Source organism: Cupressus sempervirens, chromosome 8 (assembly GCF_028749045.1).
Source record: "Cupressus sempervirens isolate cs-2001-9-10 chromosome 8, ASM2874904v1, whole genome shotgun sequence".
NCBI lineage: Eukaryota > Viridiplantae > Streptophyta > Pinopsida > Cupressales > Cupressaceae > Cupressus > Cupressus sempervirens.
The window spans coordinates 542,866,931-543,011,109 of record NC_143125.1 but is presented as its reverse complement, the minus strand read 5'-3'; the positions used below and the strand labels follow the sequence as shown (position 1 = coordinate 543,011,109).

The 144,179-nt window shown below is 35.6% G+C and overlaps 1 protein-coding gene across 4 annotated transcripts; it reads left to right on the top strand.

The window, feature by feature from the left end:
• Positions 1-36,469: 36,469 nt before the first annotated feature.
• On the top strand, positions 36,470-95,078 carry LOC149543587 (uncharacterized). 4 transcript variants are annotated; one of them, XM_089798374.1, is made up of 4 exons: positions 36,470-37,183; positions 37,280-38,083; positions 58,975-59,077; positions 94,283-95,078. In XM_089798374.1, exons 1-4 carry the CDS (start codon positions 36,776-36,778, stop codon positions 94,288-94,290), a joined length of 1,323 nt encoding a protein of 440 aa, XP_089654500.1. In that variant the 5' UTR covers positions 36,470-36,775; the 3' UTR covers positions 94,291-95,078. The 4 variants fall into 4 exon arrangements, with proteins under 4 accessions (XP_089654500.1, XP_089654499.1, XP_089654498.1 ...); XM_089798373.1 differs by having other exon boundaries at positions 94,257-94,791; XM_089798372.1 differs by lacking the exon at positions 58,975-59,077.
• The last annotated feature ends 49,101 nt before the right edge of the window (positions 95,079-144,179 follow it).

Genomic DNA, 144,179 nt, shown 5'->3' with positions numbered 1-144,179 from the left:
TCCTATCTTTGCAAATTTTCATACCAAGGATGTGTTTTGTTGCCCCCAAATCTTTCATAATGAATGTTCTAAGTGTTATTTTAATCCCTTAATGTGATCCATGTTTGACCTAGATACAAGCATATCATCAACATATAAACATTAAATAATTTAGCTTTCATCATCCAAACTCTTAAAATAAACAGAATGGTCCAAATGACACCTAGTATATTCATGCTCATGCATAAAACTATCAAATTTAATATACAATTTCTAAAGTGCTTGCTTCAGCCATATAAACTTTTCTCCAATTTGCACAATAAATTCTCCTTATCTTTGACCTCAAATCCATGTGAATGTTCTCTCTCTCTCTCTCTCTCTCTTTATATATATATATATATATATATATATATATATATATATATATATATATATATATATATATATATATATATTTCTTCATCCAAATCACCATGAAGAAAAGTTGTTTTAACATCAAGTTGCTTCAAATGAAAAATATTTCAGTAGTCACAATACTTAAAATAGTAAAAATAGAAGGTATTTTAACAACTGGAGAAAAAATATCATCAAAATTTATGTCTTTTTCTATGAAAATCCTTTTACAACTAACTTGACTTTAAATCCTTTCTTACCTTTATCCTCTTCTTTCAACTTGTAAACCCATTTATTCTATAAAACACTTTTACTTGCAGGTAAGTTACATAAATCCAAAGTCTGATTTTTTAGCAAGGAGACCATTTCTTCTATCATTGCAGACTCACACTGAATCGTTGTATCCACCTATACAACTTCATCATAACATTCAAGTTCATCATCATCTATTAATGAAATAGAATAAAAAGAGGGAGAAAATATTTCTAGAGGTTTGCTAAGCCTTGTTGACCCTCTAACATTCGCTAGGGTGTGTGGTATTTGTTGTTGCATTTGTTGCGGAACATGAGAGGCTATTGGAAAATCATCATTTTGAGTATCATCCAACACTACATAATCATTTTCTTTCTTCTCATATTGCCACAACATATCTTTGTACAATACTTCTCATTAAATATGATATCTTTGCTTCTTACAATTTTATGATTTTCAAAATCTTGAAGCCTATAACCAAATTCATCAATTCCATATACAAAAAATATACATTTCTTAGATTTAGCTTCTAACTTAGTTCTATTTTTAGAATCTTTATGCGCAAATGCTTCGCAACCAAAGGTTTTGAGAAAATAATAACTCACCTTCTTACCAATCTATGCTTCCTCTGGAATACCACAACCCAAATTAGTAGAGGGGCAATAGTATTGATAGCCTCTACCCACATGTTTAAGGGTAGCCCAACATGCAACCACATACTCCTTGCATGCTTCATTATTGTCCTGTTCATGTGTTCAACTACTCCATTTTCTTGTGGAGTCCTTGCAACAATTTTCTACCTATGAATACCATTAGTGGAACAATGATCTTAAAATTCTTTGTTTCAATATTCAACACCATTATCATATCTACGACATTTTAGCCTTTCACCAGTCTCATCTTCAACCAAGAATTTACATATTTTTAAAGTTACAAATAGATTAGATTTATGTCTAAGGAAATAAACCCATAAATTTATTCTTATGAGAGATGGATTCATGTTGAATCACTACTCCTGAAACATGGGTCAATGAGTTTGACTCAAAATTACACAGTTAAATCCTGATAGCAATATCACAATTTGACTTGATGTGGAAATTATCTCATACTTATCAATTGATGAGCTTAAGGGGCTTTCTAATGAATGGTTCATAAGGCACAACACTTGGTGAAGGTTTTGCAAATGGGGTTGCAAGCTTTGGGTTTAACCATGGAGGAAATTTTGTAGTTAAGCGCGCTCAAGCTAGAGTAGTATTGGGATGGGTGACCTCCCGGGAAGTCTCGGTGCTTCACCCCTGTGAGCATCACCTAGATCCAATGAGTGCTATGTGTTCCATTTATTCTTATGAGAGATGGATTCATGTTGAATCACTACTCATGAAACATGGGTCAATGAGTTTGACTCAAAATTACACAGTTAAATCCTGATAGCAATATCACAAACCCATAATTTTCTAGTTGCATCATCAATAAATGTAACATAATAATGAAAGACGCCAAGGGAAGATACCTAAGATGGTTCTCATACATCCGTATGCACAAGCTCTAATTTCTCATTTTTCTTTTCCTTCCCACTTTTCACAAAACTAACTGTCTTTTATTTTCTATACACACAACTTCCATATAAATTTATATTGACACATTTCAAACCTTGTAAAATTTCTTTGAATGTAAGTAATTTCACACCTTTCTCACTCATGTGCCCAAGTCTTTTGTGCCATAGTGTTGTATCAAAATCAACACCATCTATTTGTTCTCCTTTTCTCACCTGTAAAAATTATTCCTGGACATTCATTTTTCTCTAAAATAACTAAAGTAGAAGGAACAATATGACCTATGCAAAGATATAAGGTTGCTAGTTTCACACATTTTTCTACTACAAGAGAACCTTTTGAAACCTTCCAATTTGTATCATTAAAAGTAACTATGAAACCCTCATCACCCAATTGCCTTGTTGAAATTAATCCCTACTTAATCTTGGAACATGTATTACCTCTTTTAGTAGCCAATGATTCCCTTTCTATAACTTAATCTTAATTTTTCCCTTTCCAACAATCTGACAGGGTTCATTATCCCCCAAATAAACAAGCCCAAAATCCCTGTGGACATAATCAAGAAAATAACCTTGATGGGGAGTAGCATGAATCGAAACCCCTAAATCCAAAACCGATGAATCATCAACACTTTCTAAAGAAAGAAGCAAAGCATCCTCTTTGAATTTATTACTTACCATATTTGCCTTCATGTTCCCTTCTTGCTTGTGTCCTTCATTATTCTTTCAAGTTTCGTAATCTTTCTTACTATGCCTTGGTTTCCCATAGTACCAACAATCTCTTGCTCCTATAGATTGAGACCTCTTTCCCTTTGATTTACCCCTTGATTTTCCACAATTTTTAGAATTATTTCCTCTCTCATTAGTTATGTCTCTGATTTGTGTGTTCAAGACACTTCCTGATGTTGATCCACCTGATATTTTCCTATGAGTTTCCTCACTTAGAATAAAGCCAATAACATCATCAATTTGTAGGGCATTAGAACTAGAAACAAAATTACCCACATCCATTACCAAGCCATTCCAACTTTCAAGTAAAGAACACAAAATTAAGAGAGCCCTAATTTCTTCATCAAAATTAATATTTGAAGAAGATTATTGACTGGTAAGCATATTAAACTCATTTAAATGATAAACAACTGATTCACCTTCTACCATCTTCATATTAAAAAAATACTTCGTGAGAAATACCTTATTTGAAGCAGAGGGATTTTCATACAACTTTGCTAGGATTTGTATCAACTCTTCAGTCATCTTTTCTTTTGTAATATTTAAAGCCACCGATTGTGTTGGGCATAAACAAATACTTCCAAGTACCTTTCTATCTGAAATATCCCAGTCCTCATTTGTTATAGGAACTAGTTTCTTGGATTTTCCTTCCAATGACTTCCATAAATCCTTCTGATAATGATAGTTCTCCATTTGCATTTTCGATAACTGAAAGTTCCACCCATTAATTAAACTTCTCAACCTTCAACTTACCCTTGCCTATCATCACTCCCACTCAAATGCGAGACATTCTTGTAGAGGATAACTGAAACAACCTGGCTCTGATACTACTTGTTAGGATAAACAAGACATAAATAAAAATTACATGCAAATATATCCAATATTAGAAAATAATAAACCACAAAGATTTAATGAGGTTCACCCAATCCTTGGGCTACATCAACCAACAACGAGTCCAATATTCTTATTATCTAGTTATTACAACCTGGTTACAATTTGCAATCCCTTAGAGCTCAATACCACTGCAAGAAGCTACAAACTCATCATACATAATAAAGTCCCTAACCCTAAGCCACTTTATACAAGATTTTTTCCGCTTACAAAATTAGGGCTAGAATAATTACAACATGTTGGCCCTCGAAAAAAATTGATAAAATAGCCCCCCAAATTTTCCCCCTAGACGCTAGCTTGGGGCCCGACCCGACCCGACCTGACCCCGAACCCCACCGAGGAATTATGGTCACCACAAGCTAACACTAGATCATTTAATAGGACATAATCAAAGACACTAAAAAAAAGCAATTGTAAACCAAGAACAAGTCAAAAAAGAAATGAAGAAAATATGGGATAAAAGTGTTATTTCAATGGAAGATCCTTTGTCATCGTGCAGAGGGAATTCATCTACCAACTAAGCAAGTAAGTAAATGCTTAGGGTCTTATAATCATTGAATTATCAATAAGCCTATTAGATCGATTGACCTACAAAACCTATCAACATAAATAGGTGCATTGGTGATAAAAAATAATTATAGTACAAGAAGTAAGAAAAATTTGACTACTATAGAGTTATAAGAATTAAAAAGGGGTATAATTTTATGTTATTGGATAAAGAGATAAACTATCAAAATGAAGGATATTATCAGCAAGGAAAAGTCTTTTCATTTAATAGAATTTAATGTTTGGTACAAAAAGTTGTTGAACACCTTTGGCTACTATGTATAGGAATGTCTATTGCACTATTGACAATATTATTTCAAAAAGATATTGTGCGAACAAAGATAAAGTGTGCATTATTGCCTAGTTAGCCATTCATCATACATAAAGAATTTGAAGGTATCAGATTGATCTGGTTGCAAACCCTAGGCATACAAAAGAACTTTTATAGAAATTATAGAAAGGAGAAAAGTTTGCAGAAGAAAATTATAGCTATTGCCTAGTTAGCCATTCATCATACATAAAGAATTTGAAGGTATCAGATTGATCTGGTTGCAAACCCTAGGCATACAAAAGAACTTTTATAGAAATTATAGAAAGGAGAAAAGTTTGCAGAAGAATAATTATAGCTACAAATATGAATGCCTCAGTGTTGAATGAGAAGTCACAAGAATCCAAACTTGAATACTAGCTGCATTCACTAAAAGCTATAGAAGAAAACAAAACTAGAGCCTTATCTTTGATACCACCAAGAGTCATGTTGACAAAGGATATCAGAACATTTACTCTTTGTACATTGATTGAACTTGAAGATAAGGATGTCAATGAAACCTACAAGGAAATGTGTGATGAGGATGGAAACTTGAAGGAAAAGTTTTGACATCTAGAAACAAAAGGATTGACACATATGGTACATCTGCCAAAAAAATCTGACAAGGATCAAATACATGTTAAGTAGAATTCATGGAGAATACTTTTGGTTGGAAGGAGATAATTTAATTGAAGTAATGTCGAAAGAGGTCATTCATGCAATAACAGGTCTATCGGTTGTCAGAAGAGAATGTGTTATGAAACTGAACTCCAAGACATAAATTGAGGGATTGACAAAATTCAAGAAAGATCATAAAGAAATCAATGTAAGTAGTAATATTGCTCAAGAGGTAAGATTTTCCTCAATGGTTAATAGTTATAAATTCTATCAATCAAGTAATTTAAACAATGTACAGAGAGGAGTGATACAAGTTGCATATGAAATCATTACTCAAGGAAACAAAAATGATCTAGCAAATATGGAAATGAATCAACTAATGTGAAATCCATGGAGGATCAAACCAAACAAGAAGCAAGAGGTGAAATTCAAAATGTTTTTGGTATGTATCTTTTTCTATGTGTAGAACTATTTTTTGGCAATCAATAAAGTAAATTAGAGATTAGATAAACCAATTATTTATTAGATTAAGTGTCAACTCTAGAAATTGCACCCTCTACCAAGCACCTAAATACTCATAATTTTTGGAGAACGTGAGATCAATCAAAGATGTAAGTAACCTATAACTTGATTGAACCTCCAAATTATAGGCAATTTCCTATTGGTTTTTTGATGGTGAATCACTTAACGACTGAAAGTTGATAATAAAACTTGTGAAGAAAAGGGATAGGAATGACTGATTGACTAAGAAATGCATAGACAAAAATGGTGATACACCAAAATAATTTGAATGAAATAGTATTTCCTCTAACACAAGTTGAAGTTTTAGCAATTTATGGACTAATACAATCTTTGATACATTGATATGCACATAAGTATTTCAAAAGAAGACCCAACTTTCAAAAGTATTAAAAGGAGGTTAATCACATTTAACACTTGTAGAAAACAAGTACAACTCCAGACATATGTAGAACAATTACAGTCATTAAAAATGCTTAATGAGTTAGATCTTAATGGTTTAAAATATAAACACAAAAATGAATATCAACCAAAAATATGCATATAAGCAAAAACACCAGGGATAAATCCAAAATGCTCAATATATTTCCCCAAGGCCCCAAAGATACATACTTCAAATTTGATACAATACTAAAAACACAATGCTAAGTACAAATGTCTCTCTCCAATGCTGACTATATCCACAAGAGTCCAGAAAATCTAAGTACAAATCCCCTTGTGGTTGAATTTATGAAAAGATCCTCCAAAATAGGAGTCAAAACCACTAGGAATGATGACCAACAGACTCACAACCTCCATTAAGTCATAAAGAGACCCATGACTCATGCCAAACTACCTATAAAATGCTCTAACTGGTCATAGAGACACCCAAACTGACTGTTACAAGCTAGGGTCGTCGTTGCACCAAAAGATCGACCTGTTAATGCCTGATACAACCACTAGACTTATAGAACATAGGAGACGGTTAAGCCATATCATGAATTTTGAAGGGGAACATTGGTGGTTAGTCCAACAATCTCCCCTCAGCATTACTCAAGGAGATTTGAACCTGTGACCAAGCTTTGATACCAATTGTTACAAGCTAGTGTTGTCGTTGCACCAAAAGATCAACTTGTTAATGCTCGATACAACCACTAGACTTATAGAACACAAGAGGCGGTTAAGCCATGTCACGAATCTCAAAGGGGGATGTTGGCAGTTAATCCAACACTGACTAGGCAAAGTCAAATTTGACCCAAACTAACTCCTAGAGTTACTCCATTAATGACAAGTCAAAACTTCCAAAAGACTTCTCCAAATTTTACTCAAAATTATTCAATTACAACTAAAAGTCTATATCTACTCATTTGACATCTATCAACAACTCTACACCACTGCAAAATAACTTAAATACACCTCAACTAGTAACATATTTCTCCTCAAGAATCATTATTGAAAAACTTAATATATCCTAATTTATTTGTAATACATCAATTTAGAAAATATTAATTACAATGCTAACATATTTACACTGACGCGATAATGAACTTAAGTCAATTAGGTTATATCATCACTAGTGAAAAAAAAAGCTTTGATGTCATTTGAGATATCCTATTGAGAATTATAAAGAGATATCAGAAAGAAAAACCATGACTCATCTCATGGACCCATTAATGACAATGGATTTTATTTGAAGTTTGACCCATATAGCAAACAAACTTAAAATAATTTTGACTTTTCATTGCTTCGTCACAAAGCTTTTGGAGAAAGAATGAATAAGTCACATGCCTTAGTGTTTTATGTGATTTCTCAGCTTCACAATCCCCCATTTTATGAAGTTGCTTATGAATATTGTTGCACAAAGATGGAGGTAAAGTTCTCTTCATTTCCCAAGTACAAAAATGTAATTGTATTTTATAATAGTTCTAAACTTTTTCCCTTTCCATATCTTGATCTACATAGGAAACATGTCACTTCTTCTTTGTATATCATGTGGTTGCTTACTATTCAAGATTTCATGTCATCCTTTTATTTCTTACCTTCAGGCTCATTGTGGATTGTGGTCTTTTCCTGAATGAGGTTTTGTTTTCTGCGGGTTGCTTGATGTTTTCCCCTTCATGGCTCGATATTTCAATATGGGTTTTTTCTTTCCTTTTCCATGATCTTGACTTCATTGATTTTCTTTTTTCTTGGAGATTCATATGTTTGTTTGTGGACATGCACGTTGAAAATGTTGATGTTGCAACTTGAAAATATTTTTTGAGAATTATGGGGCTATTATCTCTATTGTAGAATATTGGAAATGTGGTTCTCATTTGGGTTCATCATGGTTTTTGTCTTTTCCTAAGAATCATTCTTCCCGATTTCACTATACCCTTAAACACCATTATGGAGAAATCTATTTCTTCTCTTGTTTATAAAAATGTGATTCCACTAGTTGTTGAACAGGTTTTCATAATACTTTTTTTATCACTTGTAAGAAAAATATGGAGTTGTATGGGCCATGATATACTACCAGGAATCTTGCATAGGCGTCTAAATTTTTCTCTTGCTTCAGCTACATGAGTTTGGGTATTTTTTGTTTGTTACAAAAATTGTTGTTGTTATTATATGTATGGTTAGAACTCACATTCTTTTGTTGAGAGGTGCTTGAATACTCTTTGTTGAAGATAGTAATTTAGAGGGATTTTGCTTCATTTTTTTGTGTACATGCTTCTTTTTTTGAAATTTAATTTTAAACCAGCTTCTTAGACTTGCCTTTTGGTTGAAATTCATCACCCCTTATGATTTAACTTTCAGTTGTAGATTTCTTGTTGACTATGATTGATTACCAACATATTTCTATGATGCTTACTATGCATTTCCCATTCATGTTGAAAGGATACCCTTCATTGTTCCAAAATACAATCCAACAATTCTACTCTTTATGCTGCTACTAATATTAACCCTAATTATGAAAAGCTTTTTTGATACACATTTTGTTGATGCTGAAAGATATACCTCAACTCAATACATGGCATTTGTTCCATTCACTTGTTGTCTAATTTATCCTATTTACATTAGTTCATTCTACTCCTCTTTTGTGTAGGCAATACTTTTTAAATCAATGCTTGAAACATCCCCCCTTGATGAAAAGTAATTATCTATGTGTGTTCCTTCTTTAAGAATGTTGTCAGTCATGATAGTTGTTTTATGTGTAAGTGATTTGTCTTGTAGCATAGGTATTTGTTGCATTGACTAGTTCTCTGAAGTATTCTCTTTTGATTGTTCTTCTTTATAAAGAATGTTGATGCCTTTTAATATGTTTATGTATTGAAGAAAAAGGTTTGAAACTAATTTAGTTTGTCCCTTTAATGCTTCAGTGCCATGAATAACACTTTAACATTTTAATCAAAATGATAATGTAAATAAAGGGATTCACACAGGGTGCATGTCCCTTTAATGTTTATGTTTAGTTGATTTTAAATAAGGGTTCTTTTCACCATTTATGATATATGTATGTTGTTCGAATTACAATAGGAAAGGTAAACTTCTTGGGCCGGAGGGGGCGGGTTTGAATGAGTAGTTTAAACCTGGACCCATAAAACTTTCACCACACATCCATCTCATACATTCAATGAATAAACTGAAATAACATGTAAATCATGTACATCTAAAACATGTAAACATATAAGCATTCACACACATGTGACACCAAATATGATTACCCAAAAACCCTCCAATGAGAAGGTAAAACTGCGGTGGGGATGACACCCACAAATCTTCACTACTATAGTAATAAAGGGTATCCAATGAAGGTTACAATATTTTGACCATGAAACATGATCTACCTTGTGAAAGGTCTGCACTGTTAAAGGCTTACAAAGATTGTTAGGTATCACCTTGTTAGAGGATTTCAACACCCTGTTAATAGTGTGCCTGGTTAAAGGACTTTAACTTACAATTAAGTAAGCACCCTATAGAGGATTTCATATAGCTTGTTAGGACTACTTTGTTAAGAGATTTTGACTAAAATCACATGTTAAAATGTCTAGGCATTGATCCTGTGGTTAGCACTTGCTTGCATGATAACAAATCACCTATAAACTAATGTCTTTTCGATCCTTCTTGATCAAATGTCTCTTTGTTGTATCCTTTTCTTTCCTCTATTCTACTCTAATTGATTCTGTAACATAATCTCACTTCATAACTTCTAAGCCATCGTGAATGCTCTATTTGTTCATGAAAACTATTCTCTTCGCTCCTTCAACACTCATAAAAAGTTTAGGGTTTGTCCTCCTTAAGAAGACTTTAGTGACTTAAAGTTCGTTATGAATCTATAGCTAAGATTCATCCATTTTGTTTCTTAAACCTTCCCGTTTTCTAATTGGTTGCATGTAATTGAATAGAGAATCCAACTAGAGATTTGTCCTTATCTCCTTCCCATTTTCTGATTGGTTGCATGTAATTGCATAGAGAATCCAACTAGAGATTCATCCTTATCTCCAAAATATCGTAATTCATCCTTAAGTTAACTAGAAAATGGTTTACATAGTTTTTTGTGCCTTTACAAACAAATATGTCAAAACTATTTCACTCAGCATCTAAAGTCTCTAATGCTCAGCATGCACTAATCTTTATACTATGGTTTAGCATCTGTAATGCTTGACATCCACTATTTACTCGGCTCTTGAATCACTCAACATACACTATCTGCTCAAACTTGAGTGACTCGGCACATGAGTGGCTTGGCACTCACTATGACTCGGCATGGTCTAATATATACATGTTGTACTTGGCATGTAATGCTTGTTCGACATGAACTAAGTAAATAACCTAAGAGTGTTGATACTCATTTGTCAAAACCAATTTGAGATTAACAATTAACAATCTCCCCCTTTGAAATGAGTGTCAAAGACACTTGAGTATTATATTAACATCCTTAATCTCATGAGCATAACATTGTTGACATTAAGTCAAGTTTTTTATTAGTGACAACACTTATTTAGATTATGTATGGCTACCGAGCTTATTGAATAGTCTACAGTGTTTGCCATGTAATTCAGTAGCCACCAAGCTTTATAGTTCCTACCCAGCATCCCAGTGGTTACCAAGTGAAATTAGGTAGTGTGAAGTCTAGTAGTTCAACCTGAGCAGTTCAGTGGTTACCAAGCTTTGCAGTTCAAACCAACCAGCAGTCCATGTGAAGTGAAGTTAGTGTTAACTGAGCTATGTGATGATCAGTGTTTACTGAGTGTAGTCATGGTAAATGAGTAATTTAGTTTCTACCAAATTACACAGTATCTACCGAGTCACTAGTGTAGACCGAGTTTGAGACTACTCTAAGATGATTAGTATGGACTGAGCTTCTACTTCTACCAAATGCACGACAATGCCAAGTAATAACAATGGATGCTGTGTATCAGAACTTTTCTAAGTCAGTCTTCAGAACCCAAGTGTCTTCATTTGAGCCGACTTTGTAGTTTTGTAAATTGGATTGATATATATATATATATATATATATATATATATATATATATATATATATATATATATATATATATATATATATATATATATATATATATATATATATATATATATATATATATGTAATGTATTGTATCATATCCAAAAAGGTATATATGAATATGATGATGTATGTATGCATGTATGGAAAATAAGTAAGAGTGAAGAATATATAAGAAGCATGCGAATGTGAATCAACAGTAAAGTATATTGTAAGGCCATATTAGCAAAGGAGAAACAGAGTCATATCTATCACATAAAGGTGATCAATACTTCAAAGAATCTCTATCAGAAAATTAGATGTAAGTCAGAGATCTACTATTTCATTCTAATAGGTGAGCCAGTCCAAATCCTCCAACAAGGTAGACTTAACAGTCTTTTGTCAAATCTCTTTACCGAGTGCATACTTCATTGATAGTTTGTAAAACCTCTAACAAGGTGGACCTAGTAGTCCTAATTGCTCCTAACAGGGTAGATCATCATAAGTGATCATTGTAAGCCTCAATAGGCCAACTTTATGTTGCAGTATTGAAGTTTTGTGGGTATCATCCCCATCCCAATTTTACTTTCTATTTGGAAGGTTTTTGGGTCACTAAATTATTCTGTTCGTGTGCCATGAATGTTTATGTTTTTAGTTTCTCATGCATGCAATTAGATCTAATTTAATGAATTAAATGGTTATTGGATTAGTGCAATTAAGATCTGAATTAGTTTTTGAGGTTACTAATTCAACCCTCCCCTCTCAGTAACCTAGCATAGTCTTTAATATTTCCAACAAACATATCTTAACTTAGCATATATACAAAACTTCAAAATGTCAAAATTTTGTAATAGCTTGTATACCTCAAAATTTGATAACTCCCCTTGAGTTAATATGTTTGTTTTGTATCCAAAATCTGGTACTCCTATTGAATAAATCTAATACTCTTTGACTTCATGTTGAGTATGCTTGCTCTTCCCTTAGGTTCTTCTATCTTTACTCTGTCCTTTGTCTTACTTCTATCTCCCCCTTTGTTTACTTTCCCATTTCTCATTCTACTTATATCTCTCAAAATACTTATTCTCCCCCAAAATATTTCTCCTCCTTTTTATCCTATTCTCCCCCTTTTTGACATTTATGTCAATGGGCTACACACTTATAATATGCTTTTCTAGAAAATATTTGTGGACATCCAATATCATCTTGAGTGTTGCATCCCAGTTCTCACATGCTACATCCAATGAATTGATTTGGATTTCTAGCTTGGCATCAAGGTGAACTAGACCATCTAGTGTAGAAATATTTAGATCTTTCTTCATTAAGATTTTTGCGTAGCCTAGTTCCTTGTGCAAAATTTCCATATGGGGGGTGAGAGTTACCTAGATGCTAGTCAGTTTGGCCCTTATGTTGGCCTCATCTACTGTCAATACAGCTAACTGACTTTGGGTTTGAAGCAATGTCCTAGAATGCTTCTCACTTTGAGCTAGATTCATAGATAGTTTGGCACCTAATGAACTTATCTAACTTTCCAAGCTGAAGATGTGATTTCTGGTCTCTTGGATGAAAAGTAAGGGATTGCATAATTTTGTGTACAAACCGTCATCACATCCTCAACCTTGGTTGCTAATGCAACTTGTGTCAGTGCTATGTCACCTGATATTTTCTCATTCACTTTGTTATGAAACTTCTTTTTTGACCATTCTAGTAACTAAGCATTAGTATCTAGGTCTTCATTATGCACCTTCTCCACTATATTTGTTAGTTATTCCATTAATGGCTTCGTCTCATCTGGAGTCGGTAGACTAAATGCATCTAAAAAGATGTCTTTAATATCCTATAGTGCTTGCTTCTGTCTGTGCTCCCTTCTAAGCATTTCTTGATGCTTCTTCCTTGCTAGGGCTTGTTGTAATATGCCCATTTGCTCTATGGTTATTGTATCATAGTCATACTTTGGCAAAATGATTTCTTCATCAAGACTCACATCTCCATACTATATGACTTCTTTTGCCTTTGATGAACTTGGGCTTGGCATTGAGATCTGTAATGGTGTAGCATTTGTGCTCAGCTTTTGAAAAGTTTGTGTGGAAGGGATGCTAGATGCTGGAAAGGTTACCAATGCTTGGATGACAACTTGCTCCTTCACCTTAGATGTCAACTCTGTCTCTTCAGGCTTTCCCTTTTCTACCATAATGACTTCACATGCACCTTGATCTTGTGTTGTAGGTGCAGACAATTCTATCTAACATGTTTCTTGTTGTTCTACAGTAGCAACTTGTGTTTCTACTATCCTCATCTCTATTTAATCCATCCTTGGCAATTGTATCTTCTAGTGTTTTGAGCAAAGGTTGTACATTAGTGATTGAAGAGATGATAGAAGGTGGTTCTTATGGATTCACCTTTTCCCTTGCAGTATTAGTCACTGTCTTCTATAGTTCATCCATACTCACCAACACATGATTAACACATAATTGTGCCTGCAATGTAGTTTGATCAAGTATCTTCTTAAGGTCTTCCTCTATGAGAGGATTGATGCTCTAAGCTATTTCATTAGAAACATCCTTAATTGTGATTGTTTCAGTAGTTTCACTTGTGACATGTTGAGGACTGACACTCGACAATTGTGTATCTTGCACACTCTGTTCTTTTGGCTGCTTTGGTTCGGCTATTGCCTTGTCATCTATTTGCATTTGTACTCCTCCCTCAATAGTGCCATTATGATCATCTTCTTCGTCATCCTTCACTTCAATGGGTGCTTGTTCTCCTTCCTTAATTATAGTCAACCCATAAATGAGCTTCCACATCTGTGTGGACTTCTTAACACATCCTTAGTATTATTTTGGAAAATGTTGAAGGCTTTGTATTTAGGTGTAAACCTAATTGCATATTTCTTTACAACCTTAGCAATCTGTGCCTTAGTAAGTTCAAGCATCACTTGGGCTAGAGATGTTTCTCTAATTTGTCTCTTCAAGTTTAGACAATAGTGCCATTTTTTCTCAACTCTATCATTTAAACTCTTTGGCATTGAGTTGGTAATCTCTAGTGGGGTTCTCTCGAATTTTTCCATCAGAGCATATATGGCTTCTTCCACTTGATTTTTCTCCACTTTACCAAGATTGTCAAAATCAATATGACTGAATCCTGATAAGTTTGCACTATTTCTAACATTTTCACATAAATTGTCTAAGTCTAAAAGAGGATTATGAATCACCACCTTAAATTGGTTGTTGTCATCTGATTCTATTTTATCTACATCACACTCGGCTTGTGCCACATACTTCCTTCTTGGTCTTTTCTGCTCTTGATTTCCTTGTTCTACTAGTTTGATCTTCTCCTTAGCCTTTTGAGTTGTTGTACATGTACTAGCCCTTGTAGTAGGTGTAGTAGGCTTGGCTTGGCTTGGTTTTATAGTTTTCTTAGTCCTTTCCATTGGTTGTGCCTTGGCCTTCCTCTTCTTTGTATCAGTGGATGTAGGTGCTTCCTCGACTTCTTTAACTACTTCAGTCTCCTCCTCTTTTGTCTAATCTTCACCCATACCTTGAGTTAATGCAAGAGGTGCATGCTAGTAAACGTCTTCTTCCTCTTCATCCTCTTCTTCTTCTTCTTCTTCTTCTTCTTCCTCCTCAGCACCCTCTCCAAACTTGGCTTTCAACTTCTTCACTATCTTCTCCTTTTTCTTCATGGTAGAGGCAGTCTTCAATTCCATGGTAATTTTTGATTTAGCTATTTCATAGTTTCCAAATATCTTTGCACTTTTATCTACCTTTTTTTCCAGTAAAGCAGTAATAGTTGTAGAGGTCTCATCTACATTTATTTCATAACCAAGTGGTCTCAACCATCTCACACTTGGTGTAGCAGATTGTACAAATGTACAATCAACATCCAGAAGAAAACATACATCATCATAATGTTTCTCTACTAGTGACACTGGTATTTTGAACCTTTTCTTCATTGACTGCTTGAAATCTTCAAAGTAGCTAGTCATCACAGACTCAAAGTTCTCTCCTAACTGCTTAATGTATTCACCAATGTATATTGCTACTGACCTGTTGTTATTCCATGCAACTGTTCCAAATGTTGGAAACATGTTTTGCACATAAAAGAATATACAAATCAATATAGAACCAAATTTACATTATGTACTCTTTGTCTTTCTAGTTGCTCCAAAGTTCTCCATCAATTATTGCAATTGTAGCTCTACTAGATCATATGTATGATCTTTCTTAACAGTTTTATATGCTACATCCATAGCTATATAGGGCACATTGTTCACTATACTAGATTGGTAAAACTCGTGTGATATAACCCTTACAACAAAGTTTATCAGAGGATCATTGATTATGTCAATTGTCATGCCTCTTTTGTTCCATACCGTTCCAATATTTTTCTCAATTACCTCCTTTGAATCACTTCTTAGTGTCTTAGGCCAATCTAGGGTTGGGTAACTAGTAACCCTATGGATTATCCTCTTAGTTATCTTAATAGGTCCATTATCTAGCCATAGTGAGCCATCATGAATTCGCTTAAGCACTATCCTAATCCACTTTGTCTTAAACACATTTGGAGAATATAGGGCTCATGTTAATCCCTTCTTCTCTATGATTTTGAATTCTTCCTTTAGTACACCATTATCATATAGTTTGTTGTATGCTTCTCTAATTTCCATATCCCAATGCTACAAATCTTACAGTTATAGCATTTTCTTACATCTTATACCATTAAAATGTTTAGTAGAATCATGGATAATGCACTAGAAGGGTCTTGCTTATAAGCAATATCAAGAATAGCTTTGAAAATTGGCTACTTAACTTTGTTACTCACTAACTAGACATTTAAAACTTCCTTTCCTTCTACATTCTTTGAACTTGATGCCATTATGTGAAACTAGGGTTTTTGAAAATAAAAATTGTGTAGCTTAGCTCTTGATAAATACCTTACAAAATCTGACGAACTAGTGTAGGATTACTATTAAAATCTTCTGTGACTACTTTGGGTGGATTTATAGATCACCTTCTGCTCTACTTTCTCTTTCTCGAATTTGAAATGATGAAAAATAAATCAAAAATTGAACAAATACCCTTTGAAAACCCTACAATTAATGCTAAGTGCTTACATAGCTATAAGCTTGGCATAAACTAGTTTTAGGCTCACTCAACAACCATTGACATTTCCATCACTAGGTAGCCACTACAAGCTCGGCATCAACTTAGCTAGTCTATTAGCTCGACATCTTCAACATATAGGAAACTTTTCATGCTCAAAAGTAACATGAAAAACTTAAAGATTTATCTTGGATTGCTACTAACACCTTACATCTTTATTCATGCTAATTTAATCTCCTCGGTACTAAATCCTCTCAAACTGATGTAAGATGCAACCTTTTAAATATTAGTCCCACATACCTCTTGATTGCCTAGTTTGATGAGGTACGATCACCTGACCCATTGGGTGAAGTGATACCTTCTCCATTTGATGTGTTGCAATCATTCTTTTCTTCCATGACTTGTTCATTTCATCTCTAATGTGTTCAACATCTACCTTGCCTTTACCTTTATCAAATTCACAACTTGGTGCTTTTGACCTTGTTGGACAATATCTACTTATGTGACTAGTCTTCAAACAACTAAAACATGTGGTTTGACTCAACCACCTTTGGTAGTTACCTTTGAAGTGTGTCCTAATACAACTCTTAGGAACATGTCCATATTCTTGACAATAATGACAACTATACCTTGTATTATAATCCCAATTATAAGAGTTGTCATTGTTCCTTACCTTTATTTGCTTGTTTGATGACCACATTGGTTTAGATCTGCATTCAAAAGCTCTATGTCCATACTTCTGACAGTTATAGCAATATTCTTCAAATCTCTATGTGTGCAAGGTCTTGGTTCTGCATTCATGTGCCTGATGACCTTGCTTGTTGCACTTGTGGTAGTGAACCATCTTCTTAGGCTTGACATTCTGATTTACAGTCTTGCTTCTGCACACATTGACAATATGTCCTTTCTTACCACAATTATGACAAGTAGGTTTAGATTTCTTACCTTTGTTGTTCCTTTCTTTTGCACTTTTGGATGATTCTCCTTCTTCAATACTTGTGAATCCCACTCCTGATGTATCATTATTGGATCTACCGGATCTCAATAATTGCTCAAAGTATTTGATGGCTTCATTTGGTTTGTTGAAAATCTTAGTAGATTCCTTTTCCCTTTTTAGATCATTTAGTAATTGCTCATTTTGCAATTTCAATGTGATTATCTCGATGTCCTTGACATTCAATTCATAGTTGACATTCATCATTTGATTTAAAGTATCCAATTGCATGTTGGAAATCTTGGTTAGCTCTATTGACTTCTCTTCTAGTCTATTGCTTAGAGTTCTTTTGTCTTCTTCAATCATGGCTTTTTCTTCCATAGCTTTCTTCTTTTGTTCAGTCACCTCACATAGTAGTACAGCTTCTGATTCTTACTCTAACTTGAGATTTCTAATTTCCTCAGCTTGGACTCTATTCTTTTCCATGAAATATGCAACTACTACATCAAATTCATTTCAATCTCCATCTACAAATAGCTTGGTAGTGTCAATCTCTTTGTAGTGTGTGTCATTCTCTGCAATAGCAATTTCTTTCCTCTCTTCAAAGACTTCTTTAGTTCTTCTCTTGCTTCATCCAGTTGATGTAGAATGAGTTGTATTTCAATTCCATGGTTCTCAATAATCTTTCCCAACTTGTAGACTTCCATTTCAAGATCTTTCCTCAAAGTTGCAAAGCTTCTCTTTTTGAGAACAAGGCTCTAATACCAATTGTTGGAATTACAATTAGAAAGGTAAACTTCAAGCGGGGGGGTTGAATCAGTAGTTTAAACTTGGACCCATAAAACTTTCAACACACCCATCTCATACATTCAACAAATAAACTGAAATAACATGTAAAGCATGTAAACACATAAGCATTCACACACATGTGACACTAGATATGATTACCCAGAAACCCTCCAATGAGAAGGTAAAACTGCGGTGGGGATGACACCCACAAATCTTCACTACTACAATAATAAAGTGTATCCAATGAAGGTTACAATGTTTTGACCATGAAACATGGTCTACCCTGTGAAAGGTCTACCCTGTTCAAGGTTTACAAAGATTGTTAAACCTTATTAGAGGATTTCAACACCCTATTAGAAGTGTGCCTCGTTAAAGGACTTTAACTTACAATTAAGTAAGCACTCTGTTAGAGGAATTCATACAACCTATTAGGACTGCTCTCTTAAGCGATTTTGACTGAAATCACCTGTTAAAATGTCTTAGCATTGATCCTATGCTTAACATGTGCTTGCCTAATAATATATCACCTCTAAACTAATGTCTTTTCAATCCTTCTTCATCAAATGTCTCTTTGTTGTATCCTTTTCTTTCCTCTGTTCTACTCTAACTGATTATGCAATGTAATCTTACTTCATAGCTTCTAAGCCACCATGAATGCTCTGTTTGTTTATGCAAACTATTCTCTTCACTCCTTCGATATTCATAGAAAGTTTAGGGTTTTTCCTCCTTAAGAAGACTTTAGTGACTTAGGGTTAGGTATGAATCTACAACTGAGATTCATCCATTTTGCTACTTAAACCTTCCCATTTTTTTCTTGGCTATATGTAATTACATAGGGAATCCAACTAGAGATTCATCCTTATCTCCAAAATATCATAATTCATCCTTAAGTTGGCTCAAAAATGTTTTACATAGTTGTTTGTGCCTTTACAAACAAATATGTCAAAACTATTTCACTCAACATCTAAAGTCTCTAATGCTTGGCATGCACTAATCTTTATAATGTGATTCAACATCTGTAATGCTCGACATCCACTGTTTACTTAGCTCTTAAATCACTCAGCATACACTATCTGCTCGACACTTGAGTGACTCGGCACATGAGTGGCTCAACACTCACTATGATTTGGCATGGTCTAATATATATATGTTGTGCTCGACATGTACTACTTGCTTGACATGAACTAAGTAAATAACCTAAGTGTGTTGACACTCATTTGTCAAAACCAATCTGAGATCAACATCTAAACATGTTATACTCAACATGTACTACTTGTTCGGCATGAACTAAGTAAATAACCTAACTGTGTTGACACTCATTTGTCAAAACCAATCTGAGATCAACATATGTGATTCTTAGACTCCTTGCTGATAGATTCCTTCTTTTCTATGCAAATGTATAATATGGAACTAGGATAGTATATGTGTGTACAAGATGAGGTATCAACATTGCTTAGATCCTTTGGATCTAATCCATCTTTCTCTTTCATGTAGGACATAACTGGGACTTTAGATGCGAGGCATGAGGCAACTGATAAGAAGAGGCAACCTAAAGATCACATAACTAGTCATTCACAATACAAAATGACTAGTTACCCATGAAACTTGCATACTTATTCTATTTTTTTCTATATTTTTCACTACATTTGGATAGAATAGATAAAAACTAGCAGTAGTGGCTAATCTCACAGCCTTGTGCGGGAGATAAATGAACATTCAACATGTTAGTTACATTTCTTGACTATGAATATTAATTCTACATATCATTGAACAATTAATACAATGAGCATTTACATATTTCAGTTTGCCTCATCATGAAACATAATTTGTAGTAGAAGTGAACTAAATGTAGGAATCAAGTGGACATGTGTAGTTTTCTATGGAACCTTTTGAAATGATAATACCTAGAGATAAATCTCAGCATGTGTAGAAATTTAGGAACATTAATGAATATATAAGCCAATTGGGAGGATACTTCAATGTGGTTATGTGGACATATTTCAAGAGAAAATGCATAAGAGATATAGGATTCCACCTCATATTGTGGAAAAATATAATATGAGATGTGCTTTCTACTAAACATACATTCATGCATAATCAAAGAAGTAGAGCTATGGACATCATGGATATCACCCCTAGAATATGAAGTAAATGAAAATGAAATAACTGCAAAAATTGATCAATTACTAACTCTACTAAAGGACATGGAAGAAAATAGATTTGGAACATGTGAATAAGTGTACATAAAGATAGCATCAAAATAAAATAAAATCAAAGTATGAGAAAGGTAAAGGAAGTAGCAACACAAGAAGACATGAATCTATGAATATACTAGAGACATATGCTAAGATAAAGGTACAGTAGCTAAGGAACATGTCATTGATAAGAAAGATGAAGATAATACATTTTCAAGAAGAACAATATCTAAACTGCAAGAGCTACTACATCTTAACCTAGAAGAAGAACATGAAGCCAAATAGAAGCATTAACTAACACAAATACAAGGAAAAAGAAGATTGAAACTATAAGAGAGCGAGTAACTATTAAAATTTCTATGTTGGCCACTGACATAAGTGAAGCAATAAAACAACATGGAACTATTAAAGTTATACATGAAATAAAGTATAGATTATGATCAAATGAACACAAAAGGATCATAGAAGATGCAATACTACCTAATTTTTACATATTCAAAATATTTCCAAATGAACTTATATAAAATATTCCCAAGGAATAACTTGACAAAATTAAGGTAAAATGGGAAGAAGCCATTGAACAAGAAAAGGAGAGAAGAGAAAGAAATTTGATAATTAGTAAACTAGAGATGAGTGCTGAAGATGTTGACGTCATGTTGGAAAAGTGTAAAAGTAGATTCATTATAAAGAATAGAACTACAAAAATATTGGCAGGATTAAATCAAGAAATGAAGATGAAGCATTAGAAATTTGGAAGAAAATTCTTGATGCAAGTATACCACAAGAACCAAGATCTGAAGAATCACTATAGATTGGAGAAATGCATGAAATGAGTGACATAATTGGACAAAATATTAGAGATAAATCACATATTAATTTAATGTAGGAAGAAGATGATGTACATCACAACATAAGATACTATTCAGACTAAAGATGGACAACAAGAAGATCAACATATTGAAATTCAAGAAGATACTAATGAGAAAATATATGGCGAGGAAGAAGAATTCCAACAAGGATCTAAAGTCAAGGACATAATAGAATAAGAAATAGGTACAAGTACCATAACTAAGCAAGCACAAACAAGTGTAAGATACAGGTCCCATGAACCACCAATAAGCAAAGAGAAGTTGTAGAAGAAAATAAGAAACATGTTGATGGAGAAAAAATAACTAAAGAAGTAGAAGTTGCCACAACTTTACAAAGCATGATTGTGATCACAGATGAACATGAGAAAAGGAAAAAAAAATGATCAGATGAAGAGGATGAAGATATTGATAATGACCTTGAATATGCCATCCTAAAGATAAATCATAATGAATTGAACTATAAAGAGAAATAAATTTTTGTACAAAAGTTTGAAGAGGAGACTCAAAAGGAAAGAATGACAAGAAAGAGGCAGAAGAAAATAATTTTGAGATAAATTGTTGAAACAATTTTTGAATTACTACCAGGAACTGCTATTGAAAACGATGAACCTTTCATAGATTAATTGAAAATGTTCATGGATACAATTCAAATATATCAGAACACAAAAGTAGATTTAAGAACAAATATTAAAGAAAAGTTGCAAAGAAAATGAGATAAAAAGCTAGTAGAAAAGATTGCACAACCTACAAAAATGTTATTGGAGAGCATAAAGGAAATGAAGAAAAATTCACTGAAGCTACTAAGATGTACATGAAGAAATGCACTACTAGAGATGTTAATACAAACATTGAAATGTAGTATATGATAACACCTATGAAGGATATATTGTTGAAAATAATTAGGAGAAGCTGCCAAGCTACTTGATATGTTAAGAAATAGAATTATCGAGAATGTGACATAACAAGTAATAGAAGTTAAAAGCATTATCACTACATTAAATCAACTTAAAGACCTATGGAATTAAACCTTGACGAGCACTGAGGACATGTACAAATATATTTATGATAAGATATGAATAGGGGCAGTACACCAACACACACAATATTTGATATGATCTTTAGCATTGTTAGAAAAAAGGGGGAGAAATAAGAACGTAATCAAAATTGACAACAAAAGGGGAGAAAAGAAATGAGTGAGAGAAATAGGAAAAAAATCACAAAATAGAAAATTTGGTGAAGTACAGGGTAAGGGGGAGCACCATGTCAAGTAAATCTTATGACAACAATTTTGATAGAAAAGTGTTTGCAACCAATGCTAAAGGGGGAGGTTGATACTTGACAAAATACTCTATAGGTTATTGTAGAATATTTTAAATATAGTTGCCATTGCTAGAAAATCATAAAGGATCACTATCAAAACGCTGAGTCAATAGCTAAACTAGTTAAGTAAACATGCAAATAAATAAGTTATATTGGAGAACAAAATACACTATCAAAAAAGGCAAGAAAGGAAAAATGTTATCAAAAGACTAGAAAACTATCGGTACAAAGGATAGTAAGCATCTAATAACATAGACAAAGACATATGGAGCGGTTGGTCAGAACAAAGAAACATTATCAAAACAAATCATCACTATCGATGAATAATACATTAGACAAATAGGTGAATGAGGGACAAACTTTAGAAAGTCATCATAGCAAGAGAGTCATTGAATTTGGACAAAAGAAGAGGTGAATTAAACGAGTCAACGAATCATGGAAAATGGTTATTATAAATAGGTGAACTGATTTGAGTGTTGAATTTGAGGAAGAAATAGCAAATGAAAATAAAATTTTATTGGGGATGACAATGCAAGATGTGAGGACGACATTGAAGGTCAAGAAAATTTATGGAATGTTTGAGAGGAAGTCTTGTAGAACCCTAATTAGGTTTAGAAAAGCATAACAAAAAAAGAAAAATAAATTATATAAAGGTAATAAGTAGAAGATGAAAAATAGTGTAAAGAAGATCAAATAGAAGATTAAAGTTACAAAATTGTGAAGCAATCACAAAGTAGAGAAGCAGAGAAAAGGAAGAGCTTAAAGGATCTGACAATCTTTGGGAAGAAGCAATCACAATTCAAAACTCTTATTGATTTGTCCCTAAGAATTTAGCAACAGGATTGTGCAAACCTTTAATTGGGTGGTCTTTAATCAGAAATAGATGTTCTATTAGGAACTTATTATAAATCCTTTAACAAGCTAAACACTAAATAAGTGGGATACAATCTCTTAACCAAGTAGTCTCTAATAGGACTCTAGATACTTCTAACATGGTATTATTCACTCCTAAAAGGGTGAAGTCATTCAGAAGATGACATTATTGTAAGCTCTTAATCGAGCATCTTATTATTGTAGTGATGAGTTGTGGGTACTATCCCCACCTCATTTTTTCCCTCTAACGAAGAGTTTTCTAGGAGACTAAAGCACTAAGTTATGTGTTATGTGTGTGATTTTTCGTGTTACAAGTTTATTACTTTAGATTATAGTAATAAGTTAAAATTTGTTTCATATTGGTAAATTAGTTGATATTAGTGAATGAGAATTAAATTTTATGATTTGAAGGATAAAAAGTAAGAAAGTGTGTGGTATTGCTTCACACTCCCCCCCCCCCTCAATACCTTACCTAAATCTTTCCAATAGTAGTCTAGACAATAAACCTTTATCAATAGAAGAAAAATATGAATTAAATAATATTCTATCCTCCAAAGGCATTTGCATAAAAAATAAACTGAACAAGGTAGTGTGTCAAAGGTTCGAAATCAAGAGAATACATAATAAAAGTAAGTTATGAGATAGTAAACAAAATAGTAGGAATAACTAGATCATAATTACTATTACATCTTAGTTCAGACAAAAATTGACTTCCTAAAGAAAATGTGTTTCTTTGGAAAATAATGCAAGGAAAACTTTTAATTGTTAATTAATTCAAAAAAATTGGCATTGAAGGTCTCCCAAGATACATTTTATGTGAAAGCAATAAGGAAATTGTTGGAAACTACAATTGGAACAATAATTATGTTGTCATTGATGTCAAACCTTATTGGTAAGATAGTTTTCTATTTGGGTTGAGTCCCATATCTAGATGATTGATGAAGAGGATTTGAGAAGTTGGTCATAACAATGGCACCTAGAGTAAAGGTTGAGTTATGAGAGTAAACAACAATGGACACTTAACCCTTTAGACTTCAACAAGATACAGTGATTGTTTAAATCATGTTACAAGTGAAGCAAATAGTTGTACTGAAGCCTTGAAGAAGTGAAAAAGATTGACCAAATATATACGCTTGATCGAGCAACAGAGAAGAAGATTAGGGAACTTGAAGTTTATGTCGAGTGATGCTAGTATCAACTAAGCCACAATATGTGTTGAGCAAAAGTAGTGTTGACTGAGCATCAAAACACAGTAATAGTCGAGGGATAACATTGTGACAATTTATGAGGAAATCATGATTGCTAACCGATACAGTTGATTTCTTGTTATATGTAAAGAATGTTGAAGATAAGGATTGATGACCTAAAACATTTAATGAAAGGAAAGGTTTAAGTAAGTGATCAATGGATTAATTTCAAGGAGAAGTTTCTAGAAAAGAAGAGTATGAACAAGAAGGTGGACAGATTTATTGTATGTGTTGAATGTGATCGTAACCCTAAGATCTACGGTGATGTTTAAGCAAAAAAAGATCATAATCACCTATTTAAGGAGGTACAAGGGCTAACTAAAAAGGTTGTTGAGGTTAGAGGAGCTGGTAAAGACCTAGTAAGGTTGAAGTAGTTGTTGATGCTATGGATTGATGAACTTAACAAAAAGGCTAAAAAGAGGTGAAGTGATTGCTTGAAGGGTTGCCAAGTGAATTAGAGATGAAGATGATGATGAAGGCCAGTCAATGAACCAACATGTGAGTCGAACTGTACTCTATATTTGTAAAATGAATTATATTTGTCATATCAAAACTTGTTGTTTTGATTATGTAAAAATAGGTTTTGAAAGGACCTCAAAATTTTTACAAAGAGTGAAGCATAGTATCAAAAAATGTCCAAGAGAAACTGTGCATCAACACCAAATAGAAAAATTAGCCAAAACAGAATGCCCTACAACAACAAGTAGATAATAAAGACAACAATAGGATAACTATAAAGTCTTCAGCAAGTCAGCAACCTGACCAACCAAAATGTTCATGTTCATAGCAGAAGCTCTCATCTCATTGATCTCTTCATCATCCATGACCTCTCTCTTCTTCGAATTTTCCCTTGTGTGCTTACTAGGGCCATGATCATCCTTCATCTCCTTTGCACCCTGGTTCTTTCTAACCATTGTATCAATATTGAAATCCTTTAATCAAGGTGGCATTCTAATGGAATGTTCTAAAGTCCTCTAACAAGGTCACTCCTAATAGGATGATTAAATCCTTTAACAAGGTCGCATTTAACAATGTGTTGTGTAACCTTTAATGGGGTTAGCTCCTAATAGAGCTCACTTCAAAAGAGGTGACATGTTACTAGTGGTTTTTTTTGAAATTGGTTTTCCATGTTAAATACTAGTGTCAAACTTGTGTGAATGTTATTTGTGATGATTTAACGGTAATGATTTACATTTTGCAAGTCTGTTATTATTAGGACAATGAACTACTAGCTTATGTTATTGAAACTTTACTATAGACACTGAGCTGATTGATGTTAAGATCTAAGTAGTTTAAGCATTTGTTTGTTCAATTTTTACATCTAAATCTTTGATAACTGATTCACCCCCTCTCAGTTATTCTAAAAATTCTAATAGAAACTATAGAGTATCTATAGTAGGAATGACGATTCTCACAATCATGTTGGAATTGGATTTTTAGGAGCTTAGGATGGCAATCATCTTGGGCCTATAGTTTTTTAAATATTATCTCAAATCTTGGCCCAAAAACTATAAGGGTATTACACTTGATATAATTTGGACAATCTCTCCTTCCATTCTAACATGGGAACTTTGGAAAGAAAGAAATAGGATAATCCTTCAAAACAACAAGATGGATGTTAATAACCTTTTAAACAAGATAGAAGCTAGTATTATAGAAGTAACGAATAATAGAATCCACAATAGGAATAATCATGAAGGAGCCTTTAATTACTAGGATGAAGAAATGAAGAAAGATTGGCTGAATTTATTTATCCCAACATTCTTTGGAAAGGGCAAACAAATGAGAAAATAAGCTTGTAATAATTGCAAATGGCTTCCACCCCAATTGGGATGACACAAATTAATTTTTGATGTGACCTCTAGAGGAAACCCAGGGGTATTAAGTATTGGGGGAGTTGTGCATGACCATTTAGGCAATATTGTTATCCAATATTCTAAGCTAGTCATAATAAATGAAAATAATAATGAAAAAATAGAAGCACTAATAGAAAGGCTTAGGATAAGCTTAGATTATGGGTGTCAAAATAATTGAGATAGAAGGGATTCATAGAATATCATTAATGCACTAAGAAAAGGATGTCTAATTGGACTCTTAATTCTAAGTTGGCTATAGCAATAGATTTAATTAATCTCTTTCAAAATCATATAACCTCACATATTTATTGTGAGGGTAATCATTTGGTGGAAGACCAAGATAATGAAGGCACAAACAATATATCAACCAAAGATGTTTATTTCTTCTAAACTAATGTATTTCCATATCCCTATATAGATCTTTGGTCACAAGAATTATCGCTTTGTCACATTGTATCTAGTTGCACATGTTAGAGGTAGCATGAATGGTACATATTGGGATTACTTCATGTCATGTAAAAATCACCAATTATAGTGGCTATAAAAAAACATCTCAGCTTTATTCCAATGTTTTGAGTTTTGGTTCATAAACTTGTTGTTTGGATAATTTTAACCACTACTTTGTCATAACTATTCTTAGGACATACATTAATATGGATATTTGTTTAATGGACCTTGGTACTCTCCACTGTTAATATTTTCAAACATGTTAGTTTCTTTATATATTTGGTGTCTTTCTTAATTATATTTTGACAACTAGAAGTTAGATAGTCTTTCTCTACTGTCTCTGCTGATATATGGTGATTGATTAAGGAACTACTATACACTTTTCAAAAAAATTCTCATTGACGCATCAAGGATTTTTGAGTTGACTCATCAACTATTTCTCAAAGTTTACTTGTCAAGGGTTTTTTTAGGTTAACTTGTCAAAATCATCTAGCCTTGATTTTGTAAGTGATAAAAACTTGTATAAAATGGCTTAGGGTTATGAATTTTATTATGTGTGATGTGATAGTATCTTCTTGTTGTAGTATTGAGTTCCAAGGGATTACAGATTGTAGTCAGGTTGTGATCACTAGATAATAAGAATATGAGACTCATTGTGTAATAACCCCAATCGGTTATAACTTTGTGAAAAACCAAATCCTTCTCAAATTCAATTGTTTGACATTTTGTCAAACACTTTACAAGAAATCTTTGATAACACTATAATATCCCTTGTCAATTCGAACCTCAACTTGTTGATTTGTAGGTAAAGGAAAATTGTCAAACACTTCCAATACAATCTCTATGCTTGTTGTTTCTAAGTTTCAAACCGATTATGCTTGCTTGAAATGATATCAAAGGGAATCTAAAAGCTTGTAATTGATTACTACTATATCTAAGAAAAGAACTAAATGCATATGCAATTCTTTTTTGGCTTTTCAAATGCATATAGATGAATTCTAAATGAAAAATAGCCAATTGGTATTTTGTCAAACACTTGGCATGCATACTATTATGTCAATCACAGAAGATATAAAAATGCACATTACATCAAATATATAGACCTACAACGTATCACTCCTTTAGTGAGATGTTTTCTAATTCAATGCTTAACATAATATTCCAAGGCTCTTGGCTGTGCAACCCCCAAAAAAAATGAGTAGAAATGACATTATAAATTTTATACAAAATGTGCATCTACAACTACTTATGACAACAACCTTTATAATGCCAAATGACCAATTTAAATGATAAAAATTAATTATAGAATCTGATATACAAATTTCCCAATGAAGGAGATGAAATTGCAATCATAATCAAGCCAAGTACTATAGTGCGGGTATAGTTCATTACAATGTAGCAGCCAACAATAAATGTATTATCCAATTTAAGCACAAATAAAACTCCAGAATGAAGCTCTCCTGAATGCCAAATTCAGTGGATATTTCACCACCTCAAATGGTTGCAACACTGAAGAATTGACGCTCTCCAATGACTAACTAAAATAAAAAACCCTTAGTTTCTTCTCTCAAGTTTATATCAAATGCAATTGACAATAATTGGATGTCTAACAATGAAGCTCTCACCCCTATTTATTCTTTTCCTTCACTCTTCTAGAAAGAAATAAAATATTATTTAATTTCATTCTCTAGAAGCTTCTCCCTTTCCAATACAATAATTAGTTGTGCTTCTAGAAAATGTACTCTCTAGAAGCTTCCCCCTTTCCAATACAATAATTAGTTGTGCTTCTAGAAAATTAAATTAATTAAATATAAACTCTCCTTTAGATTTAGTTATTTATTGACTCTAATTTAATTTATTTCTCCTTATTTCTCCACTTAGCCTTCAGAGAATGAAAAGCTAAGAACTCCATTGAGGGTCTAAAAGATGGGGAACATCACACATTTTTTGGTGGGCATAGCCCAAGGATTGGGTGAACCATGTTAAGTCTTTGTTTCTTGTGTTCTCTTCTATGTGCTTTATTATTTTCTAATATTGGATATATTTTCATGTAGTTATTATTTCCGTCTCTTTAAATCCTAATAGTCTCTTAGCTTTAGTTCTTCATTTTGTTTGATATATATTGGTATCCTTCTACTTATTAGGATGCTTCTCTACAGGGAACTACTTTGGTCTCATTATGCTTTTGGATAAGATCTTCTTTTATGGCTGGAAATTTATTATTTTTCTATGCAGCTTCTTAACATGTTTAATGGGCTTCCTATTTTAAGTTTGATCTTTTCCTTATCTCTCTATTTTTTCACTTGGGCTTGGTTATGATGAGTAGGTTTAGTTGCTTCATGAACCCATTTTCTGGGTGGATCTCACTTTTAATGTCTCCATTATTTTATATTTTCAATATTATTACAAAGTAGTCACTTCTTATGGAATCCTTTGATGGATGGAAGCACTACTAGTAATTATTATCTATGGCTTGGTTATCCATGATATCCTTGTATAATTATTGTTCTTTTTGGTTGCTTGGGAGCTAGTGAACTTGAGCTCATATTTTCTTCCCAAACTCTTGTAGAGAACTATAGTTTTTTGAAGGTACTACTTATTTATGGCAACTACTTCCATTCCAAGGCTTTGAGATTTAATGTCTTTATTGATTTCTTTTCCAATAAGTCTTGATGGTACTAACATCCAACCCAATTATAGTTATGGTCTAATTTTTTTAGACGAATTGGTAGGTTGGTTAAATAATATTTTGTCAATGTTTTTCTCATCTTTAAATTCTATCTACTAATATAGATCTTATCGATGAGTTGAAGAGTTTCTGTAGATCAGTGAAGACAGATAATGCAAAGCCTCTCATAAATTATGGACATAGGATATATCATTTAGTGGCACTCCAAAATAGACTCCCATATTTTTCAATTTATAGAAAATAATTTTTTATTTATTTTAGAATTTTAAGGGAGGATATGCCCTTTCAAAGTCCCCTATTTATAAAGGGGCAAGTGTTTTATTGTGAATGCAATAGGAAGGTATGCTTCTTGATCTCCAAAAGGATAGTGTAAATCTAAACTAAGGAGCTCAAGATGCTAGTTTCTGGCGCAAGACTACAGGTTTCTTCCCCATTATTTTTCCCTTGTTGCTTGCACTTTAAATGGGGAAAAAATGTAAAATTAAACTTAAATTAATAAATAAAGGCTTAGTCATTTACCAATTAAAAAAAACCATGAGATCACAAACCATTTAACTCATACTTAATATTAGATACCAACTTTAAACTTTACTAAATCAATTTCTCCAATTAAAAATAAATATATGACATGTGACACACACCACATAAAGTGACATTGAGTAAGAATGTTAACTCCTACTAATACATCTTTATCTAGTTTCTCTGAGGTGTACTACACATATAGTACTAAATAATACATTATAAACATTAAGACATGTGTACAACACCTAATCCAAACACGCCCTTGGATCTCTTGGGTATTTCTATTAAAGAATATTTGTTTCTTATTTTTGCACACCTAGGTCACATCTATTATGCTTAGAGAGTACTTTTTTAGAGCCTCATACAACCTATTTAGTTGTCATTCCTTCATTGCTAGCATACCCCCATCATGATTGCATCACTAATCAACTACACTTTATTATTTTATGCCATTTTGTGCTAATTTCAAATGCTAAGGGAAAATACTAATACCTACAAGGTATTAAAGGATTGAAGAACAATGAAGTCAAGCTTATCACAAGTGTGAGATTATTGTTTTCTTTTTTCATTTGTATGGATTGGATTTAGAGCTCTATTGGTGTTACCATCTTTCTTGTAGAATCTAAGCTTGTGGTTGGGCTTTTGACATGAGTTTATAACATAGTTACATTTCAATTTACACAAAAATTTATGCATCTTCCTTTTCCTATGACCTAGATAACACTTTTAAAATTTTTGATGTTAGGTTTTATATCCTATCATTATTGTTGCTACCCTAACACTCTTTTTAAGAATTTCACACTTTCTTTGATGATATGTGTTTAGAAATCTTTAGCAATTATTTTTCTAGTGATGATATAATCTATGCTCCATATTATGATTGTTTTACTCTCAAGAGTTTGTTATCTCCTATTTCTCCAATCTTTTTCCTTGTAAACTTCTCTTCATTGTATGCATGAAATTGAGTTTATCTAATTCTCTCTAGTCACTATGTTATATAGTTTCCAAACATTTGATCACAAGATTTAAGCATAACCAAATTCATACACCCACTTAGTTTCCCACTTTTTGGTGTACCCTCATAGGGATGTAATTATATTTCCTTCTTCTTTTATTTTATAACTTTTCTATTAGGTCTAAATTAACTTTTCTGTTATTTTCAAAATGCTATTTTTCTATCTTTTAGACTGATGTGGATTATATTAGGTTTGCTTAGATGGTAATTTTTTTTATATTGAGGGATCATGTATAACACTCCCTATAAAGTACAATATATCGAGTAAACTTTCTAATTTGTATGGTGATGTTGGCACAACATATCTTTTGATATCACATCCCCAAAAGATACATTTCATACAATATCAAAACACAAATGTTTCGTATTTGGATTCCTATATAAAAGTTTGTACAACTTAAGAAATGGTACCTCATTTGGAGTCCATATATAAAATTCATCATCAAATTGAGATAAGAAGAATGACCATAAGTAGATATCATGAGTTCAACAAGAATATTATAAATTCACTTCTTAGGAGAAAATTATTTTCAACACATGCTTAATAGTGCATCCAATGACATTCTAGATCCTCGCATCTCTTCAATTCTCTTTATCTTCTTACATCCTCATGTAATCTAAGGCTTATCGTTCTAAACTCAAATTAGGCTCATAGAAGATGCACAATTAAGAATTTAGGAATTTTTGCATATTGTATTTTTTTGACTTCAAAGTTGATAATTAGAAGTTAGTAAACAAAATAATTGGGTTGGGAGAGTTGATTAGTGGTTTAAGAAGTGGTTCTTGAACTTTTTTTTTATATTAGAGCAAAGACTTGAGTGTGTAAAAACTAACATTTGTTGTAGTTTTCACCTATATGTGGGTTTCTCCAAATATATTAGTTACTCTCATAGTGATTATGCATTCTTTCATTATTATTAATTATTCAATATTTTTTTTTCTCTAAAAGATTTATAATTAGTGTATAGAATATGCATCTTCACTCATAAATCATTCATTTGTCTTTTTTACCCTAATTTTTTTGTGTCTATCTCTAGCTTAAAATTGCTTATTTCCATTTGTAACATTTATGTACTTAGTTATGATACTTTCTTGGCTCTTTTATAATTATTTTAGATATATTTTGCTCTCATCATTTTTTCATCTCTTGATGTCTTTTATTAGATCTAATTTATCACACTTCAAAGAAGAAAAACTTTGTCTCCATCTTTTACTATCATCAAGAAAAGGTTTGGTTTATTACATGGTAAAATAAGTACCTCTCTTGTATATCTAAAAGAACATCTTCTATGACATTAACACATAAATGTTATGTATTTGGATTCCTTTACAAAAGCTTAAATAATTTTAAAATCGGTATCTCATTTTTGAGTCCATATGTAAGAGTTACTGTTAGCTTGAGATAAAAATGATTATCACGTGTGACTATTATTAGTTGATAATAGATTCATCACTTGGGACTATAAGAAAGTTAAGCAGTAGAACACGTTCTTACACTAATCTTAAGAGAAGGTCATGATTTTTTTTACGAATTTTTACAAATATTTCAGGAACTTAACAAAACTAAATATAATTAACACATATACCACAAAACAATGATTTACATTGGGACAATCCTTTCAAAAGAGAAACTACACATTCTGAAAGGTTTTCAATACATTATTCATAAAACCAATAGCATATTACAATAAACTTATATAGAAAGCTTCTAATAGGAGTATCACCAATGTAGATGCATAAGTAGCTCAACAACTATCAAACTCTTATAATACATCACAATGTGCCTTACACACGTAATACATAGGAGATAGAATACACAAAATTATCAAATGGTGTATGAAACCATGGGCTAAAATCTTCCATAAATGATGAATATATTATATACCATGGGACCCATGACTTAATGTTGAATGCTCAAAATTTGGAATGAAAAATTTTATACAATTTTTTGTTTGGTGGATACTACAATCTAGACCTATCTAGTCATTGGACCAAGGTTGGCAAGGGGGAATCCCTTGCAACTCCCAAGTTGGAGGTGACCCCCAAATACTTATGGTCAAGGTTACTACTGTGGAACCACCTTCACTCACATATTAACAATAAGCTTTTAATTATTGCAAGGTTGAGACACCATTTTTCCAATAGGGGAGGGAAGCAATCTCATCACATGCTTAGCAGTGCATCCCATGGCATTCTAGATGCTCTCATTTATTCAATTCTCTCTATCTTCTTAACATGCTCATGTAATGTACTTGACTTGTTAAACTCAAATTAAGTACATAACAGACACATATTAGGATTTTGTTTTAACATTACATATTTTTTTGGAGTTCCAAGTAAGTAAACAAAACACTTGGATTGGGAGAGTTAATTAGGGGTTAAATAAGCCTAAATTAGAGTATAGTCATGCATATATGTATCCCCAAGATGTTAGATCTTTATATTCATATTAGAGCAAAGATTGAAGTGAGTTAAAAATCACATTTGATGTAATTTTAATACATGAGTTTCTCCGAATATATTCGTTACTCTCATAGTGGTTCTAATTTTTCTTATTATTATTAATTCTTCATTCTTTGTTATTTTCTAAGAAATTTACTTGCCAATAAATACTGTGGAATATCCATCTTAATTTATTAATACTTTCGAATTTGTAGTGAGAAAGTCATGACCACAAGAATGATTTTAAATTAAATCAAGATTATAAGATCAACTTATTCTATGAGTGCTAAGTGTTCCATTTATTCTCGAGAGATGGATTTGTGTTGAATCACTACTTATGAAATATGAATCAATAAGTTTGACTTAAAAACTACAAAGACTGTTCATTATTATTATTAGTTCCTGCCATGGGTAGGAATACTTATGCATTCATGTTAGTGCTAATATGACATTAACTTGACCAATCAAATTAAAAAATTAAAAAATTTATATGGCACTTACAATGTGTATATCTATTTTTCATTTTTCTTTATTTTATAAATAACATTTTGTGCTCATTCTATTGGTTTATACTATTTTTGGTATGGAGAAAAATCAAATTTTCTTAACAATAATTCACATATTTTTTCCAACAACAATGATGTTATGCATTAATGATAGCTTTATCTTTTTCACAATTGTGACAAATTAATTAGAGTTTCCAAAAAGTAATTATTTTATCTTCCACCTCACTACCTAAGACATAAATGCATGTCTAATCAACAATAATAACTAAATCATTTTAAAATATATTTATGAGTTTTACATTGTCCCTTACTTTTGTCAATCGTAAAATGCTAACTTTTTTCACACTATGTTTAACTAGCTATTTTTTCCAATCTTGTTTTAATTCTTTTTTGCATTTTAAAATTTATATAACTAATATTGTTTTTCAAACTTACTAACTCTTTTGGTGGTTTGAATCAAGTCGTCAACAATTTATTTTTCTAAAATTTAATATTTAAATTTATATTAGAAAAGGTAGAAACGAATACTTCATTGACTTAACTTAATTTTATAATTTTTATTTAAATATTTTTAAAAATAATTTAATCTTTAGTTGTTTTTTAAATTCTCTTCCAACTATCTCTATTTAGTGTCGTATAATAACATGTCATTCTCTCTCTTTTAAATCTCTTCATATCCTTCACATCCTTCATTTCTATTTATAAATCTCTATTATCAATATCTCTCTTTTCAATCTGTCTTCATATATATAAATCTTAATTTTCCTTCTTTTCTAACTATTATGACAAATAAATCTCTTTTAACTCTGTCTTTATATATTTTACTTTCTAATTTCCTTCTTTTTAAACTATTGACAGGGACTTTGACACGTTTCCTATATCACAACTCAAGACTCTAAATTATGCAACCTCCAATTAACTCTCATTTTGTTTTATTCATAATTCCATTATCAAAGTTTATGTGGTTAGCCCATCATCGTTTCAAAAAGTTATTTAAATTGTCGTTAGTGAATTTCAATGGTTTTTTTAAGGGAAAAAACATAAAAATCAAAATCTTACTTTACAAGTATATTTTCCAAATTTTGTATGTCTCCTATCATTAGTTTACATTGAAAATTTAATCGAACAAGGGGTGCATGCGCCAAAGTTCCTGCCTTCATGATTTTATGGTTGATTGAAGTAGATTTTGGTTAAAATATAATGTATTTAATTTAATAAAATAACAAATAAATAATGATGGAAAATATAACATTATAGTGCTAAACTAAATTATATTACGAGTATAGTTAGTATATTATTAAACTATATAACTACAATGATGTATATTAATTAAAATAGTAAAAGAATATATAAATAAACATTATAGTATCATGCTAAATTAAAATTAGATGACATCCTAAAGAACATTTATCATACCAAAGATATTTATCAACTAATTATACATGAGATATAGATAAAATTGTATAATTTTTTTAAAAAAAGAGTTAAATTGATTAATTTCAATTATTAAATTGTTTGATATATCTTGTTCAAGTGATAAATTCATCCAATTGCAGAAGCTGGACAATATTCTTAAAGTTAAATATAATGCATAAAAAAAACATAAATTAATTTAAAAATAACATTTATGGTTTAAAAAAATCAAACACACATATAATAAATAAAGTTGATAATATACCAAGCTAAATAATTTGAACTTTATTCAAATTGACACAAAATTAATATTATGTATTTTAAAGTATAAATTAAAAATATCAATATAGTAAAAATTATATATGTTAAATAAATGTATAATCTAATAAAATTATATATAAAAATAAAAAATAAAAGAAAATGTATTAAAAGCATTGATTTAGATATGTAAAAATAAAAATAATTAAATTCTAGTTTAAACTTATATATAAATTAAAATTAAAATAAATATGAAATTAAATTATATAAAAAATAATATTTGAAAATTGACAATTTAAAAGAGTTAAAATGTCTATATTTGAATAACATTTTATAAATTATAAAGATAAACATCATTAAAACTAATTGTATTTAAAAAAGAAGTTTATCTATTTGTCACAAATGTGGAAAAGATAAAATTGAAATTAATGTATTCATTAATAGAAGTGTTAGAAAAATGATTATTTAACAAAAAAGTTTATCCACTTGTCACAAGAAAAGATAAAGATAAAGTTGCAATTAATACTTGCATTAATAGAGGTGTTAAAAAAATATTTGTGTTTTTTATGAAAAAGATTGAATTTTTTAATTGCTTTTTTCATCATGAACTAATAAAGTTTAAAAAAAATTGTATTTTTCAATTTCAAAAAAAATGCAAATTAATAAACTTTTTGCAAACGGTTTAGTGATAAAGGTAGTAACTAAAAATCTATATAGCCCAGTCCTCCTAATTTCCATAGTTAATTTGTGGACTGGATATACTTTGAAAGCACAGAGTGTGTTGAAACTATTGAAGGGTGTGACATTTTCGCCTGGTGGACAATCGCAGTTGGAGATTATACTTTCATCGTCTGGCCGTGTTGCCACGTCGGAACCTGGATAAACTAAAGTTTTCATGGATATCTCAAAGATACACAGAAAAACACACGAATGCCGCGGCACTCACCTTCTGGTCTTGACGGTTGGATGAGCAAAGAGCTAAGAACCGGGGGATTTAAATGCTTATATTTGTAGATGAAATAAGGACAAAAGCGGATAGAAGAAAAACATGGAAGCCTGCGGAGTTGCAACAAAATTTCATTTAACTGCTCTGCAACACTCACTAAACAAATCCAAACATTTTGTTAAACCCCAAACCCACTTGTACTGTAAATCTTCTCCGATCATCCTCTCGAAGTACTCCTCTGCATCCTCTGGCCATCAGAGATGGCCACGGCCATATCTATATGCAATTGCCTGCTGCTGCTCCAACGAAAGCAATACTTTTGCAGTACAAGCAGATACAGAGGCGGGCCATGAGAGAACTGTGAGGGTAAAGCTGATCCTGCAGAAAGAATGTGAGTTTGGTGAAGATTTCTGTGTTGTTGGAGAGGAGCCCGTTTTGGGATCATGGAATCCCCAGCTTGCTATTCCTATGACTTGGTCTTCTGGTCACATTTGGACAACACCCACCATGGTAAATTTAACTTTACCCTACTTTCCTTGTGTCTAGTTCTACTAAAGCCCCTGAATGTCTCTGTTACTAGATGTGCTTTGGATTGTGTTTGTGTAGGACATTCCACTGGGTAGGAGGATTTATTTCAAGTTCATACTCAGAGACAAGGAGGGGGAATTCCATTGGCAGCCAGGCCCTGATCGGGTATTCGAAACCTGGGAAACCCGAACTACATTATTGGTTTCACAGGATTGGTATGACTTTGATCTTCAGACAGTCACGGAGGCAGAAACTGAAGAACAAGCTATTAGGGAAACACTTGGTGAGACAGAAACTGAAGACCAATCACGAGAAGAGTTGGCAGAGACAGCTGGCGTTGTTGAAAGAGGGGAGATTGAGGGAGGAGTTCCGGTTTTGGTCCCTGGATTGGCACCGATGTCTTTTACAGATGAAATAGCTAGTAGAGAAACACTTGGAGCGACAGAAAATGATGACCAAGTTGTTGGAGCAACACAAGAAGAGTTTCCAGAGAGTAGAGATCGCATCGCTGAAATAAGGGAGATTAATGGAGGAGTTCCGGTTTTGGTCCCTGGATTAACGTCTGTATATTCTACAGCCGAAGATTGTTCATCAATTGGGGAAGTTTCTGGAGCGGAAAATGTCTCAACTGCAGATATAGATTGTTTGACAAAAGAGGTCGAATATCCAGGGCAATCTCCTTTAGCCATCTCGGCAACCCAAGAAGTGGAACAACAACAACAGAAGCGGCTTCAGCATCAAGAGAGCTCATCATATGCTGAGAATGGTTCAGTTACGCGCAACAATCACACTTCTCTCAGTGGCGAGGATGAAGCTTTGACATCGGGTACTACAGAGGTATCTGTTACGGTTGAGAGCGGGGAAACTTCAAGTGGTAAGGAGGTAAGTTAGAGTTTCTGACGATGGAAGATGTATTCTTTGGTCATTGGTAGACATTAGCAGTCTCTTTATTACACTTTGTGATTCAGTTTTCATAATAAAATTTTAATCAGAGAACCAGGCTATAGTCTTCTTGCATGATCTTTTTAAGTCGGTCTCTTGCTTTTGGATCCCAAGAAAAAAAAAGGAGCTTTTCTATCGATCACAGAGTTGCTGAATCAAGATTATCCTATAAATGACTAAAATGTCAAGATTGATTGAAGTAAAATATATTACAAACAAAGAAACACAATAGAGAAACATAAGATATTTTCTGAAGAATCCAACACAAACTAGTTAGTAATAATGATATAAACCCTAACGAATCAACCACACAGGTAAACCTTCCGATCCATGATTAATAAGGATCATGTGTTCCACATAACCGTTTCTTTGTAACCACCATTAAACATGTGTTGCAAACAAATAACTAGTATTGCCTCAGTGCATTGACCAGACTAACACGAAGTGTTTCCCCTAAATCTCCATTAAACTATCTTGAACAAACAACTAATATTTCCTTAATACATTGCAGCAGACTAACACATAAGTGTTAATAATCTCCATTTGAAAATATATATGCAAACAAACAACTAATACTGCCTCTGTCTGTTGTAGTAAGCTCATTTTCTCTGTTCATTCTTAACTTTAGTTCACTCCTGTTTGGACATGCATAAACTTAGCCATCACTATCTAAGACCACATTGTATTGAGTTTAACATTCAATACAGGTCCACTTTTCTAATGAATCTGCCCTCGTTTTACACATCCTAGGAACTTTAAAAAGCACTAAGAGTATTAGCAAACAAGTCCTTTTTCAAAAATTTCAAAGTCATTTTTGGTTCATTTCTCTCAGATCTTGCCTTATCCTTTCTACCTCAGTAAAGTTATTGTTCCTCTTCAGATGAACCTCAAGTTATTAATTTTCCACCTGTGGCAGTAGTACAGTGGGCAACCACTCCAAACATTCTCAAAGTAATTAGTTTTCCTCCTGTGGCAGCAGCACAGTGCGCAACAACTTCAAACATTCATACTCTGAACTTACTCTTCTCTTGGCCAAATACAATCTGACATATTGCAAACTATGAAAAGCCTGCTTCAACCCTCATAGTGGCTCTTCCTCGTGGTGTCTTGATCTCTCCTACTTGCCGTCCTATTCGGGATCAAAGCTTACATACCTTGCATCATCGAGTAAAATTGTTTGGATGTCTTGGAATGATCTATGACGTGAAGCATTTCTTTAAACAGAAGGACTACTTGTTGAAACTCAATGACAACGGGTTGCACTAGATACCAACATAATGTATTGCCACTACTTGATTGTTCGCTCTCTTTCAATATGTTTGTTTTGGCAAGTAAAATATCTATCACCCTGCAATTGGAAAATAGAGACATCAATTCTCTCTTAAACATGGGGTTTCATATACGTATCGTATAGTTCTTCTACAATCACTGTTAATATGTTAATCATCTAAATAATCCTCACTTGGCTCACCAACTATGGTTACTCTACTCAAAGCCCTTAAAAGCATCTATAAAAGCTTATTAAGTGCAGGAAACTAACACAGATAATGTATAATTTGCAGTATCCAAGCAACACTAATATGAAATCAGTTGAAGAAATCACAAGGAAACATACACACAAAGACTGATATACTGATGTTACATTTGAGAACCTCGGAATGGTAACAAAACGTCCAGTAAAAGTGAGCAAGATGCTCCTCAAGCAACTATGATTTAGTCCACTTCATCGGAGTAAGTAGAACATTCATTCACATAAGCTATTGATATGTTTATTTGGCCTGCAAACACTACAATGGTGTCTTATACCTTCAAAACCCTGCTCCATGATGCTAAACCCTGCTCACCGAGTTTACAAGAGGAATACGAAACTATGCTATAGTGCCACTATATTATGCCTCCCAACACTTGGATACTGAAATAAATGGACAAAACCCCTCACATTATAATGTGCTGTCAAGCCTGTGATGCATTTACTGCTTTTCCCAGGTGGTCAGTGCACTCTTGCTGCAGTTGTCATCCCTTTTCATAATTGATGATGCTCTTGCTGCCTTTGGAAAGTTGCATAAATGTCAAAACTAGAAAAATATTTTGTTTTGAAGCCTGCACACATATATTCTATCTTCCCTAGGATGCTTTAAATCGTCCCAAGTCTATGTCTAACCTGTTTACAAGCTCTTTATCTTTTGAAATTGGTGAAAATCCATCTCTTTGTGTAGGCAAGTTTTAATTCATTTCTCCAAAATTGATGTCATATGCAAGTGATCACTTGATCATGAACTCGATCCATTTTCATGGATCATGTCAATCAGGAGGCTTTTGGTCCCCAAATGTTTGGGACTCAATAGTTGTGGGAATGTTTAACCACCATCCTCTTTTAGGTACCTTTTTGCTTTTCTTGTTATTTGGCCTTTTAAGCCTTAGACATGTCTCACGAATTTGCTTTTCCTTCTTTTGGAGAACCACATACCATTATATTTCATCCAAGATATGTGGAAAATAATCCTCAACTGAAGCACCAACAAATATTCCATTCTTAGCTATCTGCTTTATTATAAGAAATGGACTTTATGCCAGAGTTTCATCATCCTTTCTTGTCTCCAGAGTCATTTTTCATCTAAGGATAACTGCACCTTATCACCTACTGTAATATCCCCACTGGATTATTTGATGATAATCTGATCAATTTTCATTCCCTTCAACAGTTTCCACAGTTTAGCTCTGCAACCAAATTGGATACTATTAATTACTATACAAGTTGAAGTACACAGTAGTTATAGACAATGAAATTTATAAAATAATCTTACTATTCCAGCCCACAGAGGCAGCCTAAATGAAGTCCTCTTTGTCATAATAATGCAGGCCAAGTGTGCAATGCTGTTACGGCAGACATCAATATAGTATATACATATAGATCCCAGATAATAATCATGTATGGACAGCATACCATTCCCAGATGCAAGTAGTCATTGATGCTGAATCTTGATTTAATTTGTTACACAAAGTGCTGCCAAGTACCTACAGTAGCCCACTAAACCATTACAAATTTATGCCCAGAAACAATTCACTTCAAGGAATAATGACTACCTGTTATATTAATAAATGAGCATCTATACTACCTGTCTATTATGCCAATAATGACCATTACAAATTTATGCCCAGAAACAATTCACTACAAGGAATAATGACTACCTGTTATATTAATAAATGAGCATCTATACTACCTGTCTATTATGCCAATAATGACACTGTAAGAGCCACTCCACACGATTTAAGTATGATGCAATGAAAGGCTGACAGAACATACACAAGTATGACACTATGGAAACAGTCATGTATTATCAGGATAATTGCTGATGTATATTCAACAAGATTTCACGGTGGTTCTAATTTGCTTGTCACTTTGAAGTTCATCTGCAATCTTTGCATGAGATCACCCTAGTTCGAATCAAGGTTCTAATCCACTAATTCAGTGATGGAAATCAAGGGTTCATTTGTAATGTCCCCTTTCTAGTCTGTCCTCAAATTTTTCCTAAAAAATCACAATTACAACAATTTAGGGTTAGTGTTGTTAAATCTGGAGCCCAAAAATCAATGATGATAAACATCAATAAGAAAAGAGCCAAAACTGAAACAATAAACACCAGAAATATCTTGGGAAAACCCTTCTAGAATGAAGGGAAAACCCAGCCACACAACAAAAAATACCATTTTATTGATCATAAAAATTCAAGTGTACAATGCCTATCGCTTGATGCGATATATATAACTTGAGAGACCCTTCACATTCCAACCGAAGGTCTCTTTAATTTCCGAAAATGTGACTCTTTATTACAATTATAGTTACAACTCTTTGAATTTTCATGCCTCAACGCATGTCGAATGACACATCATTACATTTAATATTACAATTCAAATATAAGTGTCCTTTTCAGTTGAGGACAACTATAACGGCAATAACATCCATATTTCCAGAGATGAGAGATCTCTATCGTAGCTACAATCTTCAACACTCCCTCTTAGCCAGAGAGAAATCTGAACTGATCAATTATTCAAGGCTGTAACGCCCCGCCAAGAGATCCAAATTTAAACTTATAACTTTCATCTCCAAATTTAATTATTTAATTTAATTAATTTCCCAATTAATTAAATAAAATAAATATTAAAATATTATATTAATTTTTCATTAAATTAAACCATTAATTAAATCTTTTAATTAGGCTTAATTAATAGAAAATACACTAAAGACTCATAAAGTAAAATATGAAAACCCATCATAGCAAAACACATACAAAATCAAACCAAGGGTTAATATCACGAATTACGTCATCCGATGCATTCGGAGGGTACTCGACTCAGATACTTGTCTTAATTTTCAATTAGGACAAATGGCTTAAAGGGTTGGGATTTGGACTCAAGAATTTATCTCCCCTCTCCTACCATTGAGATAATGCGATAGGGTATGCTCATCTTGGCAATTCAGGGAAGTCGATACCCGGTACCTGCAACTTGCATAAAATCCATGCATGTACAAGCACAATATATACTAAGCTAAACAGGCAATGGCAGGAAGTGGTGCATCATGTAGATCCCGACTAGCAGGTGACTACGACTCCCTTAACCACATCAGAAATGCTATACAGAAAGAAAACAAACACGCACACTATACACATGCAAGTATGGGGTAAGTATCCATAAGAAAACACACACAGAATAAACCATCTATCTAATCATCATCAATAACTGAAATCACTTGAATAATCATCATGCATCCATGAACTATAAAGTACCAAGTAATCTCATCATATAATAAACTAAATCTGAAACAATATATGATAATCTCAAAATAATGTTACTAATAATCATCAACATAAAACTAGCCCTAAAAGAGTTCGACAATGATAACAAAAATGGGACCTAGGGGCAGGCACTACATCCACCCCCCCTAGAATTAGGCTTACTCCTAGAAGCCTACATGAATGATAATACTGAAGAACTCACTGTGCAAGTCCCATTGAACCCTTTCCCCCTGTAGGGGAATATGATTCCACTGATGACACTACAACACACTTAGAGCAATATGATTCTGGTTTAATGATAAACCGAAAACCATATTGATCCAACATTCATTCTTTTAACAAATAATGAAATAGATCCCCTAATACATTCTAAACCAGAGCAACATAATGCTCGCAAAGGCATACTACCTCAAAGCATAGATAAAAGATACATGTTTTGCAACTAGAATAAGTTTCAATTTTCAGTTTTGCCCATGTTTAGGTTTTCAGTATAACTTCAATTTTGAAACCTAAGTGCTGAAATATGAAAAATATGCAAGTAACAGTTTAAGTCATGTTTCAACTCACCTAGTTTCAAGTTTCAGTTTGAAAGAGATACACATGATAGTTCAAAGTTTTTGTTTTGTTCAACTAGTTAACACTAGTGGCATTCCAATGTACCCAGAGCTCCCAATGTTGAAACTCAAGCTCTGATACCAATTGTAACACCTCGCAAAGGGATCCAAATTTAAACTTATAACTTTCATCTCCAAATTTAATTCTTTTATTAATTAAATAAAATAAATATTAAAATATCATATTAATTTTCCATTAAATTAAACTATTAATTAAATCTTTTAATTAGGCTTAATTAATAGAAAATACACTAAAGACTCATAAAGTAAAATACGAAAACCCATCATAGCAAAACACATACAAAATCAAACCAAGGGTTAATATCACGAATTACGCCATCTGACGCATTCGGAGGGTACTCGACTCAGATACTTGGACAAATGGCTTAAAGGGTTGGGATTTGGACTCAAGAATTTATCTCCCCTCTCCTACCATTGAGATAATGCGATAGGGTACGCTCATCTTGGCAATTTAGGGAAGTCGATACTCGGTACCTGCAACCTGCATAAAATCCATGCATGTACAAGCACAATATATACTAAGCTAAACAGAGAATGGCAGGAAGTGGTGCATCGTGTAGATCACAACTAGCAGGTGACTACGACTCCCTTCCTTAACCACATCAGAAACGCCATACAGAAAGAAAACAAACACGCACACCATACACATGCAAGTATGGGGTAAGTATCCATAAAAAAACACACACAGAATAAAGCATCTATCTAATCATCATCAATAATTGAAATCACTTGAATAATCATCATGCATACATGAACTATAAAGTACCAAGTAATCTCATCATATAATAAACTAAATCTGAAACAATATATGATAATCTCAAAATAGTGTTACTAATAATCATCAACATAAAACTAGCCCTAAAAGAGTTCGACAATGATAACAAAAATGCGACCTAGGAGCAGGCACTACAAAGGTTGCAATCAAAATGTCAATGATAAAATCTAATCACATGGATCTTAAAAACAATTTCATGGAATCACTCAACATGAAAACCCTGTAGGAAATACAAATAGTTTTCATGGAATCTCTCAACATGACACTAAGAGAGCAATTTACTCATTGTTTAATATTGATAATCATGGAATCACTCAACATGACAGATTTGTAAGACTCACAACTAAGCCTTTAATCACAAACTCTCTCAACATGAACTGTAATGGAATCTGTCAACTTGACATCCAACTACCATCATGGAATCTCTCAATGTGATGACATTATGGACTCTCTCAACATGATGTTCACTATCGCGTAGTGAAAGAGTTATCATAGCTGATTCGTACAATCTCATTTATTCACACAAGAATAGAAACAAAACAAGAAAGTTCCATTTAAGTCTCAAATTTTACAAATATCACAAGCATCACAAGCATATATGAGAATGAAAGGGATTCCATAAGCACTCCCTCTGAAGCTAAAACATCACCCTCTTAATCATTGCTGTTCCTGTTGCATCCTGCAACGAAGATGGATTAGTAAACCAATCTATCATATGAGGAGATGAGTACTGAAAAGAAAATTTTCTTACCAGCCATATAAATAGTTGACTCAAAATAACCACCAAATTGAAATCATCACTTTCTTATTTGATAGTCTATATGATATGTTAATCTGAGAAAGACTTTCACCCACTATAATTATCATTCTAATTGAATGGCAAGGAGAACATAATCCTTGAACTACGACATTGGATCATTAGCCTGGAACACAATCAATATCGCATCATTTATTGGAGCAGATCATTAACAACGTCCTTTCGCAAAGAGGCCCTTTCATCCTATCAAATGATGAAAGCAACATCTGGAATTTAGAAATTCTCTAGCTTCTAGGCCAAGAAATGTTATTTTAACCGTAAAGGGAAAGCAAGAAAACACCATGACCATTGAAATTCCTGTTTGTATGAAAGATTTTTAAATCTTTACTACCACAAGCCTGAAACAATTACTCAGCCAATGCTCTTAGCTCAAAATATTGAATGTTAGTTCAACGATAATGGCACATTTATGACTGATAAAAAAAATTCATGCCTTCTTCCATTAAACACGATATGATCATAAGCTAAAATCTCAAGACTAGCACGAAGATACATAAAATTTACAAAAAACCTGTGCATACCAAAGAAAGCCTAAGGACAAAGGCTCAAAGCAAGGAGAAGTGACTACAGTTACTTAAATTGCCATATTGAATTTCTGCTGTTTGATTGGTCACATCAGGTATGCAAGAACCGACAGTTGCACCACACGCTATTTTTGAACTACAAGGAGGCAAGGTAGTTATCGAAACATTTCAATCACCAATGAATTCATTCATTGATGATTCCATTCACTAATCTGATGGGAGAAGGACACTAAATGACATGCTTAGTTACATATGCCATGTCCACAGAAGAATTTTTTGTGCACTTGATGTAGGTGAAGGAGAGAACTAGAACAATTGCTAAGGTGACTTCTCTTGGTTTCCCAAAGCTCAATCCACTTCCTCAAACGAGCTCAAAAGATTCTTAACAAAAATAATGAAACAACAAACGATATCAAAGGGAGACCCCTGAGGATATAAAAGGGTGGGAGAAAAGACACCATAGAACAATATCAAAAACAGGCAACTACGGTGCAAAACTGCTCATAGAAAGATCACAACAAATCCATAAAAGATAGAAGCCATAACCGATCTGACAAACACCCTCGAACACAAGAAATCGAATGAAAAACCCACTACACTTGGAGAAAGAGTGAGTCGTTATAGGAAGAGAGGAACTTAGAATTTGATGGTAAATAGATCAAATACAACTTCAACCGAGCGTAGAGATTTTCTAGCAGAGAGATGAAGAAAATCAGGGAAAATGCTCACGGTGATGACGCATTGATCGAATGGGACAAGGCTTCATTGCTGACAAAGAAGAGAAACATAAAAAGACTACAAGAATTGCGGTGAAGACTAGCATAAGAACATCCAGAACATCCACTTCCCTTAGAGGCGATGGAGACTTAGACAAATAAGACAAAGATCCCTCTATAGGCGGTAATAGAGAGACTGAAACTACTCATGAATTGAAGAGAGTGGTGAAGATTTTCAATGCGGGCAAATTGTGCCAGCTCGACACCACTATTCACAAAAACCCTAAAGCATAAACCAAACATTTTGCGATAATCCAAATGATCAAAAGGCAAATAAAACTTAATAAAAATAAATAAACAATGTTTTCGCCTTAATAAATATCCAAAAAATTTTAAACAAGAAAGCTATTATCTACCCATGCAAATGCAAACCCTAAAAATATAACATAATGACAAGTGATGCGAGGGCAGATAATGCAAAACATGCATCTAAAAATACAAAGAGATATGGATACAAATAACGAGAGCCAACGAATAGAATGAACAAGAAAAGCTCTTACAATTGCAATTATCTAACTTGTCTCTTATACCATGTTAAATCTAGAGCCCAAAAATCAATGATGATAAACAACAATAAGAAAAGAGCCAAAACTGACATAATAAACTCCAGAAATGTCCTGGGAAAACCCTTCTAGAATGAAGGGAAAAACCCAGCCGTACAACAAAAAATATTATTTTATTGATCATAAAAGTTCAAGTGTACAATGCCTATTGCTTGATGCGATATATATAACTTAAGGAGAGCCGCTTCACATTCCAATTGAAAGTCTCTCCAACCGCTGAAAACATCACTCTTTATTCCAATTACAATTACAACTCTTTGAATTTCCATGCCTATAACACGTCATTACATTAATATTACAATTAAAACCTAAGTGTCCTTTTTAGTCGAAGGCGACTATAGCGGTAATAACATCCATATTTCCAGAGATAAAAGATCTCTATCGCAGTTACAATCTTGAACAAGTATTACATCTTACCAAGTTAAATTTCTCCTCAAATAGTGTGATCCTAGATTTGAATCCTGCAAGCACAACATAAAAAACGTGTACACATGTCTAATACATATAACCATTATTAGGGTTAGACAATAACACATGAGATTCATAGAATATCTATAGCATTCTTGCAAACACATTAAAGAAGTAGGATAAGTCCGCATGAAGCCATCTTGCATTGAGTCGAAGAGTGGATGGTGCAGGAGCACCTAGGATCTAGGGTCAGGGCTTGAAGCATTTTGGCTTGTAGATGGTTTTAGCCAACCATTGTTTATTGTATGGGGTAAATAGATTAATGCATACAGACAATAGACAAGAACATGTAACACAACAATACTTTTTTTATTATTTGAATATATGCCGAAGAGATTACATAATGTTTATGATCATGATTACAATGATCACGGATGGTGTATATATACTTTCCAAAGAACCTTCCTGAAGGGGTTTGTCGGCTACATAACAAGAACCTTTTCGAAGGGGCTGTCGGCTACACAATATTTACCGATGACATTAACCCTTCGGCTACACAATATTTATTGATGACAGTTGGCTACACAATATTTATTGACGACATCAACCCGTCAGCTACACAATATTTATTGACGACATCATCCCCCCCAAAAAGAAAAGTTGTCTCTAGACAACAACACAACAAAGCTCAAAAACAACTAATTACATTAATGCATAGATACTAGACCGAAGGATGTGTCTCCGACAGTGTAGGTTGACTTCGTCGTAGCTGATACACTTGTTCTGTTCGGACCTTTAGATCAGCTCTGATCTGTGAATTCTCTTCTACTACCTCCTTTAGCATCATGGTGACTTCATGGCATTCAACTTCTTTCTGATCATGTGCTTTCTTTGCTGATTCCTTTTCCTATAGCGCTGCTGCAAGTTGTTGTTCTGCCTCGTGCTTCCCTCGTGCAATTTCCTCGAGTTGTGCTAATAATGTTGTCCGCTCCATTTCCAAAGCAATCTGCTAGGTGGCAAGTTAGTTGACCATCTCCTCCCAAACCTTCTTTGTGGCCTCCCAAGCTTCTTACCCAGCCTCTACCCATTGTCTCTTTGTGAGCACCAACTCTGCCTGGCACTTGCTTCTCTCGGTGATGTCACTGAGGCATGAATGGATATCCTTATCCTTTTCCTCCGCTACTGGTATAGGGCCCTTCATCCGTACCCTTCCTTCTGCTCTTTCTGGTGCTACTGTACTTTGATCCCCTACCTCCGGTGATGTAGGGACCTCGACAACCTCGCTGTTCGACCAAATTGCCTCCAACTGTAGGTCCTCTCTCATGGGAGACTGGATGGAAGGACCTTTGGCAACTGGGGGAAGTAGTCGTCGTCTTAGATATTCACTCGCCTGACTTGTTGAGCTAATTTGTGCGGTTGCTGGCGTTTGGGGTTCTGCTTCCAGCAAGCTCAAATCAGCATCCCGATCCACTGCATCATCCAACAGTGTGTCGGCTATCCTGACTACTGCATCCGTCCCAATCACCTCTAATCGGACTTGCTCTTGTGCCTTTGCCTAACTGTCTCCTCCCTCCGTGGCTGTTGACTCTGCTAAAGGATGTGGCGGTGGCAGACTTAATGCTATTGACTGAGGTGATCCGTGCTCCTGTGGTACGGAGGTCAATTCTCTCCCCTCTTGAACTGCCGACTGAGGTAGTGTTCTCGTAGGTGCGTTCCCCTCCTGAACCACCAGCTGAGGTAGCATTCCCGTAGGTGCATCTGTTGGTGATGCTATCCTCCGACTTCGTGAAGGTTGGGCAGTCGTTGAGTGTAAACCTAATCCTGCTATTACCAGTGATTTGGGGTTTAGGGTGACTGGGATCATCAACACCGGTTGTCTAAACTGCCCAAACCCTAGAATATGAACATTTGCCATAGTGTGCACATGCGGAGCTGAAAATGATGGCGTAGCTGTTACTGGTGCAGCTGTCAACTGCCGTGGAAAGCGAAGTGGGGTTGCTAAAATCACTCCGCCTTCCTCATCATCTTCCTCCTCATCCTGCTCCACCTCCTCTATTTCCTCTAAGTCCTCCTCCTCACAAGATGTATCCTGCCGGCCATTATCTGTGTTTCCAAATTCCTCCATCTCTTGCCGTACCCTCTTTTGGCCAACGCCTTTCTACCCTCCAGGTGTGTCTAAATGCCTCCACTACATTGTTGGAGGCTCGCCGGTTACTCTTGGACTTGGCTGGATTTCCAACTTTTCTTTTGGTATCATCCTCGCAGTTGCCTCCAAGAAGAATCCGATGGCATAGTGCGGCATGTAAAATGTTTTATGCTGCAATGTCATGAATTCATCCATGCGTGTGGCCAATAGAGAAGCCCAGTCACAAACCCTCCCATTCATGAGTCTGTTCATCATACTGACTAGTGGAAAGGAGATGTCTGACACCCTACTGGACCTTGTAAGTCTACTCTATCATGTCCATGAGGCACCTCCAATGGCCTTCTCTGATGTCAGATTTCCGCAACCTTTTTCCCCTCGAAGTGTCGGTAAGGGCATCTTTCTTCTGCTATACGTGATCCCTGCACACTAATTCCACCAGCTTTAATTTTCTCTCCTTGTCCATCTTTCTTGGCTTACTGTCAATTTTCTTTCCTCCTTGTGTCTTTCCTGGTATGCCGAATACCCTGGTAAAGTCAGTTGGCTGGAATGATATCACCACGTCGTATCCCAAGTATGGATTTGAACTTTTACGAGAGTGCTTGTCATATGCCTCAATCATGATTCGCAAGACACCTTCGAAATCTCGGATACAAAAAACTGGCATCCGAATTGCCCACTCTACATGTGCCTTCCCTATGCTTGCTTTGACGAGGTGGTCATCCGGATTTTCATTCCATCATTTCTTGCATTCTAGCCCATTCAACCCTTCGAATGCTACGTTCTGCGGTGTTATCTGTACATCCAACTGGTTCTGCACTTTGGCCCTTTGTTTGCCCTTGTCTTTTCCACCTGGCCATGCTCCAGAAGGCCCTACTTGCATATTTTGACTCATGGCTGAATCGTGATCAAATTTCTTCCTCCAAGCCCTTTTTCCGGCTGATTGCATACCTTTGTCAGATTGCTAAATAAATTACCGTTCAATCAGTTACTTCTCCATACATCTGTCTATTGCAAAAATTCCCCTCTTGACCTCCAACTGTATGGACCCTTGGCCACATACAGAAGCAAGCCTTTATTTGTTTTTGCCTTTCCCTGTATGCCCTACAACTGTGCTCCTTTACTCGCCTACCTTACTGCACCAACTCCAATACAAATCGCTCTTCTAGTCTAGAGTGTTTTGTGTCTGATCTAGGAACACCTACTTAGTGTTTGTGTTGAATTGACGCCTCTCAAAATACCCTTATTCTAAAGCTTTGCTTATTCCCACTCTGCAAGACTCTCTATGCCACGTTCTGGACCTGAAAATGCCAATGCAAAAGCCTAAACTCTATGCGTTAAGGAGTCCGCCAATAGTTTCTCTTGAGATAAGATGCTGCCGCATCAAATTCCACCACTCCTTATTCCTTTCTTCCCAGCCAACGGTGCTTTTGCTCTTCAAGCTTCTTCATAACTAGCTTGGAACAAGCTTACCAGACACTTAGAATAGTAACCATCATACCTGTGCCTTTATAAACTTATTTTGCCTTACCATCGTACGGAGATAACCACGTGCATCCGATCCCTTCTAGCTGTACGTCATACAATGATTACATTCCGTAAGGTACCTAGCATGTGGTAATTTTTCCCTTGCCTTGTGCTTGCCGTATGGTACACCTCCAAGTCTCTTTCTGCAAATTTCCAGCCGTATGGTGTATTCTTCTCTTTTCCGTGTGGGTCAAAGCTCTCTCTTCTCCCACCAATATATATTTTGGTTCAATATCATCTCCGAGGTTCATGGTTTGTATTGTGGCCTCTTCATATTTTGTCGGCTTATCTTCACTGAAAGTATGGGCTGGTGTTTCATCCATCTGTGCTTCTCCTTCCTTTAGTTCACTATATTCTTCCAAGAACTCGTTTCTTCCTTTTTCTTCTTCAACACCCAACATGTTGTAGCTCAGGAAGAGTTTGTAATCTTCCATCTGCCAGTGAAATAGTCCGTTCACCAAATCTAGGTTGTCCTCATTTGACCCTCCTTCCAGTCTCAATACTCCCTCTTCATCAGGTTCCATCCTCTTCTTCCCCTTGTCATCCCCTCCACTGTCGCCTTCGAAATTCGATGACGCTGCCTCCTCGCCTACCATTTGTGTGCAGGTCAATTATGAATCTTCTGCCTCCGTGTTCTATTGATACGGAATTTCGTTTTCAGTCATGTTTTACTTTTGCTTGTACCAACCAACCCCTTCCAAGAATAGCGTTATACCCTCTTCTTTTCAGTGGAATGACCACGAAATCCAATAAAAATGGTTGCGTTCCAATAGTTATTGATTGCGCCATCAAGGTTCCCAACGGTTTGATCCCATGCTGGTTTGCCGTGAGCAACTGGAATGTTGGTGGCCACAACGTAGGTTGTCTTAATTTTTTCCATACATCTTCTGGTAACACATTCATGCCTAACCCTCCATCTACAATTGTGTCTGTCAGAACAGTTCCTAGAATGCCCATCTCGACTACTGCTGGATGCATTCCCGTTTGAGTGCCAGAAGCATTGGGTCTGTTGCTATCGTTCCACTACTGTCCCTTCCTGTTTCCTCCGTCGCTTTCGGAAACGGTGTCATATTCAGAATGGCCATTCGTAACTGGGGCATTGTGGGAAGGTCACTTAATGTGATTGGGACTTCCATTTGCATCACCTGCCTTATTATGTTTTGTTTAGCGCAGTTCCTTGTTGAGGTACCAATAGTGTCCTTCAATTGTGATTTCTCTGCTTGCGTTGCTTTCTCAATTTCTGCCCGTGCTTCTTCCAATCTCTTCTTTTCTTCCATCGGGTCGGGGTACAGTTTTGCTTGTTTACGGGTGATTGCCAAGACTTCTTCATCGTTCGCATCGATGCTAATCAAATTCGCTCCCGATTTCGGGCACTTGGCATCTTTATGATCTCCAGGACTGCACCATCTGCATAACAACTTTGGTGCATTTGTTGATGTATAGTTCCGTGCAAAGTGGCCCCACAAATTGCATGCTCGACATTGAACCATTGGGTGACCGTTCGCATCGTACTGAATTCAACTGCGGCCCCCATTATTATTGTTGGTATTGTTGTTTTGCCCTCTACTATTATTTTTGTATCCACCAGAAGTGGCACCATCATTGTTTGTGTTTCGGTTCCCTCCTGACGTGGAAGCTGCCTGTGTGACGAGCACTTGTTGATGCTCTCTTGTCTTCATATTGAACAGGCATTCCTTTGTGGAATGTCCCATAATTTGGCAGATCTCACAGAACTGGTTCTTCGGACAGGATCCCTTCGTGTGACCTTCTGTCTTGCAGTTTGTGCACCATAGCTCGTTTCCCTTCGTCTCTTTCTGCATATTCTTAAATTCCTTCATCATTTAGAGCATATCCTTCTGAAGAGCTCGGACCTTCTTGCTGCCCTTTTCGTCATCACTGCTATTTTCTTCCAAAGATGCGTCATCTGAGTCGGATGAGCTACTTTTCTTCTTCTTTTTTGTTTTCTGTTCACTTTCTAAGTCCATCGCTCGATTGTATGCTTCGGTGTATGATGATGGCGACACAATCTTCATTTTCTTCCTTAACTTCGGGTGTAGTCCTTCAATGAACCATCTCTTTTGCAGCCCATCTGCCGTCTTACTTTCCATCTTGTTTATTAATTCTTTTAATTTTTTGGCATATACTCAGACTGTTTCATTTTTTCCTTGCTTTGTGTTGTATATTTCTGCTACGATCTCATTGTCGTTGTGCAGTAATTGAAACTCGGTGATAAACTCCTTTTAACTCCCGCCCAATTAGTTAATTTTTGGGGATCGACGTCGGCAAACCAATCAACTGCTACACCCCGTAGAGTTGCTGGAAATTATTGGACCCATTCATCTGTGTTGGTTACGCCATTTGCTGTCCAAATTGTTTCGCATGTCTTACAATGTCTAATTGGATCGACCGTTCCATCACCATCAAACTTTGGCAACTTCTCCTTTGGTCTTGCCATTATTACTTGATTTTGTGTACAGGCATTGTTCAGTACTGCTCTGCCAGCGCTATTCAACACTGCAACACCGGCGCTGTTCTGCACTCCGACACCGACGCTTTGTATCGCGACGGTTTGCACTCCGACATCGACGCTCTGTATCTCGACAGTTTGCACTCCAACACCGACGCTTTGTACTCCAACATCGGCGCTATTTCGGACAGTCGTCTTATCAACAGTTGCGTTCTTTGGTGAAGAAGGATCGTCGTTAAGCGAAGTTGTCCGTTCCGGAAATGTATCGTAGACGAAGAGTTCACTCCACGCTCGTGCTCTTTCGACACTTCGAGCCGTGCGAGTTAATTCCCTTTTGTTTGGATTCTGTTCCTTTGGGGTATACAGGTTCGGAAATTCCTCCCTTGCTTCTTCCACCAAATCCAACCGCTGTCAAGTCTCTTCCAACAATTCCTCAGTGCTTTGGTGTTCGTCGACAATCTGCTGAAACCTCCGTTTGCGCTTGACCTGTTGTGCTAAAATTAAATTTTCTTGTGTGGTGCGTATTCCATCTTTTCCCTTTCTCTTATTTCTATCCTTGTTAAGCTGATTTGGCATTAGTCTTCATTCCTCTGCCCTTGTTCCAGGTCCATTGGGCAACTGCGCCAAATGTTTACCGTATGGGGTAGATAGATTAATGCATATAGGCAATAGACAAGAACATGTAACACAACAGTACTCCTTTTATTATTTGCATATATGCCCAAGAGATTACATAATGCTTATGATCATGATTACAATGATCACGGATGGTGTATATATACTTTCCGAAGAACCTTTATGAAGGGGTCCGTTGGCTACATAACAAGAACCTTCTCGAAGGTGCTGTCGGCTACACAATATTTACCGACGACATTAACCTGTCGGCTACACAATATTTACCGACGACAGTGGGCTACATGACATTTACCGACGACATCAACCCATCGGCTACACAATATTTACCGATGACATCCATCAGTGAATAAGGGCTAAAATATAAAGCCCCAAGGGTGTGATTAGGGGTAGACAGATGGGTGAGTGAATGAAGTGTCTTTAGGTTGCCAATATTGCTTAAAATGGCTTGAATAGGTCAAGATTTGACCAAGAGTTGACCAAAAACTCTAATGTTGGGGAATGGTGTTAGAAGTTAGTTTTGGACCATATGAAACTCATATGTAAGGTTTTTGGACTCATACATGGTCAGAAGGCAAAGTTGTAAAAAGTCGCTCAAGCAATTTTGCATTTTTTTTGCAAAAGTTGCATTTGACAATTTTGACAACTTTTTACCAAATTGAACAAATTTGCATTTTTCAGTTATTGGGTTCATATAAAGGGTTCCCACACATGCACAAACACTATAAAACACCATCACATGCCGAGGAGAAGGGTTGGTGTTCAGATTGTACGAATTGGAGTTGAAGCAATAACACATTTTGAAGCATTTTTAGTTACAATTACCTTGCATGCCCTAACATCCAATGTGAATGGATTGATTGGGCTTTCTTTGTTTCATGGATAGTTAGAGGGTTGAATGTAGGTCTTTCTACATTAATTTAGTTCCTTGAAGTGCTGAGTAGGTAGGTGTTTAGAATTCATTTTGGCATTGTACAGTTCACTATCCAGTTTTGAGTTGTAGTTAGTTTAATGGCTCTTTCTTGAGTTCCATTGGTCAAATCACCATGGCCTTTTGGAATCAAGAAGAGCATTGTGTATATAGTGTACATATACATTTTGGGGGTGCTTAAGAGTTGGTTTGCTATTTTTTCAAGCATGCCCTAGGCAAGTCTGGCATACCTGGCTAGGAGTTACATGCTGAAACCTAAGTTACTGATTCGAATGTGGGTTCTCAAGCGGATTTTGAAAGTGGATACGAGATGCGGATGCGGGAGGAAACGTATATATATATATATATATATATATATATATATATATATATATATATATATATATATATATATATATATATATGTGCAAAGAAATGCAAGAAATATGCAAAAACAAATCATTTGATAGTATGACTATGAATCTATGATACTTAAGAAAAATTTATTTTCTCTCATATTCGAGGCTTCTCCATAATATTTTGTTTTGTTTTTTAATGGTTGGGTGTGAATTTGATATGTGGGTTATATGAATTCAACTGAATGGTCCATTTTTCCTGAAAATCTATGGTCATCACACACAAAGTTGTGTTTAGTTTTTATATGATTAATTTGGTACATCCTCTTGTTTTTGCATGCTTTATTTTATGAAGTTTTGTTGAGAGAAAAGGGTATGCTCAATATGCTTAACTAAGTTTGTTTTTCCTAAAGCTGGTAAGGGACGGGAAAAGCAAAAAAATTTCCTTTATTATCATTTCTTTTGTCTGTGATCCTATTTGTAAGTGGATGTAATCTAGTAATGTTTGACCTTTCCAGTGGTCATGTACCTGGCATGATACTATTTTGTGTATTAGTCTTTTAATGTTTTTTTTCCTTTTCTAGCCGGTGGGCCTGTGGATGCTTCTGGATGCGTCCAAAAGCCTTGTGGATGCTGGCCGGAAGCTAGCCGCAGGCTCTCGAATGCCCTGTGGATGCTGGCCGAAAGCCAACTACAGGCATCCAGGAGCCTGCGGTTGGCTTCCAGCCAGCATCCACAGGGCTTCTGGACGCATCCAACATCCGTCAGCATCGGATGCAACCTAGGCCAGTTCACATGAATTGGTAGCCTAGGCTGAAACAAAGTGAGCAATTGGGTGATTGGGATTGGTTTTTGCTAGTCCAAGAAGTGGAGTTGGAAAACAAGGTGCGGAGGTGCCTTGAACCAATTTTGGTGATTAGGCAAGATCATTTGGTAAGACTTTGAAGTCAATATCTTCTATGCTGCATTTAAACCCTTAAAAATAGGGTATTTATGCTTAAGCCATGTATGGATAGGTTGACAGTCTAAAACCTAAGAAATCTGAAGGGTCTTTGAAAAGGGTATCTGGATCACTAAGCAGTTGGATAGCTTGGTTACAAGTTTTTGGAGTTGTGTGAAAACTTGACAGGAGGCCTAATTGGGGACTCTAGGGCTACTAGGATTTCTAAGAGCAATTTAGATTTCCATGAAGTGGGTTTGTGAGACAAAGTGCAAGATTGCTAGAGAAGCTGATATCAAGCATGTGGAAGACATTTTGAAGGATATTGGGTGCTGCATTGGAGTTTGTGCCTTACCTTGCAGGATAGCAAGAAATTCCTAGTTAGGAGTCTAGGTGAGTTAAGAGTGAAAAGAGTTGGAGTATTAATTGGTGCAATAGATCTTGTAGAAGGGGATAATTGTGAGAGATCCTCTTGGGAATAGGGTCAAGTAGTAACCCTATATGCTTAGGAGAAGCCTTGGAGAGTTTGGGCATTGAGACCTAGACTAGGAGTTTTGGATCTAGTTACATTAGTGGAACTTGGCCCTATTTGCCCTTGTGGTAGGCAACATGGATATCCACTCGGGGTCCCTACGAAGTGGGGTGAGCATATGTATATATTCCTCTTTTACATCTGCATATACTCTCCTTAAAATTCTGATATAAACTCTTCTTACAATCATGCCTTCAACTTTTTTGTAATGATCTTCCCTTTTATCCTCTCATTTGTAGATTTGCAAATGTCAGTCTCATATAAATTCTAATTCTTCCCCACAATTGTGCTGTTTTTCTGTGCTTGTTTAACCATAGGAAATGACTCAATTATTGTTGCCCTCCCAATTTTAGATGATAAACACTTATCATCTCCCTTGAGCACCCTTCCTTCTCAATAATACAGATTGTGTGTATTATATTATTTCATCTTCTAACTAGGGAGCTCAAAACAATATTGAGAGGGCCAAGGAGAAAGTGGAAGCCTCAATTACTTTTGATAGTTGGGTTACTAATGAAATCAATGTCATGAAGGAGACAATTGAAAAATTGGACAAAGGCTTGCAAAAACAGGTTGAGGCTAGAAAAAGGCTAGAGGATGGCATCCCGGGACAAATGCAAGACTTGAAGAAAGTCATTGGGGACAACGATACTAAAGTCCAAGGGCTGGTGCAAAAGCTGATCACTAGTAAAAGGAAGACGGATACAAAGGGCACCAAGCTCAGGGTGGACTTGACATGTGAGGTAAAAGGACATCAGGAGGAAGCTGTGGAAGGTCCTGGTAAAAGAACACGGGGCAAACTTAATGAGAACAAAGTGATTGCAGCACTAAAGAACACGAAGGAGGATCCAGAGGTAGGTGAGATCTAGGCGGTCAAACTTCTTAAGGAGTTGGCTTAGTTCTAGTTCTTTGTTAGTTTTTGTGTTTTATGTTTCTTGTCTATTAGTTGGTTTTTGGTTTTGTGCTGGTCATTGGTTTTTGAATGTTGGAGTTTGTAATGTTTAATCCTTTATCCAACATAGTTTTAATTATGGACTTAAACATCTTTATTGTGTAATTTGATACTTTTGGGTTTCAGGTCCCCGTAAAACTTGCTTTTACCTTAATCCGAAAAGTGTCTCTTACAGTTAATATCATATAATTTATACATAATTATATTTTGATAATAAATATATTGTTAATATAATCATAGTAATTATATTGCCAATTATATGACCCCAATAATTATATTATTTAATATCTAGTTTGCCATTGCTCAGGAAGGGTGAAAGTCGGAAGTTGGTTCATGGAGAATTCTAGTTCCATGTAAATTTACCAAAACTCGACATTAGACTAAGGCATTCACCAAAAAATAGTTTAGCAGAACCTTGGGTGAATTTGCAAAGAATTTGGGCGGCTTTCAAATTGACAAGAGAGCCCAGGAAGAAATTTAGACCGCCGCACAAGCCCGAGAAGACTTCTAGATGAATTTGGCTTCAAGCACCACTTTGGTTGATTTTTCAATAAAGTTTTTTCCCCTTTTTGGTTCCATTCGACCCTCTAAACCTAAAACTAACTTTTCTAGTTCATTTGACTTCAAGCACCACTTTGGTTGATTTTTCAATAAAGTTTTTTCCCCTTTTTGGTTCCATTCGACCCTCCAAACCTAAAACTAACTTTTCATGTAAATTTACCAAAACTCGACATTAGACTAAGACATTCACCAAAAAATAGTTTAGCAGGACCTTGGGTGAATTTGCAAAGAATTTGGGCGACTTTCAAATTGACAAGAGAGCCTAGGAAGAAATTTAGACCGCCGCACAAGCCCGAGAAGACTTCTAGATGAATTTGGCTTCAAGCACCACTTTGGTTGATTTTTCAATAAAGTTTTTTCCCCTTTTTGGTTCCATTCGACCCTCTAAACCTAAAACTAACTTTTCTACATAGCTTTTTTGCCATTTATATGTCATTTGTGCATTTATGAATGAGAAGAAAAACTTCTTGCCTCTATTACTAAACTTCCTTGTTTGGTTGCTAAACTTTATTACAGGCAATTATTGCATGCTCTAAGCTTATTTGTGAGCTATTCCTATGTGGTAGCAAGTGTGGACAACTTCTCAAAGACATTGAAGAGAAAGATTTCAATAAAAGAGGTAGGGTTTTGTTTATTTTGTTTGATTTTAAAAGTTTTTTTCACATTTCTTTTTTTACAAAATGAAATGAACTCTCTAGTTTTATTTTCTTTTTCCATTTTAGTTTTTTTTTTTTTTCTGTGTGTTGTTTGTAGATTCATAGAATGCAAAGTGTTACTAGGACCGAAAAATCTTGCCTCAAAAGAGATAGATGCTCTCCACGATGGAAAATATGTGGAAATGGTTTAACCAATGCCAGGTGGAGGAGGCTTTTTGTGGATTTGTAGCCATTGCAAAGAGGAATTTAGTAGCTCTTATAATAGAGTAAAAGTACATTTTGTGCCTTTATTCCTCAAAAAGGTATTAAATTTTATATAGGGACGTCGAGTTAATAAGGTGCTACCTAAAACCCTTCTTTTAAACCACACTGTGAATAAATATATTCAAGAGCAAAAATAAGCAAATGAAGTAGCTGGAAATGCAAGTTCTCATCCTTTACATAAGTCTCGAAACAAAACAAAGACAACATCTATGGCTTTAGTTTCCACTCCTAATGAACCATTCATAGAGGGCCATCCATTCTTGCGTGCTCCTCAAAAACTAGTTACAAATAAGAGAGCAAAGGGCCCCTTGGAAATATCATATTAGAATGAAGCTAGAGGGATTTTTGAGGAAGACATAGCGAGATGCATCTAAGAAAATGGATTGTCATTTAATGTTGTTCGCTCACTGTATTGACAAAAAATGGTGAGATCAATTAATGAGGCTCCAAAAAGGTTCAAGGGCCTGGGTTATGAGAAGGTGCACACCACTTTATCGAATAGAGATGTGATCAATGTAGAGGCTCCATCAAGGAATCATGGATCGAAATAGGTGTGATCATACTATGTTCTGGATGGAAAGATGCAAGAAATCAACCTTTGGTCAATGTTATTGCAATGTCGACAAGAGGTGCAATGTTTTTGAAAGTTGTGGATTGTGAAGGGGAGTTGAAGGACAATCCTTTCATTGCAAACATTCTCATTCAAGCCATTGAACATGTTGGCTGTCCAAATGTTGTTCAACTAATAACCAACAATGCAAATAAGTGTAGATTGTCAAGTTATTGGCTGAGGAGTGCTTCAAACACATTGTTTGGACACCTTATACTGTGCACACTCTCAACCTAATGCTGCAAAAAATTGGCACTAAAATTGAGTGGATCAAAAAAATGTATAAAGATGCGCAAGAGATCAAAATGTTCGTCACAAACCACCATATGATGCAAGCCATATTTAGATAATTCTTGAAATTGTAGCTCTTGAAGGTAAGTTAAATTATTTGTAGTTTAAATATGTTTTAGAAATTTACTCACTTTAGTTTAGTAAATAATCTATGTTTTTAGATATAAACTTTAACCTTGATTTTAATTTCTTATTCATAAGTGTTTTGATTTTAAAATAGGTTGTTGAGATTCGCTTTGCCTCCAACATTATTATTTTGAGATGCCTTGTCAAGGTTAAAGAGGCATTGTCTAGAATTATAGTCAATGCTAATTGGAGCATATGTAGGTAATCTAATAGTACCAATGCAGATGTCATTAAGGAAATGATACTAGATGTGTCTTGGTGGGATCGTGTTGAGTACCCTATGAGGTTCACGTTGCCTATATTGAGCACGATTCGATACATTGACACAGATAGCCATGCCTAAGTGAGGTATATAATGGTGTAGACTCCATGATTGAGGATATCAGAAATATCATAAATGAGAGAGAGCAAGATCTTGAAGAAAAGTTCTTCAAGGAACTAAAGATAATTGTGGTAGAGAGATGGAACAAAATGACCACCCCTTTGCATTGAGCTTCAGGTTCTATAGTCAGTCGGTCTTTAGGGGGAATACCGCTAGAGTTGCTTCATACAAAGATCTTGAAGTTGCTCATAGGTATAGGGCAGCCCTTTGAAAATTCTCTCCCGAGCACATATGACCTATAGGGAGGTCTGCATTCATGAGTTTCACAAGCACCAATGATTATGGTCTTGATGCTATTGAAGACAAGAAGAATTCTAATGCTCATAAGTGATGGTACTTCCATGGACAAAGGTACCAACAACTACAATCCATTGCCATCAAAACTTATCCCAAGTAAGTTCTTAACTATTAAGATTTTAATTTCTAAATTCTTATTGATGAATAGTGGATTTATATTTTTAAATTTTTATTCAAAACTCTTAACTCTCTAATTTCAAAATTTAAGATCTTGATGGGTTGCTAGTTCATCATCATTTGAGAGGAACTGGAGCGCTAAATTCCGAAAAAGCAGATAACTTGGTCTTTGTGCATTCAAACTTGAGGCTCACAACTCACAAAGACAACGCCAACAAAAAGGGGATACAAAGCATTGAGATGTTGAACCAAAGTGTGTGGAGTTGAAAGATTCGATTGCCCACTTTGATGCATTTGCACTTGAGGATGACAATCATGAGCTACCTAGTGATCCCAGGGCTGATCCTAACTTTGCTAGTACTGATGCTAGTGACACTTTTTGCACTTCTAATCTGCAACAACAAAATGATGATGATTTATTTGATGGATTTTGATGATATTTGATCGCTGATGGCTGATTAGTAATGTTGACATTATTGTTTTTAAATTTGAACCAAAGCATTGATATGTTGGTGTATTTTGGCATTTTGTTATGTGATTTGGACTAAAAAATTAATATATGTTGTGGTGTATTTTGCTATGTTGCTTTAATATTAGCATAGTGGTGTATGAACTTATTTGCTGCTGTGTATATGCACATATATAGTTTTAAAAAAAAACATCCTTGCACGGACAAATCCAAAACAAATCCAAACCCAAGCCAAACTTGTTTTGGACGAATTTTGAACCCGAAGCTTGAACTTGGATCCATGTCGTCAGGAAATAAGGTAACGGGATGTACCCGTCGGGGTAACGGGATGTAATTGTTGGGGTATCGGGAGGTATGCCGTCAAGCCGATGATGAAGGTACGCTCTGATACCACTTGATGAAGGGCCACACCACCCTACCAACTCATAACCAAGAATGCAATAATATGGAGACAACAAGATGACAGAATGTTTCAAACAATTTTATTATACTTGAAAATCCAATAGCAATTACAATAACATTTCTGCAAGATCTCTCAAGATCCAATCCAAACTGAAGCTAGTCCAGATCCACACTCTAGTAGAAACCTCCGAGATCTCAACTTGTGCTTGCAAGCCACCAAGCAACCTCCTTATTTCTAAACCACAGTCACTAGCTTTTCTCCAACTTTATCCAAGATCCAAGTGTAAATTGCCTCACATTCAGCGCTTTGTCTACACACTCACAACTCCATCACAATCCTGCTGTAAACTGCCTCACATTCGGCGCTCTGTCCACAGACTTAGGAAAACTCACTCTTCACTTCCTCCTTCTCTTTCACATCTTGAAGCTTTCACACCTTCCAGCTTTCACACCTTGAAGTTTTTTTTCTTCCAAAGCTTTACCTTCCATAGCTTCTACTTCGCGAGCTTTCACACCTTCCCAAGCTTTCCTTCCAAAGCTTTCACCTTTCCAAGCTTGATTAGAAATGCTCATATGCCTTGCTTAAATAGGCACTGACCACCCAATGCATGATTTATCCACAATCTTCTAGAATTCCACCTACACAATATCCACAACTTTCTACAACTTCCATAACCTTCTACAATATTCAGAACTTTCTACAATATCCATAACCTTCTAGAACTCTACCCACACACCTCGATAAATGGAATGACAACCATTTTTATTTTATTTTTCTATTACGCCACCTATGCACCTCGAAAATAGAAATTCCTTTTTTTTTTCTTTTTCTCCTTTTTCCCTTTTTATTTATTTATTTTTTTCCTCTAATTTTTGTCACTTTCTCTCTCCAATTATTTATTTATTTATTAATTTTTTTTAATTTTATTTTTTATAATAAAGTTTCTTGTGCAAGATGCTCTTGCATCAGCCGACATGTATCGGGATGTATCCGGAAGGTTCTATTATTGTAGTTGACATGTTGTATGCGGCCGACGGATACCTTTGACAAGGTTCCTCAGATAGTATTTATATCCCCCTTCGGGATCATTGTAATCATGATATCAGAACCTAATGTAAGCGTATGCGAATATAATCGAAGGAGCTCTGCTATTCTTATCTGCTATTCCGTTCTATTATCTGTATGCATTGTTTCTTTACCCAGTACGGTAAACATTTGGCACCGTTGCCCGATGGACTTGGAAAGGCAGGAGAATGACGAGTAATGCTGAATCAGCTGAACAAGAATAAGAACAAGCTGAAAGAAAAAGATGAAATACACACAGCACACGGAGATCTAATTTTGGCGCAGCAAGCCGAACACAGAAGGAGGTTCTAGAAGATTGCTGTTGACGGATGCAGAACTGTGGGAGCATTATTGGAGGAGACTCGACAGTGGGTAGAATTGGTGGAAGAGGCAAAGGAGGAGTTTTTGAATTGGTGTTCGTCGAGGGAAGACAATCCAGATGGAAGAGAATCAACTCGCACGTCTCGGAGTGCCGAAGGAGCAAGAGCGTGGAGTGAACTCTTCGTCCGCGATCCACTTGTAGAAGGAACAGATTTGCTTAACAGAGACCCTTCTTCACCAAACTGCACAGCTATCGAAATACCAATTGTGCGCATTGGGATACCAAGTGTGAGTGTCGGAATACCAAGTGTTAGTATCGAGATACCAAGTGTGAGCATCGGGATGGCGGGACCAAAGGCGAAGTTACCTAAATTTGATGGTGATTGAGCAGCTGATCCCATCCGACATTGTAAAACCTGTGAAACGATTTGGAGAGCCAATATCATAACGGATACAAACGAATGGATGAGGCAATTTTCGGCAAGCTTACGGGGTGTTGCAATTGATTGGTTTACTGATACTGATCTACAAAAGTTAAACAGTTGGGATAACATTAAAAATGAGTTCATCGCAGAATTTCAACTTCTGCGTGACGATAATAAAATTGTAGCGGAGATATTCAATACTAAGCAAGGGAAGAATAAAACAGTCCGAGTCTTCGCGAGGAAATTGAAGGACTTGATCAATAAGATGGAGAATAAGCTAGCTGACGGGTTACAGAAAAGATGGTTCATTGAAGGCCTTCACCCAAAGCTGTGAAAGAACATGAAGATTGTGCCACCATTGACATACATTGAAGTGTATAACCGGGCAATGAATTTGGAAAGTGGGCAGAAGACCAAGAAGAAGAAGAAGAATAGTTCATCTGATTCAAATGACAACGCCTCTTCAGGAGAAGATAGCAATGATGATGAGGGTAGTAGCAAGAAGGTTCGTGCCCTTCAGAAAGACATGATTCGGATGATGAAGGAATTCAGGAGCACGAACAAGGAGACTAAGGGCAATGAACTATGGTGCACGGAGTGCAAGAAGGAAGGCCATACGAAGGGATCTTGCCTAAAAGAGCAATTTTGTGAGATCTGCCAAATTATGGGACACTTGGTAAAGGAATGCCCTTTCAATCTGAAAACAAGAACACCGCAGCAAGTGTTCCTGACACAGGAAGCGTCCGTGTTCAGAGGAAGCGGGAACAACAGTACGGAGGGTGCCACGTCGGGAGGATATAGAAATAATCAGCACGGTCAAAACAACAACAACAATAGTAGCAACAACAATAATGGCAAGAGGAGTCGAATCCAATATGATGCGAATGGCCGATCGATAGTCCAATGCCACGCATGCAATCTCTGGGGTCACTTCGCCCAAGAGTGCACAACGGCGAACACACCGAAGTTATGTTGATGGTGTGGACCTGGTGATCATGACGATGCTAAGTGCCCGAAATCCGGAGTAGACTTGATTACTGTCGGGATGGACGAGGAAGAAGTTCTGGCAATCACTTGGAAACAGGCAAAGCTCTACCCTGATCCAACGAAGGAAAAGAAGAGACTGGAGGAAGCTCACGCAGAGATTCAGAGAGCAACACAAGTAGAAACGACACACCTAAAGGACACGTTGGGTACCTCCGTACAGAACTGCGCAGAACAGAATATTGTACGGCAAATATTGCAAGCCGAGGTACCCGTCAAGATAAATGATCTGTTGCTCACTATGACTCAACTCCGTCCGGTACTTACGAATATAGTCTCGATTGCTAAGCAACCCATAGAGCAAGAAAAGGAGAAACAGGGGGCCGCAAGTGCAGAAGACCCGATGCTGTTAGCTCTTTCATCCGGACGCTATCCGGAGGTTGTCGAGATGGGCATTCTCGGAACTATGTTAACAGACACGATCATGGACGGAGGGTCTGGTGTCAATGTGCTGCCAGAGGATACCTGGAGGAAGTTGGGACAGCCGACATTGTGGCCACCTACCTTCCAGTTGTTAATAGCCGATCAACATGGAATCAAGCCATTGGGAATACTCACAGTGCAACTAGTAACGATTGGAACACAACCATTCCTGTTGGACTTCGTCGTGATTCCCCTGAGGCGAAAAGGATACAATGCTATTCTGGGTCGGGGGTGGCTGATACAAGCCAAGGAAAAACATGATTGGAAGAAAAATACTTTATCACTTGAAAGCAAAGGCCGCAAGTACGTCATCGATCTGCACACTCAAATGGTTGGGGAAAGAAGCTCTATCGTCAGATTGCGAAGGAGAAGAGGATGAAAGGAGACAGAGTATGGAACCAGATCCGGAGGGAGTCCTACGATTGGAAGGAGATGACAATCTGGATTAAGTGAATGGTCTTTACCATTGGTAGATAGAAGACTATGAACTATTTCAGAGCTGCAACGTACTGACGATAGGACACAATACTGATGAATTTTCAAAGGAATTCACCGAGATGAAGGAAGGGGATGCGTCACTCGATGTGACCCCGGCACATAAGTTCACTGAAGGGGAACCCATCAAATACAATGAAGCCACGCTGCAGACCATGAATGTAGGAAATGAGGCCAAACCATGGAACATACTGGTGGGAGATAATTGGGACCCAGTACTGAAGGCAGCAGCATTCAGGATATTTTTGGAGTACAACGATGTGTTTGCATGGACATACAAGGACCTGAAAGGAGTACCCCTAGAACTGTGTGTGCACTGCATCCTATTGATTGAAGGTGCTGTACCTGTATGGAAGCGACCCTACAAGATGAACAAGAACTATGCGGCACGAGTTACGGAGGAAATCAACCGGATGTTGGAAGCTGGCATTATCTTCAAAGTGCAAACTAGCGAATGGGTGTCGCCAATAGTAATCTCATTGAAGAAGGATACCACTCAGATCCAGATATGCGTCGATTTCAGATGCCTGAATGCAGTCACCATCAAAGATCCGTTCCCAATCCCATTCATCGATAGCATCCTAGAGGAGGTAGTGGGACACGAGATCTACTCATTTATGGATGGTTTTTTCGGATACAATCAAATTTCAATCACAGAGGAGGATAAGCTGGAGACGACCTTTGTCGTAGAAGATGGGGTGTATGCCTATAATCAAATGCCGTTCGGTTTGTGCAATACGCCTGCGACATTCCAGCGAATCATACTGCACATCTTTGATAAGATATCCGTCGGAAACTTCAAGGCATTTCTGGATGATTGGTCGATGTTCGGTGGGCAGGACAAACATCTCGCAGCCTTGGGCGAGTGTATGGAGAGATGCCGACGTGCGCGCCTAGCTTTGAACCCGAAGAAGTGTAGGTTTATGGTTCCCCAGGGAAGGTTGCTCGAACACATAGTCTGTAAGGAGGGGTTGAAGACAGATTCGGATAAGGTGCGAGTGATATTGGAGATGCAACCAGCTACCAATGTGACGGAGGTAAAATCTTTCCTCAGACATATAGGCTATTATAGACGCTTCATTAAAATTTTTGCCAAGGTAGCATATCCACTGGACAGGTTGACGTGCAAGGGAGAATCATTCCGATGGGAAACAGATCAAGATGAAGCATTTGAAGGGCTCAAAGTGCGATTGGCTACGACACCCATCCTCGCATATCCAGATTGGAGCAAAGAATTTCATGTACATGTTGATGTGTCCAATTATGCAATTGGAGCAACCCTGGCGCAAATAGGTACCCACGGGCTAGATCACCCGATCTACTTTGCTAGTCGACTACTATCAAAAGCCGAACAGAATTATAGTACGACTGAACGGGAGGCTTTAGGGATGGTCTATGCAGTACAGAAATTTCGTCATTACTTATTAGTGACACCGTTCGTCTTCTATGTCGACCATCAGGCTCTACTGTATATGATCAACAAACTTGTTATTCAAGGAAGGATTAGCCGATGGTTACTCCTGTTGCAGGAGTTTATCTTCAAGATCATCGTATAGCCAGGGAAGAAACACATAAGCGCATATCGTCTGTCACGTATCAGAACGTGAGAATCGGCAGACAGTGTGAATGATGACTTCCCTGATGCGTAGTTGTTTCAGATTGCTGCACTACCAAAGTGGTACACAAGCATTGACGAGTACTTGTCGACGGGACAATTTCCAAGTAACATGCTATCGAATGAAAGACGGAAGTTGGTGATACAGAGCAGAACATTTCAGCTGATTAATGGACTGTTGTATAAAATGGGACCCGATCAGATCCTGAGGCCTCGAGGAAGAAATCCCACGGTTACTGAAGGAAGCACATGAAGGACCGACAGGACACATGGGACCGGACACTACTGCACGGAAGATACTTCTAGCAGGACTATGGTGGCCAATGATATACAACGATGCCAGGGAATGGGTCATTGCATGCGATACATGTCAGCGAGCCGGGAAACCTTTGAAGAGAGACTTCATGCCTCTGAATCCCTCTCATGCTCAGGAGCTCTTTGAATGGTGGGGTTTGGACTTCATAGGACCTCTGAAGATGAGCAGAACCAGAAGGTGTCGTTACATTGTCGTCGCGACGGAGTACTTGACCAAATGGGTGGAGGCGCGTGCACTACCAGACAACTCAGCAGTAAGCACAACAAAGTTTATTTATGAACAAATTATTACTAGGTACGGGATCCCATTGTAGTTAACAAGTGATAGAGGACGACATTTTGTAAATCATGTTATCCACTTGCTCACCACGGAGTTCAAAATTTATCATTCATTATCAAACCTGTACTACCCAAGAGCAAACGGACAGGTCAACGCTACCAATAAAGTCCTGATCTCGATTATATACAAATCCTGCGCGGTCGAAGGCGAGGACTGGGAGGAAAAATTACCCTCTGCCCTTTGGGCTTATCGCACGGCGTATAAAGTCACAATGGGGCAGACGCCATTTCAACTAATGTTCGGACAGGAGGCCGTAGTACTAGCAAAATTTATGATTCCGAGCCTCAGGATAGCCCTAGAAAACAAGTTGGGTGACATGGAAAGTTTAAGGGAGCGGTTGTACAAATTGAACAGGTTGGAAGAGAAGCGATTATTGGCACAGTGGGTGATTGAGGTAACACAGAACAGGTGGAAAGCGTGGCACGATAAGCACTTGAAATTGAACAGGTTTCAACCCGGACAGTGGGTGTTGAAGTATGACGGCAGGAATGAGATCAAGCCAGGCAAGTTCAAGGTTAAGTGGGTCGGGCCGTATCAAATTCGGGAGATAGGCGACAATGGAGCGATCAAGTTGTGGACGTTGGACGGACAGGAAGTTCCGGATGCAGTCAACGGTTGCAAGTTAAAAATTTATCGCACGTAGGGTAAGCCTTTGCCATCCGGAACTGTGAATTAGCAATAGTATTGTATCTACTATTTTTTTTTTTTTTGAAAAGGAAAAAGAAAAAGAAAAAAATTGAAAAAAAAGAAGGAAAAAGAAGAAGCGAGTACCGTACGGACGGTGACTACACGGCAATTTGGGAAAGCAATGACCACCATATGGTGTTTTCTTAATAACACCGTACGGTAGAGACCCCAATGTAAGCCCATACGGCCCTTCAGCCATTTGAAGGCATATTTTCAACAAAGACTATACAGTAAAGCACTGTACGGCATCACTCTAAGCGAACGACATCAGCAACATTGTGAACGCAAGCAAGCGCAATTCGGAGGCAATTATCTCACTCACTCTACGGCATTACAGCATGTATTTGCATCATTGTTTAAAGCGATTCTTGATCGAGTAGAAGCCACACTTCCTGCAATACCAGACTTGTGCTGCCTGAGAGATTGGGAAGATTAAGGGGGAATTGTGGAATTTCCAGCCGTTGATTATAGCGTTCAAATAAAATAAGAATGAATAAAATTAGCACTTTAGCTCCCATAGAGGTTGGACATATGCGCATTCCACTTCGTTTGACAAAGATGGTTAGAGGAATTGGCGAAAAGGATCCCATCCTTGACCGGGAAAGGAAGTCAGGGTTTGTGAGAGCGAGAACTTTAAGGATTTATCGTCATGGCGTGCTGAATATCACCATTCCCCAGTCCAATAAGGAACCCAAAGCCTTTGACGTGAAGGTTGAGTGAGATCTGTTTGTACGCAGCTATATGTATAGGAAGAAATGTATAGTTTGTCTTTTTCAATAAGGATACGTGTATTAGGGATTCCAGGCAGCATTTTAAACATCCGTACGACATTCATTTTGTAATCTCAAGCAACACAATTGAAGTGACGGAAGAAGAAAAGGTTTTATACTGGAGTAAGGAGCCGTACGACCGTACGGCTTACCAAAAGGAGAGAAAAAGAACCAGCATCTGTACACGTCTGGAAGGAGTTTTTGCAACTGTACAAACGAATAACTACCCTAATGACACTATTTTCAACAAATTTGGAAAGACAGAGTATGCAATCAGTTGGTAAAAGGGCTTAGAGGAAGCAACTGGAGCCAAATTCGACCATGAATCCAAATGTGCAGGCAGGACCCTCGCAAGTACGGCCACGAGGAAAAGACGAAGGCAAGCACAAGGCAAAAGTACAAAATCAGCCGGATGTCCAGACAACACCACGGATGGTAGTCTTCGAAGGATTGAATGGTTGGGATTGTCGGAAATGGTGGGATGAACATCCGGATACTCACCTGGTTAAAGCAAGCATCAGGAAGGCACAGGTGGAGTGGGCTATCCGGATGCCACTTTTTTGTATTAGGGATTTTGAGGGCGTCTTGCGACCGATGATTGAGGCTTATGACAAGCATTCTCGGAAATGCTCAATTCCGTATTTGGGGTATGATATCGTGGTATCTTTTCGGACAACTAATTTTACGAGAGTATTTGGTATACTAGGAACGACGCAAGCTGGAGCCAAAATTGATGGTAAACCCAAAAAGATGAGCAAGGAGACGAAGTTGCAATTGATACAAATGGTGTGTAACGACGAGGTACAACAACACATTGATACGCTCATGGACACTTCAAAGAAAAGAGGGCTGCGAAAGTCTTATATTCGTGAGGGACATTGGAAGTGCTTGATGGATGTGGTGAAAAGCAGGCTTACAAGATCCAGTAGGGCATCCGACATTTCCTTCCCTTTGGTTAGTATGATGAATGGAATCATTAATGGAAAGGTGTATGACTGGGCTTCACTATTAGCCACGCGCATGGAGGAGTTAATGACCCTGTAGCAAAAAACATTCCATATGCCACACTACGCCATCAGACTCTTTCTGGAAGCTATGGCCAGGACGATACCCCATGAGCAGTTGGAAGTTAAGCCAAGTCCGACGGTACCTGGCGAGCCTCCGATAATGCAATGGAAGCATTTGGATTTACCTACAAGTCAGAAGAGCATGGGCCAAAAAAGGGCATGGCAAGAGATGGAGGAATCAGGTAACACAGATAGTGGCCATTAGGACACATCCGACGAAGATGACGATGACTCTGAGGGCTTGGAGGTGGAGCAGGATGGAGAGGAAGAAGATGAGGAAGGCAGAGTGATTGCAGTAGTCCCACTTTGCTTTCCGCGACAGTTGACAGTTGCACCTATGACTACTACTTTAGCTCTGGTAATTCCGGCACCACACATACATACCATGGCAAATGTTCACATCCCAGGGTTCGGACAGTTTTGGCGTCTAGTGGTGATGACCTCGGTCACTCTACACTCTACATCACGACCAGCAGCAGCACCTGTACAACCTTCAGTAAGCCAGCGGATGACATCACCAGTGGCCATGACTATGGGTAAGCAACCAACAGTTCAGGAACTGGCTCCCATACCTATAATAAAGAGTTTGCCTCAACCACTTCTTGTGGTGGAGCCAGTGATAGAGGAAGGAGTCAATGAGGGAGGCATGTAGGAGCAAGTTCGAATGGAGGTGATTGGGTCAGATGTGGTAGTCATCGTAGCAGACACTCTGTTGGGTGAGGATCAGGGTGCTCATTCTAGTATTCTTGAAGCGGCACCCCAGGCGTCAGCAACAAGCGTCTTAGTCTCCCATGAGAGAGCACATGCCCTTGGAGGCCAATTGGTCCAATAGCAAGATAGTCGAGATATCGGCATCACCAGAGGTGAAGGATTAGAGTCCAGCGACAGCCGAGAAAGTGGCTACAGGAATGCAAGTGTCAGATCCTCTACCAGCAGAGGAGGAGGACATGGATATTCATTCTCGCCTGACTGTCATTGCAAAGCAGAGCAAGTCCATAGCGGAGATGGTGTTGATAGAGCGAAGAAGGGCAGAGGTTGGACAGAAGGCTTGGGAGATGGCAGAGAAGACTCGGGAGGAGATGGCCGACCGACTTACCACCCAGCAGATTGCATGGGAAGCAGAGTGGACAGCCCTGTTAGCACAACTCGAGGAGAGTGCACGAGAGAAATAGCAGGCAGAACAACAGTTAGCCACAATGGAGCAGCAACTAGCAGCAACTGACCAGCGGTTGGCAACAACACTTCAAGAGAAGGACTCAACGCAGTAGGCTAACGATCAGAAGGAAGTTGAGTGTTAGGAGGTTGCATTGATGCTGAAGGAAATGGTGGAGGAGAACTCACAGATTAGAGCTGATTTGCAGATACAGACAGATCAGGTGTATCAGCTTCGATGCAGCCGATCTTCAGAGTTAGAGACTCAACCTTCAGCTTCATGATGTATAAATCCATGTTCTTTTTGCTTTATGAATAATGTAGTTAGTGGTTGGCTTTTTTTTGTTTAGTCGTCGAGAGACGACTTTTCTTTTTGGGGGGGATGATGTCATCAGGAAATAAGGTAACGGGATGTACCTGTCGGGGTAACGGGATGTATGCGTCAGGGTAATGGGATGTACCCGTCAGGGTATCGGGAGGTATGCCGTCAGGCCGACATGTATCGAGATGTATTTAGAAGGTTCTATTATTGTAGTTGACATGTTGTATGTGGCCGACGAATACCTTCGAGAAGGTTCCTCGGATAGTATTTATATCCCCCTTCGGGATCATTGTAATCATGATATCAAAATCTAATGTAAGCGTATGCAAATATAATCAAAGGAGCTCTGCTATTCCGTTCTATTATCTGTATGCATTGTTTCTTTACCTATTACGGTAAACAATCTGTACCGAAATCTAAACAGACAACTCAATGTATGATAATTATGGCAATGCCTGCCACTTCGATTTATTTCCTCTCCTTCGATATGGTATTTCACCGCAAATGATAATAGCTTCCAAACATTAAGAATTGCGGCACGAGTATAACTTTGGCTCAAATACTTTTTAGTATTCCTATTAATAAAGAACTACGACTTCAGTATCAAGGGACAAGCCCACTGAATTAAACATTGTTTCGTCTTAAAAATAATATCTTTAACAGCTGCGAAACTAAGAAGTCCATCAACCTTTGGTATATTAATCTTTATCCTCTCCAAAGGTGCCACATGAAGATAGTCTCTTGAAAATTATCATATGTGTGAGCCCACAATGAATTTTTGCCCAAAGCAAAAGTACTCACAAATATGTTCTTCGCAAATCATATATAATATTTTATAGGCTGATACCATGTTCTTTTGTGTGCTTGTTTAACCACAGGCAATGAGTCAGTCATTTTTGACCTCTTAACCAAAGATGATAAATGCTTATCATCTCCCTCAAGCACTCCTTTTTCTTCAACAATACAGATTGTGTATGTTATATTGCTTTTCAAGAGAGGAAGATTTTTAATCTTCCCTTATATCTATTGTGGTGCTCCTTCACCAAGGGTCACCACTCTTCCAATTGGCCCAATTAATTAATTAATTCATATAATTATATTAATACATAACTATAAATGTCTCCTATAGTTAATTCTATTTTAAAATTTTAATTATTATAATTAATGTATAATTATATTAGCATGATAAAGATAATTATTATATTATCAATATAATTATAGCTATTATATTTTCAATTGTATTATGCAAAGTATTATATTATTTAGTATATTAACTATATTATCAATAATTATTAATATAATTGTTATTTCACAATAATTATATTATCGCAACCTTTATGTTATCTAAGTTGTCTTGAAGGAATCCGACCATAGCTACAATAAGATTAACAAAATTCACTTGACAACTTCTTAATATGTCTTCCCAAGCGTGGTGTCTCTTCCACTTTCTTAATTGCCCCAAAACCAAATTTAACTGCTTTGCTCTATTTATAGTTTAGGTTTATTTCTAAATTCTTTTCTAATCTTAATCTGATATTTCCATATTTTATTTTCCAATTTCCCTTGCTACCTTCATCTACCCTTTCAAATAAACTATTCTCCTATTTACAACTTATGTTGAGGGAATTGCGACTCTTCATTACACACCTCTTGACCTTTCATTGAAGTTAGTTAACTTGTAATTGTATTTTATTATTATTATTTTAAAAATATTTTAATTTTTAAATCCTATTTCAGAAAGGGGACATTGCAGTCCTCCCGGCCTAAGATTGTTTGTCCTCAAGCAATGTCTATTTTAACCCAATATTTTCAATGTGAGGGTCCCTAAACTAACCCTTGGAGATTTGGCATCTACAGATCCTCTTTCAGCTTTTGTTGTGCAACTCTGATATAACGTCAAGTCATATGTCTCTGTATTTAATTCAAATGTATGTTACCTCAGCTACTGATGTGAAATTTGAAAGGTTTGAAATTCTAAGACAAGTTTTCTGTCATCAATGGCGATTATAACAATTGTTTTGTTTGGTCTTATGTTAACTCAATGCAATGGATATTTCTTTGAGTAAGCTTTCCATATTCTAAGATGAGATTTGGAAGCATGACACACATCTATGGCCTTAAATGTTCTTTATTGGAAAAGTTTAGAGATGGCGATAGGAATTGTCTTCTTGCCTATGTTAAGTTGTGACTTGTTTGTTTGCATGCTCATTTATTGAGTTAAAATCCCAAAAATATTGTGATGGTTATTATTCTCAATATGTTTACTTGCTTGAGCAGTCCTTGTTTTGTTTTTACTATTGCCTTACCAAGGTTATTTAGGGGATTACGAAGCACCCAAGAAGGGCTTTGATAATTTAAAACATGCATTTGAATGCAATAATATGGATCTAGAAACAGTTATAAGTACTCACAAATGGAACAACTTGCTGGAAACACATAATACATATCAAATTAATCATGCTGAGAGCACCTTAAACATGAAGCAAACATATGGAATCATAGAAGATGTGAAGCATATTTGTAAACACATGAGGCATAGATGATATGGCACGAGGTATACATTAAAGGCATAAAGCATCCATTTAAGACATGTACGGCATAAAAAGTATTCACAGGGCATGAAAAATACACGAGAATACATTTAAGGCAGAATCATACATAAGGCACTGATCATGCATGTGAATACAAACCAGGAATGGATCATACTCAAGAGTGCTTTTAAGACACAAATCATACACGAGTACATATGAATACACTTAAACCATGATTCATACATAGTGGATGAAGTCATATAAATGCACATAAGACATGAAGTATACATGTTAAGACACAAATCAATATATATACGTTAGACATATAAGACATGAAGCAATATATAAGTACATGTTAGACATGTAAGGCATGAAGCAATAATTACACAATAGACACGAAGAGCATGAAAGAATACACATAAACACACATTGGGCATGTAAGGCATACATGTGAAGAGCATGCATAAAATATACATGGAGTAAGGATGCTTAAATTAGACATCAAGTGGTTCAAGATTCACACATAGAGAAATGCAATGTTGGTCTACTCGATTATATTTTTGACCTACTTCAGAAAAAGGGCGGAATAGTTTACCCTATTTAAGTGGTGATTGAAGTGGGTATGTCCCGCAACATGTTAGGATTATGCTCTAATATTATTTGTGATGTCTCCAAGTCCTTCTTTGTCCATCCTCAAATTTGTACTAAAAATCAGATCGTCAACAAATTAGGGTTAGGGTTACATCTTACAAAGTAAATATCTCCTCAAATAGTGAGATCCAAGATTGGAAACCCGCAATCTTAAGTTATAACTAATGATACCTGTATACACACACATATATAAAACCATTATTAAGGTTAGACCATAACACATGAGATTTATTAAATGTCTATAGCATCATTGCATTAGAGAACAAGCGTGATAAGTCTGTTCGAAGCCATCCCACGTTAAGCCCAATTGTGGAACTTTAACCCTCTTGGCCTTGATGGAAGGTAACATGGACAGCCACCCAGGGATCCTACCTAGTGGGATGCTTCTATGTTCTTTCCCTATCTATCCTTCATCTCCTAAGACTTGGTAGCCTTCATTAGAGGGTTGGAGGGAAAGCTGTATGGATGTTCGTTGTCCTGTCCAGGCCCAAGATAGGAACTTTGGCCCTCTTGGCCTTGGTGTGAGGCAACATGGACAGCCATTCGGGGTCCCTACCTAGATGACAATCATCATGGTTCCTCCTCTTATACCTTTCTATAATGATGGAAATTCACAATAGATAATTGATATATCCATCTATATCAATTTGTAAATAAACGTAGATAAAGATGATTGACAATGCATAGACCATGATAATATTATTGATTCACAATGCATAGATCGTGATAATACCATAAGAGCCATTAATCGTATTATTAGATGCTAATTATCACAAGTATCAATCATATTAGTGAGAGTCTGATCTTGAATATGTGTTTTTTGTTTACATGCTTTCTGATTTTAATTCTCGTTCCTTGTTTGCTGATTTTTGTTCTTCTATTCGATATAATGCATTCCCTCGAATGCTTGGAATGAATTTACCTTTATGATACATTGGTCCAAGAGTCACAACCTTTCACAAGGATTGAGTCACCACTTTGCAATGTTGCCTTTGAGAATAATACATTATTCCCCAGATTGATCTTCCTTAGATGTCCTCAAATAAAACATTCTCCCTTTTATATATTGATGCAACCAAGGATAGAGAATCCCCAAGGGAGATGTCCAACCTTGCAGCTAGAGTAAGCAATAACATAATTGCACAAACAAACTTAACAAGCACGGCACAATATGGAAGAATATCACCAGATTACCATCCTGCAAATGCAGTTCTTACATCACCATTGTCAATATACATCTGCTAGCAAGTTCACACTTGATCATCCCTAAGACTAGGAACCCTCAACAAACCTGACCTTCCAGTTGCTTCTAATCTACCTTCAACAATCTATCACTTTTGCCACACTTCATGCTACTGCCTTGTACTTGTTGGCTACCACCTTGTACTTGTTGGCTCTACCTTGCACTACTTAATCTAGAACTACCCTACTTATATACAAGAGCGCCAATCACAAGTCATTTATGCGATCATTAATTTCCAAGACAAAGGAAACATGTTACAAATAGATAGGTGAGGACCCAAATCATAAGAATAATCCTCAAATGAATCCATCATGCTGTGCAAACATATAAGATGAGTGGTGAAATGTATTACAACATAGAAGAATGTGCCATTACGCATCATATGCCGTGAATCTCCATCGCAAGCTGTAACTTGCCACCTTGATCATCAGAATAGGAAAGGTAGTATAGGACTAGACCAATTTTAGAATAACTTCATCTAGGAACATTAGACCACCATGAGAAGCTAGACATAGGATCTCCAGGGTGCCTAGACTACGCCATAAGGATCACATAAGAAAACAAGCCTTCTATATCAACAGGAAACCTACTCAAATGAACAGAAAACAAATAAACATGAAGGAAATATTTTTGGGTGATGCAAGATTGCCAACAACCCAAGGATGCTCTTGCATCAAATTGAAGAAATGTTGAGAGGGGGAGGGGGTGAATCAGTATTTCGAAAATTTAAAAGTAAATGCAATTGAATGAACTCAAAGAAAACAAAGACACATGGATTTATCTCGTGGAAACCCTTTTGGGTAAAAACCACAGTATCACTAATCACTACAAATGTGGGCTACAACCTAGTACATCCAAGGTTCCAACCTTCTCAACAAAAAGCAAGCTTCAACCTGATTAGATTGAGACAACTACCTCTGGAGGCCACAACCTGTAGCTAACTAATGAAGGAATTGTATTATGTGATGTCCCCTCCTAGCTAGAGACATCACTCTAGCTTTGGATTAGCCCATTGGTGGACCCTCGTAGGCTAGTGGAGATGGTTAGAGGGGTAGTTGACAGAGGAGACTTGTTTGTTGGTTCATGGGCTTCCTTTAACTGGGCTCAAATCTTCAATTTGGTCTTCGTTTGGCTTCATTCAGACATCATTTGCTCTACTTACTATTTTTAGTAAGTGTCATATCATCAAGATGGACCCCTCCTATTTTTAGAAATGAGTTATGGTTGTATGCGGCTTGGTCATGTCACCCAGTTCAGATGACATGCGAAAATGATGAGTAATAATGGAGATATTAATATTTATTTGGCCAAAATAAATATTAAGTTTTGAGCTTATATTATTAAGTCATAATATAATTTTATATAATAACATAAGTCACTTAAATGAAGGGTCAAGTTATCATTGATGGGGCAAAGTGAATAATTAATTATAAAAGAATTATTTATGCACCAACTATAGAGTTTTAAGTGAAAAATTAAAAAGTGGGAATATATCTTTTATCCCACATTGGCTAGGAAAGTGTTTGAGCTCTCATAAGAAAAGTATAAAAGGGACCTATGCGCTCATTCTCAAGCATGTTATGTGAATGCTATTTTGTGGAGAATATTTGTCTTAGGCTTGTGGATTTTCTGAAGGTTTCAACCTTTACGAAGACTGTGACTATCAGCACTAGAGAGTGAGAGATTTCCGTGTATCAAAATTCAAAGGCTGTGAAATACCAGCTGATATTGCTTTAGAGTTGGCTTCATATGAGAGTCAAATTTGCATAGATTCCTTTTAGTATTGCAGGTTGATTGTACTTTTGATTTTTGGTGTGGGCTTAATGATTAGTTTACAACCATTTTTGCAATTGTACGACTACTGCAATTAATCTGCTATGTGTGGCCAACAAAGAGGAAATAAACTCTTTAATAATTCTGGTACTCTTTATCTTATATTTTCCTCAGTTTATTTCATATGCATAAATGTAAGAGTTTCATGATGGTTTATTGTAATACATGAAGCTATCTGGTTATCTACTGAATTTGAATAAAGCTTCAGCATTTCTATTTTTCTTTTTGGTGTTATTTGTCTTTAGATATTTTGTTATATTGCAAAGAAACAAACATAAACGCACCAGGTTCAGTTAAATCACAAAGTTAGCCCAAAGAGCTGGTGAAGGGTTCTTACATTGGTATCAGAGCTAAATCTTGCCATCTTGAGGGTTTAACAATCACATGCAGCCACGTAAGGTTGGCTCTCACATATATTACACTCGCAGGCGGACATTATTTGACAGGGACCTGGTTGTAGACAGTCAGCCAGACACCATGGGTAAGAAGGTAGCCCACCTAGGGGCAATAGGAATGAGGAGCAGGAAACTAGAGAATTTTTTAGAGCAATGGGTACATGAAAACAACAAATGGCTCAGGCCTTGTAGACACTCACCACCATAGTTGAGCTCATGAACCCATAGGACAGACAAAATCAAGGACAAGGGGATAATAGGAGTGTAGTGGGATCACCTAGAGCTCAGAGGACTCATTCCAGAACATCAGACAGGCCTACTCGTCCTACCTTCGTTAGAAATGAGCTTGAGGTGACACCTACAAAAGAAGCAGATGAGGAGATGTTTGTAGATATCCTCATGGCTGCGGATGATGAATGTGAATTATTAGCTCCATAGATATGAGACAGGATGAACATTTGAGAGGTTTGTTAATCAGAGGAGAGAACATTACAAGCTAGTGAGACAGGAGAGGAGACCTCGTGGCAAGAATAATGAATTAAAGTGTGCTACATACAAGCTTTCCTTGACAACATTTGATGGTAGTGGCGGAATGACAACACAGGCTTGGATTCACAAGCTTGATACATTCTTAGCACTAAGACCTATGACAAAAGTGGAGGCAATAAAATATGCCACGCTACATTTAGAGGTAGTTGTACATGATTGGTGGTACCATGGGATGGTTACCCTTCAACATAACCAGGCGACTTCATATCAGGACTTCGTGGACAGGCTGGTAGAGAGGTTTGACAAGGACCGAGAAGTTTATTTCAAAGAGTTGGCCTAGCTTAGACAGACATGAGGATTAGAGTATTTCATTAGTGACTTTCAACGTTTATCTGTTATGGTGCTAGACATCTCAGATAAGAGATTGGTAATTTTGTTCACTGAGGGATTATCCAAACCACTGAAGGATTGGGTAAAAACCTTTGATCTGTTCAATTTGCGACAAGCAATTAAAAGGGCTAGAAGTATGGAGCATATAGCCCCAATAAATAAATTTCAGTCAAAGGGTGCTTCTTCCAGCAAAGATACTAAATCATTCTTCAAGAAACTAGAGAGGAATGAATAAAAAAAAGAAATATCTTTTTCACCACTTGATGGAGAAACATTGAATGATTTGAGGAAGAAAAAATTATGTTTCTATTGCAAAGGACCCTATGACATGAACCATGATTGTCCCTTGAGACGCAAGGGTAAAGAAAACAGAGTTATGTGGGCTTATTATGAGGATTCCGATTCTAAAAATTCGGACAGAAAACTGACAATGAGGAATCCAGTGAAGAAAAAGAGAGTTTGGATGATGAAAAACTTAAGCAAATGTCTACCAATGAAGAGAAGGTTGAGGGTAGGCTTAAAGAAACTCATCTCACTAGTGTGCACCAAGAGGGATCATTTAGAATGAGAGGAGTGTTGGCTGGACTAAGAGTTATTACATTGCTAGGTACAGGTGCCACGCATAATTTCATTGATTCCAGGTTGGTTGAGAGGCATGGGATCCAAACCGAGCAGTTTGAGGGCTTGAGAGTGAGGATAGTAGATGACTATGTCCTCAAATGTGATAGAAAGATCACAGGTTTGCCATTTAAAATTAATAACTTTGAGTTCAAGGCTGAATTCTATATGGTTAACATGGGTGACACGGATTTAGTTCTTGGCATGACTTGGCTGCATGATATTGGAGAGTTCACTCTCAATTTGAGAGAAATAGTGATGAAATTTCAGATTGATGGTAAAACACACATTCTTATTGCCATCTGAGACAGTGAGTTTATGATGATGTCTTGCAGGCGCATGGAAAGCTTGTTGTGTCATAACCAAGTTGAGTGGGCAGCCCGTTGCACATTGATGCCAGCACAGGGGCAACAAGAATCCAAATACCATCTAGACATATAGGAACTGAGAATTAAGCACTGCAAGGTTTTCAGTGACATACCACCAGGTAGACCTCTCGATAGAGGTATTGAGCATATTATTGAGTTAGAGGAGGGTGCTAAACCCATCATGATCACACCCTACAGGCATCCAAAGAGATTGAAGGATGAGATTGAGAAAACCATCAAGGAACAACTTGCTTTGGGGCACATTAGACTGAGTAAGTCTCCTTTTTCTTTTTTTGTGGTTTTGGTGAAGAAGGATGGTGTTTACCGTATAGGGTAAACGGATGTTTATCGCATTAAGAGACTAGAATGTACGTAGAACAAGATACTTTATTCATATAAGCAGATATGCCATTCCAATTATAATGATGATTCATAAATCCACTTGGACGATGTACATATACTTCCTGAAGGGGTGACTCAATCGTCAAGCAACCTTTCAGAGACTAACTCAACCCGTCGGCTATAATATAGATTTTACCAACATCATCCTCCCCAAAAGAAAACTCGTTTCCGGATGACAAAATAGAGACAACTTAAATTACTAAGTACATCAAGACTCAAAATAAACTAAGAATTAGAGGGTTGCGTCCCTGGTACAATTGGTGTGATAGATGTCTTCTATGCTTGGAGCTTGTTCAGCTGTGCCCGAAACTCATGTACGCGCTGCATCGAAGCATCCAAATTCAGTTTGGCCTGCATCTGGAGTTCTAGTGCCCTCTTTATCATGTCGGCTATCTTTTGGAGCTCCATTTCCCTTGCATCTGACTCTTTCTTTGCATCCCCCAACTGAGATACAACTGCTGCCGTCTTAGTAATGAGTGTTGCCCGCTCCTTCTCCCAAGCTTCTTGTTGGGTGGCCAAACTCGCTTCCACTGTGGCTAGTCTGGTAGCTGTCTCCACCTGAGCCCTTATTGTTGCTACTTGATCTACTTCACCCCTGCGTAGACCATAGTACGCCTCCCGACACACCTATACTATCCCTTGCGTGAGCTGCTCGATTCTGCTCTCCACCTCAGGCTCCTGAGTATTCCACTCCTGTCACATCTCTGGAGTCTCTATGTTCGGCCATACTCTCGCCTCGAAACATACCGAGAAGGCCGCTGGACAACCAACCTGCATAAATGCCAAGACTTGCTCTAACTCTCGTACCACCGACTCCAAAGCACGTCTCTGTATCGAGACTATTACTCGTTGACCTCGAGCCAACACATCTGCTAAGTACGTCTCGATATCCTCCTCTATAGTTGTCGAAGGGCCTGATGGTGTGGTGTGCTATGTGGCCATTGCTATCTCTACCGCTTCCAACATCCTATCTGTAGTACTCCTTGTCGAAGGTGTGGGCGGTGGTGGCTCTATTGCAACAATAGGATAACTCTCTGCTAGGGTTGGAGGATTTGTCACCTTAGGTACTTCTTTCATGGGTGAGATAGTGACAAGTGTCGACACTATCGGTCTGATGTTGAATCTCCTACCCAAATACCCACTCAGGTCCTACTCACTTAAGTCCTCGACTGTAGTGTCCTCACTGGTGGCCAATAATGCATCGTCTATCGTCGCCACTGCATCAGATTCTGTTACCTCCAATCTGACCTGTGGTGTTCTTGAGCTCTCAGGAATCTCCTGTGTCGGTAACTCCATCGCCTCCTCTGGTACGACTATCATCAGTGATGGATGTGACTTTGTCCCAACTACGGCCACGACCTCTGGAATGGTCGGGGTCTTTGCAATTGGTTGAGCCACTACTGTGACCGGGCTCATCACCACTGGTTGCATGAACTCTTCAAATCTTGTGATATGTGCACTGTGCATACCCATTAGGCATGCAACTTTGAATAAAGTCAATGTAGTTAGTTAGAGATAAGTCAAGGCGGTTGAGATTGTTCCATTTTTTCCTCCACCTTTCTCTCTCTTATTTTTCAATATAAAGGAGAGAGTTCATTGTAAATAATCATCTTTTGGCAAGGCAAGAAAATTTTGCCAATTTGTTTGTGCACTCTAAGACTTTGTGCTTGGATGTAAATCAGATTGCTTTCAATAAAAGAGGCAACTTGCTTTCAAACTTTGTGTTCATTCAAGGTGTTATGTGACGACATTTATTGGATATTGATTGTGAGGTTTTGGAGCTTTGATCAAAAGGGATTTGAATTTAATTGTGCAGACTTTGAGTTGCCTATTGCATTCAAAGCCAATTTGAACTTTTGAAGACTTTGTGTTGTAGGATGACAAATTTTAATAGATAGTAGCAGCTGTAATCACTTGGAGTTGAAGACTTTAAGCTTCAATTGTAAGTGTTGTTATTGAATTTGAGGGTATCCAGTAAGAGACTTTGTGCCTTGTTATTTTGCTTGAATCTTCATTCAAGACAAGTGCATAAGACTTTGGGTCCTTGTTTTTGTTTCACAAAATATAAAGGTAAACTGCTGCCTCTGGGGTTGTTCTTACGTCAATTCCAGGGCCACCAGTATTATCGTAGCAATAAGACACTTTTTGTTTGGAAAATTATAGTTGTATGCAAATCATTCCTGGAAAAAGAGGAATTGATCAAGAGAACCATCCTTTTTGTAGTCTCAGTTAAGTTCCTATTGAAGCCACCTGCGGTACAAATGGAGCCTCCCAAATTGCTGAGAGGAGAGATATCTCATGAAATGTTGTCTAAAGTCACAATTTTGTAAGTCATAGTCAATGACGTACAAATATTTAGTTAACAAACTCCTAACAAATTTTGAGGCACCTGCTTGCATATATGGTCAATACACATACCGCTGAAGAATGGAAATGGTCTTAGTGACTCCAAAATGTCTGGCCACCTTGGAGGTATGATCCTTTCTCAAGAACAACCTTCTTAAGCTACACACAGTTTCCCTAGTTTGAAGAGCGGACCATCTTTCAACTGAAAGTCAATTCTGGGGGCAATTTGTGAATTTTGTCTTGTTTTGCTTGCATGAACAACTCTTAAGTCTTTATCATATTCATAATCTGCCACATACTCATCTTGGGCAATGGGTTCATGTATAGAAATTGTTCATGCTGCTGGCACTCTTGACTGCATGCTCACTTGTTTACGACACCTCTTTGTACTTTATCACCTATTGAAATTGCTGCTGAAACTTTATCCACTTGTACTAGCATACTCGCATAAGTTTGGACTGTGGGAGTATTCAGGATGTTGGTGATCAATGTAAAGCATAGCCTCTTTCTCCAACAAGCAATGTTTCCATTTTATTCAACACTTGCATGAATTTATTTTGTCTAAGTGCGCTACCAATAGACTGAAATCTGTAACAATTCAAAAACATATAGGCTTACCTAAGAACAACCTTCATAGCATAACGACTCTTATTTTTCTCCACCTCAATTGAATGCATGACTTATTTTGTGCTTCAGCTCCTCAAATGCTTGTTTCTGCACTTTGTGACATTTGTACACTTTACCACGGCCCATAAGGAAACTGCTTGTTTGGAGACATTTGCTGGTTTAGGCCAATTCACTATGACCTCAACTTTTGTTGGGTCTATTTGTATCACTCCATCTCCTAATATATGTCCAAGATATACGATTCACTGTTGTGTATAATTGCAGTTCTTACCATTTAAGGACAGCTTGTTCTCCCTTAAGATGTTTAACTCTTTCTTTAAGTGTGCTAGGTGCTCGTCATATATCCTGTTGGAAACTTTTATGTCATTCAAATAAACATTGACACACTCACCTTTAAGTGGATGCAATACGTTATTCATGAGCCTTGTGAAGGTTGCAGGTGCATTGCATAAGTACTAACCACTCAAAAAGTTCTTGTCGAGGTTTTCCATATGTCATCTTTTATGTGCAATTGATTCCCAAACTTAAAAACTCAACTTGCTGAAGTACCTAGCATGTTTCAAGTAATCCAAAAGACCATCAATCCAGGGTAGTGGTTACCTATTCTTGGTAGTTATCTTGGTTGAGACTCCATAATCTATGCACGTGCACCATGTTCTATCATGATTTAGTATTCCTTTAATGGGAAAACCACGCTGAGAGGTGCTACATTTTAGCACATTGTGTTCAACAGCTCTTTCAGCTTGTATTTGACCTCTTGAGCCTTGATGATGCTTTGACGTTTGAGTAGCCAGAGAACTCACACTCAATTGGCCTATGTGGAGGCAATCACTGGATTGTCATAGGAGGTAGTCTATCAACTTTTTTCTTTTCTACTATGTAACCCATTCATTGACTTTACCTTAGCCACTTGCTGATTTTGCTTGCCACCTAACATTAGCAATGCAAATGTTCAAATTACATCAGTCAACCTCCTTGCTTGAGCTGCACTGACCATGTAATTTTATTGAAACCTTGAACTCACCCTCATAAGACTTCATAAGTCTCTTCATCGCCATTTTTACGCATATACTTGTTTTGTTGCCTATAAAATATTGCATCCCTTTCATAGAGTTAAGGATTTCAAAATACTACTGCTTAAGCCTTAGACATCCAATTGTAACAACCTAATCTATATTTTTATATTTATTATTTGCATTGTAGAATATGCATATGCAATGTCTTCAACAACTCCTGATCACCAAGATCCCAGAGTGGGCAAGGTGAGAGCATATGGTGCCTCCAACCACACAGCTATTCTAATGAATATTATTATAGAATGATATGGCCACAAGTTGACTAAATTATGAAAGCAGTTGAGCTAACCTAATCAACACCTCTTTGGTGGACTGCGTATAGTGACATGCAAGCAGTAGAGCCAGCCTTATCAACACTACTTCAGTGGACTGTGTGAATGCAATGCAAGCCAGCGGTTGAATGCCGAAGCTTGACTTGGGCCAAACTGGTCAATAATGCTAACTTTTCAATTCTAAACAGGCTAAATTATATGCTATAATAATTGTTGGTGAAACCGTGAACCATCCAGTTTTAGAATACAAAATGCATGCAAATTAAAACCCTGCACCGGTTAAACCATCCAAAGTTTACAGGATAGGTATGAATGCATTACGAAATGACAAGATTTCCAGGAACTGCTGTACTATGATTGACATAATATTCTCATTAGAATTAAACTGTGCTGCAATTACAATTTGCATCAAAGAAACTCAAAAAAAATGATTCCAAACTCAAATACAGTGGATGAACTCAATTTATGATTGACAAACATTAAATAACAGGTTTGACTAGCACTAATAACATTCTGGAATCTTGTGAAGAGTATGCCCAGCACATTACTCAACATGCATAAACTGAAAACTACAAAATTCTCGTAAACAGAACCTGAAGCACCATGAACACTGTGGACATTTAAGTTTAAACAAAATGATAGACAATAGAGAATACACTTAAAATACAACCAAAATACTTTATAGCCTACTCCCAAAATGTGCACTCCAGCATTGCAAGATCAAGGTGCCATGCAGGAAAGATATTTGAGCACCCAAGATGAGGCACGTCATCTCCTATGTACAGTTCTTTCTCTAGGTGTATGACCCTTCAAATCTCCCAATCCCATTCGATATAATTTGCACTAGCTGCCAACAGAGACAAGCAACAGTAGAAATAATATGTTAAAACCCTCAAATTTAAAATGAATCTCAAATGGTACGGCCTGCAGGAAATGCACAACTAACATGTGCTTTTACGACCTCATCTAGATTTTCTTTTAATCACTTCACAATCTCTCCAAAGACCACTGAAAGTTCAAACAAACAACCCCAAAATCTTTAGCATGTCAAAATATATAAACAATATCCATCTTTAGCAACAAACTGGAAAATCTTCACTTGCAACTCAGTTGTGACTTCAAAATTAAATCACCAGATCTAATTAGGAGGGTTTTTGTCCTCAATTTATATTTCTTGAGGGGTTTTGTCCTCGAGATACACTGGAAGAACTCAGGTCTTACTAAAAGAAAAACACAAATATGAAACTTGTAACCCTTTTCAGTCCACAACTTCCTCCTCTTATAATTGTTTTTGTTGAATATAATATTAATATCTTTATTTAGTTCCATAATCAAATGAATATTTTAAAACTAGTTTTAAGTGTGCCATAAGGTTACCCTTTTCCACCCCAAGCCTTATGCCTCCTTTTCAGCACAATTTTAAGTCACCGTAAAATACTTTATATAGGCAGTCAATATAGATTATAAAAAGTAAATCTTGACAACTCAATGTAATTATTGAAATTATTTTTCTTTTTTAAATGTCAATTAGCTTACAGGAAACTATTTGAAATAAGCTAATGGCCAATTAGTTGCCTACATGGGAGAAGATGACATTACACCAGCGGAGTGACATTGGCAATTAACTCATCCTTGAAGTACATGGTGAGTCTGAATTTGATCGCAAATAAAGTGTTGACTGAGATTTTCAAACCTTGTTGCACAATTTCAGCCACCCAAGGAATATGAACTCAAGTATTTCCTTGTTTGCAACCCAAGTCACTGACTAGCGTTTGGGAAATCATGTTTTCTTGTGAACAAATCTCAAATAGGACAGCTATGTTCCTTCCTTTGAGCTGAAGCTTCACATGAAAAAACAGTAGCCATCAGAGTCTCTTCTTGAGCATCACTATTACCCACGTGCCGTTCCCCATAGTGGCACATGACAAACAATCATCAACATTGGAGGCGCAGTGCCTTTTATTCACTTTCTTGCTACATCTAGCACTCTTGTTCTCATTCTGGTTGATAGGGAGCAGCTTCAGTTGTAGCTTTCCAACAAGACTCCTCTTCATGTCCTATGTCAAAATGCATACAAAAGTGCTTCTCTTTATTGTCTCTGTTCTTGGTCTTCACGGTTGTGTTGGCATTTTTCTAATCTTTCCATCTGCTTGAGTCTCCAGCTTCTTCCTATCCTTCTTACCTTGCTGTTTCTGTTTGAAACTGGAGCTCTTCTTTGTTATCTTCTTTAATGTGATTGGCTTGCCCACAACCCTCATCTGTGTTTTGAAGTTTTGTCAGTCAAACAACCCATCTTAGTCTTTAGATGACCAAACAGTCCACCTGCATTTTTTGTTGGCACTTATTTATCCATTATATCTTTGCCACGCTGTACTTTCATCTAATGTAACTCTAGTATATTGTTGCATGCTTTGGCCTTGTTTTTGATGATAGAATTGTCATTGGATAGACCTTTTCCCATTGTAGAGTGTGGGTAGAATTTTCTCATTCAAAAAGTCTTTAAACTTTGAATTCCTTCCATTGGGAGGGTGGCATAGCTCTTCTCTTTTGCAAAGAGGTAGCATAAACTTGTACTGAGTGAGTGCATGAGCAGAGAACTTCAAGTGAGCAAAAGAGACCGAGTGCTGCACATTCAACATGTACAAGCTAACCTATACCTTCATTTGTGCTATCCAACAGTCTAGTTTCCCTGTATAAAACTCAGCATTGAAGGGTTGAATGCCTATCTTTGCCTCAGCCTTGAAAGGAATGTTGTCTCCACTTGTAGATGACTCTTCACATTGATATTTGGTCCTTTTGGGATGCTCATGGTTTTTCTCTCTTTCTAGATCCAATTTTTCAGTATTGGCACAATGAATGCTCTCAAGCATATCAATCTTGCCTGGAGACCTCAAAGCAATATCTCTTCCAATTTCTGAGGTCTATCCTCTCCATCAACTCTTCTCTCTGTCATCTGTTTCTCTTCCTTCTCTAGCTATTCTTTTCCGTGCTCTTATGCAGTCTCTAGCACCAATCTAAGGTTCAAGCGCACTTGTTCCACCACTCCCAATCAACTTTGTGATGGGCATAACCCTGGAATTTCACCAACTACTGAAATAAACATTTATAACAGGCAATTCTGACTATGATAACAGCTTGATCCATTAACAGAGAGCATAACGCTCACTCTACTCAGCATCTACAAATACTTTTCTTAAAGATCTTGAAACCATCTCCAAAAGCTTGTTAAATAAAAGAAACTAACACCAACAATTTTGTAACTTCATTTGTTTTATTAAAGCAACATAATAATATGAAACACTGTAAGAAAACACAAGGGAACATAGAGAGATTGAAATAGTGATGTTACCCAGGAGATATCCAAGAAGGGTTAAAGTAAGTTTGAGCAAGATGTTCGTTAAGCCACTGTAATCCAGTCAACTCGTTGTAGTTAGTAAAATATTTGTCTACAGAAGCCATCAACATGTTTACTTGGCTTAAAAAACTACAATGGTATCATCATCCTCAAACCTTGATTGTGATATCCCCGTAAGATTTATATAATTAAAATATAAATAATTATAATTTCTAATACAATATAATATCAAACAATATATTACATTATAATAATAATAATAACAATATTAATGAATGAAGATGAATTAAATGGTAATTAAATATTATTATATAAAATAATAAAATATTATTATTTCTAGTAATAATCAAAATATATAAATTAAACTTTAAAGTATATATTTACATATATAATAATATTAATTTTAATAACATAATATTAACATTAATAAATAATAATAAACAAATGAATGAAAAGACACCTTTTCTTGTAAAAAAGTATATAAGGAACACTATATGGCAATAAGAGATATCAAGAAGGACGTGAAATTAGTCTACTAAAGTCAAAAAAATAAAATAAAAAGTGAGACAATTTAACTATGTTCCAAGAGGGGACATTACAATTTGTATTAGAGCTAGTTTTTCTGCCACCTTGTGCTGTTATCAGAGACAAATTCCAGAAAAGTATTATCAGTCTTGTTAGGTGGGATTTCTTAACAGAATTGCAGATGATGACATAAAATTTTGACAGGGCCAGACTATTATGGAGGAATAAATATTGTCAGCTGGAAGCATAAAGTGCTAGTGAAGTATTTTAAGACTCGTCATTTAAATGATTTATATTACATATGGTGGGTTTTAATAATTTGGCGTCCAATATAAGGGTGACCTTTTTAATTTCTGGTTGTATGCTGTTTGGAAAACATTCAGGTTCAGCATTAGACAGTTTGAGTCCATTGGCGTATTTCTCACTTCAGAAGTACCGAAGCGAAGGATTAATATTCTTGGCTACAGTGTAATTAGAATTACATCTGCCATAATTCCATCCTCGCGAACACTTTAACAAAATGGTACCAGGATATATATTTGTGGATTTTTCCGGGAAAAAAAATGGGCTTTTATTGAGCGCAATACAAAATTAACCTTAGTGTCAGGAGCTGCATCAATCATATATTGTGAATTTCGAACCTTAGAATTTATAAAGTTAGAATGCAATATTCAAGAAGTCATTTAATTGCAATTCTTCCCGTGCCTGGCTGAAGCAGATGGTTTACTGTTAATTCTCAATGTATAAGCCTTCATTTGTATTGCTTGGGCAAATTTGTGGTAATGTGGAATTTCATTTGGAGCTGCCACAAAACATTTAGAGCCAGAACTAATAATTCTGTTGCAGTGTCCTAAGTGGAAAAAACAACATAAGATTGCCTTGTGTGAGATCTGGACGACAATTCCTGAATGTTGCGGGTGTAGCATTTATGTTTTAAAATTAAAATATACAGAGTATTTGAGATTCACAACAACAGACTGGTGGAACAAGAATGATACATGGAATCCGGAATTCAAATTGCCTTAGCAGTTACTGTGAATTCACGTTGGTTGATTTTCTGAAATTGGAGATTACATTTTAGCTGTCTGAATCGGGCATAGTTTAATGGGCTGTGAGATTTGAAGGGGTCGATTAAAATGATAGCACTGTTAAGGTTTATTATTTGATGGCTGCCGTGGAGCTGAGAACCTATAAAACATTTGTTGGAGCTGTGCGTAGCAACTAGTACTCACGCCCTTAGAAGTCAGACTGAGCATCGATCAATTTATATGGAGATGTTTCAATATTCTTCGGGCCCTTGTTAGCCCAGAAACACATAGAGTTACGGACTCATCGCAGGGAATCCCTGAATTACCATTCAGTATTGAAGTTCACGGGATGCTTAAGTGTCTCTGTTATCTGAATATTTGGCATTAGCTTGGTCACCAGTTATGATGATACAAACCATTTTTTTTTTGTAAGTCTCATTTTGAATCCAGAATATTATATTTCTGAATTCTGCTGCTTGTAAGCGTTCTATTTTGTGTCTGGAATATATTTACGTTGGAGAACTTGGGCCCAAAGGGAAGCTAATATCATATTTGACTGGAGTAGTGAGTGTCACTGTGAGATGACACAATTCTTCTCTAAACAGTGCACTAGAAGTATCGTGTTGAAGAAAGGACAAGAAATATTTCTCAAATTTATATAGTGGAACATTTTGGAATGCTATAAGGACATTTTGTGAGTAGAACAAGACTTATGTGTCTCTGAGGTAAGTATATTATCTATTATAATCTATGTTACATGATATGCTGAATTTCATCCATGAAGTTTGAATTTCAGCAAATTTTAACCTTTTCCGAACTTCATCTGAATTTTATGATATTTAACGTTAATATTGTTATTTGAAAAAATATTATTTTATTTTAGAGTAATGTTGAGTTATTTAGTTTAATTATTTAGCAATGTCAAACTATATTGACAATTTTGTAGATATACTACTTATATTTAAAAACAAAGAAATTTATTGAAGTTAAATTTAATGTGGATTGTTTTCCGAATTTCTACCCTTGCTGAATTTCATCCGAATTTTATGATTGATGAACTTGAATTTGAATTCAAATCTTGTGACTTAGATTTTAATAATTAGAATCAATTCGCTTAAATAACATTTATGCTCGATTTCATTATAAGTCTAGGTTAGAAGGAATAGACAGAGATGAAATATGGGAAAGACCCATATAAATCCAGCCAATGGGTTATCTCGAGATGAGTAAAAGGTCAGCATCCCCGAAAATGCCTTGGGGACATGTCCAAGACGGGCTTACAGGCTTGGATCCACATAAACCTTGATGGAGACCGTTGAGTTTGGGGTCAAAGCGACCTATTGCATCTTAGAATTCCTTCTAGACTAGAGATATAACCAAAATAGCATGGAATTTTAACTCGCATATAGTTTATTAATTACCTATAAGGGTAACCTCAGGAGAGAGAACAAGGTCTATGCAGGGAGAGGCTAGTTTAAATCAAGCCAAAAGGTTATTCCGAGATGGGTAGGGATCAACATCCCCAAAAAATGCCTTGAGGACATGTCCAAGATGGGCTTAAGGGCTTGGATCCACATAAATCTTGAGGGAGACCATTGAGTTTGGTGCCTAAACAATCTGTTTACATCCTAAGTATTCTTCTTGGCTAAGAAAAATAATAAGAGCAAAAAAAAACAAACATCCCATTAAATAGGCCACCTCGTGTGGATGCATAAATACTACCACCAAAGCCAAGGGGGCCAAAGTTCCGCTCTTGGACTTAGTATGGGATTGGCTTGGAGTAAATTATCACAACTCATATTTTCTTTGAATTTCATATATACACATGTACTAATGATCACTTGCGGTTGCAAGATTCGATTTAAAAAGTAAATTTTGTAAATCTTTTTCTTAACCCTAGCTCACTACAAATTGTAAGGCATTTATCAGAAATGCATGCATTACATGTCTGCATCGTGTCTACTTCACGTTTTCATGCATTCACGTGTCTACTTTGTATCTACTTCACATCTTCATGCATTCATGTGTTTACTTTCTGTTTTCATGCACTTCCATGTTTACTTCGTGTATGTTTTGTGTTTTCATGCGTACTCCATCAATCCCTTATTCTTTCTTGCATTCAATTATATGCTCTACGAGAAAAGTTTTGAATATATAATTTTGCTTGAGGACAAGCAAAATTTGAGAGGAGATGAATGTGATATCCCCACTAAAATATGATTTATATAATTAAAATATAAATAATATTATAAATTTCATATTATTATAATATCAAACAATATATTACATTATAATAATAACAATATTAATGAATGAAGATGAATTAAATGGCAATTAAATATTATCATATAAAATAATAAAACATTATTAATTTTGAAAATAATCAAAATATATAAATTAAAGTATATATTTATGTATATAATAATATTAATTTTAAATTTAATAACATAATATTAATATTAGTAAATAATAATAAAAAATTATCGAAAAGACACATGCTTTTGTAACAAAGTATATAAGGATCATTATGCACTGATAAGAGATATCAAGAAGGACGTGAAATTAGTCTACTAAAGTTCGAAAAAGAAAGAAAGTAGAGAGACAATTTAACTAAGTCCCAACAGGAGACATTACACTGATCTAGAACACAAACCTAGCAAATTGAGCTTACAAGAGAGGTACAAGAGCTACGAACTTTGCACATCTTGTACAAAATATATTATAGGTTTACCAAGAATGTGTTGGTGTTCCAGCATGCTTCCCAACATTTGGAAGCTGAAGTGAATTGACAAAACCTCTTATTCCATGCTGTCTAGCTTGTGACAAATTTGCCTCTTTCGCCAAGGGCAGTTGCACTTTTGTTGCTATTGCCAAGAGGCATTTCCGCTTTTGAAGCCGTTGTGTGTCATTCACCCTAATTAGTGATGTTTTTGACACAGTTGATGATGCATTGATTGCCTAAGGAAAGTGGTCAAAGCACCAAAATTAGAAACCATCTTGTTTGGACACTTGCACATTTGCCCATTGTTGTCTCTAGGGTGGTCTAGATCTTCCCAAGTCGACAATTAACTTGTATGAACATTCATTATCTTCTGAAACCAAGGAAAACCCAACTCTATTCAAGGAAAGTTCTGATTTTCCTCTCCCATACTAATGTTATGTACAGTTGATTACTTGATCGTGAACCCTATCCATTTTCACCAATCAGCTTTGTAGTGCAAAAATAGAAAATGCAATGGTCAGGTTGCATTTATAGCAACTATGCCTGATGCAAAATAAAAAACCCCATGTATTATCAATTGCATATAAATTTTATGCGAATGAAAATACATCAAATTCTTTGAAGTACAAGAAAGCCCATATTGAATTAGTCTAAATTAAAATAAAACAAGGATATCAAACTGGGTGTTAGGGTTGCTACAACCTTCGATTTTATCATACACGCAACCTTTTGCAGCAATTTAGGTTCAGCATTGATCATAAAGGTTTTTAATGAAGTTGAAACATTATTTATTATATGCATTTACCAGTTCCATATGTAATTCGGAAAAAAATAAAATTCTACGAAGAAGTTTCTCCCACAAGGAAAATCTTGCTTGTGCTCTGCGTTGTTTTCTCAACTGCTAAATAAACACTTTTTTTTAAATGGTAAGGAGCATCATCTCACTATAAGTATGTTCGTTTACTATTAGTTACTTCCAGATGTTTGTGTTTAAATTCATTAATTTCTAGATAAAATCTCATTCATAATGGTTTCGGTGTGTGGCATTTGGATTTGATAAAATTCTCATTAGATATTACTGAGAATTGTTGTGGATAATAGTAAGCATTGAGCATAGAAATACTTTAGTAACTTAGTCCTAGGTGTTGCCCTTGAGCAAACTTTGCAAAAGTGAGCTGAATTTATTTTTGCTATGCTGAGTTCTTATAATCTCAAGTGAGATAATTTAATATATTCAAGGTTTGAGATGATTTGTGAATCGATTCTGATAGGACTTTGTCATCTGTCGTGAGTTCAGCTGAGTGAAAACAAAAACTCAGGAGCTTCATCTGAATCAAGCTGCAATGAGCAGGAGAATCTCATTACAATAAATAATGAATCTGAATCAGATTCTTCTATACTTCAAAAAGACTTTGATTGGGGTCGTGCTGCTCTGTTTAAACTTATCTGGAGCTTGGGGCTTAAGAATGAGTAAGCCTTTTACAAGTCTTTTGCACTTAAAAAAAGCCTTTTAGAAGTCCAGTCAACTGAAAATGAAGACATTGCAAGCTTATCTGAATGAAGCTTAAACGAGCAAGAAAAATTTTAACAGGATTGATCTGTCCTTTAAAGAATCTCTGGTTGGGGCCAAATGTGCAGAGTCTAAAATCATGCAGAGCTTGGGTTTGATGCACAAGCAAGTCATTGAATAATGCAGAATCAATGAAGTTCTTTCATTATAGCTAGGATTATCTATAATTCTTACCCGGACTCAATTTTTTATATATCAGATCTTGTTGCTGTAGAAAAAGTGAGATTGTTTTCTGTTTTATTGTTTTTTTCTTGAAGCATTTTTCAAATTCTTTGTTTAACTTGTATCCTCTGCCTATTCCAGTTATACACAAGTAGCTCTAAACTTAATCGCTTTTACTATACAACATAGTGAAGGTTTGAAATTGTAAAATAAGCAAAAACAGTTGGAACTGGAAGCATATGGTTTGATGCTTTGATAAGACCGTGCAAGAACTTCTAATTCAGTTACTCTGGTTGTATGCCTGATTACATCACATTGTATTATAGTTTCCATTTAAATATATGTTGTTTATTCGCTTCTCTATTGTAGAGTAAACTTGTTACGCCAAACCATACACTCCAATACATTTCTTTTTATTGAATAATGGATATAAATTAATGCTGAAATGGATTGTGGGAAATTCCCTTTTGTCTTCTCCATGATAAAGGATATCGCTTCCATCTTATGGTATTTCATGCTTCAGCTAGTTGAATGGGGAGAACTATCCTCATTACTAATTTAATAAATTTCCTAGTCCTGAAGGGTTATTTATTTATCTTGTTTAGTTGTGTCCAATCTTGTAAAATTTAGTTCCTACTTTTATGTTTAGGACCTACATAGTCACCTAATTACAAGGACATGAATACGATACCATTTTGGGCTGTAGTTAAGATCTGTTCAAAGTTTCTGTTTTATAGCTGCTAGCGACAATGCGTTAAAATCTGGCACACCTGGAAACTTTTATTAAGCCAAATGGACTTTCTCTGTAGCTTAAAAAAACTTTTATCTTATGTAAGATGATTTTTTCCTCCAATAGGATTAAATTTTAGTAGTTAAATAAAATGGAAATTCAAACCAAGTTGAGAACAACCGTTACCATAATAATATGTTGATTTTGGCTCAATATGCACAACTGCATTGCATAATTTTTGAAGATTGACATGATATTGAACACTAAATTTGTAATTAAGTTATAAACCAAGAAGAAAACATTTTGGAAAGTTTGATGCAAAGCTAGAGCAAAGTCCGGCAAAGTCAACAATGTCAAGATTTGGTTTGATTGTAAGAACTTGGGATATAAACATGAATAGTGTTCTCAATTTTGGCATCACAAAATAGGGGCAGCCCTATGCAATTTTCTCATGGATTCGTAGGTGCATTCTCTGAGTTCTTGGTGTCCTCAATGATGCATCATAGAAGAAATTCACCATCCTTGAATTGTCCTATGTTTCACACTTCTCATGCATCCTTTTTGGAAGGTTTCTGTCGAGATAATCATCTTATTGTGTGTCAGAACAAGTTTTGTCCTTTGATTGTAGGCAATTAATTTTTGGTAACCTTTGAGTCTTTTCTTTGTTTTGTAGTTTTGTTTTCACCCTAGGATTGTAGCATATTCAATTCCACTTGTTTCGAGCTATCGTAGGTCTCAAACGAAGTTTTCTACCCAATGTTATTAAGGAACTAAGCATTATGCAGGTGGGATTTTTTGACATGACTACATAGCCTTTTCTTTAAGTAAAACCTCGCACTAGACAAATTCCAATTGATAACTGCATAGAATAAAAAATGTTATTTACATATAAGATGGATTTAGAACTCCATTTTAAAATTTCACATCATTTTGATGAGATTTAAATATAGTTTAAAACAAATTTCTAAAGTATAGTGGACTTTTTGTTCAACAAAGTGAAGTTTTTATTTAGTTTTGCATATCATCATATATGCAAGTCATTTCTAAAACTCCACTATCAATACTTATAACCCAAAAATCATAAGGGGAGATTTTAATATGCAAATACATGTATTCAAATTAAAGTTGTGAACACATGTAAAAGGGTCAAAACAACTCGTCCACGCATGTAAAATACATTCAAAGGCCTATTTTAGTCTTTATATGCTGTGTTTTAGCAAGGGTGGCATATTCAGAGTATTTTGCATGCATTGGAACATATTGAAATGACTTGTTAAGCCTATTTAATACTTTTATATGTAATGTTTTCCTTCCCAAAGTTGACAATGCTTTTGGCCTCATTTGCATACATTTTTACACATGCATTTTGTTCCAAACGCGCCATCTAAGGGTATTGTTTGAGTAAAAATAGCTTTGGGAGAGCTTCTTCACTTGCGTTTTAGATTTGAAAGCTTTTCTAGGGCACATTTTGTGCAAAAAACAAGATTCAAAGGAGCAAATGCAAGCATTAAAACTTGTAGCTTGGAGTTCGAAGCCTTTCTAGGGCATAAATTTTTCCATCTTGTGTTCTTCATCCAAAACCATGTTTTTATTTCTTTGGGCTCTACTTTTGCTTGCTATTGCATCTTGCATCAAACTCAAGCATTTTCAAGTTTGGATCTTTCAATCTTATTGCTAGAATCATACATTTTTGTTCTCTATCATGAATATTTATTAAGCATTCAACCTTTACTTGAATATGCATTAACTTTTCATAAAGATTGAGTCAAAATCTTTGTCTATATAACATCTATTTGGGGTTCTTTTTATAAATCCGAAAGTCATTTAGATTTGCTTTCAAATTTTCTCAAGAATTTTTGGAAGAACATTTCTCTTGCTTTCCGAAAAGAGGTAAGTTTTCATGTGCAATTTTAGGGCTAGGATTATAGCTAGGATTATCTGTAATTGTTGCCTAGACTCAATTTTTTTTATATTAGATCTTGTTGCTCTAGAAAATGTGAAATTGTTTTCTATTTTTTTTTTTTTGCTTGAAGCATTTTTCAAATTCTTTGTTTAACTTGTATCCTCTTCCTATTCTAGTTATACACAAGTAGCTCTAAATTGAATCTCTTTTACTATACAACATAGTGAAGGTTTGAAATTGTAAAATTAGAAAAAACATTTGGAATTGGAAGCATATGGTTTGATGCTTTGATAAGACTCAAATGAGGTTTGATACAAAAGATTAGGGCATCTCCATTTTTGTGCTCTATCTTCGACATGAAAAATGGTGATTTCTTTGTTTAAGCTAAATCGAACTCATGAAGGCATATACAAGGGTTGTGCTCTAGGAAACAATACAAAATCAATTTTCCAAAATAGTGTTAACCATTCTAAAGATGCACTAGATCTAATTCATTATAATTTATGTAGACCCATGTATGTAGCCTCTATGGGAGGTTCTTGTAATATATCATTTTTGTAGATGATTTCTCTAGGAAAACCTAGATATACTTTCTCAAATGTAAAGAGTTTGAAGAAATCCCTATGAGGTTCAAGGAATTCAAAGTTGTTGCAGAAAACATGTCTGGGAAGAAAATCAAAACATTAAGGATAGATAGTGGGAGGGAATATACTTTAGACATCTTTAAAGAGTTCAATGTGAATGTTGGAATTAAAAGGGAGTTTATTGTACCTTATAATTCCCAACAAAATGGGTTAGCAGAAAGAAGGAATAGGATCATTATAGAAGTTGTTAGAGCTATGTTGTTTGATCAAAACATAGAAACTTTATTTTTGGTTGAAGCCTCTAGGACAACTATGTACATCCAAAATAGATGTCCTCATTCACTTCTAGACTATAAAATCCCTGAAGAAGCATATATTGACATAAACCCTGATATAAGTCATCTAAGAATCTTTGGTTGTCCTATCTATGTTCATGTGCCTAAAGAAAAAAGTCTAAGTTAGAACCCTTAGGTAGGGAAGCAATATTTGTAGGTTATAGTGAAACTTCTAAAGCTTATAGAATATATATACCTGGACAAAAATTAATTGAACTCATCAGAGATGTCATTTTTTAGGAAGACATTGCCTTTAGGAGATCCAAGAGCTCTCTTGAGATAGAAGATCAATATCCTCCCAAATATATGGAAGATAATCATATTCACAAGGCTTGGAGGGAGAATTCCAAAGTGATTGAAAATGTAAGTCAAACCACTCTCTTAGATGAACCCAACAATAATTGAAAGAGAACACTTTGGGCTAGAAAAAATGATTTAGGAAGAAAAGAAGTATGCAACACCAAAAGAAATCTTCAGGGAGAGCAAGAGACCTCACAAATTCTCTAGTTATGTTTCCTTGATGAGTGAGATCATAAAATCAAAACCATCCTATGTTGGAGAAGATCTCAAACATCAAGTATGGAAAGAGGCTATGCTAGAAGAGTATCAGTTCATTTTTAAAAATGACGTATGGGACATCGTACCAAGAACCAAAGGAAGATTTGTTGTATCATCAAGATGGCTCTTCAAGATTAAACATGATGTAGATCGTAGCATTAAGAAACACAGAGCCTATTTTGTTGCCAAAGGTTTCTCTTAGAAAGAGGGAATCGATTGTGAAGAGGCTTTTGTCCTTGTTTCTCGATACATGTTAGTTAGAGCCATAATTTCTATTGTAACATCAAAAGGATGGAAGATCCATCAAATAAATGTGAAGACTACATTCTTGAATGACACAATTGAAGAAGTATATTTTAGAGCAACTTGAAGATTTTTTCATACATAATGTTGAATCCCATGTTTGCATATTAAAGAAGGATTTGTATGGACTTAAACAAGGCCCCACAATCTAGTATGAAAGGATTGATCAATACCTCGAGGGATTAGGGTTTTCTAAGAACGATGTAGATCCAAACCTTTATTTTAAGGTGATTGATGGTGATATGTTTATTCTTATTTTATACGTTGATGACCTATTAATCATAGGAGAAGATCACCTGATCTCTCAATGTTAAAATGATTTAGCTTTAGAATTTGATATGAAGGATTTGGGTATCCTACATTACTTCCTTGTATTAGAAGTTTGGGATTAGTCAAATGACATCACTCTTAATAAAGGGAAGTATACTATTGAATCAATGGAAGTATACTATTGGCATTCTGAAGAGGTTTGGAGTTGGAGTATAGACCCATGTCTACACCCATGAAAACAAATTTGAATAAATTAGAGGAAGCAATAGTAAACTTAGAATTTGCAAATCCCACTCTCTACAGATAGATAATTGGATCCTTGATGTATTTGGTCAACACAAGACTTGATATCTATTATGCATTGAATATACTCAGTCAGCTTATGTGTGAACCAAAGGAGATACATCTTGTTTCTGCAAAGCATATTATGAGATATCTTCAAGTACAATTGGATATGGTCTTAGATACAAACAAGTATACCTAGATCTACATGGATACACTGACTCAGATTAGATTGGAAGTGTGCTTGACAAAAAAAGCACACCAAAATGTTGTTTCAGTTTAGGATTAGCAACGATCTCATGAACTAGTAGGAAACTATCTTCTATTTCACAAATCTCTATAGAAGTTGAGTACATTGGAACCTCCATGGGAGCAAGAGAAACAATGTCTTAAGAAATTGCTTGCAGGACTGCTTGGTGAGCAAATCCTACTATTATCCATTATGACACTTAGAGTTGCATCAAGCTTCTAGTGAATCTAGTGTTCCATGATAGATTAAAAAAATAAGATTCCTTATCACTATGTTAGAGACATAGAAATGTTTGTGATTAAGTTGGAGCATATTAGTACAAGTAATAAGACAACAAACATTCTCACCAAGCCACTCTCCAAGCTAAAAGTTGAACACTTTAAGGACAAACTTTGTATGGTTGAAAATGTAAGTCAAATTTGAGATTGAGTCTCAATTACTCTATTTGTACTAGTATATAAAGTTTTTTAATGTGCAAACTCTTTTGTTGTCATCTATGTGACTACATGACTTTATGGGCCCCTGTGAACATTGCTAAAAGGTGGCGACTTTTCAATATTGAACACTTGTATTTGATTGACATTGTATGGTAATGAATTTACAATGATCTATTTCACTATCATGATGGATATCATGTGACTTGATATTCGTGGACATGTCATGGTAAATTGGTATTTCTTAGATATTATGGTAGATATCATGAAACTTGATATCATTTGGTAGAACATAATGATCTTTAAGGGATAATAATGGTGGATGATATATTTGTGGATATGCCAATATCAAATATTAATATGGTAGACATTATGAGACTTGATGTCAGTGGACATACCATAATATGTATATTTTTGAGTTATGGAGAATGCCACGTGACTTGATATTCTTGTGTATGCCATATCTCCTGATATCACAATGATGTATTATCTCTCTCACAATAAATGGATCTATTGTGCTAATTATTTGGATAGATTTTATCTTCCCTAGCTAAGAGGAAGTGTTAATAATGATAACTTCAGTCAATAAACACGAATGGCAACTAAAAATAGAATGATATATGATTCTATGCATGCATGAATATTAATATATACTGAGTATATTGATATACATACATAATTAAATATTAAACCATAAACCATTATATTGTTTATATGAGAATTAAATTGTCATTCATGTTAATCGACTTGATTATCAACTCTATTATTCTTCTAAGTTGGTATTTGTCAATATTCACTTAGTTTGATCCTAATATCAACCATTATCATTGATTATAAATTTAATTTAATCATCATTGAGCATTACCTTATTGTCATTGATAATGTTTATCGATGCTTATGAATGCACCAGTTATGAATCAATTTGATGCCTGAACCAATTATGAATCGGTATGTTTTGTTTACATTGATTATATTTTTGATAACTATCAGTTTGTTAATTGATCATGAAACAATGCGCTTGGGTTAACATGTCGGTGAAGAGAGATGCCTCTGCATACTTGAAGACACGTCTATCCATCGACATATCTCTTGAGGATTATACGTATAATCCAAATGAGATCAATAAAAGACAAGTACCAAAATTCATAAGTACAAGTTAGAGTTCAATCTGTCTTTTTTCACACTTAGAAAATTGTGATAAAAATGTTGGTCCACAATGCTAATTATACCAAGAGGGGAATGAATCAATATAATACCCAATCAATTCAAACTTTTATGTTTTATTAGTTTATGATGTTCTTACTAGTTTCTTAAGCATTCATTAGATAAACAATGTAGACATGTAGGACATAAATGCATTTACACATAACACCAATATATCTTGTGGAAACCCAATTTGGGTGAAAACCACGGTGCAAGGTGATACTCATGAAGCTTACACCCTTCTAGAGTGTGCCTGGTCAAGATCTTATCCCCATTAAAAAATTACAAAGACACTGCCATGTGCTACCCATTTAAGGTATTTGAGAGAGACTTGTTAGAGTCTTTACCCAAGTAAAGGTGGTCTGTTTAGAGAACTTAGAACACAAGTGAATGTATTACCCAATTGAGTGATTTAATATAAAGGACTTGCTAGAATCCACCACCAACATGATTTTCTTTTGTAATTGTAAGAGAACAACATAATGATTAACTTGTAAATGATATTTACTTATCTTACCTTGATTCAAATCACTTTGATGCTCATGTACCATTCTGCATCTTGCTCGATTCTCCTCGGCTCTACAACTTAGACTTATCCTCTCTTGTGCTCAACCCTTTTATTCTTGAACACTTATTCTCATTGTGTGTTTGACTCTCTTGGCATCATCCAACATAAGTCACTTCAACTCTTGACACCTTCACCTTTCTCTTCTTTCCCTCTGTGATTGCTAGAACCTAGCAATTTGACATTTTAGGTTCTTGAAATGTGCAATCGTCTTGTTCATTAAAAAATGAATGACTATATATGATTCCTATTCGATCATATTCAAATCCTAATGTGAGAATTTAAATTTTGAATTCTGACACTTCTGTCATGTGCCATTTTTGTATGTTGCGTGTCGAGTGTATTGTCTCATCATGGGAGGTCATGAGTTTCTTATGATTCCTCTAGTTTTCTTTCTGGGAATAATTCAAATTTTAATTCTCTCACCTATCTTCTTGTTGGAGCTTGATGTGATAACTCATCCATTCTTTGAGATTTTAGATGAAATTCACTTGCCCTATGATGTATCTAGTCACGTGTTCCTTGCTTCTAACCTTTGAACTCTGTCTCCTTTTCATCCTGCTTGTTTGACAATCGTTCTTCGCTTCCTTTCCACCTATCCTGACTTCTACTCGATGTCAACTTAAACTTAACCCACTTTGTCTAAGTGTATTATGAAGATCACTCATCTTCACCTATTTTATTTCACCACAATCCAGTCCCTTGCTAACTAGAATTGCATTCATATCATTCCTTATGTTGACTTCATTGATAACCTTTGTCATACTGGTGGATGCTTCAAATCTTTCTTGAGATTAAAGACAACCATAATATATTTGGTCTGACTGATAATCGTCACCGGTCTCAAAACTTTTCCCTTTTGACAGCTATTCCAATAATCTCCCCCTTTGGAATTGATGAAAACCTTAACACCCCTTACATCTATTGATTCCTTAGCATAATCTTCACAACATCTAAAGAAAATTCTTTGATTGCTACATACTTGGCAAATAATAACATGTTTCATTACCTTGATTTTCTTTATCTTCAACTTCTCCCCCTGAGATAGTTGAATTATTTTGGTACTCCATATCCATTTGGCTTTTCTCCCTATCTCTTTGTCATTTCTCCTATTTTCTTTGTGTCTTTATTTTCTCCACACTTTCTCTATGAAGGTGCACTTATTACTTCTCCTCCCATCTTGAATTTCTTGCTGGTGCTCATTTTCCTACTCATCCTTCTTCTTTTCCTTTCTTTCCCTCTACTTCTTCTCTTTTCTCTCTTTTCTCTTCCCTGCATACTACTCCCCCTTACTTCTCTCATGGTTCTCTCTTTACTTCTCTCTTTTTGACAATGATGCCAAAGGTGCATTGCTACCACCATTATCATTGCGAGTGCTCCCCATATGGAATAGTTCCACTTTGATCATCTATCAAGTGTAAGTTGAAAAATCATGGATTAATGCTTGACCTTTCTACTCTACTTTAGGCATTATAGGGGTATGAATCCTAATTTTCCTCTAAGGCACTCAAAGGTATCCTTTTAAAATGGTTTTGTAGAGATATCTACTAGTTGTTCTTTAGTTGGAACATATTCTAACCTGACCTCTTTCTGTTGCACTCTCTCTCTTAGAAAGTGATTTTTAATAGAGACACACTTTGTCTTTGAGTGCAATACCAATATTTTTGATATGTTAATGACACTTTTATTATCACAGTTTATCATGATTGGTTCCATTACCTTCTCTTGAATAACTTCTAGTAGTTGTTTGATCCATACAACTTGTGTGTTGTTTACTATTGCAAGTACACATTCACCTTCTACTATTGAGTAAGAAATGCAAGTTTTCTTTTTGATAGCCCATGCTACTAGTCTTCCTCCAAGAAAGAATGCACCTCCAATCATACTTTCTCTATCATCTATACTTCCTGCCCAGTTAGCATCTGTAAACACATTGAGTTCAAAGGTTCCTTTATGAGGATACCATAATCCATATTCTTTATTACCCTCCAGGTATCTAAAATTCTCTTTACAACAACCATATATGTGTCTTTAGGATTGATAGAGAATATTTCCACTATCCCTACTTTTTGTGCAATGAATGGTCTTCTGTGCACCAAAAACTATAGTTTACCGACCATGGACAAGTAAAGTGTTTTATTAGTTCTTGGGCTTTCATCTTCTTTTGATAGTTTGCAACTGGTCACCATTAGGTTGCTCACCAGTTTGGAAAGGTCTTCAAAATCTCCCTTACATACTTCATTTGTCTTATGAAGATTCCACCTTTAAGTCGAGACATTTATAGTCCAATAATTTTTAACCTCTCCAACCATAGACATCTCAAATTCTTTCTTCATTTCCTTAGAAAACTCCTTGCTCATTTTATCATCACCTCCAAGGATGATATCATCTACAAATATTTCTCTTATCTGTATCCCAACTCATGTTTCTTTCTTTAGATAGATGTTGTTATCACTTGCCCTCACAAATCCAATCAATATTAGATATTAGTGAAGTCTCTCATACCATGCATGGGGTGCCTAATTTAGCCCATTTAGGTCTTTCTTCATCTTACATGCTTTGTCCATTCCATCTTTTGATACAAATCCCTTAGGTTGATCTATGTACACCTCTTCTTCTAGGACTCTGTTTAGGAATGTATACTTTACTGTTAAAATGATTAGAATAACTTGGGGGGACGGGGAGTGAGTTATCCTCAGGACCAAACATACTAATTTAACTTTTAACAAGTTCAAACAACTTATTCAAACCATAAAAATCCACTCGGTTCATATAACAACTCATGAACAACTTAACTTATTCATGAATCACTTAGCTCTCTATTTAGTATACGCTGACTAACAAAAATATATATAACAATAAACAACATGAAATTGAAAACAACTTTCACACATGTATGAAACTTAGATTTAATATGGAAAACCAATTTGGGAAACTCATGAACAACTTAACTTATTCATTAATCACTTAGCTCTCTGTTTAGTATATGCTGACTAACAAAAATATATATAACAATAAACAATATGAAACTGAAAACAACTTTCACACATGTATGACACCAAAATTTAATATAGAAAACCAATTTGGAAAAAACCACCAAGTAACATGGTACCACTTTTCACTTTTCTGAAGTGAGCTCAGTTAAGAGCCAACCCTATTAAAGATTACAACATGCACTGTTAGGTGTGACTTTGTTAAAGGATTTAACCCTATTAGGAGTGGCCCGGTTAGAGGTTTTTAGATCATTTCATTAGAATGCCACCTTGCTTAAAGGATTTACAAATGACTATTAGGTCAACCTTGATTAAAGGATTTTGATTGCCACAATATTTAGAAAGTAACAACTAGGTTGATATGATAAAACGTAACTCATTTTTCTTATTCATATCTCCATTCGGCTCATTCTAGTTCATTGACTAGACCTCATCATATTCTCCATCTTTGATTTGCTTGACAACTCTTCAAGAAATCACACTTCACTAATCTCTTCTCACTTTTCCTCTGAACTTTGTTCTTCACTTGTCCTTCACAAATTTATAATTGAACCAACCAACAACCAACGTAATACGTCTCTTGTGACTCCTTAAATAGGTATCTTAGATATTTTTCTGCTTAAACATCACCATAGATTTTAGGGTTTGATCAAATTCATTGAACTTGTCCATCATTTTTTCCTTCTACTTCTTTCTAGAAACTTATCCTTGAATCCTTTCCTTTGATTACTTAATAAACTCAATTTTTGCATTAAATATGCCAACTCATCAATCCTTATCTTTTATGCATTTTGACCAATCCAAAAATTTAAATATGTTGGCCTCAAATCTTTATTCTTTCGCAAACTGTTAATTTGCTGACACTCAATCATCACTATGTTCTTCTGCTTGGTCATCATTAGATCATTTGGTCTCCACTGCTCTTGCCATTGCTTAGCTTACACTGGCGCACTTGGCCTTCATCATGCTCGATTGCTACTATCACTTGGTCTTTCTCTCCCTCGGTCGCCACTATCACTTGGCTAATACTATTCTGCTTGGCTTCTACTTAAGTTCTATAATCTTCTGCTTCAACTTCTTCGTTGACCTAGTAAACTAGTACTTGATTAGGCTTGTGTTTTACTCAACTTCTTGACTTGCTTCAATTATTCCTTATATACTTCAATTCAACTATCTTCTCCACTTAATATAATGATCAAACACCACATCATCTTGTCAAATACCAACTGATCAAGTGCCCACTATAATTCCATCATACTTACTTCTCTTTACTGAACAACTTCATTAGTTCATCTAGTTATATCTCTTTTCAAATCCTCTTCATCAATCATAAGATATGACACTTTACTCTATTAGTAAATGTCTTACTAGTAAGGTTTTACAACAATGACAACAAATCAATTGTTTCAATTGTAGTTTCCAACAATTTCCCTATTTGGCATTGATGAACAATTCCTTTTGTTACCATACAATGACTAAAGTAACTACATGATTTTCACTGTCAGTTCCCTCTGTGATCTAATAAAAATCTTCATTAATATCCGTAGTTTCATTCTAATTAGATCATCCATGCAATGTCCAATATGTTCAATCTTCTTGCTTCTATTACACTTCTCCCTCTTTGTCACAACTTAACATCAACTATACTATCAACTATATTCTTCTTCTTCTTCTAATGGATGATAACTTCATAACAAACTTCATAATATTTCTCCCTCTTACATTATTTACATCTTCAGATGTTGGAGGTAACTGTCATACTTCTCCCTCTTTGACAATAATTCCAAAGGCATCATCCACTATATCACATTTTTCTCATTGATCTTTGAAACATCTCTTCATTTTTCATCTTTGTTCATGACTGCTTGTAGCCTCATTGACTCATGCTTCTATCCTTGTTTTCATAGCTTTAGGAAACTCCTAAAGTGTGACCTTTTGCATCAATTTGTAAGATATTCTGATCATAACAATTGATGCAATGTTGCATCTCTTCTTAGTTTTCTTCAAATAGGGAAATGACCCCTAGCTTACCTCTTAGATACACACATGCATCCTTAGGTAAAACCTTTGTGAATATATTAGCTATCTATTCCTTTGTGTTCACATACTCTAAGTCTAACTTCTTTGTCTTGTAGTAATTCCCTCAAATAATGATACTTGATTGCAATGTGTTTTGTCTTTGTGTGCGTCAAAAGATTCTTTGATATGTTAATAGAACTTGCATTATCACAATATATCACCATAGGTTAAGTAATTTCTTCCTTCATACCTTTCAACAATTGCTTGATCTACCCAACATTGGAACAAAAAATTGTTGCAACAACATATTCAACCTTTGCTGTGGAATGGGAAATACAATTTTTCTTCTTACTTGTCCATGAAATCAATCTTCTACTTAGAAAGAAAGTACCTCTAATTGTACTTTCTACAATCATTATTTTCAACCCAATCAACATCTGTATACACTTTCAACTCCAACTTGTCACTCTTCTTATACCATAAACCATAGTCTTATGTTCCTTTCAAACATCTCAACATCCTTTTCACAACCATCATGTGATTTTCCCTAGGATTAGCAGAAAATATTGCAACAATACCAACAACTAATACAATGTTAGGTTTGCTACGAACAATGTATTGCAATTTTCCAATCATTGACCTATACAATGTTTGATTTACTTAAACATAATCATCACTCTTTGAAATTTTATGTCCAGTCACCATGGGTGTTCTGACTGGTCTTGAACCTTCCATTCTAAAGGTCTTCAACATATCCTTTATATACTTTGACTGTCTAATGTAAATACCTTCCTTCATCTGATAGACTTGTAAACCAACAAAGAATTTAATCTCTCCAAACATTGACATCTCAAATTCTTTCTTCATCTTATTTGCAAATGATCTGCACATGAGATCTTTTCCTCCAAATATGATATTAACAAATATTTTAGCTAGCGATATCCTATCCTCAGATTCAGTTTTCAAATATAGATTATTGTTGTTATTAGTTCTTGCAAAACCAATTCTCACCAAATATGCATGTAATCTCTCATACCATGCCCTGGGAGCTTGTTTAAAACTATATAATGCTTTGTGCAATTTTCATACCATGCTCTTCTTGCTAGGATCAAAAAATCCTTTGGGTTGTTCAACATAGACTTCTTCTTCCAAGATTCAATTAAAAAATGCAAGTTTGACATCCATTTGATATACCTTGAAACCTTTGTAAGAAACATACGCAAGTCAAGTTCTAACTCCTTCCAACCTTGCAACTGGGGCTAATGTCTCCCCATAGTCAATTCCTTCCTCTTGTGCATATCTCTTACAAGCTAATCTTTCTTTGTTCCTTGTGACTTCACTTTTTTCATTCAACTTGTTTCTAAATACCTAGTTTGTTCTAATCACATTCTTATTCTTTGGCTTGGGTACTAATGTCCATGTCTTGTTCTTCTCTATTTGATCAATTTCCTTAATCCAATCTTCATTCTCCAATGCTTCTTTAACTAATTTAGGCTCAAACTCACATAATAAACATGTATCATTCTTTAACTTGCTTCTTGTCATGACTTTTGAATCTTTGTCTCAAATTATTTGATCAGGTGTATAATTCCTTCTTACATATGGTAGAAAGTAAAATCCACTAAGATAACTGAGAGTGGGGTAAATTAGTTATCAAATCAATATAACTTTTATCAACATTATTATATCTTAAACATGTGAGAAATATAATCATAAACAATAAGAAGATACACATACACAATAACACCAGATAAGTTAACTAGGGAAACTCTTGGTCAGAGGGAAAATCTTGGTGGGGATGGTGCTCGCAAAATAATGTACTAATATATAAGTTCCTTGTAAGAGGATGGAATCTGTTAGGAGGAAATGAAATACATTTAGTACATATCAGTCCCTATTAGGAGACTTTGAATTGTTGTGAGGAGATTCCAACCCTGTTAGGAGTTGTAGAAAGTAGATAGATTCATTGTCCAAATAACTTCAGGGGCAAGACCACCGAACTCACTGTCCAACTGGCCTCAATATTATTCTTTTTAGAATAATAGAAATGAAACTCAAACTCTTTCTCTATCCTCTTACCATGGCAATATCACACTAAATACCTTCTCAAATCTCAATACCAAATCTTCAACTTCACATCACATTGATCCCTTTGATCACTTACTCACATTTACCGACTTTTCATATTCAATACAAGTTTGCTCACAACTCATACACTTGCATAATTCATCACAACGGAAATACCTTTCCTTTATACCATGTCCTCAAAATAATCAATTGAGTTAGACTTGAGGCTTTCCCATTTAATTACAATAGGAGCTCATTAAGATAATACAATTATTACATCTTTTCACAATTATAAAACACTGTCAGCTCACAGTCTTCACAACTTTTCACACATGTGACCTTGGAACTTGTGCACTCTCTAAGATCATCATCAAGCTGTCTATTGTCACTATATAACTTTTCTAATAATGATTCTATCCCAGTTAGGAGATACAACCCAAACACAAGAAATCACTTCTCAGGTACTTTGTCTGTACACCATCTTTTGAAAATCACAAATAACTTTCACATGTCTTCAATTTTTTGCATGTGCACTTGTCCACGTCATTAGGTCGTACTATACAAAATACCCTCAACCATGCTTGACCTCATCATCAATACACATCCTATACAACCTCATTCTCTGTCTACTATTTTTTTAGGCTGCACATAAATAATACTATGTTGACATCAATGAAAAACTCATTCATGAATGCAACATATCAATCTCTCAAATGTTCCGGCAATTCTTAGGATTCTCCCCCAAAGGAATATCATTAGCATTCATGCTAACAACAAAATTTTCGAAGACAATTTCACGTCTTCTTTCTTCTTGTTGTATTTCACTTGGTCTAGCTTGTTCATCTTCTTTGGGTATCTCTAATTGTAACTCAACATTGTCTATTTGGTGTTTAGTTTCCTATCTCTGATGTTTGACTTTATCTTTCTATGACTTGGCTCCTATAGCCTGATGCTCAACAACATGTTGATGCTTGAAAGATCTTTTCCAATGAACCTCAAAAATGCCTGACTATTTATGCTCGACATCCTCTTTCTCTGGTTCAGGTAATATACTTGATTCTCCTTCATAGATGTAGACACATTTTATGTAATCTTCAAGTTCTTTCTTACATTCCTCTTCATTCATTTTTGTAAATTCATCAACTCTAATTTTTCACTTTCCACAATTTTGTTAGTGTTAGAACTCAAACACTGTATGTCTTGCTTCTAGTGGAATATCCTAATAATATACCTTCATCACTTTTTACATCAATTTTTCCTTTCCTTGCATCTTTCAATATGTAACACTTGCTTCCAAACACTTTGAAATAATTGACATTAGGTGCATAGCCATACCAAAGTTCAAAATGGATTTTGTTTGGACCTTTCTTGAGTTGAACTTGATTCAATGTATAAACAAAAATACTTACAACTTCTCTCTAATACTTTTGTGAAACATTCTTTTCCACCATCAGTGTTCTTGCATGGTCCATGATTGATCTATTTATTCTATTAGCTATCCCATTATGTGGTGGAATCCTTGGTGCACTCATTTGTCTTTTGATTCCTTTGTCATTGTAGAATATATTGAATTCCTCAGATATAAATTCACCTCCTTTATCTAAACTCAAGAATTTAAGACTCTTACCTGTTTTCTTTCCAACTCTAGCCAAAAACCACTAAAACATTAAAAAACATCAGATTTTTCTTTTATAAACATCACAGTCATCATTCTAGAGAAATCATCAACAAATAGAATAAAATACTTGTCACCATAATAACTTTCCACTCCAATAGGACCACATAAATCAGTTTGAACCAACTCCAAAATATCATCAGAAAATAGGTCTTTCTCTTGAAACTAGACTTTGTCATTTTTTTGATTTGACATTGTTTGCACATCAATTTATCATGTTTTCTCAATCTTGGTAACTCTCTTACTCTTTTTATCTTGCTAATGTTTACCGAATTATCAAAATTCTCATGTCATAGCCTCTTATACCATGACCAAACATCTTCAAATCGTGAAAAACAACATGTATCTTCAGATACTTCTGGATAGAACAAGTTACCTCTTGTTTGATCTCCACTTGCAATTAGTTCACTAGTAGCATCATAAATCTTTGCCTTTTTTTTGGAATTCAACAAGTTAGCCTAAATTGTTCAACTGTGCCACACTCAACATATTATATTTCAGTCCATCAACCCAATATACATTGTCACATTTGATCTTATCTTTCAAAATGATTGATCCTTTACCTTTCACATAACATGGTGCATCATTTCCAAACTTAACACAACTTCTATTGTAACGTTCTAGCTTTTAAAACTTACTTGTATCACCAGTCATATGATGTGAGCAACCACTATCAATTATCCACCTATTTTTCTTACTCACATGTGAGATTAAATCAATTTTTTCATGTTCATCAAATTCATCTTTCATTGCAACATAAACAAATTCTTCATCATTTTCACCAGAATCACTATCAAAACTAACTTCTTCAACAATGTAACATGATTCCTTACCTTTTCTTTTGTATTCTTTGTTACCTCGACTATCTATGTTGTCTCTCCTTCCTCGTTATTTTTTGTCTTTACTTTCCTCCTCATCTTTGTTAGGACACCTTGCCTCAATATGATCGACTTTGTTACATGTAAAATAAATTATAGAAGGTTGTTCCTTATGATGGAAAATTTGATATCAATGTTGTGTTGGATTGGATCTATGATATGGAGAAGTTCTTTGAGTTTGAAAGTACTCCTGATAATAGGAAGGTGAAGAATGTAGGAACTAGGTTGAAAGGTCACGCCTCGTTGTGGTGGGATCATTTAAAAACAAATAAACATAGAAGAGGAAAATAGAAGTTCAGAACCTAGTTGAAAATGATGAACAAGGTGAAGAAGAAGTTCCTTCCTGCCGATTATCAAGTTAACTTGTTGAGAAAGATGCAAAATTTGAGACAAAAGGACATGACTATGAAGGAGTACACTAAGGAGTTCTATAGATTGAACATCAGATATGGACATGTGAATGGCAGGTTTGAGAAAATTGTAAGGTACCTAAATGGATTGAGATCTGGAATTCAAGATGAAATAAGTTTTGTAAAATTGTCTAGTGTGGAAGAAGCATATCGATATGCCTTGAAAGATGAGGAGATATTGACAAAGAAACATGAGAAAAGACAGAGAGGTAGAGGTGGTAGATTCTAGAGAGGTAGAGGTAGATCTTATGGAGAAAGTGGCAGATATGGCAATTCTGCATAAGATAATGACAAACTAAATGGAAAGGCGATGACAAGGGAAAGACTGAGTGGAAAGGTGGTAGTTATTACCGAGAGGGTACTAGTTGATAGCAAAGAAGAGGTAATTCTTATTCTAGAGGTGGTTTTCATGGTAAATGTTTCAGATGTGGTGAAGGACATAGATCCTTTGAGTGCAAGTACTCTGGTAAAGGTGAAAGTGGTTGTAGAAATGTTGTAATACAAGGTGAATCTGTGCACCCTCAAAGTGATCTTGAGGTTGGAGAAAATTTGATGGTGAGAAGTCTCTGCGTAGTGAGAAAATTGAGGATAAAGAACCTATTCAAAGGAGAATTTTTTTCAAGACCAAATGTAAGATAGGTAGGAAATATTGCAAAGTGATTGTTAATAGTGGAATTTTAGCAAATTTAGTATCAGAGGAGTTGGTTAGAAATTTTTGGTTGCAGAGGTTGAAGCATCCTAAACCCTATCATGTTAAATGGATCAAGGATGAGCATAAGATATTGGTAAGTGAGAAATGTGTTGTGAAATTCAAGATCAGATATTACTTTGATGAAGTTTCGTGTGATATTATGCTTATGGATTATTATCATATTCCATTGGGTAGACCTTGGAAATATGATAGACATGTTGTGTATGATGGAAGATTGAATCAATATACTATTTGGACAAACAGAGTTAAGGATACATTCATTCCTTTAATGGAGTCTCCTGATGAGATAAATTGAACCAATGTGAGAATTTTCATGGTTAATGGAAAGAAATTCAAGAAGGAGATGAAAAAGAACCAAGATTGTTTTTCTATAATTCCAAGGGGGTTGAGTTGTGTTAGTAATGGCTGAGTGCCAGAAGATAGTATAGGTTAAGCGATAGATAGAGGCCGAGTGACAGCAAAAGCTAACTGTGCTTGCTAAGTGCCAACAGAAATATAAAACTTGTTGAATGAGTATAAGGAGATTGTTGTAGGAGATATACCTAATGGTTTACTTACCAGTAAGGATTATAAGTCATTTTATGGATCTGATTCTTGGAGCTAGTTTGCTGAATAAAGAACCATATAGATTGACACCTACTGAGAATGAAGAACTTAACACACAAGTGCAAGAGTTGTTGCTAAAAGGTTTGATCAGAGAAAGTTTGAGTCCATTTGTTGTACCTACTATATTAGCACCTAAGAAGAATAGAGAATGGATAATGGGTACTGATTCTAGAGCTATTAACAAGATAACATAAATATAGACTTCCTATGCCAAAGATGGATGACATAATGGATCTTTTGAGTGGAGCAAAGTATTTTACCAAGATTGATTTGAAAAGTGGTTATCATCATATTAGAATTAGAGAAGGTGATGAATGGAAGACTACTTTCAAGACAAAAGATGGTTTGTATAGGTGGTTGGTAATGCCTTTTGCTTTGACTAATGCACCAAGTACTTTGATGAGGTTGATGAATGAAGTTCTAAAGAAATTCTTGGGTATATTTGTAATTTTTTATTTGGATGATACTTTTATATTCAGTAAAACTAAGGAAGAACATCTTGAGCATATTAGGAAAGTATTGTAGAGGTTAAACAAGTAGAAGTTGCTAATCAATTTTTAAAAGTGTTCCTTTATATATAAGGAGATTGTGTATTTGGGATTTGTGATTTCAACTAATGGTTTGAGAATGGAGCCTAAGAAGGTTAAAGAAAGTCTAGAGTGGCCTACACTTGAGATTATGGGTGAAGTAAGATCATTTCATGGTTTGGCTAGTTTATACATAAAGTTTGTAAAGAATTTCAGTTCTGTTTGTATTGCCATGACTGAGACTATGAGAGGAGATAAAAGGGATTTCAAGTGGACACATGGAGCTGAAAAGACTTTTGAGACTTTCAAACAAAAGGTTTTTGAGTTACCTATATTAGCTTTACCTAATTTCAATAAGGTATTTCAAGTTAAATTTGATGAAACTAGTAGTGCAATAGGAGTTGTGTTACGTCAAGAAGGTAAACCTATTACTTTTTTTAGTGAGAATTTGAATGATGCTAAGAGGAAGTATTATGTGTATGATCAAGAGTTCTATGCTATTGTTCAAGCCTTGAAGAAGTGGATACATTATTTGATCCCTAAGGAGTTTGTGTTGTATATTGATCATAAAGCTTTGCAGTAATTGGGAAGTCAACATAAGTTGAGTCAAAGACATATGAAGTGGGTTGAATATTTGCAGAGTTTCACATTAGTGATAAAACATAAAAATAGAATCACTAACTAAGTTGTGGATGCATTGTGCAGAATTCATTATTTGATGACTGAGATGAATGTTGAAGTTATTGGTTTTGATGAGATGAAGGATTTGTATCATATTGACCCTGATTTTTCTGAGGCATGGAGAGAGTGCAGAGCACCAAATCTATTAGATCAACCAAGTAAGTATGCTGAATATTTCATTCAAGAAGGTATATTGTTCAAAGGATTTCGATTGTGTATACCAAGAGGTTTTATGAGAGTTAAATTGATTAAGGAAAAGCATTGTAGTGGATTGGGTGGACATTTTGGAATTGATAAGAAATTGAGTTTGTTTAAGGATAAGTACTATTGGCCATAGATGTACAAGGATTTTCAAAAGTTTGTAATGAGATGTGGAATTTCTCAAGTTGCAAAAGGAGTAAGTCAGAATATTGGATTGTATACACCTATTTCTATTCTTGAGAAGCCTTGGAGTGACATCAGTATGGATTTTTTTCTTGGACTACCTAAGACATCACGATGGTATGATTCCATATTTATTGTTGTGGATCAAATTTCTAAGATGACATATCTCATACCATGTAAGAAGACATTAGATGCTATGCATGTTGTTGATACTTTATTCAAAGAGATTGTTAGGTTGCATGGATTACCAAGAAGTATTATCTCTAACTGAGATAACAAGTTTGTTGGTTATTTCTGGAAGACTTTGTGGAAGAATATGGATACCGAATTGAGGTTTAGCTCTAAATTCCATCCACATACAGATGGAAAGATAGAGGTTGTGAATAGAAGCTTGAGTAATTTATTGAGATGATTATTTGGAGATAAGCTAATTAATTGAGATATGGTATTGGCACAAGCTAAGTTTTCATATGATAATTTTGTGAATAGGAGTACTAGGAAAACACCTTTTGAGATTGTTACTAGAACGTAACCTAGATGTATAAGAGATTTGAGGGATGTTATTGGTGAGAAGAAAAGTGTTGAAGGGGAAGTATTTGTTGATTTTATGAAATCTTTGCATGAGGGAGTGAAATTAAAGTTGGAACAAAGTAATCAGAAGTATAAAGAGAATGTTGATAAGTTTAGGAGACATCATGTTTTTTGAAGTTAGTGCTGAGGTGATGGTTCATTTGAAGAAGGGTAGATTTCCTGTTGGAACATATAGTAAGTTGAGGATGAAGAGGTTTGGTCCTTGTAAGATCTTGAAGAAGTTTGATAGTGGCAATGCATATGAAGTTGAGTTGCCTAATGACATGGATATATATCCTATATTCAATGTAGTTGATTATATAAGTATCATGAGTCAGAAGATGAAGTTTTTGTACCATATAATTATCCTAAGAAACATATTGAAGAGGTTGAACAAATATTGGATCAGAGAGTTGGTAAGATCACAAGAGGAAAATATTACTATGAATATTTGGTGAAGTGGAAGAATATACGAGTTGAAGATACTACATGGATTTATTAATTTGAGTTGGATTCATCTCGGGTTGTGACATCTCAATGATTTATAAGAATCATTTATTTCAACCCCAATTGTTTGATGCAAGAGCATCCTAGGTTGCCTTGCCATCCTACTCATCTTTGTTCATTGTGTGAGTAAATGACGAGTTTACTCATTGTCGAGCTCTAGTAGTTGTTGAGTTGCATTTACTACCTAATGTTGGTTGAGTGTTCATGTATGTGTCGAGTTATCCAGTTTTAGTCAAGCGTTCTTGTATGTGCTGAGCTGTCCAGTGTTGGCCAAGCGTTCATTTGTGTATCGAGTAAGCCTAATTGAGTTGATGATACTCAGTTCCTTCTTTGACTGAGGTTGTCTATGATTTGTTCCTAGTGTGGGCTGACTTATGTATTTAACTTGGGTTGTGAATTTATGTGAAGATCTTGTCTTGGGATTTGTGCAAACTATTTTGAGGTTGACTTTCTATTAAGTAATGATCTAGAATCTTCTATAAGTTGTTTTGGCAAGTATAAATAGGGGTATCTAGATTTAAGTTAGGCAGGGCGAAGTGAGAGGAGCTAGAAGAATTAGAAGGAAGGATCTGTAAAAGATTCTAAGTCTAGGATTTTGTAAATCTTGTTGGTCGTAACTCAAAAGGCATCATAGTCGGGCATATAAATGGAAAATTTGATGAATTGATAAAGTAATATTTGCTCCTTCTCTCCTTGGTATTTCTTTTTGTGTTGTTTTCTTCTATTGTGTTAACTAATATGTAAGGTGCTTGGACTATTAGGTGTGTCTTTGGCCCTAATTCCCAACCATCTCTGTGTTAACAATTAAGAAGTAGGTGTATGTATGACCATCTTAATCATAATCAAATAATACTATTTTTTTATAGGATTCTAGATATAACAGGTAGACTCATCCCTGGATGCAACACATATTTGTGAGTAATTTTATTCCAAATAAATTATTAATTATGAGTTTCTATTAAAAAAAAATTAGAATAAAAAAAACCTTGTGCCCGACCACCTTAACTCATTCAAAACTTAACAAAATTCAATTTTTTTCCTCGTAGTAGGTAAAGCATAGAATGCAATACATCTTTTAGATTTTAAAAAGGTTGTACCATTTGAAAGTTATAGACAATTTTCAATCACTATATTAGTCACCACTTTATAGGTTAATCCATTAAAAAAAAAAGTAATAATTACTTAATGAACTCCTATTTTGACAACAATGTTCTTAAGAAACCCTTTTTGTTTCATCAAAATCAGGTGGAAAAAAGTCGTAAGGTACACCTTCAAAGTATGAAACTTAGAGAAAGAGGGCAAAAATACATTTTTGGTGGTTTTTGGGCATTAACCATTTAGGCTTGGTTTATACCAAGCCTAATAAGATACTAGATATTTTAGGTACCTAAAATATTAGGTACCCAAAAAATGACCACCAATCCAAATCTTGATATTTGGAATTTGAAATATATTCCATGTTTCAATTTAAATAACTTCCATGTCATTTTAATTCAAATACATGTTATATCATAATATAATATATTATAAAATATTACATTTCAATATAATATATATGAGATATTACAATATAGTATATTATTATATAATATCATATGTTATAATATAATATATTTTTATATATTATAATATAATGTATTATATTATTTATTATATTTTAGTTGAATATTATAAATTGTATAATTTTATATTTATTTAGTACAATATGATTCTAATTGGTGAAAGGAGGTCATATGTGGTGAATTCTAGATGACCCCCTTTGACCCATTTGATATGATAATATGTGACTTAAGATCCATTTGATAGGATTATGTGTCTTAACCATTTTGACCCATTCAAACAAATAAAATAGCTCCTTAAGGGTCCTATGACCCCTAGGGACATATGATGTCATGAAATGCGTTGAAAGTGTTCATAGGTTATCCTATGACCCCTTTCGACCCATTTGAACAAATGAAATAGGTCCCTAGGGGTCCTAGGACCCCTAGGGACATATGTTGTAATGAAATGTGTCAAAAGGCGTCATATGTTATCCTATCACCCCTTTCGACCCATATGAAGGATTATAATTTGTCCATAGGGGTCCTAGGACCCCTAGGGACATATGTTGCCATGAAATGTGTCAAAAGGGGTCATAGGTTATCCTATGACCCCTTTCAAATAATTCAAACAAATGAAATAGGTTCATATATTGTCATAAAATACATCGAAAAGGGTCATAGATTATCCTATGATCCCTTTCGATCCATTCGAATAATTGAAATATGTCCCCAGGGGACCTGAGACCCCCAAGAACATATGTTGTCATGAAATGTGTCAAAATGGTTCATAGGTTATCTTATGACCCCTATCCACCCATTCAAATAAATTAAATAGGTCCCTAGGGTTCCTAAGACACCTAGGTACATATGTTGTAATGAAATGTGTTGAAAGGAGTCAAAGGTTATCCTTGTTGGAAATGTAATGCAGGCTAGGTGACAGAGAGTGGGGGAAGGTGAATCATAAACCACTTAAACTTCTTTTAGTTAATCCACTTTGCTATGTTATTTAATCTACTTGCATGCAAGAAACATAAACTAATAAAGTAACAACACCATAACACAATGTTTGGTAACTTAGAAACCCTTCAAGTAGAAGGTAAAACTGGGGTGGGGATGGAACCTACGATGCCTCACTATTGCAGTAATAAAGTTGGCCTGTTAAGGTTTACAACTGATCACTTCTGGTGATCTACTCAGTTAAGAGTAATAAGGACTATTAGGTCCACCTTGTGAAAGGATTTATAGAATACAATTAAGTAGGTACTCTATTAGGAGTTTCTACAAAGGACTGTTAGCTCCACCCAGTTAAAGGATTTGGGATTGATGCACTTGTTAGGATCAATTAATGGATTGATCTCTAAAATGTAATTCTAATTGTTGATGAAGATCTTTTTAAGTAACTGATCACTTGATTGTGATAGATGTGTCTCTTCCTTTCCTTAAGCTTCTTGTAGCCTTCTAGATATACTACTCTTCCATATTGGCTTCTATTCAATTCATGGTGCAATGATATTACAATTATTGTTTTGGATTAAAAAAACATCATACTTATACCTATCCAAGTAATTCCTTCATAGGTTAGCTACAACATAAACAATTCTGAAAACAATTATCAAGTTGGCTCAGTGTTGTAACTTGGGTCCAATGATTTACTCAGGTGATGTTGAAGATACTTGAGCAACACTATCACCTTGGCTAACTCTGGCACTCGGTTGAGACTGGATGCTTGGTTCATTTTGATCACTTGGTAGACACTTCTGGCTTGGTTCACACTACTTTGATGGCTTGATTATCATCTTGGAATACTCTTCGGACTCAGTTCTCACTGGAGCTCGGTAGGACTATCAACTTGGTTGACACTTCAACTGAGTGGAAACTATCAATTTGGTTGACATTGCTTAATTTCTTCAAGGTTAACATTGTTGGCTTGGTTCATTTGTGAGCTTGGTTAGCACTACAGACTGGTAACTTGGTTACTACTATCCTTCATTATGGCTAAGTATTTTGACACTAATTGACAATATATATTGCAATGAGATTAACAATCTCCCCTTTTGGCATTAGTGACAATTTTTTTTAATCATGCATAACATTTTAAGATTTCATTAGTCAAACTCTCACTTTGAGTATGCTTTGTTTTGTAGCTCGATTAGCAATGAAGACTTTGCAACTTAGTTTGTACTAAAAACTTTGTTTTTGATTTTTCAAAATTATTTTTGTTTTTCTGGTTTTTTACATATCTTCCTTGCTATACATATTTTCTCCTTCCTATACATGTCTACCTTTACATGTATATTTCCTATACTTTCCCCTTGTTTTTTTTACAAATGCCAAAAATTTATAAGGTTATGCCAAAATTGGAAAGAAAATCATGGCATACCTTCAAAATCACAGATAAATTCTTATCCCAGTTATCTTGTACCACCTTCAAAATGTGTAGATCAATTTGAAGGTCTACTGATAACTCATACATATAATCTACAATTGATAGATTTGTATCCTTGATTAGTGTCCTTGTATGATCCATTATCTTTTGCATAGTGTCCATGTGGGGAAGTATCATACTTTGTATATCAATTAATGTTGCCCTTATTCTAGATTGGATTTTACAAAATGATTGGAACTAGAACTTGGATTGAGAGCCAACTGATTTGTACTATCCTTCAAGTCCATGTCAATATTGGTCAATTTCTCTTTGTTTTCCATGGTGAAGTTAGTGGAATCACTAAACTTTACAAATAAAGACACAATATTATTTACAACAATTTCTAATGAAGAAATTAAAGTATGCAGTTCTACTTGATCAATTGCTATTTCTTTTGCTACATTCTCTAGCACTTTATTCTCAAATTTCCGTTTAGCTTTCAAGGAGTTTGTCCTACCTGTCAATGTCCTCATTGAACTTATGAAAAACAATCAATTGATCAATGATAAGGGGCTTTTCAATTTACCTCTATAGATAGACCATCTACAAATATTTTTGTGATGTCTTCTAGAACTTTTCTTCTATCTCTTTCAGCCCTTAGCATCCACTACTTGGCCCTTTTCTTTCACAATTCTCCCAAAATATCCATTTTCTCAACAAATAGTTTGGATTAGTCCCAATTTGGGATCAAAATCTCTTGATCTAGATGTATGTCATCAACCATCTTTTCTTTTCCTTTGGTCTTGATAGTTGAAGATGGTATGATCTTTTTGCCTTTGTCAACTGAGTCCTCCTGCTGTAGCTCAGTTGAGACTATGAGAGTCTGTTACCTAGTTACCTTTGGGAGAGAGGTCGGTGAAGGTGCAATAATCTTCACTTTATAGGTTGGTTGAGTTGGGTTCAACTCAATAGATTGTTTCTCAAATGCTACCTTATGTGGAGTGGTAGGAAGAGATGCCATAACCTCTACAACAATCTTCTCAGGATTAGAATCTTCAATTTTCTAAATCTCAAGTAGGTCTCCCTCTTCCTTGATATTAAAAATGTTCTTACATATTTTTTTTTGGACTGCACAACATCTTCTATCTTATTGGACAAAATTTGAAAAGCTTTAAATCTAGGAGTCTGTCTGCTTTCATGATTAGTCATTGCCTCCTTGATTTCTTTGTTAGAGAGATTTGACATTATTTTTCTCAAAGTCTACTCTCTGATGTCTTTTTTTGTTTTCACTACATTAACCCAATTGTGAGATACAACTTTCAATGGGGCTTCAAGAGCTTTCCCTATAAGTTTAGAAGGTTCATATTTCCATTTTTCCATCTTCTCAACCATTGCATCTTCAATATTCTTTTGCTCAGCCTTACTTCTTGTTTCATATTTTAGATATCTAAAATCTGCCATCCCATTGCCTTCTTTTAATATCTCCAATCTTTGTTCAAAGGTATGTGGTGGATTCTTGAGTGAGATGATAGGAGTATTGTCTTCTTCATCACCTAGCTTCAATTTCTTTCTTTATCTCCTTGGTTTGGTGGTAGTAAACACAGAAGTAGACCTTGTTGTTCTCACTAGTGGAGATTTTGATGGGGTCTTCACCTTCTTCTTAGGAGGTTCCTCTACCTCTTCTTCTTATTCATCTTCACTTGCATCTTCTTCTTAATCTTCCTCTTCTATATGATCACGTTTTTCTTTAGTGAGTTCAAGAGGTGAATATGATTTTGCAAGTTTCTTTTCTATGTTTTCCAGCCTCTTCTTTCCCTTCTTCATAATTTGAGGAATCTGAGTGTCAAGTGAGATTCTTGGCTTGGTTTCCTCATATGTAGCCTTCAGGTCCACGAGATCATTGATGAGAGCCTCAATAATGCCTTCTGTATCATCAATATTCACCTCATATGCGAGAGGTTTTACCCATGCAATATTAGTTCTAACCGTTTGTATACGAACTCTGTCACAATCAACTAGGAAGCATATATCATGCATATAATCATCTACCAACTACTTAGGGATCCTAAGCCTACTTTGCATCCTTTCCTTGAAGTTATCAAAGTATGCATCCATGATGCTTTCAAAGTTCTCACCCATCTCATTTATAAATTGATTAATCTAATACAATACTGGGGTTTCCTTCCTCCAAACAACATTTCCTTTTGAAGGAAAGAAATTTTGTACATAAGAGAATAAATAGACTAAGAGTGAACCAGACTTACATGAGTTATTCTTAGAGGCTTGAATGCTGTCCATGTTTTTTCTTAGCTGGATGCGTTGAAGCTCAAACAAGTCAAAGGATAGGTTCTTCTTTATGACCTTGTATGCTAGGTCCACTGCTTCACATGGTATTATGTTTGGATAGCTTGAACTGTAGATTTTGTGTTCTATAAAATGGATGCCAAACTTGATTTTGATGTTAGTCACACTATTCAAATTTCATACCTATTGATCTCGGATTGCTTTTGACTAGTGAGTGTCTATACACTTAAGTAATTTACTTAGTTCATGCTAAACAAGTAGTATATGCTAAGCACACCATGTATAAGATAGAACATGCCAAGTCCACAATGAGTTAATTGTAACAAATTTCCACAATCCATGATATTCAATTTTTGCTTCTGGGTGCGATTGTGTGTGAGTTTAACATCATCAACATTTCGGATCATACTCAATGATCCATCATCAGGATGAGAGAGCTTAGAAAGTGATTCACTTTCTGAGCTCTCTCATCCCGATGATGGATCATTGAGTATGATCCGAAATGTTGATGTTGTTAAACTCACACACAATCCATAATGAGTGCTGAGTCATTCAAATGCTAAGAAGATAGTGTATGCCGAGTGATACAGAAGCCAAGTAAGCAGTGCATGCTAAGTCATTTAGATGTAGAGTCATAGTATAGAAATTAGTGTATTCCAAGCATTAAAGACTTTAGATGCTGAGTAACACAGTTTTTTCATAGTTGTTTGTTTTGGCACAAACTACTATGTAAACCATTTTTGAGCCAACTTACAAATTGGATTATGATATTTTGGTGATAAGGATGAATCTCAAGTTGGAATCTCTATGCATTACATGCATCCAATTAGGTAAAGGGAAGGTTTAAGCAAAAAAAATGGATGAATCACAACCATTGATTCATACCTAACCCTAAGTCACCTAGGTCTTCTTAAGGAGGACAAACCCTAAACTTCTTATATATGTGTATGGAAGGAGCGAAGAGAGAATTTTTGCATGCAAAAATAGAGTATTTGTGGTGACTAAGGTATTGAGAATTGAAATTGCATTGAAGAATTGGTTAAAGGAGAAAATAGGAAGGAAATAATGAGTAGTAGAGAGACATCTTATCAAGAAGGATGAAGAATACATCAGTTTAGAGGTGATCTGTCATCAAGAAACAAAGTGCTAACCACACAATCAATACTGAGACATTCTAATAGGTGAATCAATAAAATCTCTTAATAGAGTAGTCCTAATGGTCTATTTTGAAATCCTCTAACAAGGTGCTTACTTTATTGTGAGTTAAATTCCTTTAGCAAGGCACACTTTTAACAGGGTGTTGAAATCCTTTAACAAGGTAAGACATAATAGTCTTTGTAAACCTTTAATAGGGCAAACCTTTCACAGGGTAGATCATGTCTCATGATCAAACATTGTAACCTTCATTGGATACACTTTAAAACTGCAATAGTGAAGATTTGTGGGCGTCATCCCCACCCCAGTTTTACCTTCTAATTGGAGGGTTTCTAGGTAATCATATATGGTGTCATATATGTGTGAATGCTTACTTGTTTACATGATTTAGATGTACATGTTTTACATGGTATTTCAATTTACTTATTAAATGTATGAGATGGATGTGTGGTGAATGTTTTATGGGTCAAAGTTTAAAGTATTGATTCACCCCCTCGCTCAGAAGTTTACCTTTCCTACTATAATTCCAACAATACCTCTACCATCCCATTCAGCTAGGGTTAGATTTTCCAATTCTGCCCATCCTAGGGTTTTGGTAGCCTTTGAGTTCTCCAACATTGGATACCCTGTTATCTTGTGAATCATCTTCTTCATGATAGGATAGATTTGTGCTAGCTAAAATGACATGTCGTGGACTCAACTTATTATAAGCTTGATCAATTTGATTAAAAAATTTCTTGGCATGTGGATGATGTGGGTCAAACCCTTGACCTATATATACTTTTATTTTGGCTTCAACACATTATTTTTGCACAATGCATTGAATGTGTGACCCAACTCAAAATTCCCTAATTCTTGAATAGAAGAGTGACAAAATGATCTAACATCATGAATAAGAAGTACCTTGGGAGGAATTGAATAGTGTGCCCCTTGTGGATCCTTCTCCTTGACAATTGCTAGATATAGCTTAAATTTTAGAGGAATGTAGTTTGAACTCTTTACCAACACTTCCAAACCCTTTTTGACCTTTGCACTGGAAGATATTGCCATACTACTTAGTTGATGAAGGATTTGAAAATGGTGACTTCACCTAAGATTTTCCTTCAAAAAATTTTCTCTAAATCACTTAAAGGGCTCGAGGAATGCTGTGCTCTTAGAATACTCTGAATTTGTGGTAAAAATGAAACTTTGATTTCTCCCTTTTATCATTTTTTTAATTTTAGGGCTCCATTAATGCTTTGCACCTAGGTAGGTAAAATATGCTTGGTTTACTCTTCAACCCTTGAATGCTTGACTAACATTTAGTGACCATGATCAAATGAGTTAGTGACTCATTCGAGTCTATCTATGCTCAGTTAGGTCTAAGAGGTAACTCGGTTAGGTCTAACAACTCAGTCAAGTCTATGACTTCCTTCTATTCAAGTGCATTTGATAAGATGCTATGAAATTTCGAGCTTGGATGACTAGAACTAATGTGGAATATAAATTTTGATCATGTCTCTAGTGGTCTCCTTGCCTGTTTAAGCATAGATAATTGAATCACCCAATCCATTGTCTTGGGTATCAATAACCTCACTCTTTTCACTTGAATTCTCTAGAGATTTACTCACCCATTGCTACTTCATTTGAGTCCTGATCTTGTTAGCCTTTGATTTCTTTCCATCTTCAACTTACCTCTATTCATGGAGTTATTTGCTAGATGGCCAAGTTATTTTCATACATAATATCTTTTGGTAGGATTTCTCTTTTTGAGGTGAGTCCTCATGCAATTATCTCCTATGTGTCCAAACTCTCCACATAGATAACATCTGCATCAAGTGTTGTAGTCCCAATCAAAGATTTCTTTAGCAAGTTGTGAACAATGGGATTCCAATTCTTAGTTTTGCACTCTGAAGATTATGACCTTGTTTGTTGCAAGTAAAGCATTTTCCTTCAAACTTGGTTTTCAATATGCATTTAGTTTCTCTATGTCTAGGTTTTTTACAAGTGTGACATTTTCTATTAAATTTTGACTTTTCATTGCTCCAACATTTTTTTTTATGTATGCCCTACCTTTCCACAATTATTGCATGTAGGTCTTTTATTGTTTTGAGCTCCTTATTCAGTGTAGCCCAATGCTGCTTACCGTTTGTGTATATGTTGAGATAGTTCAACTAAATGATCCATGCTTTCTTTTGATCTCATCATTCTTTCATTGGTTTCTCTTTCTACTCTAAGATCATTCACGAGTCTTTCATTATCTTTCCTAAGATTGATGACATCTTGATTTTCATTATTCAACTGATTTTCCATATTTGCCTGATGTAGTGAAAGCTTGTGAATTTCATTTTCTTTTCCTTCTAACTTGGTGTTGAGTAGTCTTCTTTCCTCTTTTACCATATTTTTGTCATTTTTAGCTTGGTTCTTTTGTTCCATGGCTTCTCATATCCTAATTGAATGAATCTCCTATCCTCTTTTCAATTTTCTAACTTCTTCTTGTAGAATAAGGTTTCTTCCAAGTAGATCTTCTATAGCTGCAATTTCTTCATTTGAACTTCTCTCTTTGTAAACATATTCAATTATTTCTTCCATGTATAGATTGTCATTCATCTTTTCTACCAGTTCTTTTCTTCTTTTCAAGGATTGAGAGAGTCGATCCTTCAGTTTCTTGATTTGTTCCATGGCCACATGTAGATATAACTTTTTATTTTCAATGGCTTTCTCTAGCTTGTATACTTCCATCTCTGATCTTTGCTCTCAAGATGCTAAACTTCTGATAACAGAACCTTGCTCTGATACCAATTGTCAGAAATGTAATGTAGGCTAGGTGATAGAGAGGTGCGGGAAGGGGGGCGGGGGGGTGTGATTCAGAAACCACTAGAACTTATTTTACTTAATCCATGTTGTTATGTTATCTAATCTACTTGCATGTAAGAAAAATAAAGCAATAAAGCAACAACACCATTACACAATATTTGTTAACCTAGAAACCCTCCAAGTAGAAGGTAAACTGGGGTGGGGATGACACCCATAATGCTTCATTACTATAGTAATAAAGTTGGACTATTAAGGCTTACAACTGATCACTTCTGCTGATCTACTTAGTTAAGAGTAAAAAGGACTGTTAGATCCACCTTGGTGAAAGGATTTATACAATACAATTAAGTATAGGAGTTTCTACAAAGGACTGTTAGGTCCATCTGGTTAAAAGATTTGGGATTGATGCACCTATTAGGATGAATCAGTGGATTGATCTCTAAAATGCAACTATGATTGTTGATGAAGCTCCTTTGAAGTAAACTGATCACCTGAGATTGATAGATGAGTCTCTTCCTTTCCTTAAGCTTCTTATAGCCTTCTAGATATACTGCTCTTCCATATTCGCTTCTATTCAACTCATGGTACAATGATATTACAATTATTATTTTGGATAAACAAAATACTTCATACTTATATCTATTCAAGTAATTCCTTCATAGGTTAGCTACAACATAACCATTTCCAAAAATATTTGTCAAGTCAGCTTAGTTCTATAACTCGAGGCCAATGACTTACTTAGGCGATGCTGAAGATACTCGAGCAACACTATCACCTTCGTTAACTCTGGCACTTAGTTGATATTGGATGCTCAGTTTGTATTGATCACTCAAAAAACACTTATGAATCAGTTTGCACTACTCTAGTAGCTTGATTATCATCTTCGAATACTCTTCTAACTCAATTCTCACTGGAGCTCAGTAGAACTTTCAACTTGATGGGAAATGTCAACTCAGTTGACACTGCTTACTTTATGCAAGGTTAACATTATTGGCTTGGTACCTTTGTGAGCTTAATTAATGTTGTAGACTAGTAACTTAATTACTACTGTCTTTCATTATGACTAAGTTTTTTGACACTAATTGACAATATATATTGCAATGAGATTAACAATCCTATGACCCCTTTTGTTCTATATGAACAACTATAAGATGTCCCTATGGGTCCTAAGACCCCTAGGGATATATGATTTCATGAAATATGTAAAAAAGGATCATAGGTTATCTTATGACCTTTTTGACCCATTCAAACAAATGAAATAGCTACCTAGGGGTCCTAGGACCCCTAGGGACATATGTTGTCATGAAATATGTCGAAAGTGGTTACAGATTATCCTATGAACTATTATGACCCATATGAACAATTATAATATGTCCCTAGGGGTCCTAGGACCCCTAGGGAAATATGTTTTCATGAAATGTGTTGAAAGGGGTTATAGGTTATCTTATGACCCCTTTCAACCCATTCGAACAATTAAAATAGGTCCTTAGGGGTCCTAGGACTCCTAGTGACACATGTTTCCATGAAATGTGTCAAAAGAGGTCATAGGTTATCGTATGTACCCTTTTGAACCATATGAATAATTATAAATTGTCCCTAGGGGTACATATGTGTAGAAGTTGGTGTATAGATGATGCATAACCCAACTTCATAGAATCTGCAAAGATTACCTGCAAGAAAATAACCTGTTACAAGGAAGAAAGAAGTAAAGGAGAGAAGAGTGGCTCTCAAAAATGAAAATATATTCAAGAGAGAAAATAATCAAGAAAAAGTGTTACAAAATACAAGGGGATCAATCCTTATAAAAGGAGATCAAACATTCTCAAAAGGGAAACCCTAAAGAAACCCTAAAGAGATAATGTGACATTTAATAAGAGAAAACAAATATTAAATGTCACATTCACGAAGAGACAAAAGTCAAAACTCCAATAGTGAAATCTTGAAGATAATAAAATTTTTACTTTAACACCCCCCTTTAAGATGAGCAATAATGTAGCTACAAATAATGCATTCAACATAAAGGAAAATACAATGCAAGAGGACACTTGGGTATTGACAATAAGGCCTGACTAGGTACCCAATCACAACCAAATATGTATAAAGTGGAGAAATAGAGAAAATTGCATGGGGAAAAATCTTCTCCAAAAAGAGATGAGAAAACATGCTGAAAAACATGAAAGGGAGGAAGGCCTCACTAGTACCCCCCAAGGACAACTTCCTTCACCCCAAGATGATGCAAAATATTTAGTGAAGATGTCGACAACTCGTGCTTCTATAGGAATGTACTCCAAGAGGAGAACACCATCCTGAATCAACTTTCGAATGAAGTGCATATGTATCTTGATATGATTAGTACACTGATACTCCACTAGGTTGTGAGAAATATGTATGGCACTTTTATTGTCAAACCAAAGCATGGTGAAACTATTAGGAGGAAACCCAAACTCAGTCATCAACTAGAAAAGCCACAAGATCTCCTAACTAGCTAACACTATTGTTCAGTATTCAACTTCTGTAGAGGATAATGCAATAGAAAATTGTTTCTTGAAAGACAATGTGATAGGATCAGAGTAAAGACAAAAAGAGAGAGTCAAAAGTAGACTTCCTATCATCAACGTCATCAGCCCAATTTGAGTTAGTAAAGCCAAAAATGAGTGGGTATCATGTAGTGTAGTGAATACCAAAATGTGTAGTGCTTTGAATATACCTTAAGATATGTTAGGTGTCTTTCCAATGGTTCTCATGAGGATCATGGGACAACTAAGAAACAAGACCAACCATAGAGGAGAGATCAAGATGAGTATGCATCAGGTACAACAAACTGCCAACCAATTGTCAGTATAAAGTGGAATCCACTGAACTAGTAGGACATGTGGTAGACAAGACAACACCAGATTAGAATAGTGTAGGGGCTGGCTTGCAATCAAGCATGTTGAAGTGTCAGAGCATATCAAGAGAATATTTCTTCTGATAGATGGAAATACCATTGGAGGTCTGAGTAACCTATAGGCCCAAAAAATAGTGTAGATGAATGAGATCTTTCATCTCAAACTACTCCATCACTGCTCTCTGAATACTCTAAATGATGGAGGATTAGCTACTAGTAATGATGAGATCATCAACATAGAGCACAAGTATCACAACATCAACCCCCTAATGCTAAATGTATACCATGTGATCAGAATGACAATGTATGAAGTGAGTAGAAAGAAAGAACAAGTCCATCTTATTATACCAAGCCTGAGGGGCCTGTTTGAGACAATATAATGAATGTCAAAGCTACAAAATAATGAAGAGTCATGCACAAAGCCCCGAGATTGCTCCATATAGGTATCTTCATGAAGATCACCGTGTAAGAATGCACTCTTCACATCCATCTGAAAGACTGAACATCCCTGTGAAGCTGCTGGTGAAAGGAAAAATGAGTAGAACTCATCTTGGCGATAGGGGTAAAAGTCTTAGAGTAATCAAAACCCTTGACCTATGAGAATCCCTTCACAACAAGATGTGCCTTATACTTATCAATAGATCCATCTCTAGCATACTTTGTATGGTACAACCACTTTCCCTGAACCAACTTTCTTCCTTTTGAAAGCGTACAAAGATCCTAAGTGTGATTTTTCATCAAAGAAGAATACTCCTCATCCATATCCAAATACCACTCTAGATGTCCGATCACCTCTAAAAATCTTTGAGGATTTGTGGAAACAACATGACTTGGAAGAATATAATCAGATGTTTGAGCTCTAGCACAATGGGTTTTTGTAGGATCTCCTGCCAAAAGACCAATTGACTCAACTATAACACAGGCCCACCTAGGAAAAGGTGGAGCAACTGGTGGTGGTGGATGAGGTGGATGTGGTGGATCATCATCTACATCATCCTCCAAATTGGACCATCCTCAAGAGACGAAGAGGAAGGAGTAGGAAATAAGGAGGAATCCAAAGAGGGAGAATCTAGAAGGTGAAAGCTCTCATCAAACTTGACATCTCATCAAAACAAGACCTCTCTAGAATCAGGATTAAACAACCCATATGACTTTACATCCTCATAGTAGAAAAAAAAGATGAGTGGTTGACTCTTTTGCTCCATAGATTTCCTCGGAGAATTAGGAATAAAAGCCCATGTCTTAATGCCAAAAACTCAAAATGTGGAAACATTAGGCCTGGCATGAGACTAAGCCTCCTTAGGAGTCATCTGTCGCAATGCCTTATGGGGCATCTGATTTTGAATGTAGTTGGCACACTTGACTGCTTCAACTAAAAATGAAGACTGCATATCCCATCAATGAATCATGCAATTTTCCATCTCCCATAAGGTTCAATTATTTCTCTTAGCAACACCATTCTGCTGAGGGGTGTGTAGAACTAAAAGCTGATGTAGTAAACCATGCTCAATGCAAAAATTGTTGAATGATTGATTTACATACTCATCCCCATTATTTGTGCGTATTTGTTTGAGAGAAAAACCAGATTGCTTCTCCATAAATGTCTTAAAGATTTGGAAGGAATCAAACATCATATTTGTAATTAATAAAGTACACCCATGTGGATCTAGAGAAGTCATCAATGAATGTGAGAACATAGAAGGCCCTTGAAAAAGGAGTAGGAGAGGACATAAGATCACTATGAACCAACTCTAAGGGTGCCTTAGCATGAATGGCTATTCTCAAAGGAAAGGGATCTCGATGATGCTTGCCAAAAATGCATCCATGACAAACACCATCAATGCAAGAGATCTATGGTAGCCTAGAAACAAGTTCCTATGTACTCATGTGCTATAAATAGCCATATTTGACATGGCCCAAATGCTCATGCCAAAGCTTTCTCACAGAGCTTGCATGGGAAAAAAGAGAACCTACACTTTCTAAACTCTTAAAGCCATTGAACTAGTATAAGTGAGACTAAGGATCCACATTTCCAATAGCAATAACTAAATCAGGATTAAGGAGATCTTGAATAACCACATCATGTGGTGAGAGCTCAACTATCTTACCAGATCTAGAAAGGCAAATCTGATAAACTAAACAAAGGTTCATAGAAATGTCAGGAACCTAAACCAAGAACTGAGAGTTATGTCGAGTTGCCAACTAAAAAATGTGATGTAGCACTATGAACAAGTGTGGTGACCAAATCTTGTGAATGATTCATATGGTGGAAAGCACCAAAATCAATGATCCAAAATGATCCTGAAGACAAGGCTCATGCATGAAGAGCATGAATCTTCCTCATAGATGAGGAAGGCGGCTAAGGAGAGGAGATGTGATGCTACTACATGACATCCTCTAAAGCCTCTAATCGTTTCCAACACTTGGAAACTAGATGTCCTTTGTTGCCAAAAAAAATTGTAAGGATCACTTGTGGACTTATTAGTCTTGGAGGAAGACTCACCAAACTTAGAAGAATTACCCTTCTTAGTGTTGGATTGTGGTTTGGAAGGAGACTCTGTAGATGGCCTAGAGGAACACTCACAACCAAATAAATTTTTCTTGGGCTATGGTGTCTACTTCTTCTTCATTGTAGATGATTGTGTAACCAATGTTGTGGTCTTTGATATTGATAAAGAATCCAACTAGGAAAGCTTGGCTTGTTCTCTAGTCAAACTATCATAGAATTCCTCAAATTTTGGCATGGTGAAATTAGTACCCAATGCATCCATAATGGAGTGAAAAGTATAGGAGAAAATCTGAAAGTTTACCTGAAGCTTAGACATGATTAAGAAAATGCACTCTTTATTTGTCTTCATCTTGCCACAACCTTGTAACAATGATCTCTATTGCTTGAATTTCATTAGAAATTCCTCAATGGTGGGGAAAGATTAGGTACAAGTGATGTAAGAAATGCCTCAAGGTGAAGTGCTCTAAACTTACTAACTCTACCAAACAAGTTCTTGAACTTGAGCCACATTTTGTGAGTAGTAGTACACTCATCAAGATGAAACTATAATTTGTTTACAGTACTAAGAGAGATAAGACCCGTGGCCTTGTCCATATTATTTCTATGTTGATATATCTAAAATGGACTCTAAAATAGAGTTTGATCCACATCCAAACAAGACCACAAACCCTTTGAACAAATTAATAGTATCATGGCAACTATCCATGTGTGATAGTTATGTGGGTTTAGAGGAGCTAGACAAGAAGAGGTCTCAGCCTTTTTTTAGAGAAGGTGTTTTTGGTTTTGAAAGATATATGTCATACTGAAGTAAATGATAGAAACAATGTATTAAAAAACACTCCCCACAATAGAAGAAACTGAACCTCAACAACTAAAATGAATGTGTATACAATGAGAAGAGAAAAACATCTTTAGTTTAGTGACTTATATACCTTTAAAATATTCTAATGAAAAGGATAATAGATCTAGATAGAGCACTGCAAGAGCTTTCCCACACCTCTTTGGTGGCTAAAAATGAAGCTCAGACACAAACAATATGGCCCCTGAAGTGAAAAAAAGAAATTTGGCTTTTGACAGTGAAAAGAGGTACCTAAACAAAAATAAAATCTGATGAAACTTGCACTATCAGATCAGGCTCAGAACCAGATTTTTGATGATATCTTATTTTCCAAAAACGGAGTCCATATGCTCACGTTATGATAAAAAAACTAAACACTAGTTCTTATGGCCTAGAAGGGCATAAAAAATGCTTATGTAGTGTTGATGTTAGCATGCCACAAAATTAAATTTTATAGCCATATGACAGTCGGAGGACGTGCAGACATGGTGGCCACATATCGGGATGATGTGGTAGGGTTTTCCATGTGTTAAGTGGGGAAAATGCCATGTGGTCACTAAGTTAGCTAGTGGTCATGCAGGTGGAGGTGATGGTGGAGTGTGTTGTAGTGGTGACCGATTAACGGTGGGGTCATTGTGGTCAGTGGGTGGTCAATGGCCAATGGTTGGTCGACCACTGTTGGGTGTCATTGCGACCAGGCGGTGGTGAGGCTATGATGGCTATCTGGTAGAACCCACAGGCCACTCATAGGTTACCACATGGTGGTGCATGGGTGGTCTGGCCAATTTCTTTTTCTTTTGCCTCGTAGGGCATGCCAATACCTCTAAAGCCAATGGTGTCCAAATGGAACATATTTTATATGGGAATGGAGGTTTTTGGGTGCTCTAAATCCAACAGTCAGGTCTGTTTGGGCCTAAAGTGCACTAAATTTTTTCACCCCCATAGATCCAAAAAAATAAAATGAAAACAAGCAAAAAAAGGCCTCCAATGACAACTTTGTCCAAAAATAGACAAAATTTATATGAAAATGTAGGTTTTTGGGCCTTTTGAATGCAATGGTGAGGTCTATTTGGACTCAAAATGCACCAAAACTGACCCTCTTTAGAATCCAAAAAAGGGTATTTGAAACCCTTCAGCCTAAAAGCTTCAAAGAAAACCTTCAAATAAGAACATGAAGCTATAGGAAACACTCTCATCCCATGTAGGAGTTGGTGTGAAGATGATACAAAACCCAACTTCATAGAATCCACAAAGATCATCTGCAAGCAAATAACTTGTTACAAGGAAGAGAAAAGCAAAGGAGAGAAGAGTGGCTCTCAAAGATGAAAATATATTCAAGAGAGAAAATAATGAATCAAAATTGTTATGAAATACAAGGGGATCAATCCTTATAAAAGGAGATCAACCATTCTCAATAGAGAAACCCTATAGAAACCCTAAAGAGATTATGTGAAATTTAATAAAAGAAAACAAATATTAAATCTCACATTCATGAAGAGACAAAACTCCAGACTCCAATAGTGAAAACTTAAGAGTAAGTAAAAGATAATAAACATTTTACTCTAACAATATGTTGTCATGAAATGTGTTGACCCATTCGAACAAATAAAATAGGTCCCGAGAGGTCTTAGGACCCCTGGGGACATATGTTGTCATGAAATGTGTCAAAATAGGTCATAGGTTATTATATGACCTTTTTTGACTCGTATGAACAATTATAATATGTCCCTAGGGGTCTTAGGACCCCTACGGACATATGTTGTCATGAAATGTGTTGAAAGGGTTCATAGGTTATCCTATGAACCATTTCAACCCATATGAACAATTATAATATCTCCCTAGGGACCTTGGACCCCTAGGGACATATGTTGTCATGAAACATGTCAAAAGGGGTCATAGGTTATTCTATGACCCATTTCCACCTATACGAACAATTATAATATATCCCTAGGGGTCCTAGGACCCCTAAGGACATATATTGTCATGAAATGTGTTGAAAAGGGTCATAGGCTATTCTATGACCCCTTCTAACCTATATGAACAATTAAAATTTTTCCTTAGGGGTCCTAGGACCCCTAGGGACATATGTTGTCATGAAATGCATCGAAAGGGATTATATGTTATCCTATGGCCCCTTTCGACCCATTCAAACAATTGAATATGTCCATATATTATCATTAAATGTGTGAAAAGGGGTCATAGGATAAGATTATCCTATGACCCCTTTCCACCCATTCAAACAAATAAAATAGGCCCTTAGAGATCTTAGGACTCCTAAGAACATATGTTATCATAAAATGTGTCGAAAGAGGTCATAGGTTATATTATCACCCCTTTCGACCCATATGAGCAATTATAATATGTCCCTAGGGGTCTTAGGACCCCTAATGACTTATTTTGTCATAAATTATGTTGAAAGGAGTCATAGGTTATCCTATGACACCATCCTACCCATTCAAACAAATGAAATAGGTCCCTAGTGGTCCTAGGACCCCTGGGGATGTATGTTATCATGAAATGTGTTGAAAGCGATCATAGGTTATTCTATGACCCCTTTCAACCCACATGAACAATTGTAATATGTCTCTAGGGGTTCTAGAATCCTAGGGACATATGTTGTCATGAAAAGTGTCGAATGGTGTCATAGGTTATCTTATGACCCTTTCAACCCATATGAACAATTATAATATGTGATATATGCTATCATGAAATGTGTCAAAAGGTGTTATAGGTTATTTTATGACCCTTTTCTACCCATTTGAACAAATGAAATAGGTCCTTAGGAGTCCTATGACCCTTAGGGATATATGTTGTCATTAAATGCATTGAAAGGGGTCATACATTATCCTATGACCCCTTTTGACCCATATAAACAATTATAATATGTTTCTAGAGATCTTGGACATATGTTGTAATGAAATGTGTCAAAATGTCTCATATATTATCCTATGACCCATTTCAACCCATATAAACAATTAAAATATGTCACTAGAGGTCTTAGGACCCATAGGGATATATGTTGTCATGAAATGTGTCAAAAGGGATCATAGGTTATCCTATGAGCTCTTTCAACCCACATGAACAATTATAATATGTCCCTAGGGATCCTAGGACCCTTGGGGACATATGTTGTCATGAAATATGTTGAAAAGGGTTATATGTTATCTTATGACTCTATTCGACCCATATGAACAATTATAATATGTTCATTGAAAGGGGTCATATGTTATCCTATGACTCTATTCGACCCATATGAACAATTATAATATGTCCCTAGGGGTCCTATGACCCCTAGGGACATATATTGTCATGAAATGTCTCGAAATGGGTTATAGGATCCTATGACCCCTCTCAACCCATATGAACAATTATAATATGTCCTTAGGGGTCTTAGGACCCCTAAGGACATATGTTGTCATGAGATTTATCATAAGGGGTCATAGGATAACCTATGACCCCTATTCACCCTTTCAAGAAAATGAAATAGGCTTGTAGGGGTCCTAGGATCCTTAGGGATGGATGTTGTCATGAAATGTGTTGAAAGGGGTCATAGGTTATTTTATGACCTCTTTCAACCCATATGAACAATTATAATATGTCTCTAGGGGTCCTAGGACCCCTAGGGACATATGTTGTCATGAAACCCCTTTCGACCCATTTGAACAAATGAAATAGGTCCATAGCGACATAGGTTGTCATTAAATGTGTTGAAAGAGGTTACACGCTACCCCTAGGGACATATGTTTCCCTAGGACCCCTTTCGACCTATTTAAAACCATATATATTAATTTAACATATGTTATTAGACATATATAACATATTTAATATAATTTATGTTATTTTATTAAACATCTATGTAAATAATAAATGTTAAATTATTATACATATGTGATTACTAACATATGTGTAATTAATAACATATGTTAATAACTTACATATGTTTAATGACATATGTTATTAAATATATGTGATCAAACATATATTAAATTAACACATGCGATTAAACATTTGTTAAATTAACATTTGATATCAAACACATGTGTACAACACATTAGACATATATATAATATATGTGAAACATGTACATCACATTAGACATATATAATATATGTAATTTTTAACATGTGCATAATTTGTTTTTCAAACTTGGCTAGAGTAATCATGTACCCAATAATGTTTATTGAAAAAATGCACAAAAATGATTCTGTAGGTCCTCAAACCTGACAATCATGAGTTTTTATGCATTTTTATGTGAGCTTCTAACTGCTACACAAAAATTGACAACTTTGGGATTTGATTTCTTATAATAATAAAATAGTTAAATTAGCTTGTTTGTTATCTTGAAATTATTGTTAGCATGGGGAGTAGCTGTCCTTGAAAGAATACAAGCAAGAGCAAGAAAACAAGTGAAGGAATTGAAACTTATAGGGAAAAGGATAAAGATAATAATCGAAAGAAGAGACAGGATATGTTAAATGTGATTGGAGTTGCCCCTACAACTGTGGTTTCTAGTGAAGATGATGTTGAATTTGAAAATGTTAAGGTTGGTAATATATTGATTCAAGATAAATATGTAGAGCTGGAAGATGAAAATATAGGGTTGGAAGTTGAAAATGACACTGTACGAATTGAAGATGAAAATGTTGAGTTGGACAATATAAATGTAGAATTGAGGAATGAATATGAATCAATTGACAATGATAATGTTGCATAGGAATGTTACACATATCCTAGTTATAATAAAAATGGAGTCCCTTGTAATGAAGAGAAGAAAAATTCAAATTCAAGACCTTCTAGAACACCAAAATGGTTACTTGAAATTGATGAAACCATAATGAGAAATTTTGAAGGGAAGAGATCAAATAAAACTATTCGGTTGTGGGATTCATGACTTTATAATGAATGTTTTGGAAACATGAGAATGATGAAGAAATGCCAAATCTTTATGCATTTGTTAAAGATATAAAAGATTAGACCGATGCTATCAAAATTGAAGTTTCGTGTGAACAAAAAATCTAAGAGAAATTTCATTATTGTGAACTCCTAATAGAACTAGAAAAAAATACCAGGGAGAAGGATAAGAGAGCTTCTTAGAGGGTTATTAAAACCTCCTTTGTAAGTCAATAGTTGAGAAAGGCTTAATTTATGAGACAAACATAGATCATAAAACTTTGAAAAGAGCACTTTCTAGAAGACAGAGACTTGATGATCCTCTTCATAATGATCAATGGGCCTATGGTGGGAGACATCCACGTTTTGATAAGAAGCTAATTGATGATGTGAAATAATAAATTATACAATTTTGGCCCTTTAACTCATGAGTCTCACCACTAAGAACATGTTGAAGTTGAGAATTGGCAATAGAGACTGCACCCCACATCCTAAACATTATTTGGATGTAAGTCAAACAATGTTGTTCAAACAATTTTGTGGGAGTCATGAAACATTGCATATATCACAAAGGGCTTTTGGATCCTTAAAGCCATATTATTGTGTGCCACTTATGATTCAAAATACATGTTGAAAATATTGTGTGGAATTTTCTATGCACCATGAACTATTACACTCCATCCATTCTACTTTTCATAGTAATGAAATGTTAGAGATTTTCTAGCGGGCTTCCAAAATCATCAAGAAACTTACTCGATCAATTTTTATGTCCTAGAGTTGATGGTTGTTTGTTTTATAGAAATGATTTCTTAAATGAGAAGTGCTCAGAATGTGGTGGATTATCCAAGTTTATAACATATTTCTATGAGGGGTACGAATAAGATCTTAGGAGGGAAATAGTAAAAAAAGGGTATATGAAATGGTGAAATACACACTGAAGAGTGGAGGTGAGGGGTCTAGATGTGAGTTTGTTGCAAAAGAAATCAGTGCAGATGATTTTATTTTAGATTTAAAGAAAAATACTTTCTACAAGTATGAAAGGTATAGTCATAGGTCTTACTAGTTGGATCTGAAATTTAGAATGTGTAAGGACACTTTTCCCATTGGCAATATTATTTCACGTTTTGACTTTTTAGAGAACTATAGGAACCCCAAAATAAGACACAATCTCAGTATAAACACTCCATTTAGATTGAAATTTCTGTCCACATAACATATAGACATACCCGTCATAGTGCATAAAATAATTAAAATATAATTAGAGAGTACCAATTTTACATGAGAAATGATAGATCTCACTCTCATGTGTTTGTGAAATATTATTTCAATAATTATTTTGATTACTTGTGGGAACATGATATTGCTATGGATAGACATATCATTTGGTTAGATAATTGCACAGGTCAATTCAAGAATGCTCGCATGTTTTATTGGTTGTGTAAGATGCATGTAGAGGGGTGTACCTCATATTTGGAGTTTTTTTTAAGTCTGACCATGGGAAAGGGGAACATGATGACATAGGGACATGTGTGAAGAGAGCTCTAGTTAAAGAGAAATTGAAGATTTCAGGTACATAGCTTCTTGAAGCTTGTAGCATTGTTGATTGGTGTAGTTAAACATTATCATAGGGAGGACTCTTGATTTAGCAGTATGGAGGTTCTTTTGGTTTGTTAAGGAGGGGTCCATATGTGATAGATTGGATTGTGCTAGTGTTAGGTATTCTTAAAAAATACATTCATTTTGGAGCTATGATTGTAGTACATTGAGTATTTGGACATGAAAGATAGCTTTCTTTTGTTCAAGTTGCTTTTAATGTGATTGGGATCATTGTGAGATGATTGATTGGGTAGATATATGGGTTCCACACTATCTTACTCCATTGTCTCTCATGCTCTTTATTATAAATGATGGAATGGAAAGTTCATTGAGTATTTAACCATCTATTGGATCTTGTTCAACTAGGTCATGTATTTGCATTGGTTGCACCACAAGAGAATGATGAGAAATTAGATTATTGGTTAGCATGTTGTGCAAGAGGTAAAAAAAATCTTGCAAATCCAATCATAGATGATGATGGATTGACATATCCTATTGGTTCAGTTGTTGTTCTTGAACATGGTTGCGAACCTACATGCTTAGAAAGAACATAATTCTTGCATTCACAAACTATGAGAAGCACAAAAACATTCTCATATATTCACACCTTGTTATAGAAAATATGTCAAATTGTTGAAGCATCAAGGAAGGCCAAAGACAAATGAAATTTTCACTACTAATACTACCAAGATCATGAAGCCCTATTGGAGACCCTCAAGCAGAGAGATGACCCTATAGGAACACTCTACTAGGTAATAGAAGCTCACACCAAAGTTTACTATATTTATTATGCTTAAACTAAATTCATCCTTTGCACATTTTCTTTTTTTTTTAGAGTCCAAATATTTAGTTTTGTAAATATATAGATTGTCAATGTAGTTGGATACACATATCATATACATAGATGATTAAAACACACTTGATTAGTACAAAAAAATTGACGATAAAGTCCATGGTGCACTCTTCCATTATGTTTTTTGCTTCATTTAGTTTTTTGTGTTCATAATGATTAAATGAACCAAATAATGTATTATCTTTCCAATTAATTGGTCTTATCCTCGTGCCTTCCAAATGTAAGGGTTACAAATATGATGGATATATGAAATTCCTTTACTGTACTTTGGAGTATATCTTACTTTTTAATGGTATTGATCACTATTTATTTATTATGAGGGGACTATAATACTGATATTTTTTACACTATTTGGATGTTGATGTCATTAAGAGTAGCATTGCATGGAGCTAGATACATTTTGATGAGCGGAACAAAGACACTTATACTATTTTTGAGTCTAGGCTTTTTGGTGGTCATGTATCTGGGTTTAAAGCCCTTATCATTGATGTAATTGTTCATTATAATACATACAATGTATTTTTATGCGGTAACTTAGGTTGCACAAGCATGTGCATGTCATAGAACATTTTCTTTTATGAACATATTTGTACATGGTGAAGATATAAATTGATAATTTGTTTGTTTGAATACTTACAATGATGAAACATATGAAAAATTGCAAATGTGAACTCCTTGATTTAATTAATTTAGATATAAGGTGAAGCATTTGGCCTCTTAGTTCCTAAATTGGTCAAAGGTTAGTCAAAGTGGTAAAAGTCATTAAATAAAGTAGAGGGAGGATCAAAGTTATCAGTTGTCCCTAAATGACGTGTCATGGCATCAATTTTTCTACTGTTTTAGCTTTGGATGAGCAAGTAAACCCTAGTGAGAATCCCATTTCAACCGTTTATTTGATAGAACATTACCACTCACCTTGGATCAAAGTGTACCCAAGGTGCCCTAAGAAATATTGGGAAACAACTTTTAGAGGGCCATAGCTTGGAGGTCATGAGGGGTATGGATGCTACATGGCCATATTTCTGAGGTCTACAATAACCTCTCTCATTTTTGTGAGATTCAAACTCATTTACATTTGGCACAAAAATTTTGCTTGATGCCAAAGCTTGTAGTGGAGATCAATTGAATGGTGTCACAGTGCATATCTTTCAAACCATGCATCATGGCATCAATTTGTCTTCTTTGTTAGCTCCAGATGGGTAGGTGAAGCCTAGTGACAACCTTGTTTCAAACATTGAGTTGATAGAGCATTCACGCCCACCCTGGACTAAAGTGTACCCAAGGTACCCTAAGTAATATTGGTCAACAATTTTTGGAGGGCCATAGGTTGTGAGATTATGAGGAGTGTGGATAAACTATTAGATTCCATAGGACCATATTTCCAAGCTCCACAATAACCTCTCTCAATTCTAGGATATTCAAATTTGTTTACATTTGGCACAACAATCTCCCTTGATGCCAAATCTTTCAATGGGGATCAATTGAATGGTATCATAGTGCATATCTTTCAAACTATGCATCATGGAATGAATTTGTCTACTTTGTTAGCTTCAGATGGCTGGGTGAACCTACCCAATGTGCTCTAAGCAATATTGCAAAGCAATTTTTAGAGGACCATAGCTTAGAGCTTGTGAGAGGTATGGATGCTACAAGACTATGTTTCCAAGGTCTACAATAACCTCTCTTAGTTTTGGGAGATTCAAATTCATTTACATTTGGCACAACCATCTCGCTTGATGCCAAATCTTGTAGTGGAGATCAGTTGAATGGTGTCACAGTGCATATCTTTCAAACCATGAATTGTGGAAAAAAAATTTCTTCTCCCTTAGCTCTTTATGGGTGGGTGAATCCTAGTGACAACCTCGATTTAGCTATTGAGTCAATAGAGTGTTCGCGCCCACCCTAGACCAAAGTGTACCCAAGGTGCCTTAAGCAATATTGGGAAATTTTTTTTAAAGGGACATAGCTCGAAGATCATGAGGGGTATGGAAAAAAAGTGAGATTCTATAGAACCATGTTGCCAATGTCTATAATAAACTCTCTCAATTTTGGTACATTCCAATTCATTTACATTTGGCACAATAATCTTGTTTGATGACAAATCTTGCAACAAAGATTAGTTGAATGGTGTCACAGTGCGTATCTTTCAAACCATGCACTGTGGCATCAATTCACCTAATCTATTAGCTCTGGATGGGTAGGTGAACCCTTGTGACAACCCCATATTGGTCATTGAGTTGATAGATTATCCATGCCTGCCTTGGACTGAAGTGCACCTAAGGTGCCCTAAGCAATATTGGACAACGATTGTCAAAGGACCATAGCTCAAAGATTGTGAGGGGTATGGAAAAACTGTCAAATGCTATAGGACCATGTTACCAAGGTCTAAAATTCATCTCTTTATTTTGTGAGATATAATTTTTTTAAAGTTTGGCACAACAATCTCACTTGATAGTAAATCTTGTAGTAGATATTAGTTGAATGGTGTTGCATTGAATATCTTGCAAAGCATGCATTGTGGTATTCATTCACTTGCTCCATTAGATCTAGAGGTTTGGTTAAACCCTAGTGACAACCCTATTTTGGCCATTGAGTTCATAGAATGTCCATGCCCACCCTAGACCGAAGTGTACCCAAGGTGCATTAAGCAATATTGGACAAATTTTTTTAGAGGTTATAGTTTGAAGGTCGCGAGGGGCATGGAAAAATAGTTAGATGCTACAAGACCATGTTTCCAAGGTCTATGATAACCTCTCTCAATTTTGGAATATTCAAATTTGTTTACATTTGGTAGAACAATCTCGCTTGATGCAAAATCTTGTGGTACTGAAGATAAGTTAAATGGTGTCATAGTGCATATCTTTCAAACCATGCATTGTGGAATCAATTTATTTGATTTATTAGCTCTAGATGGGTGGGTGAACCCTAGTGATAATACAATTTTGGCTGTTGAGTATAGAACATTTGTGCCCCCTTGGATGAAACTATATCTAAGGTGCCCTAAGCCATATTGGGCAGAAATTTTTATAGGACCATAGCTTAGAGCTCATGTGGGTATGGAAAACATATTAGATTATAAAATACCATGTTGTTGAGGTCTATAATAACCTTTCTTAGTTTTGGGAGATTCAAATTTTGTTTATATTTGGCACAATAATCTCGCTTGATGCCAAATCTTGCAATGTAGATTAGTTGAATGGTGTTGTAGTGCATATCTTACAAACCATGCATTATGGAATCAATTTTCCTTCTCTATTAGCTCAAGATGGGAAGGTGAACCCTAGTGATAACCCCATTTTGGCCGTTGAGTTGATAGAATGTCTATGTCCACCCTAGACTAATTGTGGTGTCTTAACTTCCTATTAACTGTTGATTGACAACTACTAACTGAAACATATAATGTTTCAAGTTGATAACCTTAAAAGTATGATCTTTTTGATGTAGTGCAAGATAGGAGAATCCCTAAAGGAGATGTCTTAACCCCCAAAAAATAACCACACAGTGGAAACACAACAAGAAGAAGCAATAAAGCAAGATCTGATACCAAATTACAATATTTGATTTATAGATATATAACTGATTACATGCAATATGCCTAGTTGTAAGGCCTTTCAGGTTAGGGCCAAATACAAATAGCAAATTATAAAATCAATTTTGCAAGATCCAACATGATCGAACTTATAATCAAACTTAGCTAGTCTAGATACAAAACTGGATAAGAACACTAAGAAGAATCCACACTTGTACTCGCAGGTCCACCAAGAGATCCTCCAATTCCTAAGCTGCAACTCTAGCTCTAAAAATTCACATCTATCCTTCCTTCTATTCCAACTCCATCCAAGATCCAAGTGTAAATTTCCTCACATTTGGCACTTTGTCCACACATTCACAACTTCATCATAATCCTATTGTAAGCTACCTCACATTCGGCGATATGCTCACAAACTTAGGAAAACTCACCCATTAGCTACTCCCACATGAATCATTCCATGAATGAATGACTAAAAGATTCCACAATACCCCTACTTATACCAATCTAAGCCACAAGTTGGCCTAGAATAGAAATTAAATACAATTACAGAAATTAAAAGCCACAAGTCGGCTTGCAACAACAATTAAATGCCCAAATTTGATGTCTGAGTAAAAATGTGATATCTCCTAGCTATAATGGAATTAGAACTCGTGCTTCAAAACATAGTTATTAATCTAGACCCTCTTTAATACCTAAATTTTTCATCCTCTAACTCATTGTGGAAAATTAGTTACATGGCCTGCAACAAGC

Bases quoted from the DNA above. Each gene is read 5' to 3' on its own strand.
- LOC149543587 (XM_089798372.1), top strand. From the start codon at position 36,776: ATGGAAGCCTGCGGAGTTGCAACAAAATTTCATTTAACTGCTCTGCAA. The intron at 37,184-37,279 runs GTAAATTTAACT...GTGTTTGTGTAG, and splicing joins TTTGGACAACACCCACCATG to GACATTCCACTGGGTAGGAG. The intron at 38,084-94,282 runs GTAAGTTAGAGT...TCGTGAGTTCAG, and splicing joins AAACTTCAAGTGGTAAGGAG to CTGAGTGAAAACAAAAACTC.